Below are 144,179 nucleotides of genomic sequence, written 5' to 3' on the forward strand. Positions count from 1 at the left end.
TCACATGGCGGACCCGTGACGTAGGCACATGCAAACACAAATATGTCCATACACAAACACATTTTGTTCTTTATCTGTCACACACGCATATATGTGTGTGTGTGTGTGTGTGTGCAAAACAAAGCTGGCTGTCTCTTATTCACAGGCTGTGGAAACAGATTTGCCTCAATGCTTTCATTGTCTCATGAGGGGAGAGGAATACCGAAAGAGATGAGGCACTGTACAGCAGGGAGGTTTGCCTTCCGTAGAGAATCAGCGGAGGAAAATTAGTACACATACAGATGTAGCTGTTGTACAAGTCTGTCGTTTGCACGCTCGCCGCACTAATGCAGAACAGTTGCACAACCCCAAGAGAAACTGTTGGTGGAGGGACTCTTCCTCTGATAGAGCAGCAGAGATGCCATCTCTAAGAACTGTAATAACTAAGTCATTACTTTGGTGCATAGCAGTGTTGTAGTGCTCGAAATTGGTCTTTGTCTCGAGACCACTCTTTGAAGGACTCTGAATCGACTGGTTTTTTACCCGTGCCTTGACCTCGGACAAAGAGGCCTCAGAATTTTATTTCAAGACCACAATTGCGGGGAACCCTCCGATTGCCGGGGAATTGTTTGACTTCATTGTTAACATCATCACTGTGATTGCTCATAGAAAACAAAGGGGCATTCCCACCTATACACACCTCTACAATACCTTTCATAGTACATTTCTACATACACTCATATATATATATATATATAGAAAGAAAAATGGTGAGTAAAGAGGAATGCCTATGGTTTGCATGTTCCACTTTTTTATCGGATGTGTCTCATGCAGTGTGAGTCCCGCACTGGTCTTGGTCTCGACTTGGACTCAACCCCACAAAGTCTTGATCTTGTCTCTTGGTCATGACTTGGTCTCGGTTTAGCTGGTCTTGACTGCAACCCTGGTGCGTAGTGTTTTACATTGACACCAGCAGACAGGCAGAAACTAACTTTGGGCCTGAGACCTGTAAGTGCTATAGGACCTCAGCAAGTGCTCTTCTTGAATGCTTAATTACTCGGATGTCATATTGAAATATATGAACATCGGAAGTGATGGAATCTAAAAGAGCTGATCTGATAATCAATCGTTGCGTAACAGAGCTTGCAGCTTCGCGGCATGCTGAAATGTGCCTATAGGGATTAAAAAGTCTATAGGAGCTTAGAAATACTATAAGTGACGCATACAGTGTGTTGTAACACGGAGCTGTCCGGCCTTTCTCAAGTCTCCGCAGGGGGGAAGGAATCCTGAAGAGGCCGAAGCAGCCTGAATATTACAATAAGGCTTATCCTGTTGGATGTGGCTTATTCTGCCTTATTCAGATCTGCATGCAGGCAGGAGGTAGAGTTGAGCCTCTATAGGATCTGAAGAGGTAGGGGGGGGGCTTTAACGCCAGTGGGCCTATAGCTGGGCTTGTGTAGGTGTGACCTTGGCAAGTGATGACCTCATCAACATCCCTGCCTGCAAAGCTAATCTGTTACATTCTGAAGGATGCTCCTACGATGGAGCCACCCATGAAGGTGACATTGGTGAGCGGGGCTGGTGGCGTGGAAGCACCAGCCCTCGACGAGGCACGCGCAAACACATTCAAATGAGGATGCATGTGAGTGCCGTGCATGCATGCAAATACTGTACCCACATTAGTCATTTGACACAGACACAAAGATTCCGACGCAGCCGTCGTGATGAAGCGCCGCAACTACCTGAAACTTTATGTAAAATCTCCCCGATGCCTGCAGCAGGTGTTGCATTGTGACGGTGGTTAAAGGGTCAGACGGCTCTCTCTAATCTGACCCAAAATAACGCCGGATTTTCTGCCTTTATTTTCCCCAAGAAATGTCCTTAACTTCCTCATTCACATACAGTAGTTTTACTCATACAGTAAATGCTGCTCACCAACAAGCCGGTGTGCGTTATAGCCAACGCCTTGCTCAAGAGTTGTTGTTTTATTTCTCACCCTCAGAGCTGTTGCTGCCCTGGATTAACTGTTACCAATGATGCTAACGCGTGTGACGGTTTCAGTTCATAGTGCGTGCATGACCATCCGTGGCCCTCCTCTCTGTCAACAGATGCCCTTGAGCAAGGCACGTCCAGCTGAGGCAGTGGAGCTGATCAGTGACGAGCAGCAGAAGACAGACGGGTGAATGTTTGTGAGCAAAATGAGTGGGAAGCAGAGCATAACATGTAGGCTACTCAGCCAATGTACCGTTGCATAAGTTTCAGAAGCAGTTGGACGAACAGTTATGTGACAATGGTTGAATTTAGACTATTGATCCTGATTAACGTATTCATTCATCTGTTTTGTTCTATATATTTATTTGACAGATTCAACATATAAAGTTAAAGTTCCATTTGAATATGGGACCTTTATGGCAAATGCACGTACATGAGCACGCGCACACACACACACAGAAACTGCTGAAGCGCACTGCCCTGATCTTGAGCATCATGTTCTGAGTCGCTTTTGCCTGACAAAGGTTAAAGCATCTGCATTTATAACATGCAAGAGGTATAACTGTACCAAAATAAAATATAAAAATGTCATATGAAGGGGATATTTCTTGACAGAACAAACTCATACACTGAGTTTATTATAATGTTTTATTGGCACGTACAATGCGTCCGTGGTAGGCTACTCTAAAGTGAGTTCACAGTGACCTTATACTTTGATGATCTCGTATCATTATGATGTTCCTCCATCCTTCCTGCAGCGACATATAGTTTTTCCTGAGATCACTGCACAGTGTTTCGTACAGTATCATTATAATTATATGCAGAGGCTGCTGTTGTTTTTCGTTAGTGATCGGAGCCTGCCTGTTGTGAGCATGTAGTGCGGCCGACTGGTCTGTGTGTTCACTTCAACTGTGTTTCTCTCGGACTCGGAGGAAAGCATGAGTGGACGGTTTCAAGCTCCCCTCTCGCTGAATTGATTCTACTATGGGTCCTCCGGAAACACGGTGCTAAAACACGGGTATGCTGCGCCTCAACTATTCCTTACGTGTATCTATTTCGACACTTAAAGTAACCCAAGTTTAAAGAATTTAACTTTAAAGTGGTGGGATATAATTCATGATGCCGCCAAAACGTATGCAATTGTTCGTGACACCCGCTTTCTCGGAAATGCACGTTTCCAGCTCCCCCCTGTACCCAAAGATGGTCTATTCCACAATTTATTCCAGGGAAAGACTGACAGTTTTTTGGGTCATGAAGCAGCTGTTCAAGTCAGTGGTTCGCCCTCCCTCCGCAAGAATAAGGAATTAGTACATTTCAAATTAGATAACGACAAACGTTGGTGCAAGAAGAGAAAAAAGTATGACATTGTGTCCGTGGCACAAAATAAAGCATTTAAACATGACCAGAAATATTTTCTATTGCTAAACAAAAACCTTAAATTACCACCGTTAATTTCCAACACATTAATATGAACAATGTTGTGTGTTTTGTTAATATGTTTGCAGTTGTGACTGTGTGAGTAGAGCAAATTCCTTTTTAAATTCTCCTGATATTAAAGATTGAGAGGTTAGATCTCCCTTACACACACAAACACACACATACTGACAGACCTACAGTAGGAAGTGGAGTTGAACAATGGTGGAATTACAGTTGACCCCTCTTCAATAAATCCAGTCAACGTTAGGTTGTGCCTCGGCAATCCATCAGCCTCCTATATAGCTTTAAATTAGAGTTTTCATTCTGGCCCTGTGATAAAGGTGATCAATTCAAAGATCTGACCGGACTTGGCAACTGAACCTGGTTATTATAAATTTCATGATCAATACATCTCAAGCCGCCTTTTAGATACGTGCATAGTTAAACGTGCGGAGTGCCTCCATTGCTGCATCTACCTTATTACCGCAATGTGTTAAGAAAAAAACATGTTTATGAGGAGGGACTGAATTTGTGCGCAGTGCTGCATGCGTGACTGTTTTTGTGCATGTGTGTGCGCATGCAGCGTGGGTCAAGCCCCTTGGAAACAGCAGCAGAGGTCCTCTGCTTTTAAGTGGATTAAAAACTCCAGCACAATCCCCAGGGCCAGCAGGCATTGGACAGACTGGGTGTAGTTTAGATGAGGACTTAAGACTGATTATCTCTCATGCTGCCTTTGTTTTTGCCGCTACTGTTGCATACATGGGTAATACAGTGTACTGTACACTACATGGAAATGTCTCTGCTGTCAATGTTAACAGTGAGACCGGTATTAGCCAGTTAGTCTGCAAATTAGTGTGTTTGTAGTTTTACCATCTGTGTTGAATCTTTCGCAGCCCAGCTTCACTCTGAACATCAGCTGTTACCAACTTTGTCGTGCTGCCGCAGTGGAAAGATTCCTCAGCTCTGAATGTATATACCTGCAGAGTGTTTATGTTTAGTCTGCCATCTTATCTACTGCTGTAATACGTAAGCTCCTGTTATGGTTTCCCTGGGACCCAGTGTGTCACTCCCATACTTCTTGCAATGCGTCAGCACCAATTAACCAGGTCAATATTTCTGTGCTCCAGTTGTCGCAAGTCTGAGTCTGACACTGATCCGCCTCATACCACAAAATATTTTGATGTATTAATCGGTGTACTTAAGTATAAATCGGCCTAATGTCTTGTATAAATAACAAGTTTTATTCATTATTTTTTCTGATTCAAAGCCAAAAGATGGAGTTTGTTATTCATTTTGTGGGTTAGCACACAACAATAAGGATTAAGAGTCACTTTTCTTAAATGTAATATAGAACACATTTAATGTTTGTCCTAAGCAATATATTTTTGTGAATTCAGTAGTTGTTTTTTTTCTTTTTGTGACCCAACATGATCTTCATAACCTCTATAATCTTCTTAGGATTTATGAGGCTTGGAACCAACGAAACAAATGAAAGGATCCAGCTTTTTTCACTTCCACACAGAGGAATAGCTGTTGTTGAATTAAGTGAGCATAGGTTTTCAAACGTAATGACAATAACAGTACATTAATGATAATAGTGGGGTGTGGATCTGGCTTCTGAAATCACATGATCTGCTCTGTCTCTGTCCCTCCATGCTTCCCCGTTACTGTTACTGTCCACTCTATACAACCCAATGAAGCCGAGATGCTATAAAATGAATGTTTAAGGAAGTAATGACTGTCAAACAGTTGTGCTCTCAGCCAACAGGACGACAGTGTCTTCGACATACAGAAGGCGATGCGCTCTACTAATCTGACTCTTTGCTTTGTTTTACCACTTAATTTGTTTTAGACACGGATGCATTTTGGTGTGTTTCTTACGCTGAAAAACCCAAATCTGCAAACTCTAGTGAATTCATTTGACCACGGGTTATGTTCTAATTGGGTTCAAATGTTGTTGTGCATAATAACGTACATATTTGCTGCTAAATGCCAGTCTGCATGGTGATGTATGTCTTTGATTTAAAGGTTCCACTTGCCTATCCAGCACCGGCTAATTTTCTATTTTGTTGAATACGTCTTTGCTTATGGATGTTTTCTCAAGGAAACGTACGAAAACTATATATCTATAGACAATCAAGTGTAAAGACTGTAAATATAACAACAACATATACAATTACAAACAAGTACAAACACAAGTGATAATGCCAACTCATACCGACATGTTCAGCTAGAGCTTCCTCAAACTGGTCTGCACAAATGGAAGGGGTCAACTCCCTCTTCTTCTTTAATGCTACAGCGTCCTTAGCTTCAATGCTCCGATTGCAGATTGCGCTTTCGTTGCCTGACCGTTTTCAGATGACGCACTGCAGAATGCAACGGCATGTGAAATTGATCATGTAGCTGAAAGCATCTGCGTCCCCGTACTTGCGTGGACCATGTTTTCTGCCCCTGCGCGGAAAAATGGCAGACTCCACCACTCATAGTGAAAACTACTTTAGAGAGAGATAAGAATGTAAATACATTGAACGACGCTTGATGAAAAAAAAACAGGTTTAAAGCATTAATATTTTACAGATTATAACATTAAATCATAATGAGACGACTTTACTGAATCGAACAATAAGCAATAGCTCGTAGCGAAAGTTAAAGGGTGGCCGAGGCTCATATGAGGAGGAGGTAGTCCAGTAACCACAAGGATGGCGGTTCGATGGCTGCCACCGTTCGCATGCCGAAGTGTCCTTTGGGCGGGACGCAGAACCCCAAGTAGCTCCATGGGCACTTCTCAGCATGCTTAGGATGGGTAAAATGCAGACAGAATTTCAAGTATTACCAAGATGCTTGGTAAGGAAATGCATGATCCTATTATTATTAAGACAGTGATTCTAACATGGGCAGCATTTCTCTCACAAGTCTCTTAATGTCTACCTGTGTTTCTTGCGGCCCTCAAAAACTGATTGTTAGCTCCCGCAGGCATTGAGGCTCTGTCGCCATCATTCAGGCTCTTTGTGTCGTGTTTTCTGATAAGGTGATCCAACAGATTACATGTTGAGTTTGCTACCGTGTACAGTTCATGTGTGACCTGGATACATTTTATGGTGGTGTTCTTTTCTTCACATGACAGAGGTTTCAAAATAATGAGAGTGTTTCAGACAGTAAACGGAGGCAATCAGCCAAGCTAAAATGAGTTTCCTTGATAGATATTGCCACAGGATTTAATCCATTGAGTGGTGGTTTTATTTTGTTGGGATTTTACTTGTTTAAACCAGTTATGTAATGCAATGACTTGAAAACAACCAATAGTGTGTTACACTGCTGTGTTAAATATATGTGATTATAACATTTCACGTTACATTTTACTTGTTTTACCCACAAGGCTATAAAATATTTTAGATTTGAGAATAAAACTAGAGTGGCTTTAGAAGATCTAATAATATCTCTGCTTAGATCTTGCGTGCTGCACTATAATGTTATCTCTTGCCAAATCGCCAGTTAGCTAGAAGTGGCTAGCTAGCTGCTGCTAACAGGTCACGTGTGGAATTACACATTGCAGCTAAACGTACAAAATACAAGCATAATTGCTCGCTTTCCGTTTGATAAAGCATCACTTTTTTTCTGTAGCATATCACATTGTGACGCCAACGGAAACTCTGATTGGACCCTAAACCTAAATCTGACCCTCACCCAAAACATGACTCGTCATTTCTCTTTCAGCTATTTGTCACACGTCAACCATTCAAGTGCAATCAAGGGCAAGACTTGTTGGACTCGTATGATTTCTCTGGTTGGGAAAAGACACCTCATCACACAGTTGTTGTATTGTGACTTAAAGAACATGTTGGTGGGAACATTGACTCAAACATGGCCGCTCCTGCATTCAGTTCCTCAATCACTTTTTCTGCTGGTCTTTGACCACAGAATTGAGCAAATAGAAATTCCCTCCATTGTTATTTCTGTGGCCACTTGTTGACTATTTTGTAGTCCTTTGTGAATGATTTATTCCATTGTTTTGGAGAAGCTTCCACATTTTGGCTTGGCACATTAAGCTTGCATGTCTTTATAAACTTTTCGGTCTTCTCAAGAATTATGTTGCCAGTAAAGCATTGGCCTCTTCAGACGATCATTTTTACCAAACCGAGCCTTTAAAACTCTCCTTCTTGCTCACGGCACATCTGGTTTCCTAGGACACTTGTTGTTGCCTAGGAATGATGTTGGTTTTTACATGGTGATGACATCACCCTACCCCCGATCCTTTGGGTTGCGGCTCTAGAAAAGCTGGTTTAAGTGTCCAAAACAGGGTCCATTTTAATGTCTGGGAACCAGTTTCTTTTCAATAAAATGTAAAAAATGTTCAGAAACCAGTTCCAGCACCGGTCCTTGTCGGTGTAAAAGCCTCAGGGGGAGGAAATGGGATCAGGCCCCAAAGACTCACATGTCTGAGTGTGTGGTGGATGCATGTATACCTGCATGGACATGTGCGCTTACATGTGTGCCTGTCCACGAGTGTCTGTCTGTATGTATATGAGTGCGCGCATGAATTTGTGTGTGGGTGTGGATGGAAGTGTGTGTGTCTACTCCCGCCAGCCTCTAATGGGGATCATGTGTGGAGTCAGCAGCACAGACACACAAAAACATGCTAACCCCCAACCCCCATGCACGGTCCGCATTAACACGCATGTGCACGCACACACAAACACACACAGAGAGTGTGCCTCAGTCAGCGAGTTAAGAACAACTCCTAGGGGAGGTAAAGCACCAGTTTGTGTGTGTGTGTGCGTGTGTGTGTGTGTGTGTGTGTGTGTGTGTGCGTGCGTGGCAGAACACACACTCTGTTTCAGAAGGATGGAGGTTTGGGGGAGGGAGGGGGTGTAAGGAAGGCGGAGGGGGAAGGGAGGGAACGAGAATAAGGAAGGGGGGTGAAGAGAGAAAGGAGAAAGATATGGGCAGTGAGCACAGGCAAAAGGATGGAAGGTGTGTGTGTGCGTGTGTGTCTCTGTGTGTGTGTGTGTGCGTGCATGTGTGTGTGTGTGTGTGTGTGTCTGTGTGTATGTGTGTGTCTGTGTGCGGACAAGCAGGGAAAGAGAAGGAAAGCGAGAAGAGAGAGCGAGAGAGCAGAAGATCGACAGGGAGGATAGAGTGAATGGCTCAGAATAAGAGAAAGAGAGAGAGAGAGAGAGAGAGGTTGAGGGGCCCTGCACGGGGGGAGAGGAGGCCCTGTAGTTTTAGCCGAGGGGCGAGACAGTCAACAACACATGTATCCAAACCTTCAGACGAACCTCTTCGTCCAAGACAATAGCGAGCAAAACAGTGAAGCTCACGAACCTGCTCTGCATGTTTGCGAGCGTCGCAGCTTTGTCCTTTGTCGTTTCTGTTCATTTCTAATGTTGAGAATGGTTTCGGTGTTGACCCCTAGATAAATCGTTGTTGTTGGGATTGCAATCGGGGTTTTGCTCAATGCGCACCATCTGAGGCAAGAAAACATCAGCGCTACAGATACAGTCAATAATCAAAACCGTGTAAATAGACAGAAAAACTATTTCTATGTACTGATTAAGCACATGTGAACATTGAACTGCAAACACAGCTTAGGGCAATCAAAAAGTCTTAAACACTTCACTTTTTTCTTGGTTGGATTAGACTTTTTTCATTATCTGCACATTGTCAGTTTGGTGAGCTCGCTGTCTAAGAAAATGCATTCTTAGTTTTTTCACAAACACTTATTATTTTACTATTTTGACTTTTTGTTTTATATTTAACTTTATCAATGTAAAACAGTACTCCTCTGATTGAGTATTGCATTTCTACAGATAAAAAAAAAAAGAAATATTGAAGCAGAACAACTACATAACCCACAACGCAACTGGACCACTGCAGTTCGGTCTGGTAAGCCCACTTCTTTCTACTCCACACCTCCAGAATTTTTTCATTTTCAAACTTCAGCCCCAACCGAAGTTGACTCAAGGAACATCAGTGGAGGTAATTTGTCTGATTTCGTGCAGCTCCCTCTTAAAAAGAATGCGTCCCCCAACAACTGTCCAGCAACATGAGCAATAAGTCCGCTGCGCAAGCCCCTGCAGTGCAGAATCTGCAGTTTCGACAACAAAACTACTTGGTAAGGTTTATGAAAAGATCGTGGTTTGGGTTAATATAACTGTTAAAATAATCTGTTACGTAAAATAAGTGTGTCCCGTAACTTTACATAGGTGGCGTTAAGTATAAGTTATATAACAAAAGTATGGTCAAATAAGTCGACACTGACTTTTGGTTTCATACGGGACACTAGCAGCAGTCTCCTCGGTTTAAGTCCTGTGTTTGCTGACCCATCCATGCACCCTGACCTCCTCCCTGTGTGGACTTTGTTGCTGGTTATACTGCGTCATCTGACTTCCTCAGCGGCAGCTCTGCACGTCCTGGCTCACGCTTAAGTACGAACATTTAATGAGAACAGCCTGACATGTTAGAGAACAGTTATTAACATCAGCACATAGCATTAACTTGGGTTGTGTTTCTGTCCACCTGACTAATGTGAGCCTAACATTCACTCTCCTTTTTAGTTCTGTTTTAGTCTCCACCAATCCCAGAGGGAAACAAAACATCTGGCTCCCTGGCGGCTAAATCCTTCACTATGATCTCCTGCTAGTCGCTAATGTTGTCTGTCGTTTGGTGCTCGGCAGGTACATTGAGTTTTTAAAACTTTTTAACAGCTGCCTGCTGCTGTGAAAAAACACAGATGAGAGCCGCTAGACTGATCCAAAACTGTGAAACCGAAACTATGGGGTGCTGCAGTGTCAGGTGATAAGAAACGTAGAAACTTGATTATATTCACAAGTTTTAAATTGGTTCATTTTTAGATTTTGGGTCCATTTTATCAACTACGTCTTTGAGGCTTATGGGTATTGCAGTGTTTAGAGTTATAATAAACTGGACCCCTTAGAAAACAAGTTGAGATCTTCATAAAAAGAAAACTTTCAAAAAGTTGCAGTAAAAATACTTCCACAACAAAACGCTCTTCTAAATTCGTAACTTTGTGTTTATTGGGTAAATAGATATTCTTTAGTTATGTTAACACAAGATATTGACAAAATACACACTTTTACAGTAGCAGTTGTTAATATACTAAGAGCGATTACTGGACTGTGAACAAGGTCGCTTTAGTAGCTTGAGAACACACCGTTCTCAATCTCAGAAGGTGACAGAAAAACGGCATCTGAAATGACTCTACTAGTTGAAAGAAAATAACATCTGTAGACTGTCTGCGCAGCCAATTATACCACCGCACACTCGTGTTTGTGTCTCTGATAAAAAAATAGAAGAAAAGGTCTTGTAACTGTTCAAACGTTTTCAAGAGGACACGCAATCTGGATCCAATTTGACATCCAAGTCAACATGTGTTTCTGTCGCGAGCTTTCAGGTCAAATGTAAATAAAGGACTGTGAGCATTTTTATGTTGTGAATTCTTCACACAGAGGAAAGAAGAAAATTGCCACATTTCTTAATCTATACCAAATGTATGACTTATGCCTCAGTGGTTTGTTGGATGAAGTGTTTCAAGCCTTCATAGGTAAAGTCTTGAATGTATTCACATGATTTGGTATTGAATTCAGGTATTGTCAGAGAAAACACTCTGTTTTCAACTTAATTTTCATTTGAAATGTTCATATCTACATTTACCAGCATATAAATAATTCCCATTTCAACACTGTTCCTGTTAGACATTCCAGTCCTTTGTTGGCATAAAGTAGCTAAACATTATCTGTTGCAATCACATCAGAATTGTCTGATAAACACTATATTAGCATGCAAATATTCAAGTCATTTACTGTTTTAGTATTTGCTGTTGTTGGACGCTGACAGGACACATTTTTTTATTCTGACAGCAACGAGATGATTTTAACAGAGATTGTGGTAAAACGGTAGAGATACCACAGGAAACTGAAACTGAATCAAGAAACTAAAAGGCACATTTAAGAGAGACTAACACACTTGACTTTTTACTATAACTTTCGTTTATTCAGGGTAAATGTGGTGTAACTTTTTTTAGGGAGGACAACAGCCAGGAGCACTTTCTGGAAATATAGCACCTAACTTCCCGTAAAATCTTGAATTATTGTTGTTACATTTTGTTTGAACAAGATACTTTTTTTTGTGATGCAGGTCAAGCCAGGCTAGCTGTTTCTCCCTGCTTCCACTCTTTATGTTAAGCTAAACATATCGCCTCCAGGCTCTAGCGCCATACTCCACACAGACGAGAGGGGTAACAATCTTTCAATCTTCTCATCTAACTCTTCTTTAAGAGCGCAAATAAGCGTATTTCCCAAAATGTTGAACTACTCCTTTAGTGACATGCACAACTCCACAGGGGGTAAACATAAATGGAGGTAAATGGCTTTGGTTTTCCAAACACAGAGGAGTTGTCCATTTAAAAAAAAAAGGCCCCTACAGCCGAATAAGGTGTGAGGTCATTAACTTCCATGTTACTTTGTCAGATGCTGCAGTGTGTGTGTGTGTGTGTGTGTGTGTGTGTGTGTGTGTGTGTGTGTGTGTGTGTGTGTGTGTGTGTGTGTGTGTGTGTGTGTGTGTGTGTGTGTGTGTGTGTGCGTGTGCGTGCGTGCGCGTGCGTGCGTGTGCGTGCGTGTGTTTGTTCTTATGTGTCAGTCCTGAAAGGCATGTCGCTGTCAACCCTGGGGACTTGTGTGTCTGACTGTAAGTCCTCAGTCCTGCCCTGTCAGAAATAGGCCGGGTCAGGTTAGAAAATGTTTCATAAGCTTAGACTGACCTCTTTCCTCTGTGCTTCTCCCTCTTTGCCTCCCCCCTCTCTCTCTTTCTCTCTTTCTCTTGGTGACACCGTCTTCATCTCACCCAAACATCAAAACAATCGACACACAAATATCTTGCGCTTTACCTGAAAAGTCTACTCATTTCTCTTGGCTGCATGCACCAAATCCCAACTTCTTTGCCACTGCTCCCTCTTTCTTCATTTTTAATCTGTCAGAAAAAGTCTCCGTTCTCATTAATATTTCCTGCATTCTGCTTTCTGATAGCTTTGTGTTTCAAGAATAATATCCTCCCATGCTAAACTGACTGAGAGAGCTGACTGAAATACTTAGAACGGGTATGACACCACAGCGTGTGTTTGCAAAAATGCATGCGCACGTCTGCATGTGCAGGTGTGTGCACAAATGTGCGAGTCTGTGCATGCGCAGCAGTCGCCGGTCTGCGTGTGCACTTGCGTGCGTGTGAGCATGTAATTGCATGCATGTGTCCCCGTGTTTGTCTCCGTCTACCATTTGACTGCCATCTGAATCTGTGGCACGTACAGCAGAGCTACGAGGCATCAGATAGACAGACAGGAGGGAGGGAGGGGGGGGGGGGTGAGAAGGAGTGAAGAAGTGGAGAAGAGAACAAGTGAGGTGGAGGAGGAAGAGGAAGAGGAGGAGGGGGAGGGGGAGAGATGAGGAGAGAGAGAGTGAGAGAGAGACGGCGAGCATGAGAGAGTTAGATAAATAGAGATACAGAAAGAGAGAGACAGGCTCAGAGGAGGAGGGGGGTTTGGAGGGGGGGCATCAGCATACAGAGGCAGTCTGTGGTCTTCCAAGCAGCAGCAGCAGCAGCAGCAGTAAAAATAGGGGAGAAGAAATACAACGATGGCTTGAAAGATTAAATTCCTGTTGGAATAGGAAGTGCAGAGAGAGGGAAGGGCAGAGACTGAGGGAGGTAATGGGAGCACTGGGTGGAGGTGCTGGGTTTAGTACACATTGTTTAAAGGACAAATCCACACTAAAATGCTCAAACACCGTCAAGAAGAACAGCTATAGTGATGAAGGACGGTTGCCTGGGTATCAAAGCTACTGTGGACCTTGGAAATTAAAAAAAAAGAAATAGTTAAAGGGTCATTTCACCTAAATGGTACTTGGTATTTAGCCAAGTAGATATAGAAATGATTGAGTTATCTAAATGTTGCACCGACACCATTGGCCTCTGTCAGTGGTACATTTTCAACCTTCAGGAAGAACTAGAAGATGCAGAGATATTATTTCTCCAGTGACAGCGGCCTCAGCAGAACATCATTATTTCACAACATATGTAGTGATTTTAGTAAGGTCCCACACCTTAACTGGAAAAATGGGCTTCATTTCTCTCTTTCACATGCACTGCATTTGGCAGGTTCAGGCACATTATCTACAAGTTGGCAAAGGGAGTTCTGGCAAATGTAGGAAGGCACCACAGTGGTTCCCACCCCAACCAAAGAGAGATCTTTTTTTCTTAAATCCTTCAGAGGTAAAAACCTATCCAGTAATTTGCAAGAATAAAAAAAAGACAAAATCAGAGTAGGGATTCCATCTTAATTTCTCTTCCTGAAGTTTCTTCCATTTTCTTTCTCATTAAAGGTGTTTTTTTCCTTATTCAAATCGAGGGTCAAATTCTGTGCAGATTGTAAAGCCCCTTGAGGCAAATTTTCTGATTTACAAATAAAATTGCTTTGACTTGAGTACAATCAGAGAAAATCTACAAAAATATGGTTTCTCAATGCTTCCTATACCGTTAATCATCTCACAATCCCTCAAATGTATCCTGCGAGTCCTTTATGAAGCCTTGACCTCCACATTGGGAGACACTGATATATCCTAAATAATCTCTACTCCATAATAACACACAGATGACAGAACACTTTTTAAAAGTTTGTGGGTGAATTTTAAACCTGCCCCGCCATGGAGGAAATTAATTTTAATTAACTTTCAGCCGGCTTGATGGATAATAATGATTCTCCCAAATGTCAACATTGTTCTTACATTGTCAAATTTTCCGTGACAATGGTTAGGAATTTTGATTTACATTGATAAGACACAAAGAAAATCTTCTTTTATTTAAATTCATTACTCGGAACTCACAAAAGGAAACGCCTGTTTTTTTTCAAAAGAATACAGAGGGGGAGAAGGAAGGAAGTGATTGCTAAGTGCTGGAACAGGTCCCACATCTCTCTCAGAAGCCAATGAGCCCTGATAGAGAAATTCCAACAAACTGACTGATTGGTGCTGCAAAGGATGCCATTCAATTAGAAATGAACATGTGAATGGAATGCTTCTGAGAGGGATCTGGAGTGATGAAAAATACAGGTTTGGCATGATTGAGCTCAAACCTGTTTGGGGATTGCTCATGTGTGCCTTTGTGTATGTGTGTGTGTGTGCACTCTCCCTGATAGGATAGGGGCTTCGTTAGGGTAATTACAGCTTTGCTATGTAAATAAGCCTGTCATAGAGGAGAGAGACACACCCACCTCTTTTTCAGACCCAATTAACCTAACTCCCCAGGAATTTACATACCTAACAATCTACAGCACACACACACACACACACACACACACACCAAAATCAACTCCAACACTCCTGCACGCACACTTGTACACTTTATCAAAGTGCAAATATACTTATCCATGCATTCATGCATTCACCAAACTTTCTCTTTCCATACAGAGCCAGGCAGCGCAGTGTGTGTGTGTGTGTGTGTGTGTGTGTGTGTGTGTGTGTTTAAACTTGAGTCCTTTTGTGTGTTTTCGATCCAGGCGGTAAACTACAGCTAGCCAGGTGATATCTAAATGCATAAGGCATCATCCCGGGCTAACTGGCTGCTGGAGCTGTGGTGAGCAGCATCTATCATCTGAGGCCGCTGATGAATGTCTGTCCTGAGTGGCTCTGTGGCTTAGTGAGGGGAAATGAGTCATGGTGGAAGGAGAATGGAGGGAGAGTGGGGAGAGGGAGGGAGGGGGGGGGGGCAAGGTGGAAAGACGAGGGAGAGGGGCGCAAGGGAGAGGATAAAGCAAAGAGGTAGAGGATGAGAGAGAAGAGAAAAGAGTGGGAGTGATGAAGAAAGAGAATGCCGAAGATACAGATGGAGAGAAAGGCTGAGAGAACACGAAATAGGAATATGCAATAAGACTGAAGGATGGAGTTCCATTGGGAAGGAAATTAGAGGAAGTGTGAAGGTGCAGAAGGAGAGAAGGAGAGAAGGAGAGAGGTGAGGAGTCAGAAGAAGAAGGAGAATGAAGGAGAATGAACAGTATGAGGGGGAGAAGCATGAAGCAGGAGACAAGAAGAGGGAGAACGGAAATGGAGGAAGAAGGGGAAAGAGGGAGGAGAAAGAGAGAGAGATGAAGGATGTGGGTGCATGAGGAAGAACAGAGGGAGATAGTGGTGAGAAGGCAGGAAAGTGGGTCAGAGGAGAGGACTACGATGTGGAAGAGGGGGAAGAAGAGAATGATGAGGCAAGATGGAGAGAGAGATACCGGAGGGAGGGGCAAGAGAGGGATCATAATGGAAGTTTGGAGGCCAGCGTTGCCAGGTGCCCAAAACCAAATAATAAACCAAATGGGACTCCAGAGTTTGCAAAGAATATGAATCTGTGCCAAAGGTCTGCGCTGTGGTTCAGGACGCACTATGCATGTCAGCAAACTGGGTAAACAGGTGGAACAATTTGTATTATAAACCATAGCAAACAAAGCTGTTTGACACTTAATGGAAGTTGTGAAATACAATCATGAAGAGTTTTAAAAGAGGTTAGTGTCTCACAGGGTCTCAGCAGAGATTGCATTATTAAGGGCCGATCCAGTAAATATACTTGTAATGTATTATTGAAAGAGTGTAATGTGCAAAGAATAATCGGGCTGCTTCTAAATCCATTTCCTGCGATTTCACTATTATGGGGAAAGAAAACTGGAATCCAGGTTTCCATCTAAATGTAATGCACATTTTAACCGAACATACAGGAGACATTGGCAAAACAAAATGAAAATGATGGCGCATTTATATATCAGGAGTTGGTTTATCGCGATAAATGGCTTGGGTGCCGTTAAACTGTTGCAGAGGAAGAGGGCGCAACAAGACAATATAAATAAAGAGTGCCAGTCAAACCTGAAACGGTGGAACACGTGATGGGTATTAATGTTTGTTTCATGTATTAATTTCATAGCTCAAATGCAGTATCTAACAATGAACAATAAACTCTCGAAGGACAATATACACAAGGACATTTACCATTGTTAATACCTGCAATACTGTCATTTAAATGTATAGACTGCTGCCACTTTATCTGCACTGTTCACGCCACTTTTTTACATTCACTTTTATCTTTTAACTATGTTTAGTATTTATATGTCTAATATTTTGTATATTTTGCACATTGTGGTCTATTTCTATCTGATATTTAGTTTATTTAGCTTTAATACATTTCTTGTATTCGCATTGTGCACTGCCTGGGAAGTTTGATGCAACAACATTTCACTCTCTGTATCTCGTTCATTTTATTTCAAATTCTTAGCGTCTCCATTCTGGGTTTTTTTTAAATGCACAAATTGAAAATGTGAATGAAAACAGCTGAAGTTGTTGTGCAATTTTATATTTACAGTTTTCTGAATTATCAATCGCAGGGTACAAAGGGTTATGTTATCGTGCAAATACAGTAGTTCCATACGAGTGAATGGCGGGAGGATGGAAAGATGCATGGACAGGAATGAAGCACGTGTACAAAACACTAACAAGTTTTATCTGCTCATCTGCATCTGATGAAACAAAGAGAAAGAGAAAACACACGGTGATGCTGCTTGTGTTTATTCTGGGTAAAGGAGGAAGAGCCAGTGTTCCCGGGGATCATTGGGTTCTTGGATCAATACTGGTTCTATGATGAGACAGTGATAGAGTTTGTGGTCTAGAGCTTAACAGATATGGCTACACCATCACTTTCTCTCTTTCTCTCTCTCTCTCTGTGAGTATGTTCAAGCCGGCTAAATTTGAAGATGCATCTTGATCTCAGTGTTTCTACCGTCTGTCCACAGTACGCCGACATTTCCACATCCGAAAATGTAGCTTCAGATAGCTGGAGCTCAGATACATCTGAAAATGTCCGTGTAACATTTTAGAGTTGATGGGAAAACAGAACTTTTGGTTGGAGACCGTTTTAACCCTTACATCCTCCCTTTGATCACTCATTCTGTATAGCCTACATCATTTTTTTGCAATCATCAAATGGTCATTTGCTCGACGGTGCCGAGGTGCAAAATTCCCTCACCTGGGTAAGAGGTCGATTTATGAGCCAGGATTAGTTACTATTCTACGCACATTCAGTTTTCTGACAACAGACATTTTATTTGGACAAAGAAGAGGAAATTGAACCCTTTTCTTTTATTATTTTGGCATTTCAGTGTGGATGGAGATCATTACCAAAACATTCATTACATAAATGCAAAACAGCGTTTTCAAATTTAGCTGGTTTATTGACAACACAAATATTAAAAGATTAAAAAGATGATAATGCTCAACCAGACCAGTTGCTGGTGATTATTGTCTGTGTATGAGCATGTAATTATACAAGTACTTCCACTTACAATAGCTTTAACTGGAACAAAGAAAATGGCGGAGGGAAGAAAAACATGTCAAGGTGTTTTTTTTGCTCGTCTTACTCTTCATTTCTGTTTAAGTGCAATTCAACGTATTGAAAACACAAAACGTAAACCACTTGTAAAACAACATTATTCTATGTCTATGATGTCTTTCATATGTGTTGCTATACATTACATACAATATTTCAACAAGGTAAATTCTTGCCATTTATAGAGATAATGCTCCTCGCTCCTGTTCTTTCATTATTTTCTTATTCTATTGTTCCTCTATTCTTTTATATCACATCTGCTTATCATGTTTGTATTCTCATGTTTAAAAAAAAGACCAAGCCCTACCACACAGAATGTATTTTCTCTCTCTCTCCCTCTTCCCCTCTCTCTCTCTCTCTCTCTCTCTCTTCCCCTCTCTTTCTCTCTCTCTCTCACACACACACACACACACACACACATACATGCACTTGTCTCCACACATACACACACCGCCGTGCGCACAAGCACACACGCACACAGACAGTCAGCTGTGCCCTTCCCACAGCTAGTAGCACGAAAACAGAACACACCGCCTGTCCCTGCCTTACACACACACACACACACACACACACACACACACACACACACACACACACACACACACACACACACACACACACACACACACACACACACACACACACACACGCACACACACACATGTGCACACACACAAACTCTGCAACTGCCCTCTACACACTCTTAAAGGGACATGACACAGACTTATACATCGCTACTGAGAGCCAACGGCATACCTGGACACGCTATCGATAGCTGTAGCATACTAGATTATAACGGTATTGATTAAAATGATGTGTGTCTATGAACATAACCCTGGCAAACTTTTTGAAGGCTGAACTAGAGGAAAGTGTCATGTGTTGTTGTTTGGGAGTGGCTGACATATTGAGAATGTAATCATTCTGCTAGTTTTTTAACACAGAGGTAAAACAAGAACCTACAATGTGATTGTGTAAACAATGTAAGTTCACTTCATTGTTTGACCGGTGGCAACCATTGGTGTATGATGTTTTCCTATTGTTACATATTGTATTAATCCCTCATCATTCTGTTCATCAGATGGTCAGTTTGTCTGTGTACAGTTTGGATGAAATGAGTACTGATGTACTACATTGTGAGAGCGGCATACACAAGACCATAAAGATATTGTAATTGACCTGCAATTGTGCTGGGGTGTAATGTCCTATATCTAAATGAAACATTAACATTTAAACTAGGTAAATAGGAAGATCACTTTAAAATCAAGACGATGATCGCTGCTCTAAATCTGCTCTTTGGTAAAGACAGAACATTTTGGAGCCACTAAGAATCTGTGAAAAACTGGTGGGGGAGCCTTCGCAATAAGGATGAATAAAAACAAACATTATGGACAAATAGAGAAGTATTTTTTCATCCATATTGTTCAGTTTGTCTTTAGGTGTTTACTAAGATTCTAAAAATCCTTCATCTTCTTCTGGGAAAATGCTAAATAAAACTATTAAATAAGGACCTGGTAGTCCATGGGCAGCAGTTCGGGAAAACAAACAATAAAACCAGTCATTGCTTCCTATTTGCAGTTTTATAATCTGGTAATTTAATAACCTCAATCAGTGGTGTGCGTAGGCCGTCTGAGGGTCAAGTTATTAGGAGGCACCTTTTATTTGTGTGAAGTAAGGGGAAATGTTCAGCTGTCCTACGGCCCAACAGGTACTTGGGTTGAACACAGGGGCGACTCGGTGGGGCACTCAGGTGGGCATTTGGGCGAATGTAATCCCCCAATAGTGTGACATTAGGATAAAAATGAAACATTGAAACATACCAATAGAATACAGGTATAGGCCACCTATCATGGTTAAATGTACGTTTTAAAACAGTAATAGCAAGTAGTATGAGCAAGTAAGTACTGTACATGAACACATAATATGCAATGTAAGGCCTAAACTTGAAGGCCTCCAGAAGACAACTTGAACTTTAGCGAAGTCGACAAAAACTGAGACACTGTGGCTTTAAGAAGCCCCCACCCGCTCACAACAGGGGGGGTGTGAGCTGAATCCAGGAACAGCGATTGAAAAAAAAAAAAAGAAAAAAAAAAAAAAGCTCCACCAGTGGACTGTTTCAAGTTCCCCCCGGCTGAAACCCTGCCTGATTTGTGGGCAATGTTGGGGATGTAGAAAAAAAAGGAAACCGGAGCAAAGAGAGCGCAAGGGAGAGATAGGGAGACAACACTAACTGGGTAGCTATGGAGATAGTAGGTTTTCCTGGTAGCTTTCTTTGACAGGTGTCGAGTGGGATAAAATAAAGTATCAGAACAGCCTCCAAGATGTACGGCAAGGGTAAAGGAGCTGTGGTCCCCTCCGATAGCCAAGCGAGAGAAAAGTAAGTAAATTATTGCACTGTCACAACAGAGATCCAGTCAAGAAGAGTGTGCTAGGTAGCTAAACTTGCTAACTGATGTGGGGCAGCTCACTTCAGCAGGAGCACGCATGTTCAGCAAGCTCTCTTGAAAAAAATTAACACACAAGCTTCAAAAGTGATGCTGCGATAGTTTATTCTTTGTGTTCGCCACTTTGCGTGTCGCGGTGCCTCTTGCATCCTCCCAACTACACAGGCATGGCTGCTAAGTTAGCCTAAGCAGCTAGCCACACTGCCAGTTTCACTCTCCTCTCCAATGCAAAACAAAGAGTGGGTGTTTTAGCGACTAAAGTTGCACCACCTCTAAATGGAGGAAGTGTCGCTGCACATGTTTTTCAGCAATATTTCATAAATATGCGCTTTTTTTTGGGGGGGGGGGGGAGCTGAATTGCCTGCGAGGAGCATGGATGGGGATCCCACTTTTAGTTCCATCTCGCCCCAGTGTGAGGAACAATGCATTTGTGAGTGACGCTGTGCATTGTAGCTAGCTTGGCTTTTTGTGTGTGTGTCGCCCCGCGGAAGCTGCAGGTAAAAATAGAATACAGCTGTTTGAGGGCTTTGTCACAAAATAGAACGGCAACGTGTTCTAGAATCTCTCCACGTTCCACAGTGATACTCTGGCTCCGAACGCGCTGGCTACATTGTATCCATGTGTGTTCGGTCGCTGCTACGATCTCCGCGCAAGGAGAGAGCGCGAGAGAGAGAGAGAGAGAGCTGTGCGCCTCATAACTTTTGTGGCCCGTTACAGATTTCCTTCAGTCGAATGAGTGCCGGTGATGAAAACTGCTTGTAATTGCCGCCGCCGCCTGCTATAGGAGACCCAAAAGACACGCTTTTTTGGTGTCTGTTTTTGTCAGGAAGCTTAGGTTGGTGTTAGCTTGTGGTGGAAGCTGTAGCCCCTCCAATCCCTTTGTCTGCACGCCACCGTCTCCATGCCTGTTGTTCGCCCAGGAAGACACACGCCGCGCGTTTACCAACAATTAAACGATCCGCAGTGGGTTACAAAAAAAAAAAAACGATCAGAAATATGAATCTAACAAACTGTCTGCGCATCGATTCTGAAATAGATGCCGGTATCTGCAGGTAACTTGCTTTAGCCGATACGCACCCGCTAACAAAGCCAACCGAGACCTGTGCATGCTTTCATTAAACTTTGTTAGATGTTAATTGTTTCAAAGCCCTGCGCTCTGTTAATGTGTAAAGGTAGTTCATGTTACATTACAGCTGATTAATCCAGAGGTAAATAAGAGGTTAGATCCTCCCCAAAGGTAAAAGCTTTATTCCTCACAGCTGATGGGTTGAACACCAGCAAATGCTCACTGTGACTGGCTGGACCAGTCAGCAGTGAGGGGAAGTGAAGGGGGACAGAGTTTTCAAGAGTTTTGTATGTTTGAATGAAAATCAGCAGACACCTCAAGCTACCATTGTGTCATGTTATGAACCCACATTCTTTCTTTTATGCATCGCTCTTTTTAACGTCTTCCCTTCATCTGCTTCCTAACTCTCACTTCCCATCTTTCTGCTGCTCCTCCAAGTCCTCGTCCCTCGCTTCAGTGTTGTTGAATTATTGAGACAGACTGAAGCGGCCGCTCTCGGCTTTGCATCACAGTTGAGAGAGAGACAGACAGAGAGGGAGATATGGTGGGCAGACTCATCCATGTTTAAAGAGGGGGTTTTGTCCCGAGCCCCGGGGCAGGATGTCAGGTGTGCCGGCGGTGTACGTCGGGGAGGTTTCTCACTCTATGGGAGTGTATGTATGCACCGATGTCCCATCTCTGTACGTTTAGAGGGAGGTCAGAAGGTCACCTCGTGTGGTGTGATGGTGGAAGTAAATTTAGTTTCAGCTGGAGACAGGTCGGGCAAAATGCAGACATCAAAAGTGCGTGAGTGCAAGTCCTGCTATATGGTGTAAAACGTAAGTTTCTCCAGGTCATATAACCTTAAAAACTAGGAAGTAAGGGTCGCTGGAGCTAGCATTCAGATTTGTTACCTTGCCTTATGAATATAGTTCTGGTTGTCTGCTTTTCCATTTTCCTCTCCATCCTGACTCGATTGCCCCTCTGATCCCCTGTACCACCTACTGTTTCTTCCTCTATAAAAACAGGGGCATAACCCTTCTTATGTTCCAGTCCAAACTCATTTCCCTCCTCTTCCCTTTTCTTCACTGTCCTACAGCCGCTCCTCCTTCTTCTTCTTCTTCTTCTTCTTCTTCTCCCCCTCCTCCTCAAACTTCTCCTCCTTTTTCTATGAGCTAGCTTCTGAGCTTTAATAATGCAGTAGGCCAGGTGCACGCACACACAGCCCCTTTTGCAACCCACAGAAGAACACACACACACACGCACCACACATAAAAATTTCATTGAAGGCCTCTTGGGGGGGGGGGGGGGGGGGGGGATCTGCAGTATGATCCTCGTATCCCCAGACACAAGACCAAGTCCTTGACTATTCCCTTTTAGTCAAACTCTTATAGAAAGCTGCACATGTGTTGAGCAAGCCACCCGCAGTGAACAGGGAGATGCGAACGGTATCAATATTTGAAGCTCTGGCTGTGTCTTAAAGCTTCCGGCGAGCCTTTGCCAGACAGTTAAAAACTGTCAACCTCAGTATAGATGCAGGGAATCTATATGTTTTTAAAGTGTGATCAGTAAACGGCAAAGTGCAGAGGTAAAATAATGATCTGTGTGTGTGTGTGTGTGTGTGTGTGTGTGTGTGTGTGTGTGTGTGTGTGTGTGTGTGTGTGTGTGTGTGTGTGTGTGTGTGTGTGTGTGTGTGTGTGTGTGTGTGTGTGTGTGTGTGTGTGTGGGGGGGGCACAATACGACACTGACCTGCATGTGGCAGCGACTTACACTCTACACCAGCGGTCACACAGAGCTTTGTGACCTACAAATTGCCAGGAGCCTCAGAAAGTGGTCAGATTCCCTTGGCTAAAGTGTGTGTGTGTGTGTGTGTGTTAGCAGAACTGCCGTCTTTAGCCTCTCAACAGTGTCATTTGTACAACAAGCGATCTGTCCCACTGTCTGTGTTGAATTAAGCAAGTCGATGCAGCCAGGATGTTATCTTGCTGTTAGATATTGTTGTTATGTTGTGCAGTATATGGTAGATGCATTTAGAGTTCAATAATAATGTTAACCATTGTAATTCACTCTGGGCAGTATAGACTTCAGGCCACGTTTGCTTTGTTTGTTTGTTCATCTGGATGTCTGCCCGCTCATTTAGGGTTCCTTATCTTGGTGGCTATCTGCGAGAGGGGAACACCCTCAGCTATTTATTACCTCCCGAGCAGGACGGCTCGCTGTACACAGACTCGCGTTGTAACTACTATCACTTTTACACAGGCTGGTCTACTAAATGCACATTCAACCTGCGATCGACCTGTTCATAGCAGAAGACTGCTGTCCCACTGAAATCTGTGGTCAGCACTGTGGGCCCATATAAACATTAGAATCGCATAAAAACCAAGCAAAGTCAATGCTCTGAATCTCTTGCACTTAAACTTTTTCAACAATTAAAATGTCAACCTTTAAATTAAATTCCTATCCATAATGTACCACAAAATCTGATTCAACAAACCTCTGCTCAGTGCCGGTTAGGAGGATGTTTATGATTCCCGGTCAGATGCTGCATCAACCGCCGTGTCCGTCTGAAAAGGTGTACTGTGTAATGAGCAGCAGTGTTTAGTCCAGGGTGGATATTCCAATGCCTAACTAGCCGTGCTATACACACACGGTGGGTGCCTTGGTAGGAAAGCCCGGATGTAAACAAGTCCATCCGTAGCTCTGAATTAAAAAACGTTAATAAACATTTACTACTAGCGTGTACTCATTAGCATGTGCCGTGCAGATTGCTTCTGACATTCAAGCAGAACTGATCACGTGTCACGCTTAAATAATAACTTTGTTCTTTGGGATTTTAGATCTTTTTGCTTTTGTTAAAGACAAATTTGATCACACCATTCTTGAGGAGCGTGTATGTAAATCGGCCAGCTGCCGCCCCGCCTCCTGTGATGTCGTTTAGAAAATGTCCCCTGACCATCGGCTCCGTGCTACAGTTATTGTCTATTTGCCTATTCATATCTTTTCTGCGGACTACGTTTGCATACTAACAATGCATATTTTAAAACACATTTGCATACTATAAGTAGTAAGAACTGGTCTGACACATATCGCATCTCCATCATTAACGCACCACAGCAGATGTGACATGTGCATCTGTAGCGTGAGTCAAGGCATTCAGCAGAAATAGTATCTAAAGGAGCGTGTTCTTACCGTGAACATTTTATCATAGGGACACGCACTCAATTGTTGACTAAATGCACCAATGCCATATAGGTTAACCACATATATACAATGCAATTCGTAAACAATATTTTCATTATTGATACAACTATTCAGTTTTTTTATATTTTAGACCAAGAACGCAGCAAATTCTCAATATTTGTGAATCCATCAATTCTCTTTTTCGATTTTATTTGTTTGAAAATGACCTCAATGAAGGATCGACCAATCCTGTTTGAGTTCTAACAAATTCCTCATATCCGCCCCCAAGCGGTTTGTTCAAAGGAGGTTTTTGCAAAAGAGGGTTCCACCCGGTCGCTGAGCGTCTTGTGCCTCATTTCCACGGCTTGGTTCAGCTCGATTTGAATCAACTCGACTCTCTTTTGGTACCAGCTTCTGTCTCTATATTACCTTTTTCGCTGCGACTAGTACCCCCCTCAGCGTAGGTGGGATTTTCAGCGAGCGTCTTTAGCGACGTCATCAAGCTACACTCGCGGAATCCTTTCACGAGAGCCAATCAAACTATATATCGTCTTAAAAGGCTTAAATGCTTAAATAGACATCTCATTCATCCCGCCATTCAACAACAGTTTAAGGAAATAAAGCATTGGAAGAGCAAATAGGCTGTCACTCTTTTTAAAACCAAACTGCACAGCATTATTATCTCAAAGCCATGTTTCATTGATCAGTTCATTGGCTAATGACGGGGAATATGACACTGAGCTACTGTCCTTCTCATTAGGACCTTATTGGCCTGTCAGAGGCCTGTCTGCTCTGGGCACACAGAGCACTGTCATATCCACGCTGCCGCTCGATTGATGGTCCATTAACAGCCTATTAAACACAACTAAGTGAAGGCGTTGGGAGTACAATGTTGGGCCAATGGGGGTTTCCTACTCCACAGCATGACTCTTGTGTCCGTTAATAGACCCCGGTGGATTGCCGTTATCAAGTGTGGCCGGTTATAATAAAAAAAAATCACGGCGAGAGCATTAGAAATATTGTTGAAATGAGTGGGAATGCCTTTCGTGTGAAGCTGTATTTTGTGTGTGTTTTTAAGCTGCTGTTGTGATTTGAAGACGTTGGATGCTCGGGCTTGTTAAGATGCACATGGGCAGTAGCGGCAGAAGTAAACGGGCCACAGACGGGCTGCTGACATGACAACGTCATTTTTACCAAAACCCAGGAACCTTTCTTAGAGGTACTCTGGTGACTCGCCTGCATTTCAGCCAGAGAAACTTAGAGCCAGCTTTGGCTCTTGGGTCGTGGTGTCTACCACCCCAGAAATCCTTCTTCTGTGGTACTGAAGGTTGCTGACTGGTCCAACGCAGCCCTCCAGACAACAACGGCTTGTCTACATTCATACTGCAAGCAAACACTGGCGGTTTTCTAGTGTTGATATGAGGACTCGGGGTGGGAAGCTCTTTAATGTCATCGATGTTCAAACTATACACATGCAGCAGACTTCTCTTATTCATTGAGAAGAAACTTAATGGAGCAGTCGCTGCATGTCTCTTTTCCAGCATCCATTCAAACAACAAAGTCACACAAATGATGTAATTTAGTTATTTCAAGCACAACCACGAAGCCACATTAATCCATTCTTGTTCTGTTAATACCTAACGTTAACTGTTTTTCAGAGGAGGTAAAGATGCAAACACAAATTGAGTTAATAACGTTAAGCCCCAGCAACAGTTCTCGACTAATAGTTTATGCGATTATTTGGTTATTGCTGGTGTGCTTTTGGTTGTGAATGAAGCGGGCCGCACAAAGGAATCTAATCTTAGCTGCAAAATAGCGAGCATTAAGTGCAAATGGGAAGAGTCTTGAGCGTTGAGGAGGCTAAATTTGGTCACTAACAGTTTTGTTTCCCTTTCTGTTTCAGGTTAGCATTATACGTGTATGAGTACCTGCTACATGTGGGAGCACAGAAGTCCGCACAGACCTTCCTGTCTGAGGTAAGGTGACGTCAGTCTATAAACCATTGTTTATGCCTTTTTTTTTTTTTTTTAATGAAAATTGCTTATCCAGAGCGAAGGAGAAGAGATAAAGAATTGATGAAAAATCTCCAGCAAAGAAATCCAGCACATGTGATGACTTCTGAATGTAAAACAGCTTACCTCATTAGTATAACTCCAGCCTTACTGGATGTTTACAACAACGTGTGTCGTCAGTGTGAACATGATTACAGAGCGTACGGTGTTGCATCCATTTTTCAAAAAGGAAACCCTATAAAGATACAGATCATGCTCCCTGTCTGCAGCAACAACAACAACAACAACAACAACAACGCATGCAGTGGACGCTCGTTGACATCCGTGGACATTTTAGTGTTCGTTTCCTCCTAACAGACAGGCTAAGAATGAATGAGTAAATGAATCCAAAACACATTTAACGTGTAGAAAGGGGAACAGAGACAGAGGGAAGAGACTCAGGGAGATGGAGATCGACAGAGCCAGAAAGATGTCTATCTTCACGTCCGAGGCCATTGACAGTTTGAGACTGACTGATTATATGTTCTTAACCTCCGGACCTGCAGACATAATCCTCTCTCTAGTGGCCGCAAGTGACTCTTTTCTCCTCTCCTCTAGATTCGATGGGAGAAGAATATTACATTAGGGGAGCCTCCTGGATTCCTCCACTCGTGGTGGTGGTAAGCGTGACTTTCTCTTTTTTTTCTCCCTTGTCTGTGAGTACAGTAACTATCCATGTCAGGTGCTTGTCAACAGGTTTTTTTTAAAGTACATGTCTTTTTAAAGCTACAGTTGGTAACCTTTGGTCATATTTTCTCAAACTGTCGCTATATTGTGACGGTAGTACATGAGGTATAATCTGTGAAAAAATCACAGGTACCTCTGACTCAAGGTACGCAAGATTTCACCGTGCCCGAAGAAAAACAACCAATCAGAGTCATGGAGTGTCTTAACGCAGCTGTCAGTCACTGCCTGTGAACTCCGATCAAACTGTCAAACCAGGTAGATCAAATATGAATCAAGATTTATTTTTAATGCCCATTTCTCACCTCAAATGGTTTCAGAAACCTATTTTTGTGTACTTTAAAGTTAGCTTTGCTCCGGTCGGTGGGCGGCGCTTGTTTTTGTTGTTGTCTTGACTGTTTTCAACATGGCGGCCGGGACACAAACTTTCTCATTTTGCAGGTAAAGTGTAACTGAAAACAGGCAATACAGTCACACAGTCTTGATTCATATTTGATCAGCACAGCTTTGATCACTTTCAGGAGCAGTGATTGACAGCTGCGTCAGAGAATCCTCGCCTCCGATTGGTTGTTTTTCTTCTTCTTTCTTCGGATCGATCAGGAGCACAATAATCTGTCTCATGCACTACTGTCAGCATAGAGACAGCTTCAGAATATATGACAATTTAGTTTTTTCTTAATTAGTGTTGCCAACTGTTGCCCCCCCCCACACACACACACACACACACACACACACACACACACACACACACACACACACACACACACACACACACACACACACACACACACACACACACACACACACACACACGCACACACACACGCACGCGCGCGCGCGCGCGCGCGCGCGCGCACACACACACACACACACACGTCTCTAGGTTCCATCCCAGCCCTCCATTATTCATTACTTTTATATGCTCAAACAGTAGCTTCATTTAAACGTCCATGTTCTAAAGCTCATGGAAGAGCCATAATTCAAGTTTGACTACATTAAGCTCATATTTAATACAAACATTCAGGTGTTTGTGATTTACTTGATGGTACTCCTCCTGTGTCATGATTAAACATGACTTCCATAGGTGGGAGGTCTAGCAGAGTCTCAGCCTTGGGGTTGACCAGACTCAGCGAGGGCGTGACCCCTCCCTCCCCGTCGTCTCCCCGCCTCCAGTTCTCCATCCTTCACCCGCGTTCCTGAAACAATAGATCCAGATGGTTAGGGAATGGACCCCCCCCCCCCCTTTATAGTCCCCACCCACTCGTCACCCTTTGTGTGCCCTCCACCTCCTACTTTTCTCCTTTGTTCACGTCGGAGAGGGATTCTTAGCAGATTAACCCGTTGCATTCCATCTTTCTTTGTGTCACCTCCTTCCTCCACCCCTTCGTGTCATTTCGGCCCCGGGCCAAGGTTTGACCCTTAGGGTCGTCACCTTAAGCACCGATCAGAGGGTTCTCCCAAAGCCCAACATGAAGGGTTCTCCCTGGAATCACCAGTAAAAGGTTCCACCCAGAACTCCTGTGAGAGCTTCCTCGGAGAACGCGTCTGTGGTCTAATGGTTCCACCTAGAATCCTCTCTGGAGGTTCTACCCAGAACCTTTCCACTTTCTAAGGGTGCCTACAAGAACTTACTCAGGGGGTTCCATGAGATTCATCTAGAACCCAGCCAGGGTTCCACATGGGGCTCCTGGAGGACGATCATGGTTCACAGTCACTGTTTTTAGGAGTTGGTCTCCACTCCGAGCTCATTTTATTCCGACTAGTGAGTTTTTTTCCGACATTACGGATTGACTCAAAATAAACTACAGTGCTCATGTTCATCCTGATGAAAAAAACAAAAACATGTCACCCCGTGCAACAATGCGGCTCATTTATGTGTTCTATTAGCTTTTGGGCAACAATGGAGATCTGTGTCACAGAGGAATGAGGCTTCAGCTACACAGATAATAACTGTTAGTCGGATCAATTGTTAGATTTGGTCTTTTCAGGGGATTTGTTGACAATAAGATGATGTAGTTCATCGCCAGCCTTTTAAATCAATAAAGATAAACTGACTACTTAAGGCTTAACAACTAAACCACCTTACATCTACTTTTAAAGTGCCATTTAAAAAACGCCAGGCAGAACTTATGCTTGTGTGTATCACATGGTCCTCGACACTCTTTTCTAAAGTTTTTATCATGGGACATACCAATGATAATTGTTTATTATAGGATAATATATTGATCTTTCCACTTGCTCCTTCTTCGGGAAGATAAAAGCGCAGCGACCAGAGCTGCCACTGGATTCAGAATAGCTCCACTGTGTTGCTGAAGGCCACTGTACTGAAATTAGTATTGTACATATTCCAATGAAGCAAATATTTAAGAACCTTTTTGGATGTAGAATTACAGACTTGTAAATATGCTCTTAAATAGTCTTCTAGTGTAACTCTTCCCCTCAGGGGGGGTGGCTCTGCTGAGTCAGAAGAATGAACGTCAGGCTTATAAAGCACCATCAGCAATATGAGACCAAGGACATTTTTTAATAAAAAGGAAATTAAGGATCGGAATAATAATTTGAAAACATAAAAGCCTGGCTAAATCCTAAGAACAAGTTTGTTCTCTTGTTCAGGTCGGGACTTAAATCTAGATATACGTATATATTTTTGCACGTATACAAAATATACATTTATATTGTCTTTTATGTGGGCAAACCAGTCTCCTCCTCTTCTTCTTCTCTCCTTGTTTAGGCTTGTCTTAAAAGCAGATAATGAGGATTGAATCCAGTAGCCTCTAAGCATTTCTCCCCGTTGATGTGTCCTTGAGCATCACACTGACATCCTTATCATCTGTAGCTCAACCATGCACTCTGTCCTTATTTTGGTACGAGGAAGTTTTGCGGATACGTCAATATAATCAAAATATTATAAATTCCTCTTAAATGTGCTCAAACGTCTCACAATGGCGCTAAAGATGCCTGTAGTAGGCCTTCCAAATACGACTGTCTATTGAAGTGCAGAGGTGTCTGAAGAAGTCCAGATGTTTGGGAGTCGACATCCCCCGTGTGCGTCGCAGATTGCCAGGACATGTGAAGTGGCTGCCTGATTAGTCCTCGCGTTAGCCATGTCGCCGTTTCACTCGGTTTATAGCACTTCCACTAAATCAATGCACAGAGACTGATTCAATTACGGCCTCTTAGACAGGTAGCACACACACACACACACACAGTAAGCTTTGTGGCTGGCTGTGTGTGTGTGTTTGTGATTTTCCACTTGCAGTGTTCAAATAGACTGAAACAAAAGCTGTCATGGAATCAGTTTATGTATAGAATACCCTCCCAATGAGGCCATTTACCTCATGATGAGGTCATCTTAAATTTTATTATTATCTTTGGTACCGTGGCATCTCTGTCTCAACCAATACTGCAAAAAACATGACAGCCTTTGCACTGATCCTGGCTGTAAGTTACTGCTTATATGGAACGAAGGATATCCGCCATCTGTTGATGAGAGACACCCCCCCCCCCCCCCACCACCCCCCAACTTCAGTGAAACTTCACCCCCAGGTCTAAGCCTAAGTCCACCCACTGCATAATACAAAATGAATAGAAAAGCCAAGAAAAGTGGGCAAGGGCCTGAGTGATGAAATCACACGAAAGCTTCCGCGCAGCGGCGACAAACCTGAACGCTACAGCAGTTTGGGAAATGGGGGTATGGCATGGGTCACTGAATTTGAGGAATTTATTGTTTATCAGACCACAAACGAGACGAGATGAGCCCCTCCGCCACGCTCCCCGCCACTTGGAGAGTACCGTCAACTCAAATTGAGCCGGCGCGGACCCCAACGCCTCCGGAGCTGTGCTGGGACTGTAATGCTACACAGTGATCACAAAAAAAAAGTTTAAAAAAAGGAGAGATGCTGTGGGGAGAGGCGAGAAGGACGTTCACATTCTTTAATTTGGTGACATAGATTTGTCCCCAACTCTGTCTCAGAAATTGGCTTTGCAAGATTACGGCTGATTTTAAAACGGTAGATGGTGTTTCAGCCATTTTCAACCATTAAATACAGATTTTTATGAATGAAATATCAACAGTAACACAAGCATTGATGCGTTTGGTTAAAGTACGTTAATTTAGTTTATCGTTTAAAGAAAAACAAACCCCCCATACCCTCCCGCTTTTCTTACTTCATTTGTGTTCTTTAAATCGTTTTTCACCACCAATAAAATGAAGCGTTGACATGTCATATTCTACATTTGTAATGGTGCCATAGGTTTGTGTTACTTGTGGGACGGGATTTTGTTAAATTCCTTCAAACGGTACTTCATAATCTAATGAAATATACTTTGAACAAAGAAACGGGGTATTTTAGGTTATTGAGCTTAGCTGTGCATGTATGCTTCAGTGTTCAAGTTTAGGGTAAAGAAATGGATGCAGTCAGTGAGAGGTCCATGCAAGTGTGTGTGTGTGTGTGTGTGTGTGTGTGTGTGTGTGTGTGTGTGTGTGTGTGTGTGTGTGTGTGTGTGTGTGTGTGTGTGTGTGTGTGTGTGTGTGTGTGTGTGTGTGTTTTTGAGTGAGTGGCTGATTGAGGGGCCCACACTGGCATTGTGTCCCTCTTGATGCTCAAGTACGTAAGAGGCAGTTTAAGAGCGCTAGGGAGATAGTGAGAGTGTGTGAATGGGTTATGAATAGCTGTTATACATTTGCTTGTATTGCTCTGTATGGTAACCTTTAACCTCTCCCCCCCCCCCCCCCCTTTTTATTTCAGTGTATTCTGGGATTTGTATTGTGCGGCTCCAGACCGAAGGGAGACATGCGAGCACTCCAGTGAGGCGAAGGCCTTCCATGACTATGTAAGTGACAAACCATTTATTTTTCACTGTGGAATCAGTTTCTTTACACGTCTGCCGGAGACACACACGTAAACACACACGTAAACACTGTGTCTATTCTTATAGATACATATTTAAGAGGCAGTGTGAGGATAGTGTGCACCGTTATATTTGGACTGGGAATATAGTCATCAGCTGGACTTAAAACATGTTTCTCAAACAACTACAAATACAAGCTGACTAATTTAACGACACCAATGTAACTACATTGTAACTACAGTTGTTTACTTTATCGATCAATCTACAGATTATTTTACAGATTAGTCTATTATTAGTCTATGTTTTGGTGGATAAAAATGAACCCAACACGATGTCCTCAAAATCCCTGTTTTGTCTGAACAATTTTCCGAAACCTGAAGACAAAGTTAGTTGTCCTCATAATTTAAAAACCAGAACTATGGAACATTTGGTATTTTTCCAACCGTGTTTCTGACTGAGGGTGTTGACATTTGTGATTTTTGGCTATGTGAATAAGATTGACTTGACTGAGAAAACCATAATTCTTGTCATTTTTATTCACAATTGTAGCCTTTTAATAATAGCGTAAAGTTCTGTTTCCAGGTTGTTTTTTTTCCTTTTTAAATATGTGCGCGTCCTTGACGAATAATTCGAAACCTTTGGGCACTTGAAGGAGAAATTCCTCTTTCCCCGCGTCCTGCTGCTCTCTGAGCTCAGAGTCGAGGGTCGGCTATGAAATGTCCTCTCTGGAGATTGTAGAGATTCATGTATTGCCGAGGCGCTCTTCAGCGGGATGGCCGCGCGCTGTCACAGGTGCTCGGTTCCAGGTTCTCCTGCAGAAGAAGTCCAACTATGAACAGCTCCTCCACGCTGCATAGTAATAATGCAAATACGTGTTTCTCCACCACCAGGGGAAACTGTAACTGTATCCACTCGTGTGTAAATGTCATGTGTCGTGATTGACACTGTGCGTCTGCTTTCAGCCTGTCCTCTCTGGTCAAGAGTGTGCGTGTGTGCGTGTGTGCGTGTGTGTGCGTGTGTGTGTTTGTGTGTGTGTGCGGCGTGCGCTGTATAGTATAGTGTGGGGAGATAATGGAATAGAGTTCTAATCCGGTAATCCCAGCACTGGGCCGAGGCTAAGCCAGGGATTTGTGTGTGTGTGTGTGTGTGTTCGTATGTGTGTGTGTGGTTGTGTATTTTTGGACGGGGGGCATCTTTGGCAACCAGCCCATAGATGGAGGTTGGAGGGGCTCAGTGCCCGTGTGCCAGTTAACCCTGTGTGTGTGTGTGTGTGTGAGTGAGAGAGAGACTATATAAATGCAGATGGGTGTGCTACATGGTTGCTCGCTGTCTGCTCCCAACAGTGATAAAGTGAAGGAGACGGGACCGGTTTAATTTTGGCTCCAGCCCCCTGAGGCTAGTCTCGGAGCACAGGTCCTTTTCTACTGCTTTCAAAAGAATAAGCCGGTTAGAGGCATCGGAAGGGGGGGGGAAAAAAGGAAAAAAGATTTCACCTTAGCTCAAAAGAGTTTCTTGGTCTTTTTGAGGATTGCTAGATTGCAAGTCAGCATTTAAGAGGTATTATCACAGTTCTCTCAGCTGGCAGCAGAGACGCAGAACAGGTTTACGGCCACAACACTGGTTATTAAAGAAAGGCAGGGGCGGAGATCTGAGACACCTGCTGGTTTGTTTATGTCGAGTTTGGTGCTTAGCATTGCTTTTAAGTATGCAGTTGCTTTATGACACACAGTGTGGAGCTGTAACTTGTGTTTGATCATCATGTCATGCATTGATTCATTAGCTGGCTTGATTAGCAGTGTTCATTCCTGAGTCAGTCTTAAATCTGATGTTTGGCGTCTTCACTAGCGACTTGCTCAGCCCTTTTGTAACACATGCATTCTCTAACGTACAGATTTCTTTATTTCATTTATAGTTCCAGAATCAATTTGACAAAAGAAAAATAACTGTGCTTAGCATTAGAATTAACTTTTATTTCTTAAAAATGTCTTTTAAAAAGACGTGCCATCAAAGGCAGAGTTTGAGCCTGTTGTGGAAGCCATTTTTTGCCGTTTCTTAACTGGGAAGCATTGCTGGACATTCTTTTATTAGTTGTATGAGTGTTATTTGTATTCATATTCGCAGTAATAGTATTATGAGTCCACTCTACATTTTAGTAGTGACAGTTGAGTGAGTGGAATGAGACAGAGTGCACTGTTTTTTTGAGGAGCAGCTCCAGACATGTTTTGAGCAGAGTGAAGAACACAACGTTTACCCTCCGTGTCTTTCTTTCTTTCATGCGTTTCTTTTTTTGTGTGGAAGAAATATAAGTGTGCCTATTTTTCCAGCTCACCTCCCTGCTAGCGTGATAGTAGACCCTGCACCACATGTAGACGGTGGCAATAAGCCTATTTTGCGTTGTATTCTCCTCCCCTTCCTCTATCTGATTGGGTTAAAGAATACGGACTACCCTGCACCTCACCTGCACCTGCAACAAGCGTATCGACATAACGGCTGGTCGCAGAAGAAGAGAGCGCAACAAGATGACGTAGCAAAAAAGAGCGGCAGACAAAACTCTATTTGTTTACCTGCGCTGTTGCTCCTCACTCTTGCTTTACACATCGGCCCACGTTTGTCACTTCTCCCACATTACTTTCTCACTCGTCTTCCCTCGTCTTTCGCATGTTCACATCATGTTTCCTTTTCTGCTTGTGGGTTTTCTGCGACATCTGCATCTTTCTTCCCTCCCCCTCTTTACGATATTTCCTCCTCTCTCCTTGGCCCAATAGACCAGTCCGCCTCCTCTCCGTCTCACTCGCCTTATCGCTCACTCCCTCTCTCCTCCTCTTTTCGTATCTCTGGCCTGACCCCCTCCCTCCCTTGCTCCCTCACCACCATTACTACCTCTGTTCCTGGGAGAAGATTGATTGCCTAATCTAGCTGTTTACCCACAATGCCTAGTTGTGCCGAAGAGGAGAGGGCAGTGTAGACATGAAGAAGAGACAGTTAAGGTATTTGAAAATGGAGTGAGTGGGAAAACGTCAACACAACGAGAGAGGGGGGAGGAAAGGTTTATATTTATTTTATGTCGAGTTACCACAGGAGATCTTGTGTGTGTACATTTTACACTAAAATAATGGTTCTTACATTTAATTAAACTTCACATTTCTTCTAAAACTCTACTTGTTTAGCAGTTAGTTTGATTAGATTGACATAAATATGACATTGCAATATATTAATTGTGTGTATTTAAATATACCATCTCCTTTTCAGAAGTACAAACTGTATAGTATTTAAGTACTAGCAACAAGTATACATTCGAACACTTTTTAGTACCTTAAATAATTACACTGGTGTAATTTTTCCTATTGCCTTAAAGGTTCATTAAATATTTAAGCCCAGCTGTATTGGTTGCAGTTACCGACTGTCTGTCATGCTGCAGGTTTGCTTTACCCACTTTTTAAAAATGTTTCTTCAAAAAGCCATTAAAACAAATCGCACGTTATTCAGCATTTAAACAACCTGCGATGACGTTAAGTCTGTTTCCATTGTCTACCTGCAGTGTTTTTTTCCGAACTTAACCGTAAGGCTAAAATAATATTAATTTCAGTTGAATCAAAAGAAGCTCCATTTTCCCAAAAGATACTTTGCCTTGACCTCTCGTTCAGCCTCTTCTTTGCCACCAGCGCTATCAGCGCTTCAGGAAAGGAAGACGTGGAAAGAGCTCCATTAAACGTGATAATTAGCTGTTTGATGAAGGAACATGTGTTGAACAGTTTGATGTATTATTACACAGGTGAAAAAGCAGCAATGTGTCTCTGTGTTATTTAAAATATTTTTGGGGGATACTGTAATTCTTGATTTTGTTTCTTGACGTAAACAACATAGTGACCTAAAAAACACTTGAATGATGGCTGACAAGTTCAGCCAGTCTTGAAGTGAAAGTTTGACACGTGTGGACAAAGTGAGCACCATTATATTGTATTATTAATATACATGTAGCATCAGCATCCGTGCGGAAGTCTTTTTAGAAATCTTAGTTGAAGTAATATTCTTGTTCTCATTCTTCTCGTATTCTTGTCTTTGGCCCTCTCTGGAGTGTTGGCTAAGTGGATGTTGTGTCTGCAGCAGGTATTAGTGCCTTCATCCGGTGTGTGCATGCATGTGTGTGTGTGTGTGTGTGTGTGTGTGAGCGCATGTGTGTGTGCACGAGGCCGCCAGTCTGGTTCAGTACTGATGCTTTGGCAACAGCTTTTGGGGAAACGTGTGTGTGTGTGTGTTGTTTGTTGTGCCAGTTTTGAGGACCAGCTGGGCTGTCAGAGATTGTTTGTGTGTGTGTGTGTGTGTGTGTGTGTGTGTGTTTGCATTTGTTTGTCAGACGTGACGGTGAGAGTAGCAGCCGTATCCTGTTGCTCCAGAGCGAAACACACTGTTTTGACTGGGCTGATAAATTAGCCAGATCTCCACAGTCAGCTATTTTTTTCCTCCCATCTCCTCACTCTCACTCTCTTCCATCCTCACTCCTCCTCCCCCCCTCCGTTTCTTTCCTTCTCTCTGCGCGCTAAGGACAGCAGGTCAAGGAGACAGTGATGAGGTACATATCAGTGTGAACCAGAATGTAGATTAGTACCCTCTCCAGGCTGGGACACGCTTAAATACAGACACACACACACACACACGGATACATGCGCTGTCTCCTCCCACCTCTCTCCATCCAGTGTTTATGTCTCTGTCTTTATCCCTGTGAAAGGTATCAGGCGGAGGTCAATAATGTGTTGAGCACTATTGATCTGTCCGGTAGGTCCTATGGGTGAAAGAGAGGGAGAGGGAAATGGAGAGGGAGGGATCAATGCTGCAATTCTGTATAGCCATCTACATACTGTACTGTACCAGCCAATCAGATCATTAGTCTTTTGTTCTCTGATAGATTGTTCATCAACATTGTGGGTTTGCATTAAGGAGGAAAAGCAAACACGACACGGCGTCCTCGCAGGGAGCCACAACTGTGGATTAGCGCGTCACAGTTTAAAATTAGTTTTTGCCACGAAGACGACCCTCGTGGTGACGAAAGGAGCCGGATTAAATGTATGACACGGTGCTTTGGGTTGTCTACATTAAAGCAGAGTGAATGTTTACATAAGGAATCAACGGTTGTTGCTTTCTGTTGCATTTCTGAAGCAAGATCTTAACCTGCTTCCTACAGACCGAACCAGTTAACCCCCCCCCCCCCCCCCCCCCCCCTCGGAGTATCTTCACTTAAGTATCAGAATAGCTTGATACCAACAACCAACTGCTGTGTGTGGAAATGTGACTGTAACCCCCCCCCCCCCCCTCACGTCCTCGTTTAGTCTATAACTATAACATGTCAGAAAACAGTGACGTCTTCAGATGGCTATGCTATACTGTCTCTTTTGGAGGGTTTGCAATGTTGGAACCGGTACATTTAGGGTGTTGAAAAGAAATCTGAATGAATATTTAATGATTATTTTAATGAAATAGGGCTGCTCCCTCTTCGTCACTCAGTCGCCTAATCGCTCGTTGTGGTCGTCTTTTTTTTTTATTATGCTTTTTCATGCTCGATGACTTATTTCCCAGAAACATATAAGCACATCTCTGGTTAACACAAGATTTAAAGTGGTGCTTTCGTGGAAATCTTGGTGGAGAAGCTTCGTTTTTTTCTGCTACATCCAAGCTGGACTCATTTAATGCTTTGGTGCTTTTTTTTTTTAAGGGGCATCTCACTGTATTTTGGGGTCTTTTGGGGGAATGGGGGTGAACAGCTGCAAAGGTCACTGGCCACTTTCTTTTTAGAGAAATCGGTGGAATGCTGTCTGAAAATATCACACTTGTCAGAAAGTCGGCCTACAATCCTCTTTATTTTCATTATGTTTAGCTAGAATACACATGTTCTCTGTTTAATATGTGAAAATCAATATTAAATATTTCCACATATACCAGTGCCAATCGCTCCATCTCTACAGGCTGGAGTGACAAAGTAGTTGAACTCTTATTTTAGCTTTATGTTAATGCGCACAATACGATACTAATTGCTCTTGTCCCGATGTTATATGTTCTGGCAAAGAAAGTCATTAAACTGGCACATTCTTATACTAAAGCTAAAGTTGGGGGTTGTGAAGCAGCTGCAGTTCAGGCCTGTAGTCCAGATAGAGTGTTATTGATAGCAAGAAACATAAAAACCTAGCTAATAATATTTTTGTGCCGACGTGGCTCCAGGATGCTTTGACACCGTTGTTTGCGCAGCGCTGCCGAGGAAGGCCATTAAAAAATGTCTCACAGTTTAAACAGTGTAAATATTCCCAGACATTTGAAAATGTGTCCCGTGGGTTTTGTTGAACTTTCAGCCGGCTTCAATGAAAGCAACGTATTCTCCTCCTTCCTGCTGCATGTCGGGGCATTAAAGCCCCTGTTTTTAAGTTGCGCTGCCTTTTGGCACACTCCTCTCCATACGTTCAGCCGGAGAATGAATAATTCAGCTCGGCTACAAAAATCCATGTTCATTATATCAACTAATTAGTGCAGCACTAATGTCTGCTGTGGATTGTCTTCTGGAACTTGTTTCTTTGCATAAAGGTACGGTCTACCTGTGTGTTGTGCCTGCTTGTTTACCTGCATCAATGTCAACAAGACATTCACGGTCGATCCCATCTAGAGTCAAGGAGTCTTATTTCCGAGCGTTGAGTTGAAAATGGAAAAGGTAGATATAGACAATACTGTGGGCGCCACCAGAACAACTACAAAAAGCTCCGTTTGATCCTTTTTGTGTTTCCCCGGGCCAGTTGGTTTTAATAAAGACCGACTGCATACTAAACCTACCTCTGCATGCTTCCATCATTAACAGTCTACGGCAATAACGTGACCAAGTGATTGATTGTGAACACAAATCTCTCTTCTTCTTTTTTCCTCCCCATCATTTCTTCATTTAACTCGCTTTCTCTCTCTCTGTCTCTCTCTCTCTCTCTCTCTCGCTCTTGCATCTTCTTATTCTCTCTCTCTCGCATCTTCTTATTCTCTGCCTCTCTCTCGCATCTTCTTATTCTCTGCCTCTCTCTCGCATCTTCTTATTCTCTCCCTCTCTCTCGCATCTTTTTATTCTCTCTCTCTCTCCTTCTTATTCTCTCTCTCTCTCCTTCTTATTCTCTCCTTCTTCTTCTCTCTCTCGCATCTTCTTATTCTCTCTCTTGCTCGCCCTCTCTCTCTCTCTCTCTCTCTCTCTCTCCTGGAGCGGGGGATGCCAGGGGGACAGAGTGCAGATAGGACCTGTCTCCATAGCAACAGCTTCTGCAAGCTGCTGACACCCTACTGGGGGGGGGGATAGTACAGGGGTTGGGGCACAGGAAGGTGTGTGTGTGTGTGTGTGTGTGTGTGTGTGGTGTGTGTGTGTGTGTGTGTGTGTGTGTGTGTGTGTGTGTGTGTGTGTGTGTGTGTGTGTGTGTGTGTGTGTGTGTGTGTGTGTGTGTGTGTGTGTGTGTGTGTGTGACAGTGCTGGGAAAAGAAGTGAGGGGGGTCACGGAGAGGAGAAAAGATGGAAAGAAAAGTGTGCAGAAGAAGAGATGAGAGGGAGGGGGGAGGATGGAGGAGGAGAGAAAGAGGCAGCCGACCCGGCTTCTTCCCCAGGGACTCAGTGGCCTGCTCATGTTCACTAGCGGAATTAGCATAAATATGGGGGGAGGTGTGTGTGTGTGTGTGTGTGTGTGTGTGTGTGTGTGTGTTTCTTTCTTTCCCCATTTTTATGTGTGTTGGTTTCAGATTGTCAGGAGAAGAAGGGCAGTGAGTGTGTTTGTGTACATGCGTGTAATTGGTAATATGCGTTGTTGTCCAAGCATACACTGTATGTCACATGGAAATTGTGTGTTCGTTAGGTGTGTTCGTTAGGTGTGTTCGTGTTGTGTGTGTGTGTGTGTTTGTGTGTGAGTGAGAGAGCCCGCCCCTCCCCTGGGTCTTAAACCCCCTCCCTGTTCTGGTCCTGTAGCCTGTGGTTCTCCCCTGTCTGCCTCTCTGTACTGACGGGCTCCACTTTATGAGCCTGTGATGCAACTCTTTGTGAGTTCCTGTGTGTGTGTGTGTGTGTGTATGTGTTTGTGTGTTCATGTGCATGTGTGTGTTTGTTCCGGCGTGCTTATGTAAGCACTCTGAACACGCGTCTTGGTCTATGTGTGTTGACAAGAATACAGTTATATCATATTTAACTCCCGGGCTGAATCCTTCACCCCCTCTCCTCTATCCTAGACTCTCGTTTTATTTTCTCCATCTTGTTTGATTGACGTGAAGGCGATTGGAAACAGTAGTATTATTGTTCATATGTGTTAATATGATCAGTAATAGTTAAACAGTTGGGCTGATCAGGTTTAGGTCCTTTGTGTTCCGAGTCCTTTAACATTGGATATCTGCCAATACCGACTCTGTTCCAGTACTTATATTTACTTAAATGTTGAATCTGACTCATTGAAATAACAATAAGAGCCTTCAACATGCCGCCCACCTCAATTTTGATGAGCTTAATCAACATACCGAAGGTCATGATTCAAAACTATAAAGTTGCTGAACTTAAAATTGTTCCAAATATCTAGCTGAACGAATGCTTCTCCTGAATTTGACGTGAAAGCGATCAGCTGGAGAGAAGAAGTATCACTCGGCTGGATTTGTGGAAACTACAGAAACACTCGGTCCACTCGTGGTTGTGCAGCGGTGTCCGCTTTATTTAGTCAGACACCGATCTATTAAAACACGCTCGGTTCAGCCCCCCCACGGCATCTAGTCCTCCTTCATTTTAGAATGTGCATGTACTTTGAGTACATGTAATGCTCTATGATCTACAGTATTGGTGTGTATTATATGTTGTGTATATTATAAACCTTTCGCATTCCAGCTGTCTTAAAATGGACGCTAGTAGCCCTTAATTGCTAAAGAACAGCACAAACTCAACTTATTTGCTGATGACTTGTTGCTATTTTTTGAAGTAGTTTTTCCATTAATCATATTTAGGATTTAAATAATGATCGTTTTAGATATGATGATTTGAAATAAACGTGTGCAACATTTGCCAGTTATAAAAAAATATTTGTAATCAGCAAATGAGGCGTCAAATAAATGCAATGCTTACACATTACATTGTAATGTTCATGATTTATTTTCGATATTTAATGACAACCGGCCTTAAATAAGATAATTGTAAACTAACAAAAGCAGAAGAAAAAAAAGTGTGTTTAAATAAATAAAAAATGTACAAAAGTGAAACTGCCTTAAATGAAATAAACCAAAAGATGGAAAACATATTCTTGATATATTCTGGAAATTTGAGTATAAAATGAGACGCAAAGATAACACGGTAGTTTCTTTTACATAAGAAAGAAGCACTTTGTATTATTTTGTGATGCATTACATCGTCACCTACAGACAAACTTACACAGTTGAATGTACACATCTGACACATTGAAGGAAAAATGACTTTATAAAGTTCTGATATTTCTCTGTTCTTTAGTTCTGTGGGAAGAAGACATCGGAGAGGTTATACTTCTGCTGTTTGTGAAATAACCAAATAATAAAACAAACCGTAGAGCTGTGAGATGGACCATAATGGCTACTAAATATAATCATGAATCATCACATACCTTGTAGAGGTTTTCGGCTCCTATCGGGCGATACATTTTGTCTCGTTGCAGCTTTGTGTCACTGAGACTTCATGGATGTTTCTCCCAGAGACCCGACTCTTCTACAGCAGCACTAAAACATTTTCTGTAGGATTTCTCCGTGTGACTTAGCTTGTTCAGAGCTATTGTTTTTTTCCCTCCTTCTCTACCACAGATTCAGGAATTTAAAGGTTTCAATCGAAGACACTTTTCTGAATTAACCTTAAACTTTTAGATGGAGTTTGCTGCTATTGCAGGTGCAGACACTGCCCCCTGTAGTAATATTTTGGCCAGTGCACGATGTACATAAATATCACTGTAGAGCAGATGGAGACACACACACACACACACACACACACTGACACTTTTACACAAACCAGCACATTTAATCACTGTACTTGTGTGTTTCAGAGCGCAGCAGCAGCGCCCAGCCCTGTGATGGGCAACATGCCCCCAAACGACGCCATGCCAGGTGGTCCCATGCCCCCAGGCTTCTTCCAGGTATGACTTACCCCCCCCCCCCCACCCCACCGTCACTGTCCTGTTCACACCTCCATCACCTCCGACAACACGCATCTCTGTCTCTCTCCCATTCATACACCTGACTCTCCAAAGACAAATCACGTAACGTTGAGGCAGTATTTGCATATTCTTTGAATTCCGTCTCCAGCACCTTGAGATGGTTTATTGTATCTCAAAGTGCAGTATATTACCTTAATTCAGTCGAGTTTTAAAGAATAAGAATTTGCCCACCTATTGACAACCACTTATATACATTTAAAGATATAACAGTGTTGGTGTTTTGGGCAGCGATACGACTTGGTGAAACTTTGTGATCATACATTTTTCAGCTAATAGGGTTCGTTTAGCTTAAAAAGATTGAGAATTTTTGGAACCTGTAAGAAATATCTGTTAAAAAAAACATGTTTTTACATTTAGTCAGATATATGTTTATAACTAAATGTTATCTTATGTAAAACAAAAAGAAGATCAGGTGATGTATTATTGGATTATTGATAAAAATGTCAATATCGGCCTCAGAAATCCAGTATCAGTCGAGGTCTAGTAATTAAGTCCTTCGTTCTAAAATCAATAAAGGCGTTTCAGATGACACCACAAGTCCGACTCTCCCACTTGTTTTTCCCACATTTTTTCCAAACATCGTTTATTCCACTCTCAATGTTAACACCCACCCGAGCCTCTGATGCTCACACCGTTCATTCATCTGTGGCTCGCTCTCGCCGGGCTGCCCTTCGACCGATCCGTGATTCAACCATCCCGTATTCATCCTCTCTCCGCTCCCGCCGTCTCCGTCTCCGACCCGTCTCGGCTCTGTGAAGGGAAAGGTTTTAGTGTGGGAGACGGCTGTCTGAAGAGTGAAGAGAATGAGACGCATGCACACACAAAACACAAGCAGGCCTACGTGCACACGTTCACAAACAAACACACACACACACGCTTCCCCCCGTGAGGCAGTGGTGTGATGGACAGCACTGGCATTTGGCAGGAGGCACGATAAGGTGGTGGAGAAGAGTCAGAGGAGGGGGGGGGGGGAGACACGATTGAGAGAGGGATGGATGGATGGAGCTGAAAAAGAGAGGGAAATGTGAAAGATCGGTGCCACCAGGACTGTGGCCCGGTGTTTGTTTCTACCTACCACTCCATTGTTTGCTTGCTGAGAACGAGGCAATGTGCTGAGAGGATGGTGGTGATGGTGAGAGGGGGGGGGGGGGGGGTGGATTAGTGAGAGTACGACTGTGAATAAGCACGGGGAAGCGTTGGGGGAGAGATGGTGGGGAGAGACACATGGACGTGCTATTTATAACATTGGTGGGGGAGTGAGATTGGGCGAGGGTTTGTGTGTGTGTGTGTGTTGTGTTCAAGGGACCTCATTGTAACGGAAAGCTCCGGTTGTTTGCTGCAAATATGGCTCATATTCACGGTTACTTAATAATCTGTTCTGTTACAATAATGAGTTTTTTGACCTAAACAATGTATTTTTTTTGTTGACATGTTATATTCTTTTCATTTAACAAAAGAGGCCACAATCTTTTTTTCTTTATCAATTAATGTGCCGATTTATATTATCTGTTAAATAGATTAAACGTTCTTTTTCTATCTGTCAGAAAGTAATAAATCAGCTTCCCAGAGCAGGTGATGACTTCAAATGTCTCGTTTTGTCCAATCAGCAGTTTGAGAAGAGAAGAGATGAGGTTACTGACCGTCATAAGACTGTTGCATAATGAGTTATTTATTAGGGGCCGTTAACCTCTTGTCTCGGGGTGAAATGTCAGCAATAACACAGCAGTGTCCGAGAGGACCGGGGGTTGCTTTCTTTGCTACATTGTTAACTGAAGTAGGCTCACAATAAACAGGAAAAAAACAAAACCTCCCAACTGTAACTTGTTTTTGTTTTTGAACATCTTTGTGGTCTGAAGTTGCCACTAGTGCCTGTCCTGCTGCTTCTTGTCCTGCTGCAGTGAGCCTTTGGCAACGCTGCCCCCATGTGGTTGAGCAGAAAACTCCACTTCGTCCTTTGACCCGAGGGTCCCACGGATCATCTCTTTCATCAAACACGCGCGTGTTAAAGCGATCCAGCAAAAATAAATATTTCTTTTAATTCTGTGTCTTTTGTTGAGGAGTACATTGTCTTTTGTTGAGGAGTACATTATCTAACTTGCTCCTCTTCTTCCTCCTCAACCTAAAGACTCCCCCCCCCCCTGACTCCCCCTCTCCCTTCGCTCTCCTTTTTTTAAATGATTTTGATCGGGTAATTCCTCCAGGTGTAAAGCCCACTTTTGGGCCCTCCCCTCTCTGATATCGCTCTTCTTTCTTAAAGGGACCACCCGGCTCTCAGCAGTCCCCCCACACACAGCCCCCCCCACACAACCCCAGCAACCCCATGATGGGACCCCATGGCCAGGTAAGACGCAAGCTCTTTCTCTCAAACACCCCGCTCTCTTTCATTCCCACTAAATCTCCCCCCCCCCCTCACCCACACACAAGCTCTTTTTCTCTCGATGCACTGCTCTCACGCTCTCCTCTTCCTCTCCTACCCTGGAGCCCCGTTAGCTCTAGTTTTGTCCTGGCTAACTCCTCGTAGATGTCGGCCCCTCCGGTCCCTCTCGGCTTCTTTTTTTTTCCTCTTTTTTTTTAATGAAAGCCAAGCATCCAGAGGCAGCAGGGGCCCGCTCCTCTCCAAGGCCCAGAACCGGCAGTCCCTGTGTGGGATGAATAATTCACTCCTTGCCCCACCCCCAGAGCAGCTTGTGGGGGGTTGCACACTTATCTGCTCCTCCACTCTTAACACACACACACACAGTATGCTCCCCTCTGCTCTGCTTACTTGTTCTTGCACCTTATAAATAAAACAGGGGACAGGCACTGTGGACACCTCGCATATAAGCACAGAACACATGGGTACACGTATGTCCTCCCGCTTTACACACATATAGAAAGAGTTTTGAGTTAAACTTAAAAACTAGATAAGAAAAGTAATTTATTCAGCAGCAGTAATGAACTTTCATTCTCAGTCAGCGTGTGTTTCAACACTTCTCCAGAACAGGAGCTACAGATGCCACTGTGGAGTTTGTAAAGCTAGTCTTTGCCCATTAACTGCGGCAGCCCGGCTCTTCATTCTTGTGGTTTCTGGTTTCCGTGTCTTGTGTGCGAGAGAGTGTGGACATGCTTCCTTTAAGGCTTTTGGACGGCGTTGCTGGCCTGAGGTGTCTCTAAACTACGCAGGCAGACCACAGGCCGAATCGGCTTACACCACAGCGAGAGCAGGGCCGTGTGCGCAGGGAGCTGTGTGAGCGCTGTCGTCACACACACACACACACACACACACACACACACACACAGACGCACACACACACCTCCATGCTTTGAGTGTGTGTGTGTGAGCAGGTATTGTTAAAAATGATAAAACACGTACTAGCTGAAGTTTATTTTTTTATGTTTCTGGCCGGATGTGTTGATGATCCGTCGGTGTCATCTTCCATTCTCCATCTCCACCGTGTCCATCTGTGTGTCCCCCGTGCTGCTCCGCTTTGAGAGCTCTTGGATTTATCAATAATGAAATTGTTGTTTTCTTTGTGTCTCTTTTCCCAACACTTCCCACCTTCAACCCTCCTTTCTTCCCCTTTCCTCCATTTCTCTCTGCAGCCTTTCATGTCACCACGGTATCCAGGTGGACCGCGCCCCGCACTCCGAATGCCAAATCAGGTACATGAGCAGTGTTTTTTTTTTTTTTTGGGGGGGGGGGGGGGGGGGGGGGTATTTCTCAGACACTGTTTTTGTTGAGTATCTGTGTTGCCACGTGTGAAGGTGAGTCGGTATTTCAATCAGTTTCCATGTCTGGTCTTTCCTCAGCCTCCGGGGGGAATCCCTGGATCTCAGCCGCTCCTGCCGAGCAGTTTGGACCCGACAAGACCGCAAGGTGAGGCTCGTCCAGCTCTCGTAGGCGAAATTCTGGTTCCCTGTCATGAAATGTGTTCATTTCGTTAAGTAGACGTTGTCTATAATAGATGATGAGTCTACTAGGGCTGTAACGAATAGTCATTTCCATAATTGATTCATCTTGAGTAATTCTTCAACTGAATAATTACTTCTATAGTAGTTTCCTCCAAAAAGGACAGTACTGAAAACAATGTGATATAAATATCAATATATTCATTTTTGATAAATAATTCTAGGCCTTATATTTATCATTTTTAGTTTGACACTGTAAATGTATAATCAATTTATATTATCTTTATTATTTTCAATATTATCTCACAGGCCGTACCGCCCAAAACATTATTATTATTTTTTTTTTACAAATTCCGCTCTTCTCTCCCGTGTGGGTTGAACCCTGGTGGGTGTGTCTGGCTCAGTGAGGGGTCGGTGGTGATTTTGGCTGCAGATTACATCTTCAGGGGCCAGCGGGTTACGACTAATGGGATTAGGATGAAGCATTTGTCTGCGGCACGTCTTAATTCCTGACTTTAAGAAAGTAGCCATATGTGGATTTAGACAAACACCAGTGGGTTATGTGCTGTGAGTCGCAGTCAGTGCGTGACTCTGTGGCTCTGCTCTCACAGGACATCCTAACATGGGCGGACCAATGAGAATGAACCCTCCTCGAGGAATGGCCATGGGCCCACAGGTATGAAATCACACACACACACACACACACACACACACACACACACACACACACACACACACACACACACACACACACTTATTCTTTTATTATTGAATGTCAATTTGACTCTTGTGACGATTAGACAGGAATATTTTTGTTACTGTGAAGAGTTTTATTAATGTAACCAAGCTGTTCTCACATTTAACACCTTTGATTTATTCTTATGAAATGTATATTACTGCCTGTGTAGGTGCGGTTACTCTTACAGGCTAATATTGTATCTTTTCTTGAATTCGAGTTTCTCCTGTATCCTCATCAGAACAGTCCAGGCGTGTTTGTTGTTCCGTGATGAATGTGTGATGATAGAAAATGTGGCACAAAAGGCCAAATCCAAGACAGTTAAAGACTTAAGAGTCTCCAAAATCAACAATAACAGGAATATTGTTGGGAATCAATAATGGCGTCTCGTTGAATGTTCTAACAAAGTTTTTAACATTTTGTCTGATAGAATTATGGAGGTATGAGGCCTCCTCCAAACTCCATGGGCGGCCCCATGCCAGGAATGAACATGTAAGTTAAAGCATCTCATACATCTAGTCCAGCAGAACGGCTCTTTGAGTCTTATAGCAGCTTAATCTCTGTTTATTTTGCCTTTTCACTAAACACCATTTCATTTTCCTCTCTTGCCTTTTCTTCTTCTTCTTCTTCTTCCTTCTCTTGCTGTTTTGCCTCAGGGGTCCCGGAGGAAGAGGGCCTTGGCCAGGACCGAATGCTAACTCTGTGAGTCAGAAAGCCTCGCTCTGTATACATGCAATAAAGATGTTGGGCAAAGGGAGGGGAGAAGACCTTCAGTGCCGTGCAATTACTTTTTAACAACACAGCAAAAATCCAAAATGCCGTGCATATGATGTTCAGAGAGGTGTTGATTTTGCTGTGGAATTTCTGGTGTCCATCAGTCAGTTTAATCGAGGGATACTTGTGACTAATGTTCCTCTGTTCCGAGGCAGTTTCCCTGAATTACATTTAAAAGGATATTTAAAGCACAAACTGTTGAATGAAAAACTTACTGTAGACTGAAAACAGCACACTTCATTGCTGCAGTCTGCGCATTTATAAGTTCACAAAAGTAACGGGTGTCGCAGGACTGTGAAGATTCACATTCAGTATCCTCCGATCTGATTGTCTGTGTCTTCTTTCCCCCTGCAGATAGCATACTCCTCCTCATCTCCAGGAAACTATGTGGTGAGTTCAGATCTGTCGGGAACGAGAGCAGCTCTCCTGCATAAGTTTTAGAGTTCAATTCATGTTCTGATGAGTGTAATTTTAACCTCTGTCACTGCTCGTCCCCCCCCAGGGTCCACCAGGCGGAGGAGGTCCACCTGGAACTCCCATCATGCCCAGCCCAGGTGGTGCGTCACCCAACTATGTCCCCAGCACTCACACTTATTTTAGAAATAGACTAAATATTTTACATTTCAGTATTTCATTTGTTTGATCAAATCTTTGTATGAACATTATCTCTCTATGTCATGGAACTAAAGTTGTTTTTTTTTTTTTTTTTTTCTCCCTCAGATTCTACCAACTCCAGTGAAAACATCTATACTATGATGAATCCTATCGGACCGGGCGGCAACAGACCCAATGTGAGTCTCGCGCGTGCTTTCAAGTTAACAAATGGCTCCGTAATGTTGTTTCAAAGGTTGAACTTTCCTAGGCTTGAAACAGTTTCAGAAACTGCAGATTGATTTCAGGGTTTAAATTATGGATGTTGTTGTAACGATTAAAATTACACAACCTCGCCCACAAAAACGAATCCACTTTAAAAATGGGGTTTCTAACCACATCGCTGGGCACCCGTACAACTCTGCATTAGAGAAACGTAACGTTGCCACGATGGTCAGGAAATGAACCGGGAGGAATACATTAAATCATCGACTTCACCCGAAGCTGAGAAGACCACAGAGGTCAAACATGAAAATGATTTTTCGGTCGTTTATAAGGCTTTGCTCTTCATCTTGTCACCAGTTCCCTATGGGACCTGGGCCTGACGGGCCAATGGGAGCTATGGGAGCCATGGAGCCACACCACATGAACGGATCACTAGGTGAGTTTAAACACAGTGGGGCTTTACGAATCACTGATGCAACTAAAACGCTGCTTTATTTCTGAGCACGTTTACCTTGAAATACAATTGAGCCATTTCTCTCTCTTCCTCAGGGTCTGGGGATATGGATGGGTTGCCAAAGGTGAGTAAAAAAAAATTGGATTTCCAGTAACGTCTTGTTTGCTTTCTACACTTTACTGTTTTTAAGGCGTAGCCTGATCAATTTCTTTTGCCCTCTTCGTCCTCCAGAGCTCCCCTAATAACATGGGGGGCATGAACAACCCGCCTGGAACGCCGAGAGATGACGGCGAAATGGGCGGAAACTTCTTGAACCCATTCCAAAGCGAAAGTGTAAGTAGAGCGAGTGACTGGCATCTCACCACCCTTAACAGTTATCCTTGACTTCATGACAAAACCAATGCAAGCAGAGGGTTCACCTCATTTTGTGGGACAAAGCACGATAGATTTGAAATGCAAAACTTGCTACATTGTTCCTAAAGCGCACAACAGCAAGTTAATTGAACAGAATAGTAATAAAAAAAGCCTGTAAAGAATGTCTGATGTTCTGCTTGCATTGTAGCCGTTTACTAATCACTTCAAAATGCATTGTGTATGCATTGTGTACCCTCTGTATCAGTGATCAGCTGATGGACACAAGTGCCTAGTCTTAGTCTGTTTGATTTATTTGTTGTATCCCAGGACAAATCTTTCCAGCTTTAAGAATAAAGTAGTTGCAGAAGTTGTAGACGCACGTCAGGTGGGGGGGCGGACTGTGTACCTTGCATCGTGTCGCTTAACCTCGGCCTGCAAAGCCACGGCGTGCACAGCCCGCCGTTAAAGTTGAGCTCTAATACTCTGATTCAATGAGTCAGCTGTACCGCTGGGAATCATTAGAAATATTTCAAAATAAGAGCTCTTTCGAGCTGTTACTAGTGCATTTTGGCCACCACGGTGAAATATCTTGTTTTTAGAATAAGTAAACAAGGCGATTAGTTTAACTGTTTCCGATGCTTTGTGCTAAATACAAATTCGGTCTGTACCAGAAGAGACTCAATACCCAGCCCTAATCATCAGAACTATGACTGAATTATTACAGTATTGATTACTTGTGTTAGAATTGTTGAGTTTAGTCTGCTTCCTCTAGCTTTGCAGGGCTGGGTGTGAGCGCCCTCTGGTGTTTACATGTTGTCAGTGACGTATCCGCTCATCTGTGCCCTCCTCCCCCCTCCCTCTCTCTCTTTTCAGTATTCACCCAACATGACGATGAGTGTGTGATTTTATTTTTTCCTTTTTTTTTGTATTTTTCTTTATTTCCCCGCCCCCTATTTTGTACCCCTGCACCTGATTTTATTTTATTTTTTCCCCCTTTTCAATACAATCCTTACTTCACCTCGGATTGGACCCGCTCCCCTCCTCTCTCTCACACACACACACCCTCTGCCCACCCACCCACCCACCGATACGGGATCCGCTCTCTACCCCCCCCCCTTTCCCCCTTCTTACTCGGGAACTCTATGGCCGCACAGCCTTCTGGGACAGCCCTTGAGCATGCTGGGACTCTAATTAAGACGGGCCCTCCTGGAGCATGCAAGATGGCCGCCGGTCTGAATAGGAAGCAGTCACAGAGCAACAGGAAGAACCTCCTCTCTGACTCCGGCCCCGGCCTCCCTGGCTTCCTGTCAGGTTCTAGACAATGAGCAAGGGGACGAGGACAAACAGAGAGAACGAGGGAGAGAGGAGACTGGACAACACAGCCCTCCCATCAAGACACAGAGCTGCCTGGAAGCTTCTCAACCACGACTTTGGACTTTTTATCGTCATCGTTTTAGTTTTAGTTTCTCCCGACGGATTCAGTTGAGGGTCGGATGGAACGACCCCTTTCCTCCCCCCTCCCCCCCCACTCTGTGTGTACATTTTTAACAGAGATGTTGTGATGATCAGTGAACTTTGTTCCCCCCCTCCATTTTTTTTTTTTTGTGTATGTATTGTATCATTGCTATTTTTATTATTGTATTATTGTTATTAATGATATTGGTATGATCATTTTAAGATTAGGTTCTACTTTCTGTTTGTACGGGCACATTGTTATGATGAACACAGCATATGTGCACACAGATCAGAAATCATTTGCTGTGTAACATGTGGCTCCATGTGAGCACGCTGCCCCCTGCAGGTAAGCTTCTATCCATCACGGTACTGATTGGCCCTCTTTTCTTATTTTTTAAAAAAAAAAATCTTTATCAGAGTTTTAGCAACCTTCTAAATTTTTAACTCCTTGTTCAATAATCCAAACCAGAAGAAGAAGAAGCGGCTCCTGTTTTAGTAGCTTCCATGCAGTGAAATGCACAGCTCTATTTATTTATGTACTTTAAATTTGTCTTATGAATAATTGTTACTTTTTTTTTTTTAAAGTGTTATCCCTGTTTCTTTTTTTGTTGATTGCCGAACTAGTAGCAACTGTGTAAATATGCAGATCCAGTCAGCAGCGTCTCCTCATCTCCGTTTGACATCATTAGACACTCTTTCCGAGCCCAGGAGGTGTTGAAGCCCCCCCCCCCCCCCCCCCCCCCCCACCCACCCCCACACACACACACACACACACACACACACACACACACACACACACACACACACACACACACACTCATGCTGCTTCCACTAATGCTGCCCACTTAGGTTGCCGTTCACTCTGACATGTGCGTAGGCTGCGTTATCATCTCTGCTGAGCTGTAGTGAGCACTTGGATTGTTTTTGTTTGCTGATGAGTCCTCAACACACTGTGATGTATGTCTGTGCTTTTATGGAAAATGTTGCTTTTACACACCAGTCAGTTTAGCTTGCAGACCTGCTGTCGTACATGCGGTGCTCCTTCTGAAAGGACTTCTGGCTCTCTGCTGATCAGTTTTTTACAGGAAGAAGGAAGGCGGGGCTCTGTTGACTGTGACGAGTGGCCTCCCTCCCTTTGCCCATCTTGAAGAAAAAGACCTCCGTCCTTTTCCCCCTTTTCTCACCTTTCCAACGGGCCAGCATTGACACTCTCTCACACCACCCGCTCTGATTTTTTATTTTTTTTTTTGTACAACTCTCACCATCTTTTGATTTGAATCTTTTTGTAAATACTGTAAAATGCATTTTGATATCATTGACATGTTTTGATATTTTCAAATCACAGCAACAGTTGATCAGAAACATGCTGATTCGGGGCAACTGTGTGTGTGTATGTTTGTTCAGAGATGGTGTGTCTTTGATGATGAGCATCAGAAACTGGAGCTGCTATAGACTATTATGCTATTTCACCTCATCACAGACAGACGTGGCGCTTTACTGCGCATCAGAGCTGTAAAGCGTCGAGGGGGTCTAAGAGGATGAGGGAGGACCGTGTGGAAGCCTTTAGCTAACTCACTGTCTCACACACTTCCTCTGCAAATCTTTAAATTCAACATGATTCTTGTCCAGAGGCCTCCCTCCTCCGCCTCTGTTCTTGGAAATTGTTTGAGTGAGGTGGCGAAAAAAAGCCACCAAAACAGGCATATTTTTCACTATGTTGAACAGGGAATTTGCCAGAACAGAACTAAAGGAGAGTTTTTCATAATTAAAACTCGTCCCCTCCACGTCTCACTCCGACAAACTGCATTTAACTTCCCTCTCGACACAAACCGGAAGCAGGGCACACTGGCTCTCAATCCGACACACCAGGGACCAGAGTACAGGCGTAACTATGAAGGATTTTTTTTTTTTAATCTATTTAAAATGGGCCGGGGAGAAATGTTTTGGGAAAGTAAAGAGGAAAAAAAAAAATGAAGGGACAGATTTGTTCTTATTGCTGAGAAGAGGTAGAGAGAGTGCGGGAACAGGCGTTTCCTCCCCTGTACTTTTGAAATACTGTTGTATAAAATGCAGTCGAACTTCTCTCTATCTTTCTGTCCTGTAAGTAAAGCCGTCACAACGTTGATCATTTCTGTATTTCTATTGTGCTGATGTATAATACTGTAACATTCAGGGGTAGGGAGGGTAAAGAGGATTTTTTTTTGGTTTTTTGAGGGGAGTAAAGATTTTTCTGTTCAGTTCCTAATTTTTTCCTCTTGATGACAAAGCAGTATTGAATATGAGGCAGTCTGTCCTTGGGGAGTTGCTTTGTATCTCATGTTAGGGTAGTTTCAGATCCTAAATGTCTCGTGTAGTAAAATGAGAGGTTCCTTCTTCGTATGTTTCTTTATATTGTAAAGTTTCTTTAGACAAAAAAATGTTGCTTATTGGGGAAAAAAAGGTGGGAAAACTGCATTGATAATAAATGTATTTCTTTTCTCTTTTTTTTTGCTTTTCTTTTAATTTCCATCAAGTTGTCAGTCGTTTTTGCCTGTGTCCCCCTTGTTGTAGATACATATTAAAAACAAATAAAATGACTTCACTCCTTTTGCCATGAACACGTCTTTTACTGGACTGATACGGTCTCCACGTTCCTCTTTTTCTGTGGCTCAGCTGATGTCTTGTGATGATAAGATCCTCGTCACATTTCAACGGACAAACTTTAGAGTTCACGTTTGAAGTGCGATCTGTAGATCTGAAGGTACTGCTTCCATTGAAGTTCTTACTCGACATGAGAATACAGATTAAACTAGTGGTTCCCGATTTGGAGGGATCGTGAAATGCTGGATAGGGATTAAGAAAAAGTATATTTGCTACAAAAATATTAGCATTTAGTTTCTTGCCATACCTTCTGAGTTTTACCATTTCAGCCCTTTAAAAACAAACTGATTGAATTAGCTTTCAGCTCACTGGGATATATGAAAGCTGTGAGGAGGGGTCAGCAGCCATAGCTTGGCTATAAAAGGTGACAATTTATTGATTAAAAACTGTTTTCCCAGTCGTGGGTTTATCCCCTTTTTCTTTTTTTAGATTAAGCTTAACTGCTCTGTTTTTGTTGTTCAGACAGATGTTCAGTTTACCATCAAAGAAGACAAAGAAAACCAGCAAATATTTACTTTTGAGAACCTAGTATTTTATTAATCTATTTTATTCCTTTTAACATTTTGGGTTTATTTCACATCACAAATATGATCCAATTATATTTATTTATATTATATATATTTAATTCAATCTCATTTAAGTTTGTTTTTAGAATGCAATGATTTATTTTGCACTTCGGTCACAAAACAATAAACTGTAATCGCGGTGATGTCGGGGTCTTAAAATGATTTACTCAGCTGCAGCTTGTCAGAGAAACACATCATCGAGGGATGACGGCCTAAAGGATTTCTCCTCCTCTGATCTGCTCAAGCTGCACCGAGTGGCGGCGCGGTGACCTCTTGCCCCTCTCGCTGCAGGAGGCCGGAGCAGCAACCAGGGAGGTCAAAGAGGAGGCGAGCGGCAGCCGGGGGAATAACGCCGACCTCGCAGATGCCCGGGATGAAGAGGAGGGTGGAGAGGAGCTGGGCGGGTGAGGCAGAAACGCCATGCTCCTGCTTTTGGAGGGGGACACCTGGGTTGGAACCTGGAGGTGGGAGTGTGATTGATTGGCTAAGGGCGGGAGGTGAAGCGGAGGAGGAACCACCGCGAGGGAAGGGAGGGTGTTCCTGCGAAGTGGGGAGTGAGGGGACAAACAGGCTGGGAGCTTTTCGACACAGCTCCTCGGGGTCATGTTGTCTGATGTTGAACCTCCAGGTGTCAAACACCTCTCGGGGACCAGTCTGCTTGTGGTTGCCTGAGACGAGCTCATCTCTGTGAGGGAGAGGACCGACTGAGAGAGCCTGGGAAGAAAATCCTCACCGCGGCTGTTGTGAGTCTCTCCCCCATATCTGTTGTGCCTCCTTTGAACCGCGCTCTCCTTTCTCTCTTCCATCCTGGACTGATGACAATGTGGCTCCTCATCGCCCCTCCCTCCTCTCTCCCTCCTTGAATCCTCTCTGTCCCCCTCCTCCAGTCGGCTCCTCTCCCTCATGCCCTCCTCGTAAGTCCGGTTCAGACAGGCCAGGTTGTGAATGGCCAGCCATGGTTCAGATAGCATTCTCTGTCTGGGCGGTGGGGTGCTACACTGGCTCAGCGGACTCAGCTCGCAGGAGGGATGTCTGCCGCTGCCGTTGCTGCTGCTGCTGCTGCTGCTTCCCCTTTGGCCTGATTGAGGCGAATAAGACACAGACAATGAGTGAAAAGCATACATATGGAAATAGTTGAGAAAAACTGTTCCTTCTTTTCCATTTCGCACATCTCTTTGTCTTCTTCCTTAAGTTTCTTCCCCCATTAAAGTGGTTTCCTTACCCAAGGGTCTGAGGATAGAGCTACTGTATATAAGAAAAAATTGACTTGATGCTACATACTAATGCTAAGCAGATTTATGCAGGAGTACCGTGGTGTGTTTATACTAGAAAACTGCCAGAAAAAAAAAGCATTTTTAAAACAGTCACTGTTACTATACAAGCTCCCACAATGCAGTGCAAAAAAGCAGGGCTGCAATCTTTCATTGTAATGCACCACCAGAGTTAGCGTCACCTCACCCTGACAAAACATTTCCATCTCGTCTCCTCGGGAAGGGAGCACTCAGCTAATGATTTCAACCACGAGGAATTTATTCTCATCTGTCTAGACTTGCCTTTGTTACACACCGCTCTGCTATATCCAGGAGGGGCATGGTGTCTGCATACTAAGTAACCTGCTGTTGATGGTGCTGATCTCACCATCAAGGTGAAAAAAAAAAACCAGGACACTTGCACAATGTTACTCACCAATGTCACCGCTATTGTGCTTCTAAAGGGCCATTCAGCTGAAATTGAGAGTTTCTTGGCAGATGGAGTTGCCTAGTTTGATGTAACTGTAGATGTTTAGATTGATATTTTTGTCAGCAGTTTAAGGACTTCCCATCTATGTTCCCTGGTGATTTCTTTCTGCGGTTTTGCATGTTTTAGCCCAATTACTACAAATTTAGACAGTCAAGGTTTTTAGATTTTTTTTCTAAATGTTCTTCTCTCACCTTCCCGGTAGCGAGTGTTTTAATTCATTGTAAGTAATTTTATGTGACATTTCACAAATCGATATAAATGGGTAACCAACCATAGTGTATATTATGTCTGCTTTTATTTTTGTCAAAACTACACAATTAGTCGTGTGGTGATGTGTACTCTCAGTGGCATTAAAACCATGCAACGATGATGTGACTCGTACAAAAAGTACGTAATGTTCACTGTGATCAGATACCTCAAGAATCAAATTTCTCAAGTTGCAAAAAGGGGAAACAATAGTCGGCTATATGTTCCCTAATCTGCTTTTCTGAACAATCAGCAGTACTCACTAGTTCCTCTGAAGTTGAAGATGTTTTCTCCTTCGGGTGAGTTGGGTGATCCGGTCTTGAGGACGATGTCAGACGGGGACATGCAGTACACCGGCGAGGTGTCGGGAAATGGAGGAACGTTCAGGTAATGCCTGGTCACCGGGCCGCCGTTCACACCCATCTCTGTGGCGATGATGATGATGTCACGACCCCTGGCCCGGCAGGCGTCCACCAACGCCTGAAGTACACAGTAATGCTGAGGTATTGATCGTATTTGGGGTTCGATGGGGGCCAAATACTGAAGTTTTTGTTAGTGATATCTAGTAGCTACACATTTGAGCTACCTTCATGGTGATCATTTAATAACATTCAGAGTTTTTTCTTGAAATCTGTGGGGAGGAAAAGTTTTTGAATAATTGTGGGGTACTGCAACATGTTGAAAAAATTAGAAAAATAGACATACTTCTACTTGAGTTGAGTATTTCCTTTTTATGCTACTTCATACATTTACTACATTATATCTCAAAGAGAAATATTGTACTTTTTACTACATTTACTTACCAGACAAGTTACTTTTCAAATTAAGATTTTGCATACACAAAACATGTGATCAATTTATACACTAAGATGCATTGTTCTAGATTAAAGTACCCAAAAGTATATAAATAAGTTATAATAACTTAGCTCCACCTTGACCTACTTTATAATTCAAACATTCCTAACAGATGAATGTATATTATACCTCTTCCACCACTGCTGGGTAAAGCCTAAACAGACCCTCGAGTATTTTTGCAGCTTAGTTCACCTCCAGTTAACACACTTTAACGTTAACACAATCTTTATTTCGTTCCAGTTTTTTTTCTCCATCTCCACCAGTCCCCACCAAACGCACTGACCTTCAGTGTCGGCCGGTGCTGTGCATTGATGGCGTACACAAGTGCTGAGGCTCCGGAGTAGTCCTCCATGCTGGGGTCGGCTCCTGCTGCTATCAGGGTGGACGCCACCTGAGCTCCTGCTCGCTCCATACAGGCGTACATCAGAGCAGTGCGTCCAGCCCGGTCCTGTGCATTTGGATCTGCCTGATTGGTCCACATTGGAGGTCAGTTGATAGAAGACAATAACTCAGATGAAACCTCAGCAATGGCCCAGTGTGAGTCTAGCAATTTAGCTCGTTAGTGAAGCAAAAACTAAAGTTACAAACTTTAATTGGCATTGCTGAACCATATGCATTAGTACCGTATACCTCTCTTACTGCAGCTACACATTTATTATGCATTAGAAATACATCTTCTGTGAAAACTTGCATTCCGTAGATAGCATGTAAGCACATATATTCTGCGTTGAAATTGGCAATGTTACTCACTGCAGACTGACCTTGTTCTGGAGCAGGTAGGCGAGGAGTTTCACCGTCGCAGGCCCAGCAGGCTCCCCTCTCAGGGCCTTACAGGCAGCCAGGAGAGGGGTCTCTCCTCTCGGGTTGCACCTGTTGACCTGAGCTCCACCTTCCACCAGCAGGCGGACCAGACGAAGCTTACAGGAGGCTGCCGCACTGATGAGGGGGCTGCTGTCTGACAGGGGGTCTGCCATGGCCTTGAGGGGGAAGGAAAGTCAGACCATGTTTTCAATAGCAAAGATGTTACAATATTCAAACTGCAACAGCAAATCACCTTCAACGCCTGCCGTGGGCGTCTTTTACCTGCTGTCTTTCTAAAAGTCTGGTCTAAAGAAGCAATTATAATAATATTCTCCTGATAATATTCCTTTATCAGTGTTTTTAAAAACTCTACAAACTAAAATACATTATAAGAAAGCATGATATATGTTCAAATAAACCAAGTTTAAGAAGGCTGTCTCTATGTTTACTACATCAATATACAAGACAAACTGGACACATATATTGTGATTTAGTGTACATCCAAGTTATATTTATTGTGTGTTAATGTATAAAAAATGTAAAGGCTGCTAATGTTATTGAAATGCGTACATATTGGACATAGACATACGGTATCCACAGGGTAATAAATAGATGGATACACAACCACAGCACTAATAGAGAACATTAAACTCACCATGTCAGTGCTTCCTTCAGAAAGCTGTAATCCTGAGTTTATTCACATGATGCCATTAGTTCCTCTAATCCGTTGAAAGGTTTACCTCGGCTCTTGGATGAAGTGGCCTGATGTTGCTGGCCTGCAGCAAACTGCAGAACAAAAAACAGTGAGAGGATACTAACTTTCATCCTCTGTCACTCCTCTGTCCTGATCTGTCCCTTCCGTACCTGCTGGGTTGAGGGGAGGTTCGATCCCACAGCGTTCAAAGTTATAAACGGTTTTGAGCCCAAAATGTCACCTGTTGCAGACGCTGCGCTACAAAGACCCAGAGGCCCTTTGATATGAGTCAGCTTTGAACAGTTCTCATCTGCCTTGTGACAACCGTCTGCTTCAAACACTGGCAGAGAGAGAGACTGATGACACACACACACACACAATGAATTTCAAATGCTCAAACAGCAAGTCATTTGTATTAAACGATGTAATGTGCTTGTTCCGTCTTTTGTGTTTTTCAGTTCCTACTTATCTGCAAAGCACTGAGCAATTGCTCTGTATGCATGAATATATCTGACATGAATGCTTTTTAAAAAGGCAGAAGGGAAATGAGATAGAGAGACAGTTCTCCGAGCTCGTCTGAGACCAGGGAAACACTTCAGCAACCCTCAAATGCCAGATGTGCAATTAAGTCAAACAGCAATTAGTTGGAGCGATCACAATTAGCAGTGTGCATGAGCATCAGGAAAGAATATTAATGTAATATTCCGTACATCCTTAACATGCCATAAATGGGCATGAAACAAAGACAAAGCCTCCTTATATGCTGCAATTTCGCAGCTTTGGAGTACTTTTCAAAGTATTTTTCAAAGTCAGACATTTTACTTTTAGCTGAGTATATGTTTACAGATGTGGTGAACTATATTCATATCTGTCGTTCTCTCTCTCTCTGTCAACACCCTGCCTGTTATTACTGCTGACTTTCAAACCATATTTAACCCAAGTAATCAATACGAGATGCACGGACTGACAAAAACAACCAATTGAGCCACTTAAGCCAAATTATGTTGCAACATCCTGTACAGTCAAATAACAACACCGACAAACACCAGGCAGCATTTATAAATAGTGTACATCCACAAACAGGTACAGACTTTTTAAAACCGCGTTAAATTTAGTTTAAAAGACTTTCTCAAAACATGTGTTGTTGTTGTTGTTTTTTGTAAGGAACAGCATAAACAGGGTAATAGAATCAGTGCAATGCAATAAATGAATCAATAATAAACTAAGAGTTGGTGCAGACCTCAGGTTTGTCTTGTAAATCTTTTTTCTCCACTGCGTTTAATCTGAATCTTAAATTAGTAGTTACAGATTATGAATGCAATATAATTGACAAATAAATGTTGATGGTAATATTATAAACTGCACACCAGTATACAATAAAGTGATATGCACATTAATGCATCAATAAGTATAATCCAATGATGTAATATTCTGTATGTTATTCTGAAATAAGCTATTTTGCGTAGTGGCTACTTTTGCTTTTGGCTTTTATACATGTTAAATGAATGACTTGTACTTGTAACCTACTTGTGACCTGTCTACTTGTGATTAAAAGATCTGAGTCCACCACCAGTCCTTAATATGAAAAACCTAAATAATTAAAACAAATAAACCTTTTTTGTTTGAGAGCTTTGTGGGTACTCATGTTGACCTCAGTATTTCTAAATCCTAGCTTAATCTCGACTATTATCGTTGTGTTTTTTTTATTGTTTTATTTAATCCAAACCTACAGAAAGATGAATGAGCTGTTCTTTCACACTCCACCCAAAGAAAGTCCCTTCATGTAAAAGAAAGAAAAGAATTAGCATAGCGAGAGGGGAGGCAGAAAAAGTAGAAGTGGTTACGTAAACCCTACGTAACGGTTTATTTATGTCTCTCGGCCAATCAAATCCGCTCAGCCGTCATGACGTAACGCGATCTACTCCAGAATAGCGCGCGGCGGAGGAGCAGCCACACGGAACCGTTTAGCCTCTCTCTCTCTCTCTCTCTCTCAATCGCTGCGTCCTCTCGCCAATGTTTGTTTGTTTGTTTGTTTGTGTGGGAATTGTGTAATAACAAGCCTGGCAGGGCGAGCTCTACGGCGGGATGTCGGTGCTGAAGGAGAGCCGGTGTTACGGACTGTCCAGCGGTAAACTGAACGGCGGCAACGTCTCTGTTTTTCATGTCAAACTCACTGACAGCGCGGCAAGAGCCATTGGCTCCTCCGAAAACCACAAGGTAGGCTATTTCTGTAAACAATTCTTCCTCGAATCATTGTCTCAAACGTACAGTATCGCTTGTACCACTTCGTCAAGGGGACCTCTACTTAAAAACAAAAGGTAGTGGTAAAAACAGGCGAGGAAGGCGGGGTTGTGATTTATTTTTTCATTTCAGCCGAAGTTCACCAAATATCTTCTTCGGCTGTTGTCTCCCACAAGCCTCCTTTTATTGAGCAATGAAATGGTAAATACGTGTTGCATAATGAAATATGGAAACCCTTCCCCGTGTGCTGGTGCTGGTGCTTGTAGCAAGCTGCTGGGCAAGTATTGTGAATGTTAACCAGTCGAGGGGAGAAGAAAGGAAACAGGCTGGAGGGGGGGGCTAGTAGTAGTAGTAGTAGTAGTAGTAGTGGTGGTGGTAGTGGGGGGGCATGTTGGATTGCATTTACGAGATGGAGTACTTCTCCTTTTTGTAGGCAGTTTTAGGTTCAGGGAGACAGATGGACAGAATGCAATTCAAACATTTGACTTAATCACAAATGAATCAGACCGTGCAGGAAGTCCCAGCAGACAACAGTCATGTACACTTCCTCTATTCACTAATTCCTAGTAACCCGGTTAGGAAACTCCTCGGTGAGCATGTTTTCTGATGAGAGGTGAGAAGCGCTCCTGTCATACCTCTAGTTATTCTTGTAATGAGATAGACAGGAAGGAGTGGAAAACACCTAACACAGAGGGTGTAAACGCGCACACAATACTGCTGTTGCTGCTGTGGATGTATCTAGTTTCTTTATTTAGCTTGAAGTGTGGCTATTCATAACCCACATGGTCTGATCACAGACTACTCTGCATGAAGCCGGGCCAAAACCGACTACTGGCAGCCACCCTCTCACTCTCTGCAGTCATCAACAGGTGGACTCACAAATCCTCTCCATGAAAAGGTCAATTTGATTCCAGTCATCGTCACATCGAGCTGCAGGCGTGTCGCTTTCTTCATTTCTTCCGCTTTCCTACGAGATGACAGGCCTGTTCGCAATATTCTCATGTCACAAGCTGGTCTTGATGACCTTAAGACAGTGGCCACTTTATATCAAATTAAAATGTGTTTAAAGGCACTAGTGTCGGGATACACAAAGCGTACATTTCGCAGGGAGTAAAAGTAGAAAACGTATGATTTGTGTTAAAAACCTATAACAATGAATCTGTGTATTAGAGGGGAAACGCGCTCTTAAGTAGGACCGCAGTTAGGTGTGAAAGTATTCATCATCATTAGTGATGATACGCTGGATCAATAGCGGCGCAGATACAGAGATTAATACGGGATTCCCTCATTAATCTCTGTGTGCTATGTGAGCAATCCACCGTAGATGAAGTGCTATTTGGCCACCGATTCAGCTTTAACAAAAAAAACAATCAAAATTTGATGCAGCATCACTGGAGATGTCTTCTTTTTATTCCACACGTTCCTTTTTCCACCGTGTCAAAACTTGGTGCCTACATTACCCACAATGCAAATTGATCACATACAGTTCAGGCGAATGTAGCAGCGAGAGATGAGGAGCGGGCCACAAACGTAAGCTCCCTTCTTGCTAACGCCACACCTCAAACCTTTGTCTTCAGCCACAATTGTTACTCAAGTGACATCACTCGAGGTAATCGGTCGGATTTCACGCAGCTCCTTTTAGCGCCACTAAAGGCTTTTCTAAAAGTCATTCCAATGAGTTCTTAGCAGTTTACAGACAACAATTTTGGGAACTGGATAGCCTGGTTGGTACTGGACTGGTACTGAGAGATACAAAAGTGGAATTAGTCCATCACTTGTTTCTTACATGAAGAGCAACAGCTTACAGGCAGAAAAGTAAATGTTGAGTTGAGTAATAGCAGTAATGAAACCACAAACATCCTCTATGTTGTGTTTTTACATGCTGGTCTGCTCTCAGATCTGTGTGTCTGTATTTGCATGTCGACAATGTCTCAATGATTTGTCTTTTTTTTTCTCTTCAGGGTTGGTCCTCCCGTCCGACCATCTGTTTTAATGGCAACAAAGGGGTAACTGTTGACGTACACTAACTCGATCATCTCATGCATGAAGGTTTGAAAGATGTTGAATCTAATTGTTTCTCTGGTGTCTCTCTCTCTCTCTCTGCCTCTTGTCACAGAGAATCACCGTCCCTTGCGCCGAGAATAGAGATGAACTGAGGAGCTTCACCTTTGGCTTGACGAACGTCGCCTGCGATAACCCGAACGGAAGCTTCGACTGCTTCCAACAGCACGGCACTGGGTAAAAGCATTTCACACACTTTATGGCCCGCGAGAGTTATGCGTATGCGTGTTCGTGCAAAGTGATTATATGTTTACGAGTTAACTTGAGCTCCTGAAGAAGTTTCAGTGTTTTAAAATGTCTCTGCCCCCCCCCCCCTACTGCTGTGTGAAAGTCACCCTGCTGGTTTACATCTCTCTGTCAGACTCTTTTAAAGGCCAGAAACCCCTCCAGGGAGTCCTGACTGTGCAGGTCTAGGAAGTCTGGAAATGTAGAGTTGTGTTTTCAATAAATGTCAAGAGATTGCACTTACAGATAGATGTTGTGTTTGGTAGTAAAGGAGTGCAGCTGATAGTGGACCGGCACTCAAACAATCTTAGCATGACGTGTAGCTGCACCGATGTTGAATACACTTATTGTAAGTCGCTTTGGATAAAAGCGTCTGCTAAATGACTGTAATGTAATGTAATGTAATGCGTAGGAGACGTCCTGAAAGCTCCGTCAGGTCCCCTGTTTTTTTACTCGCCGTCCTCCCTCCTCCCAGTGCTGCCGAGGAGCTGTCATGTCTCGGGGTGATTCAGAAAAAGATGACCGTCAACGCCACGGATGACTCGTACGACAAAGCTCGCCAGAGCATGGCCCAGGCTGAGGAGGAGACGCGCAGCCGAGGAGCCATCGTCATCAAACAGGGGGGGCGCTTCCAGGGTAGGAAGACGCAGAGAAACGAGACATAACCCCAGCTCAGGAATAAGACTAGCCCGAAGACACATGTGTACTGTGCTGATTACGTCCAACAAAATGCAGTCGGCCATATTGCATTGGTTGCCGTAGCAACATGCATAGTAACCAATGACATGGTAACAGTCTGGTCTTATTTCCTTCTGCAGTTTTCTGCTCGACTGTACTGCTATGCAGCACACACATGCCCATATAATGTATATTCAAGTTATTTTAAAGGATACGGAGTCTCCACAAACATGCGGAGGCTCACCAAAATATACACGATAAAACCAGTGATTAAGCTTTTTTTTTTGTTTTGTTACCGCTGTCTTTCTTCTAACCACCAAACCACTTCCTTCTAAACAGATATTTTAGTCACGTCATCTTGTTTCAGTCAACGTACGCACACACACACGCACACACACACACACCCACTAGTTTTGATGATTTTGTCAGTTCAGAGGAAGCTTGTGCAAAAAAAAAAAAAAACACACTTCCTCACTCACAACAGGCTTGTGCAACTGTGTGGTTATTTCCTAAATTAGACGGCAGCTTTTGCTCGCTGAGACTTGAATGCTTGTAACCCGGATGTGGCTTTCTGAAGAGGTGAAATGAGGTCTTTTCTCTTTTTATCCTCTAAGTCCTCTTCCTCCGGTGTCTGATCTTGACAGATGCAGCCTGGAAAAGCACTCTTTTTAAGTAGTGGTATCACACATGTATAACGTGTTCAACCTAGGCAACATTTTAAGAATAACAAAAGAAACAAGAGCAAACGGTAACTTACCTTTTTTGATGTTGGATACCTCAGCCAAGCATGATTTTGCTTTTATATGGCACGTGCTGCCTTTTGATGTGAGATCACCTTCTTCCCTCGCAGGCAAGAAGGTGACGGTGCGAGCCCCGGCCCCCGCGCTGGCCGGCCTGACCAAGCCCCGACGCGCCGATAAGCCCCAGTCTCTCCTCGGCAACGTCAAGAGGGGCGTCCAAGTCGGCGCGCCCAAGCCGAAGAAGGAGGCCTGTGCTCCGAACAGGAAGAGCGTGGCTGACGTGCAGGAGAGGCAGCTCAGGGAAAGACTAACGCATCTGCTGGCTCTGAGGCCGTACAGGAGGCCTGAGCTCATCTTGAGGCTGCAGAAAGACGGACTGACAGTAAAAGACAAAGACATGCTGGACTCTGAACTGATGGAGGTAATTCGTTTTTTTCCTCTGTAGCCAGATAAATAAAGGTCTCATTATAAGAACCATTTAAACGAAAAACACAGGGGATCCTTTTAGTTATGATTCTAAACCTCAAGTTTAAATGTAAATTGTAAACACTGTCACCGTGAAAACAATTTAAACGGATCAAGAAAATGAATTTGTTCTCTTGAGCACCGAGTATTTTCTCCCCTGCTTTATCTTTGTGCATGTCTTCGTGTGTGTGTGTGTGTGTGTGTGCAGGTTGGCCAGCTCAATAGTAGAGACAGCACATTTGTTCTAAAGGACGGTCTGTATAAGGAGCTGCAGAGGGACTGGCCGGGCTACACCTCCGGAGACCAGCAGCTCCTCAAACGAATCTTTGTCAGGTAACGCAAATCAGATACTTGCCGCCATGTTCGTATCGTAGCAGTATCTCAAGAATTGTGAAGAAGATGATATACTATATGCTAATACAAAGTGTAGATTTGATGAAATTGTTTATTCATCACCTTCTTATGACTTTGCAGGAGGCTGTTTCAGCCTCAACAGAACCTCCTCACCGTCCCAGAGGCCCAGGTCAGTCCACTACGAGACACCCCCAACTCCTCCCCGGCGCACCGCCCAAAACCTTCCCTGCCCGAGGAATACACTGACCCTCTGGCGAGTAAGAAGCCCAGGATATCCCACTTGTCTGGCAAAACAGCCAGAGACAAGCCAAGAGTGAGGTCCGCCGAACGAGCGGCTCATAAAGTCGTCCCGGAGGAGACGGGCAATGACGGGAAAGGGGACTCGCTTGATCCTCGAAAGCTTTTTGACTCCCTGTCGGCAGTCTGTCAGCGGGAGGCAGAAGTGGCCAAGAGGCTGGAACCAACTCCCTGTGCTGAGGAGGAACCCAAAGTTCCAGCATCAAACCCCGCTCAGCCCAAACCCGATCGCCCTCCGTCCCCTCTGACGGTGCCTGATCTGAACAGACACACAATCAAAAGGAAGAAGAGCAAACACAAACACAGAGATCAGGTGAGAAAACCACTTTTCATTTAGTTCTGGCTGTTCTATTTCGCGTGACGCATCGGTGATTGGGACTTTGTTTTTGTCGGTCAAGGAGAAGGATAGGTTGAGAGGAAGGAAAGAAAGGAGGAAAGATCACAGTTCAGAGGATCCAAACGATAAAGTCTCCTTGTACTGCATAGGTGAGCGCTGTTACGTGTTGACTAGTGACATAACGTGTCAAATATTCAGTATCTTAAAATTGTTTCTGTTTCCTTTCAGAGCCAAGTGAAATGTTGTTTGACTCTGGTGTGCTCCAAGCAGACAATGACACAGCAGACTATCTATTGTAAGTAAACCTTTAATTGGTTCTTCGCCACAAAATGCATCCAAATGACAAAATACAGTATTTTTAGATAAAAGATTTAGTTATTTTTTGGTACTAAACGTCTGCAAGTCGTTAACACGGTATTCTGCTGGTGGGTTCTTTACTGATCTCCGCACAGGAAGTACGCAGTGATTTCCAATCACGACCAGAGACAGAGCTACAAGCAGGACTTTAACACGGAGTACAGCGAGTACAGAGATCTACACGCTCGTATCGACGGAGTGACGCGGCAGTTCATGGAGCTGGACACGCAGCTCAAACGGCTGCACCACGAGTCCCATAAATACAAGGCATGTTCCGGTCCTCGTTTCATACAAAGATGAAATGATAAATCCACTCATTTCTGTCATAAACTCTGTTGTTGCACCAAGTGCAGAACAGTAAGTAGAGGTGTAACAAACACATAATCCTCAGTTGAGAGTATGTTTTCCTCTTTGAGGGAAAACAAAAGAAATGAAAATGTCAAATGAAATTGCGCTTCGTAGGCTATAATTCTCACTGTAAACATTATGGCACTGAAATGTCAGCATGTGGTCGTTAAGAAAAGAAAAAGCACAAATATCAATATGTCAGTAATGGTTATTATAAAAGGCGCCCTGTGGAGTTTTCTGTCAAACATACTAAATCTATGATTACCTTCACAGTTACTCACCAAAACGCCCTTGAGGTCTAACAATTATGTTTAATGCATTTCCTTCCTCAAAAAATTAATTTGATAATGAAATATTTTCATATAATATTTCTATTGATGTAGGTTTTTAGTTTTTGTTTTCCATCACATTCATATTATTGGGAATGTTTTTTTATAGACATTTTTCAAGTTTTCCAACATTTAGCAAGCTTTAACCAATTTTAACAACCAGACGTATTAAATATCGACCTGCATTAATTCCTTCCTGTCCTCTCTCACAGACGGTTCGTAATCAAATTCTTCAGGAGTATCGCAAAATCAAAAAGGTGACAACTTCCTTCGAGACTTGTCAATGTTTATCCCAAGATTGCTGCATGTGGCAGCTCCACTCCTCTCTGTTGCTGTTAAACAATCAAGTCTTTTATTTCTTTTGTCCCTTTTTTAGTCCAACCCCAACTACAACCAGGACAAGACTCGCTGTGAATATCTCCACAACAAACTGGCCCACATCAAGAAGCTCATATCAGAGTACGACCAGCAACAGCTCTGACTGTGAGACCAGTGAACTTAGAGAGCACAACGATCACCCTGAGACTCGCTGGCTCACGTTTGGTCTTCAAACGGAGTCTCGCAAAGACCTGCTGGAAATGTTACTGAGGTTGGGAGACATTTGGGAGACATTTGTGCAGAGCAGCGGGAAAAGCAGACGAATAATATGAGAGATTTTATTTCAAAATGGGAAATCTTTGAGGGGGAAAAAAATAAATGGTTTGACCAATGCGCTGATACTACTGTGACACGTTACTGCCAAGGACACATAGATTCAATTGTTTCACATTTGTAGATTCATCATAAAGTTGTTTATGAATTTGGGTAATTGCTTATGTGTTCTGTTAGCCATGTCAGCATTTAGGTTTAAGCCAGAAGCATGAGATAACCGCACGCTGTACGTACCCAGACGGCTCGTATGAATAGCAGATGTGGACATACTGAGAAGACGTCTTTTCTCTGGGTTTTCGGGAATTGAGACTTTATCGGTGACGTGTTCAGATCTGCTCAGTAATGACTCCTGAAAGTATTGCCAGTGCCTGAAGTGGTTTCTGATTCTCTACTGGATTCACAGTATTCTATGGTGTTCTCCCTCTTGTGGCTTCCCTGGATCACAGAAGACTGTTATGTTAAACACAATGTGAGCTTGAAGTTGTATTGAGAACCCTTATGGTATGAGCTGCACTAACAGTGTTACTGAAAACTGGATTTAATTATTAGTTACAGAGTCATTTATACTGTAGGCTGAGATGGAGAACAATTAAGAAATAAAATAAAGTGTTGCATGCTGTGTACTTTACTGAATGCATGAGGAATAATCTGAAGTTTTGTCTGTTTCAAATAAATTTAATTTGTATTCATTTTGTATGATTTTTTTTTCCTTATTTAAAATGCTTTTCTTTTACAAGGCCGGGCATCATTAATACTCTAAAGATGGACACTGAAGTAATGAATAGGTACAAATAATTTACTGGATTTAATATTAATCTTCATCTATTCCAGTCAGGCACCTGTAGCGGACAACAAATGCATGTTTTTATTATACAGAATGTCTGCCAGACATTTATTTCCTACAAAACTACACACAGACATGCTGTTGCTCAAGCTGTAGCATGCTCATGCAGTGCATTTATCAGAAATAAAATGTCTAGTTAGTATAAGTATGGATTAGTGATGTATTAAAGACAGGTGCGAGACAATGTTCACCTCGATTCCTATCAGTTTTTGGTTAATAATTCACTGCGTTGCCTGTTAGACATGTTATTGATGAAAACACAGTGGCCAGAATGATTTAAGCTTTCATTTTCTTTAATAACTCTTCGTAAACCTCAGTGTAGTGTTAGTCATGGTTGGTCACTTTCATGTCACAGACAATTTTCTATTATAAAAAAAAATTAAGAAGTCCTAATTCAATCCTATTCCGGGCTAACTGCTTTATATTTAAAGTAAATATTAGTTTCCTGTCCAGGCACCACGTGGGTGGGACAGGTTCCACAAAAAGTGTGTAATGTCTCTTTAAATCTTAAACGAAGTGACTTTGTTTTCCCCAGTCGTCATTGGCTAAACTGTGACGAGACGCTCACAGCTATTGGCTCAATCTGAAAGAAGGCTTCTCATTGGTCCGTTGTCATCGGCATGACCTTTCACCCCGTCGCAAATCCCCCATGCTAGTTGTAGCAGTAAACAGTGTACCAGTGTTGCATTCTTAAGGAACCAAATCGTCCTTCAACTTTGTAACAGATTTCGCTCTTAGATATGACACGAAAGAAGACACGCGGGTGTTAACCGGACGTTTACTGTGAGTATATACGGTAAACGGTAAACGTTTAAGTTACATTCAGAGAACACACGAGCATGACACATTACATGACACTACTACTTGACTAATGTAAAAACAGCATTTCTCAATATAATATTGTGGAGAGAAACTAAGAAGCCAGTGTCTGATTTAATCTAAAATAGGATTTAAATAGACTCTTCTGAAATGTCACATTCACATAAATATATCGTACATTTTCTAGCTTTTGTATTTTCAAAATGATTCATTATTGACTTACATTTTCGTTCAGGCATCTCCATGAACGACTTGAATCTCATAAGTAACTGAAAACCTACTTAACTTTATTAACACAGACATTTTTGATATTGTTCATACCAGTAACGATGAAACTTGTTGCTGCACGAAACAACCGGCTTCATTAAGAACATCTAAGTGTCCGATATCAAACAAACATGCAAGTTTATCAAAACTCAGGTTGTTTCAATTGGACTGGTGATATTTAGACAGCAAAAATAGATATCTCAAAGTCAAGTGCTGACGAGCAACTGAAACAAACACCAGGTTCCTCTCTGTGGATTCTTCTAGAGCTTTCCAGTAAGTGGACGGCTGATGAATAAGTTACCTATAGACTCGTATTCTACAGGAGGACAGTACTTTGAGACTACATCACAGCAGTGGCTTGTTAACTAACAAACATTAGCTACAAAGCTGACAAATGAGTAGGGACATGTAGCTTACCCAGCTGCTCCACACACCTAGTCCCAACTCCATACCAGGTAAATATGTTGAGGAAACAGATTAATGGTTCATCCTCTCTTTCCTGCAGCCTGTTAGCGCCTGTACTCCAGTCATGGTGGGGTTTTTGCAAAGAACATCGAGGCTGAGGAAGGCTTTCAGACACCTGAGCGCCCACAGCACCTTCTCATCCGCAGCCACAGCGGGACGTTCTCCCGTGGGCCTTCGCGGTTCATTCCTTCCCGCCGCCGCCTCACGGCAGCTAGGAGTCTGCTGTCGAACGCTGCACTCCGGGGCAGACGGGTCCAGGCCGTCCCCTGCTGCAGCCCCAGACAGGCTGCCCTTCTCCAGGGTAACTGGGGAGGATTTAGCCTTCTTCAGGAAGACCCTACCGGGCAGAGCCATCACTGACCCCGACCTGCTGGAGTCCTGCAATGTGGATTGGCTCAAGTCAGTGAGAGGTCATGACTGGAATTTAATTCAGCTCATTCCCCGTCCAGATAGAATTCACAGATAATGTCTTTCATCTTTCATTTTCTCTGTTCATACATCCTCTGCAGGTTCCAGTGAAGTGTTACTCCGACCTCAAACAACAGAGGAAGTTTCTCAAATTCTAAAGTAAAGAACAAATAGTGGATTGAACGACAAATACACAAGTGAGGGGAGTATAAGGTGGTGTAAGTCGTTGCATTTCCCCTCTTGTAGGTACTGTAACGGTCGTAATCTGGCGGTCAACCCTCAAGGAGGTAACACCGGGCTGGTTGGAGGCAGCGTGCCTGTTTATGATGAGGTCATCCTCTCCACTGCCCTCATGAACAACATCCTTACCTTTGATAGTATCTCTGGTAAGTCTTAAAATGCTTTAGTTTCACACACAAATCAGCTGCCTGTCTTTTCAGTGTTTGTTTATGTGCTTACAGCATATTAGACTCATCTTTCAGAATTCTTCCCTCCATCTGTCAGGCATTCTGACCTGTCAGGCAGGTTGTGTCTTGGAGAACTTGTCCACTTACCTTGAGGACAGAGACCACATCATGCCGCTTGATCTGGGGGCAAAAGGTAGTTGCCACATCGGGGGAAACGTGGCAACGAACGCGGGGGGACTCCGGCTGCTGCGATACGGTTCCTTACACGGGACTGTGCTCGGCCTGGAGGTGGTGAGTGGATTAAATAAATGAGAAACTAGTAGTATATTAAAAAGGATAAATGCACTAATGTTTGTCTGTGTGTGTATGTGGCATGTACAGGTGTTGGCAGATGGGCGCGTGCTGGATTGCTTGGCCACACTGCGTAAAGATAACACAGGATATGACCTCAAACAGCTCTTTATAGGGTCAGAGGGAACACTGGGGGTCATCACTGCAGTGTCCATCCTTTGTCCACGCAAACCCAAATCAGTTAATGTGGTTTTTCTGGGTACGATTGTCTCATTGCGCCTCCCTTTACAAGGACATTGTATCACAGTCCAGTTGATAAATGTCGAGATGTGTTTCTTTCCGTAGATTTTTTTTTAATTTTATTTTTTGTTCTCTTTCATTTCTTGTTAGGCTGTGAGACCTTTGAGCAGCTCCTGAAGACGTTTCAGCTCTCCAGAGGCATGCTGGGAGAAATTCTGTCAGCCTACGAATTCCTGGACAGTGAATGTATGAGGCTGCTGAATACGCACCTCAAACTACCCAATCCCATCTCTGGTAGTCACACACACACACACATGCAAACACTTAGTTAATAAAGCAGTTAACCACACACACCCATGCCAAACTCTTTCTTCCATCTTGCAGATTGTTCATTCTACGTCGTCATAGAAACATCTGGATCTGACGCAACACATGACGGGGAAAAACTCCACAATTTCCTAGAGGAGGCGATGACGTCATCATTGGTTACCGATGGGACTGTGGCGACTGAAGACTCAAAAATAAAGGTTTTGTTTCAAAAAAATGTTTAAGAATTAGTCTGTTTACATTCTACAACAAGTCCCGTGAAAAGACAAAAAGCAAACTTAACAAATATTTCTGTGTCGCCAAATCGTGATGTAGCTTATTCCTCTGTGCTACGGGGCTCCATTGTTGTCCATTATCTATTTTATAAGCATAAATAAGCCACACCTTTGCACTAAGGGACATGCTCCTTTATTACAATGATCATGGTGGCTACAATTTATTTAGACTCAATCCCACATACAACCATCCTGCTGCTGTAAAAACATGCTACAGCAAAAACCCTGCAGCTGAAAAAACGTTTGACCTAAACTTAAGTAATCAGTTTCATACGGGGGGGGGGGGGGGGGGGGTTAAATAATACTTCTGTGTTCGCCTTAACTGTGTCGCAAATCCTGGTTATGATGATGTAATCTACTTTTCCACTTCCACTTTTTCAGGCACTGTGGTCGATGCGTGAACGCGTCACAGAGGCGCTGACTCACGATGGCTTCACTTACAAGTATGACATCTCACTTCCGGTGGAGCGGATCTACCAGCTGGTGACGGACATGAGGGAGCACCTGGGGGACCGAGCCAAGAGTGTGGTGGGATACGGACACGTAGGTAAGACCAGAAGATGGAAAGACACGAAAAAAGTCTTCATATCAGGAGGGAAATAATGGCCCGCTAGCATGAGATAGGATCTCTTGGTATCTCTTTCTACCTACAACGGCTTGATCTCATTCTGAAATACTGAGTAATTGTAGTATATACGGGGTTTACAAATGGTAACTGGACTTGTACACACACACCATGTAAGGTTCCACCCGCCCATCAGAATGAACCAATCATCTGCATGTGCATCTGTACTTTTAGGAGATGGAAACCTGCACTTGAACATCACGTCTCCTGTCAAAGACCCGGCTCTTCTCGCTGCCATCGAGCCTTTCGTCTACGAGTGGACGGCCAGCTGCCACGGCAGCATCAGTGCGGAGCACGGACTGGGCCTGAAGAAGAGGAACTACATCTACTACAGCAAACCCAGCCAGGCTGTAGCTCTGATGGGTAATATCAAGGCCATGCTGGACCCCAAGGGTATTCTCAACCCGTACAAGACTCTACCAGATAACCTGAGATGAACCAAACTGTCTCAGTTGTTGGGTGAGTGGGGATGTATACAGGGCTCATGCAGGAGCTCCATCTGAGCTACAACCTTATTGCCACATGGCTTTTATGGCAGCTCATGCTCTTTCCTGTAAAACATTTTTCACACAGTTAGTGTCGAGCTGCAGGTTTTTGCGAGTACTTTCATTGTCGCCTGCACAAAGCATTACTTTTAGAATGACATCCACTTTAACGAGCTGCTGACTTTGTACTGTAGCAGTGGTTAGACTCTGGAATATTAGAGTATTAAGGTGGTGTACGTTTTTAAAGTTGTGTAAATTAGTAATGTACATATTTACATAACCTGACTATTGTTTAAATATATACTTGAAAGATCGTGAAACTTGTACAAATACACTCTCACTGTTGACAGTTTGTTAGAGTCACCTAGCTACGACTAATGCAGTCTAATAGTCCTGCAATAAATCAGACCTTCATTCAGAGTTTATAATGTTCAGTTCTTGTGGAAACTTGAAAAGTGATGATTCAACCTCCTGGTCGTTGCTGCAGTCTGTGGTGCTGTTGAACTGAATTACATTAAACACCAAGTTTTCTTTAGCCTACTCTGATAAAAATTGGATGAACAAAATAATAGAGACACAGAAAAACAGAAGGTCTGATTTATTTCAGGACTGTTGTATTAGACTGGCTGGCTAATCACTGGGCAAGAGTGCAGTAACTATTTTATCACATAAAAAAAGACAAAGCAACATTCTTTCCCAAAACAAACCCGGCATTTGTGAACAAATGTATTTGTAACCATACACCTGGGCGACTTTAAACTCTGTTTGAAATGAATCTTTTAATAAAACAGTTCCCAAATGAAGATGGATTGTTTTTCTTGTTATTCAGGCAACTGGTGCAGTGTGGCATGATGGGAGATGAGGAGTTAATAGAAGCCCGCCTCGCTACAGAAAACAACTTCACTTCCAATATCATAAAAATGTCCGTTCACCACAAACAAGTCTTCCTTGATTCCTCTCTGCTTGCACAAACGAGTCACAGTGAGTTTATGAAGTGTGTCAGGCAGAGTATCATATTATTATTGTAAGGTGTGTGTGGGTGTGGGTGTGTGTGCGCAATCGTCATCCTCAGTACTGTGCTAGCAGTAGTAAATACACTATATTTAAAAAGTTGAAACATTTGTCTGGTGCAATTCAAATATATTTATATATTTTTTTTTTGCCATACTCCAGTATGACTTTTATGGCATACAATACTGACATTTTTCATGACATACTATGACTATGACTGTTTTTTCAGAATTTCTTTTATGGCACACTATACTGTGACTCATTTATTAAAACTGGTATGACATACTATACTATGAAATGTCATGACCAACTATACTGTGACTTTTATTACTTTTTATGGCATACATACAGTGATGTGAAATAGTGTTTGCCCTCTTCCTGGTTTTAAATTGTTTTGCCTATTTGTCAATTAATTAGTATCTCATCTGTTCTTGAATTTCTTTAGATGTGTTGCTTTTTGAGATCTTTCAGCCTACTTCACTTTGTCAGACGGGTTCTATTTAAGGGATTGCTTGATTCAACAGGTCTGGCAGTAATCCGGCCCGGGTGTGGCTCGTGAAATTGAACTCGGCTTTCTAAAAAATGTGGTTAATCACAGTTCATCCATTGATTTATCACCAACATGTCCATGGCATGCTATACTATGACTTTGACATACTATGTGATGACCTTGCTAAGACTTATTTTTTTTAAATATATTTATGACATACAATATTCTGACTTTTTTGGACATACTTATCTATGACTTTTTTATATATGCTAACTATTGTGATGACCCCTCCCGTCCACTAGGGGTCTGTGTCCTGTTTGCGGTCTTTCAGGTTGTTGCTCGTCAGCTGATGGGCCACACCTGAGCCCCGTGGGAGTGCTTGCTAACAAGACTCAGCACCTGAACAGAGATCTCAACTCTTCTTTGGCAGACGCGGCTTCTGATTTGTTTTGGTTGTTTAGTTTAGTTTATGTGTTCTTTAAATACATTTTAAATACATTTTTTTTACTTTAAAAAAAACTATACTAATACTATATAATGGCTATGGTTGAAAAGTTAAAAAAATACCTAAAACTGTCTATTCCCAACTACTTTTCCTTGATGGAAAACGTCATGAGGTAAAGGAAAGATCATAAGGATTTAGGAAAAGACAACTACTTACTTTTTTTTTACATACTATACTATTAATTTTGAAAAAACCTATTTCAACATACTATACTATGACTTTTTGTTGGCAAACTATTCTACGGCTTTCTTGAAACTTTCCACTTCATGCTTTTTCTTCTGACTTCGTATGACGCACTACTCTAACTGTTTAATGAACTTTCATGACCGATGTTCCAGCCTGGCTCACAGATTGCAACACAAATGGGGAACCAGACGAGTAAAAGTTTTGAAACAATAATTTATTCACAAAGTAACCAAAAAGAACAGAGCAAACGTGGAAAGTCGGTTTACAGTAATTCAGCATGTGTGGATCTCTTAAAATGTCTGGAGCAAACAGAAGCCGCGTCGACAAAGGCAGAGAACTCCAGGTCGAGGTTTTGAGCAAACCGGGCTCAGGTTTGGTTCATCGGCTGACGATCAACATCCTGCAAGACAAAGAAACAGCAGCAAAGAGGACCAAAGGCTGATTTTAAGGGGTCGTCAAATATACTATAATGTTTTTAGGACTTTATATGACATAATATGCTTTGACTGTTTTATGACTTTTCATGAAATAACAAACCAGACTTTCTTTCTGACTTTCTTCGACACACTACACTGAATTTTTTATGACTTTGTTCCAAAAAAGCCATAGTATACCAACCCCCAACTGCTCAGCACTCGTGACTATAGCAGCACAATTGCTGCAACATCTCTCCACAACAATAATGCTTCGAGGTCCTGTTTGTGCATGTCTGTGTTTTAGGCCCATGTGATTAACTAGGGAGTGATAAAACAGAAAGAACAGGGATTAATCAAATGTAATGTGAAAACTGACAGTCTGGATAATCACTAGGCAACAGAGCAGTAACTTTTATTACATATAAAAAAAAAAAAGACAAAGCAGCATTTTTTTCAAAACAAACCCAGCATTTAAGAACAAAACACTTAAAACAATAAAACTCCAAATGAAGATGGAGTGTTTTTCTTGTTGTTCTGGCAACTTGTACAATGCGACATGATGGGAGACGAGTAGTCAATGGAAGCCCACCGCGCTACTAAAAACAGCTTCACCTCTTATACCTCTTGATATCTTAATAAAAATGTCAGCTCTATCACAAACAAGTCTTCTTTGATTCCTCTCCGCTTGCACAGAAGAGCCACAGTGAGTTTACGAACAGTGCCAGGCAGAGAGTATCATATTCATGTTATAAGATACAGACTCATTCCTATTGGCAGGTACTTATTGTGCGTCTACTCCAGAGCCAACAAGATCATTGTGCACCTCTAGTGTTTTATCCATTCATCCCCATCCTACAAACAAGCTCAGCAGGAACAATTTCTGACCCTTTTCTTCCATTTCTCAAGAAATGATTTTTCCAGCAGCTCCAATAATGACGGTTTGGGTGCAGAAAGTCCAGTAGAGTTAATGCCTGTGTATACAATCCTTTTCACGCACCATCAGTGTTACGTTCTCCACAGCAGTTTGGTAGCAGTTAATAAATATCACATTTTTAAAAAGTTGAAAACATTTGATTCTATTGGCTGTTTTCCTTTTGTAAGTCAACATATTTGTGTGGTTTCAGTCTTTGTAGCGATACTTGTCATGTCCTATTCAAGCTAAATGAGCAAAACACTTCTGATTGTCTCCGAGCAGAATGCCAAAAACACTGACTGGGGATCAGAAATTGAATTATAAGAGACACTCAGTATGTGTGTGTGTGTGTGTGTGTGTGTGAGAGCAGTGTTGCATGGGCGTTAAAGCATTGGGATGGAGTACTACAATATGCCATCCGTGTATGTCGCGCTCTGTAACAGTCTACAGTTCAGGTAAGTGTGCACAATGGCACCTGCTTTGTGTCCTGTCACAAAGGCTGGCTGTATTCAGACAGGACTAGTCCAAACGTTTGTGGGCTTCGAGTAAGAGAGGGATGTCAGTGGAAGGCAACCACAGAAAGTGAGAGAGCAAGTGAAGGATGAGGCTGGATGAACAAGTCCTTCCTCTGGTCGTCTGTCCTTTCCCATTATCGTCCTTTCGTCCATTTCACAAACACCGGACGCGTCTCGAAGCCGATCCCTGACATCAGGCAGCTTCACCCCGAGGCTCCCCTCCCCCTCATGACTCCTTGCCCTTCTCCAGAGAGCTGTGAATCTTGTCCAGGGTTTTCTTGATGCGCAGTGCTGTAAGCCTTGCAGAGGGGTTCTGGTACCAACACTCCTTCATCAGTTTCACGAGAGCAGAGAGAGTCTAAGAGAGAAGGGAGGAATAGTGGATCAAGAAACAAAGTGGCTCTGGCTAATGAGCGATTGAAATCACACGATGATGTCTCTTGAAGCAGTGGTTCTGCACATCTTTGGCTTGGGTCAATTAAACTGCTGTTAAAAATGTCTTAAAAAGTCAGAATAGTATGCCATAAAAATTCACAAAAACAATCATAGTATATGTAATAAAAATGTATGTCATCAAAAGGTAACAGTATAGTATGTCATAGAATAGTAATCCATATAAAAGTCATAGAAAGGACATACAGATGTCATATTATAGTATGTCTTAAAAATGCCCAAAAGTCATAGTAGAGTATGTCATATAAAAGGTCATTAAAATATCTCACAGTATAGCATTAATAATAAAACTGTCATGTTTTAGTATGTCAAACGTAAAAAAAAAAAAGCCATAAAATCATAATATCGTCTGTGATAAAAATGTCATAAAAAGGGTAGCATGCCTTCCATACGTCGATACAGTATAGATAGTATAGACGGTCGTAGAGTGATACTCACAGGGTCAGAGAACCAACGATTGGGAATGAAAGGCCTCTGCTGCTCCACACACACCACCTTCCTCATGTCCTCGAAGCTGGGGTCATTGGGCACCTGATCGTAGAACGGAGGCTTGTACTCCTCAACAATACCTGCAAAGTCAAATAGAGATGCTAGAGATTAGAGCGAGTAACTGTATAGGAGAAGCCGATCTGAACACACAACAGCATATAAAAAGTAAGTAAGAAATTAGAGGCGGTCGTTTATTGTGTAACAGCCCTAAAATGCATGCCACTCACCATTGCTGTATGTGCGTCTGGCTATCTCCCACAGCACCAACCCAAAGGCCCAGATGTCCACTCTCTTATAGGCATCAAAGCAGTCTGTCTGAATGCTCTCGTCCAGCACTTCAGGTGCCATGTAGCGCTTGGTGCCAACCTTCGGATTGTTGCCCACATCCAGCAGGTTGTCTGCCTGGGAGTGGGTCACAGCCAGCCCTGTAACAATCACACATCACCAGTGTTTTAGTAGGACGTTAACTGAGTTTTTGAGCGAGACGTCTCTGTGATCGCCACACTGTGCAAAAGAAACAATAAAAAAAAAAGACAAAGCTGCAACCCAACATACACAATGCTGGTTTTCAAACACAAAAAAATGATCAGAAGAAAGAGATGCAGTTAGAAGGGCCTGAAAAGATGAATAGTAGTCGTAGATGAAGGAACACGAAGGACGACAGACTGACCCAGGTCTGCGATGCAGCAGCGCAGCTCCTTTGTGACCAGGATGTTTTTGCTCTTCAGGTCCCGGTGAGCGATGGCCGGTTTCCCCTCTGTGCCAAAGATCTCCGTGTGCAAGTGCACCAGGCCGCAAGCTATCGACGCCGCCATCGCCAAGCCCTCCGACGGCTCCACGGCCACTCTCTGCAGGTAGTCGTAAAGCGACCCGTTCTCGTGGTAATGGGTGATGAGCCACAGCTGGGTGCTGGAGTTGCGAGAAGTCATGTCGGACGCCATGAAGCCTGGGAGAAGAGAGATGAGAAATGTGATGGAAGATGATCACAATGTGTCGGATTTATTCATCTATTTAACCGAACTCTAGATCCAAATTCTATTGGGAAACAATTCTAGTTATTCATTCTGAAGATGCATTCTCAGAGAGAGGTATTAAACGAGCAAGTACTCTCTGAAAAGGTTGAAAAGAAACAAGGCGATTCAAACCGCTTCACATAAGACATAAAAAGCATTAAGTCAACAATATATATCGATATATCTTGTTAACAATGCTAAAATGATAATCTCTGATAAGAATGGATACATTGGAGACAATGGGGAAAATATTATATACAAGCAGACATCAGACGTCTCTTCTCACCCAGGATGTTTTCATGTCTTAGCAGCACAGTATTGTAGATCTCCGTCTCTCTGAACCAGGACTTCTCATCTCTCGAGGAGAAGATTTTTACAGCTACATTCTCGCCCTGCCACTGGCCCCGCCACACCTCTCCATACCTCCCTTTGCCTGGAAAAGAGAGGCGAGGAAAGGAGAAATTAAAGAGACACCTGCATTTAGAAAGCCAACGTCTCCAAATCAACAGCACAAAGTTGTACGCAGGCACATTTTTCCAATTCCTGACGGGTACAAACTGTTCTGTGCGGTACAAAACAGGATCTCAAAGCATGTGACCTACATACTTTCATTTGAATGCTCAAATTACAAATTGATTGATAATGAGCAAACCTTTCATCGCCAACCTGAGACGAGCGTCATACTTTTGAGTCATAGTCAACAACACAAGTCAGGCGTTTCTTTGGAAGGACAAAGAAACACATGACTTGTGTTTTGACAGTTAATTTGAACAAATAAAAAAATGATGTGACCTCCTAATGTTGTTGCCCTCACAGCATGAAGATCTGTATCTTAATATGTGTTAAACATCCTAGAATAACTATGTGCTGTCATCTATAATACTGATAGAAACGGCAAACTCAATGACGACAAGATAATCCTTTAGTTTAGTATGCCATATTTATATATTTATTTTACTGGTTGTGACATACACTTACACCAAGGGCTCTAATTGATAAAACTCTGTTTCTCATACAAAGAGACCTGAAACAAACCTGCCACCTGGCCCGCGGTGCGTTCTACGTACCTACACACTCCATCAGGCTGATCTGCCTGGCCACGGTTCTCTGGACGAGGAAGGGGAGACCTGAACCGCTGCCTGATGTACACGAGTGGTCCAACAGCTCCTTAAGACAGACACAGATATCAGGTTAGCTGCTTCTGCCATAATCGGCACTGAAGTACACACATATCACACATAGCTGCACGGCTACTGGAATTCAGCATCAACAAAGATCAACAAATGTGCTTTGGATTCAGTGAGTAGTCGTGATGCACTCTTTGTCTTTATCGACATCTTTTTCTGCGCCTCGCTCACTCTTACCGCTAGAGTGCTGTCTCCCACATTGGAGGTGATGAGGCCGTCTATGGCTCCCTGTTCAGTGTCAAACTCCTGCAGCCTCTGCAGACGGCCGTGATGGAGCCTCCTGCAGGCCAGAACTGACACTGCAGACAGCAGAGCCAGAACCACCACCGGGCCGAGAACAAAAAGAGCCAAGGTCTCCACGCGGTACCGAACCGGCTCACCTTCTGGTGCTGTGGACAAAAAGGGGTGAAAATGAGATGGTGACATGTCTTTTGACTGATTATTTAACAGACAGATTATTATTGTATTTGCATGTCATGAACTACTATCGACCTGTGGGAAGCAGAGACATCAGAGAACTCCTGGTGGTGTTGCCGTTGCACATTTCCTGGGAGCAGCAGAAAATGGCCTGGTGGAAAGACGGCGCGGTGGAGCAATGCAAGCGGATTTTGTCCAGCCCCTCTAGGCAGCCATGCTCAAACACCACGCCACTGCTGCTGACTTTGACGGAGGAAAAGCAGCGAGTACCGTGGCACTTCGTGGCCCGGAGGGATTGAGGGGTTTCACACAGACACTCCAACTTCCCATCTGTGGAAGAGACGATACGAGTTCAGCATACACTCACGTTGTGTCGCGGGGCATGGAAACACATAAAACGCTTATTTAAGGCAGCAGGCCAACAGAAAGACTTCTGTCTCACCAACTTGTTTTCACTCTTACTCAAACTAGCAAGCTTTAATAATAATCTAATAATCTTATATGTAATGTGCACCATCACTGGTAAATAAATGAATAAATAAATAATAAAAACAACATAGCAAATCCACCAGTTTTCTCCTTTTTCTATTTTGTTTATTAGCTAAGACTGCACTTTTCCTTCAGCGCTTTTGTGCATTGGAGACTCATCACTGTTTGAACAATCTGAACAAAGCTTCAGTGAACTGGAGACATCTATCTAACCTTTGTACTGTATCTGTCCCGTCACCTAACTCTAGATCCACATCTTACTTAGAGAAGTTAAGACAGCTCAGGAATCCTGTTATTTGGAACAGATGTAGGGGATCTAGCCAATATGAGCGGGAGAAAACAATTCAAACGATAAACAACTACATGTATTCATTCTGAAGATGCTTTTGTCCAAAGCTAAAAAAATTTTGTTTCAATTGTACAAACGAGGTTTTGCTTTCTGGACATCTGATTACTTGTAGTAATCATAATTGCAAACACGTTATGTGAAGCAACTGTTGTTCTGCTTCAGTGTAAATGTGTGTAAGATAAATTCATTTCTAGGAAACGGTTGTTGTTTTTTTGAGACTTTGCATGTGCAGAGCTTTGCAGTGCGACAAACAGTGAACTAAATGGTGATTGTGAAAATGAAGTAAGCAGTATCAACGACATCGTGAAAAGCACACAGAGTCTGAAGAGCACCTTAAACTCTAGCTTAGCTCTGAACTCTATGAATTTCTACAATTGAGATGGGTAATGTCTGCCCTTTTGAAACAGTTCTTACTCAAAATGAACCATATATATATATATAAATGTCCGACTGCACAACATGAACAGACGTACAGATGACACCGCGGTCTGGAAACAGTCAAACATAACGTTTATAGACAGTACCTGAGCCCTCAGCTGATGTCTGCAGGGCCTGCAGGAGGAGCAGCAGCAGGACGTGGACACTGCAGCGACCCATGATTCAGTGCACTGAGAGAAGAAGGGAAGAGGAGCCGGAGAGAGTTCAAATGAGTACTCTCGTGCAAAGAGGATAATTACATTTACCCCCTCTGTCTGAAGCCTTGGCAGGGATTATCAGAAAACACAGAGAGGAAGCAACTACTAATGGCTGAATGTCAACAGTCCGCTGTTTGTCTTTGTCAAAGCTTTATTTAAAAACATATGGCTGATTATGGAATAAACCACAGCCATTTCAAAGACAACCACCTATAATATAGTTATAATATTATATATATATATATAATATAAAACTGACAAAATATAATCCCGAGCTTAATTCTTAATTAAACTGCTATTTATTAACAATGGCTTTGAAGGTAACATCACAGTACTGGAGCTGTTCCTTTGCGAGTCAACGTCAAATATCGCATTGGCATCAACTAGCATCATAACACAAATTAAGCTAACACGTTACATTTCAATGTCACAGCCTCGGGTGATGTGAAGTACAGCACCGAGCGAAGCTATGAGCAATTCCCCTTCGTAGACCTCACAGACAGGGAGGTGGGGGGGGGGGGCTGGTTGTTTGCTCTAGCTCACAGGCCATTAACGAGCGGTTTTATTGTCCGTCCACAGGCGCCTCGGAGGCGCCAGTCAGACAGACGTCTGCCCGGTGCTGCTGCTGCTAGCCGTGCGAGCTAAGCTAAGCTAGCTCGCAAAGCACACGGCTCAGCTGGGCGATAAACATCAGATACAAAGAGACACTAAACATATAAGCCTACCTGGCACATGCGAAATACAGCCTCTAACTCATTATGGGATGTTTGTCTATCCCTATTGGATCGTGTTGGCGTTATTTGCGATGAAAGAAGCCGAAAACAGGATCACAACCCAGCCCACCCACTGGCTGTCTCTTCCCTTCCAGCCACGCATGATGTCACCAAAACATTATCCTCGAGGTGCATTGTGGGTCAGGGGAGTCCTCCTACAGGTTGTAGACCAAAATAACTGTAACATCATGATGTATTTATCTATGAATAACAACCTTTATATGCAAATTAATTGGGCTTGTTGATGATCTTAATAGTGTTCCAACTTCAATTTATAATCTACACTGTTGTTTTTGTCCACTTGTGTACTTACTAAAATGTGAAATTAACTTTTGATGACTGAATTTCTGTTTGGTTAATTTGATTTGAAAACAAGTTGAAGGGCTTAACATTACAGTTACTGACATTCTTTGGTACGGCTAAACAGAAAGTTGGCTTGGTGAAGCTTTGGCTAAATTTGGATCAATGCTAAATTCTATCAATGAGAGTGTCTAGTAATTCACTGCCTCTTTATTCTGAGTGAAAGACTGCGTCAAGGATCACTATTTGCATGACAAATAAATAACTCAAACCATATGTTTTGTATGACACTGTCTGATTATAGTTAGTAATATATAGCAGAGTGTCCACTGCCAAGATACATGATTTACATGAGAAGAAAGACAGAAAAAGAAAATCCACTAATATCATATTTTAGTATCACTTTCTAGACGAAAAGAGCTGTGATGCTGTTTCACATGGAAAATGTAATGTATTTATTCAGCTCATTCATTATTTTAGATCCTCATCTACTAAACAACATTGACTGTGAGACGAGAAGTGTCAACTGGGTGACTTACAGCCTCAGCGAAACAGTTTCAGAATGGAAAACCCTGTTTTCTCCATAGGTTTGCTGCTATTTGATTGCAAATACTGCTTGATTCAAAAAGTCCCACTGTGCTTCCTTGTTACTTTACCCATGCATGCTGAGAACCAGATACCACAGCCTCCCCCCCCCCAAAAAAAGAGCTCTCCCTCGTGAAAAAAACGCTTCATGAAAACTAAGATGACCCTTTATGTCTTGAGCAATCATGCAGATCTGCCATTGCCAAACACTGCAACTAAAAGGCGGATTAGAAGATGAGTTAATTTTACTTGACTGCTCAACAACCTCTACCTGTTTCGAATTTATCTAATTCTTGGTTGGCTCAGTGGCTCTTCAGAAAATACGTGTCAGTGAGTATGTGCACAACGAGGGAGAAAAGGGAGAATTGTATGAAGTTAGTAGATATGTTTTCCCTCATGGGTCCCGCGGCTGCGAACAATCGCCAGTGCTGTTTTTTTCTTGCTTACCTGGGGCTTTAGTATCCAGTGAACCAGAGCAAGACCCAGCCGGTATCCATTCTCCCCGAGCACGGCTCCAGTACAGAGACACATTGTCCAAAGCTTTTTTTAATTAAAGACCCTGGGTCAAGACCTGAACTGCTCTGAGCCTACGTGTGTCTACTGCTATCCTCTCCACTGGGGATACGTCTCAGTGGATAATTGGAGGTGGAAATGCAATACTGCTATCATGAGATGGAGGAAGGATTATTCACTGGAACTTTGCCTTAAGAGGAGGAGAAAGAGGAATAATGCAATGTTTTCTTCTTTCCACATCCAGCCTACCTGCCTCTTTCTCCCACCTTTTACCCTCTCTCCCCCTCTTTCCCACTTTCTCTCTCATAACCAGGTCACAAGAGAGGGAGGGAGTAGCTGAGGGACTATTTTTCTTCAATGAAATCCACCTGCTCCTCTTCTCTGTTGTATTAGAGAGATTTTTCCAAGCAGGATTCCCACCAGAGCCGACATGGAGCGTCTAGAGAGAAGACTGCCTGTAGCATTCCTCCTCCTTCTGCCTCTTCTGTCAGTCAGCTGTGTCTCCAATACAAAATCTACAGGTACATCCAAAAGGGAATCAATTTAAGACTATTGTAGTAAAATAGACTTGTCATTAACTCCTACTTATGTGTGTTTTAAGTGATGTTTTACATGTTTTAGAAGGTGAGGTTTGGGGTGTAGTTATGAAACATTTGCAACCCTAACCCAGCATTTATTTATCACTTAAATTGCAACTCTTCCCCACTGTTTCGTGCAGTCTCCTGGTGTGTGTTGTCTGACGCTGAAGAGCAGAAGTGTCTGGATTTGGCCGGGAACGCCACAGCTCACAATATTAGAGGAACTTTACAATGCGTCCGTGGCCTGAACACCAGAGACTGTATGAACAAAATCAAGGTACCTGAAGAAAATGGAATGGGGAAGTGGATTATCCAGTTTGCATTACATAATATGACTATATTTTAACCTCCATTATTTACTCAAAAAATGTGTCTTTGTCAGAATGGGACAGCAGACGCAGCCTCCATGTTTGCTGATGACGTCTATGCTGCTGGCTTCTGCCACGGCCTGGAGCTGGCTGCAGGAGAGTCCCATAACGGAGTCGGTAAGTCACGGGTTTGAACGTTGCAGCACTGAAGCTTCAGCAGCTTAACTAATGTGACTCTCTGAAGATAAGGTCATGGTTATACCTACACAAGGGCGACAGATACAGATGTAGACACATCATTCTTTGTGTCTTGTATCTTTATTAATTACTATATTGCTTTTTTTCCTCAAGCACCGCTGATTTGACGAATGATTCGCACATGTTTTCTCCAGATGGTCTTAGCTACTACGTGGTGGCGTTGGCACGTCGTTCCTCCTCAGACCTGTCCCTGCTGGAGATGCACGAGCGCAGCTCCTGTCACCCCGGCATGCGCACCACAGTGGGGTGGACTGTTCCTATTGGCTACCTGGTCAACACGTCCCAGATCAGAATTGGGGAGCAGTGCAACTTCCCCAGAGGTGAGACGGAGCCGGATGGGCTCAGGGAGGTGAGGGCGCGATGTATAAAGTGTACGTGTGTGGTGGTGCGTCGAAGCCGTATGAGAGGTCCAGTGGGAGGAAGAAGGAAGCAGTGGTGTGAAACCAAGAGTGAAGAGGTTCAGGGGAGGAGAGGAGAAGAGTCAATTAGGGAACAGTTCATCTGTCTTTGTAAATGTGAGAGAGTGTGTGAGAGTGCGGTTTAACAATGAGCAGAAAGACATAGTGGAAGATGGTAATTTCCTCAAGAGAGGGAGAAGGAAAGATGAGGCCGGCAATATTTCGCCTAGTTTTCTTTTCATCACTAAATCCCATGACACCAAAAATGAATTGATCCCACGAACAAGTATTATGTTAATGTTTTTGTAAATCTGATATATCCTAATACTCTTTGCCACAGAGCTCCACTGTTTTTCAAAAACTATTAAAAACACATAAATGCCAAAACGCAGCAATGCACTTGGTGACATGTTTCTTTAATATGAAAAAATGGGCTCTGTAGTTTATTTTGAGTCTGTAAATACCCACTAGACCAGAAAACTCTATTAATCTGCGTCTTAAAGTAGTCAGCTGCAGATTATTGCAGCAATATTTACTCTAGTTTTTACTCAGCCTTTAAAGAAATTAAACTATATATTTGCGACCCATAATAAAAGTGTTCCATCCTCAGTGGTAACCAATGCATTTGGAGCTGAGAGCCACAAACAGGGTAGTGTTGTAGTATTGGAAAGTATTAAAATACATCTTATTTGTTTTTTGACATTTAATGTGAGCTGCTGATAATAAGAAAATATAGAAAATATCAAATTGCATTTAAAAAACAATTCAGCGTTATTTCCAATGTGGTTCTCTACTTCTTTATATGGCAGCAGGCAGGAAACAAGACAAGTGTAGTGTCAACACTACAAAAAATTAAAAACATCTTATAAGACATTTACCACTTAATACTTAAAAATCCAACAGAGAAGATATTTTGAAGACCCTAACTAATGCAACTAATGATTATTTTCATTATCAATAAATCTGCCAATTACTTTTACAAATATTTAATTAAGTAGGTAATTATTTGGCAAACAAAAAGTGAAGAAATGGCTGTTACAGTTTCCTAAAGCCAAGTGTTTTCAGTTTATCACATAAAACAAAGAAAAGCAGCAAATCAACACAAGTTAGAAGCTAAATCTGTCATTTTATTCAAGTTTAAAGTAGCTCTCAATTCATTTTGAGTTAATTAATTAATCAAGTGTTTTGGCTCAAAGGGTTGGTTCTAGTTTGACCCTTCTTTTTGACACTCCACTTGTCTTCATTAGACCTAATATAATTTAGTTTAATTCTAGGGGTGTGCTGGACAAGTTAGACATGTCTAATCTGAGGACTGACTTTATAATTTTAAATTAAGTTATCCTCCCTCAACCTCTCTTATTCTCCCTCCTAACTCATTCTTTGTCTTTTTCACCAGCCGTTGGCAACTTCTTTGGTTACAGCTGTGTGCCGGGTGTTAAGGACTTCCAGCACGACCCGAGAGGCAACAACCCTAAGAACCTGTGCGAGGCCTGTATAGGAGACGATAACGACAGACACATCTGTGCCAACAACCACAGAGAGAGGCACTACGGAGAAGCAGGAGCACTGAGGTACAACACTGACAATAATAACATGGGAACTAATATGCTAATGGTACCCAGAGGTGGAGTAGGTAAAACCTCTGCCTCTGTGTCTCCCCTCGTTTTCATCCAGTCCAGCCTACTGTCTCCATAAATTAAAAACATTGTCATTTAAGCGGCCTGTTCTGAAAAAAACAATAGAGTGATGATCGTAATAATACAGTAATGAATGATTATTGACCCTCGTGAGTGTTTTAGAGTCTGACACAACATGAGAGAAAACTCAATTCTTTAAAACAGACTATAAACAGAACAAACAGCTTGGATGATCGATTAGTGTGCGCTGCAAATTGCTTGTAATTGTCAGTTTCACTATATGCCTGCATGTTGTAGACAATTCACATATACAGTATATTACTGTGTATTGCAGAGCAGTAGTGCTCAGTAAACTCGCCTTCAGCGGAGTAGGTAAGTGTGTGCAACACTAGGCGGCAGAGGGAGTTTACTTATGGTCTCCAGAGTCATGCTGTTACAAAAGCATATTCCCGAGTGTGCTGATTTCCACTTTCTTCATCTATTTATAGACTAAATGTGTCTGATTATTCATGTGTTTTTGTGTTTTTCTTTCAGGTGTGTTGCAGAGAACCTCGGTGACGTGGCATTTGTCAAACACACAACAATCTTTGACAATTTGGACGGTCGGTGTTTTTTAAACTACACCACTGGTTACATAATGATGTCATTGTATTATTTAAATGATGTTAGATGAGGTCAGCAAAGAGAGAGAGAGAGGGAGAGAGAGTGCTAGTCCATGTCAAGACACAGGATGTCAGTGTTTCACAATGTTTCTCTTAAGAGTCTTTTTCACAGTGTGTGAAATGAATCCCGTAAATACAACGAACAGATTACATCAGTGTGTTTTTGGGACAGAGATAGACAAAGACACAGATGGATAACAATTAGAATGAAAGAGAGTATAAGTGAGAAACAGATATGAAACAGACAGGAAGGGGACATACAATGGTTCAGACATGTTTGTCCAGCATAAAAATGCCCCAATTCTTTGTTTGCTGCATCTGCTTCTCCGCTCTGGGCAACATCCCAAATTAATGGTGATCATTATCACAGTCACGCTACACAGACTCTGCTGGTACAGCCGAGGAGAAGCAGTTTGACACCGGCTCCACAAACAGTGTAGCTGTCTAACGAAGCATGCTTTTTCATATGGTTCACAAACGTCCGAGGTCAGAGCAATTAACGGAGGGCAATAAAACACAGGAGGTCTGTGCTGTTGTCGAGGGAGGGAGAAAGTAGCTTCAAGGTGGTCTATCTTTTGCCTCTAATTTGTTTGGCTAAATGGGGTTTTGTGTGCTTTTTAGATTATTAGGTGGCCAACCAAATCTCTCAAAATTCAAAAACAGTCCCGTTGGACTGTACATTTCCCCAATCTAAGCCACTAACATTGGCCTAAACATGCTTTGTAATCCATTCTTTACACTTCTTGTCTTGTATTTTTGGTTTTGGAGAGGGCTAAAAAAGATGCCACCCTCGAAACTCTTCCCACAGCCTCCACATTACAGCATTACTAAAGATGGTTTGGCATGTGGACAAATCCAAAGCTTGACAGGCCTTCAAACATTGAGGGACATGTATAGCATTTATAGCAGGTGGTAATTTAGTATTGGTCCACTTTATTAATAATCAAATATTATATAGATATTCTAGGTGAAATATGGTGTTATTTTTTCTTTGAAAAGTGTCTCTTTAATTTGTATGAACTTGTATGTTGCTTCTTTGAGTGGGAATTCTAAATGGGCTTGAATTAAAATCGGACACACCTTCACTCCACTGCGGCCCAGGTAAGAACCAGGAGTCCTGGGCCCTGGATCTGGAGCTGGAGGACCTGAAGCTGCTGTGCCCCGACGGAACCGAGGCGGACCTGGACGAGTTTGAGCGATGCCACCTGGCAGCTGTCCCAGCTAACGCTGTGGTGGTGCGCATGGAGGACAAGTGTCGCGTCTGGAAGTTCCTGGAACGTTTACAGGTGGGTGTGAACAGAAATTGCATCATCCGTGTGTGTGTGTGTGTGTGTGTTAGTCTCCAGATATGTTATGTCTGTCTCATGTCTCTGTGGAGTCTGTGTTATCGATCAGCAGTGCAGGTATCTGCTAAACTGTCATCCTTCTTCCTTACTGAGTGTGTGTGGGAGATGCCGGGATGACTGATGCGTCCTGCGCTGATCCCCTGGCTACACACACACACACACACACACACAAACCCAAAGAAACACACACACATGTACACAGAGCACGCCAACGCACATCCACGCATGCTCTCATGCATTAAGTCCTGTCACACACTCGCTCTCTCTCCTGCAGAATGCGTTTGGCAACTCCAGCGAGGGCTTCCGCCTGTTCAGCTCAGCAGGCTATGGCAAATCCGATCTGCTCTTTAATGACGCCACCCACCACCTCCAGAGAGTGCTGGGTAGCTACACCTCCTGGCTGGGCCCCACTTACACCACCATGCTGCAAGCCTTCGAGTGTGAGGGTAAGAGTGATGATGTCTTTTTGCTTCTGTAAAAGGGTGTTTGTGTGGCTAATTGGCTGGAGGAGCGTTTTCTCCTTTGTGTGTGTTTGTGTGTGTGTGTGTGTGTGTGTGTGTGTGTGTGTGTCCACTGCAGCTGTTCTCATTATTGCGCTTTCCCTCCAACAGGCTTCTGCTGATGGAGCAGGAGGACCAGCATATCAACTTCCACCCCATCCCTCCATCTCCGTCCTTCCGCTCTGCCTTCCCTCGCTGCCATCTGTGCCCCTCTGCCACTCCGTCTCGCCATCTCTTATCATCTTTGCTTTGCTTCTTGTGTTTGTGTCCTCCCTGCATTTCCCCACCCATTCTCTACTATCATGTCATTGTCCTCCTTTAACATAGTGCTCCACTCTAGTGTGCTGGCTGGCAGGGTAGGACATCGCTAAGAGGGGCTAATCAGCTCGGAAATATGTCAGAAAAATAGGATAAAAGTGCAAGTTAACGAGTTGTAGTTCTCATGGTTTTGACAGATTGTGTGTCTTAAAAAGAGGATGTTGATACAGACCTTAATGGAAATACCACATAAACATGAAACGTCTTCCCCAATATTGATTTATACATACAAAACTAGTCCTGTTAAATTTTCCTACCCTGTATGTTTGTCAGAAAATTGTGTTCTGGTTGCATTAGTCTAAGCATCAATACCACCCATTCACCCCACAACCTCCTCCCACAGGGTCTGTCTCTGGCACTGAACAACTGGGTGCTATTAACTTTGAGCTTAGAGGTCTCAGTTACTGTGTGTGTGTGTGTGTGTGTGTGTGTGTGTGTGTGTGTGTGTGTGTGTGTGTGTGTGTGTGTGTGTGTGTGTGTGTGTGTGTGTGTGACGTTTTTCGCACAGCCATTATTGTCCTAATTGGCAGTCTGGCATATCATACTGTGTGTAAGAGAGAGAAAAGTGTGTGTGTGTGTGTGTGTGTGTGTGTGTGCAGGTGTCTGTATGTGTTATTGTGTTGATAGGGTTGCTGCTTTCCCATGGCTTGTAGCGTTTTGCTTTGGATCACTGCTTTCTCATGTCTGGTATGGTGGACTGTACTATGCCAGCTCGCAGTGTGTTGTTACACTATACAGTCAGGAGAAACTGGATTAGGGCTTGGGCTGCCTCCAGTGACCCCCGAGTGAGTTTTTTTTGTCTAAAAGCTTTGATAATTTCCTCATCTGTGACATTTGCATCACCCAGAACACCCAAACTGTACTCTGCAATGCCTACTTTGTCTGTCCTGTTTCAACGTGTAAAGGAATAGGTGGACGTCTGCTGCGTTTCTTCTAAAATGTATCATTTATACTTTAAAAGTTTGCTCATAATAGCGAGACCGTGATGACGATAGAAGTTACTAACAGGAGGATGTCCAAGGCTGGTCTTAGAGGAAGAAATGAGTCAGTGCAGTGTGTGATATTATAAAACAATTGTTATGAGGAAGAGTATTGCAGAATTAATGAACTATGAAGAAATGGTGATTGTAAAAAAAAAAAAAAATTCCATTAAAATTTCTGATATGTTTAAGGAAGTGTAATTAAAGAACAGTTAAGCGTGTTTAAAGCCTCACTTGACTCACAGAATCATGTACTGTAAACGTATACCGACTGTAATTCTGGGCTTTAATCGTTGTCTCCATCTTTACTATTTGCTTTACGTTCTGCACCGCAGAGCTCGGGCAATAAATTGATAAACCGGATGAAGTTCTCCTCGTCAAACTGTGTTTCTTTACCTCATGGAACTGGAAGAAATCCAATGAATAAGAACTAATACAACAGATACAAATGCGGGATGTATTTTGCAGTCTTGCTGAGGCAATGAATGCTTCTCTTTGAAATCAAATACTGTCACGTTTAAAAAATGTAGGGGTTACAATTTGGCTCTCGATGGCAAAAGAAACTCCTCAAGTGTGAATGACGCCACAATTCATGAGAGAAGCAATCATTTGCACCTCATTTGCTAAGGGTAAAGGCATGACTGGCTGTGCAAATTCAGTTCTGGTTTGTACCATTGGTGCTGTTTCTACTGATGTCCGAAAATGATGTAAATACTCCTCACAGCTTGAACGTGTAGTGCTGCAAACCTTTCTTTTTCAACCAATTAAATGAATGATGATAAAAAAAAAAGTGCAGTCTTTTCTGTCTGACTTCTAATTATCCTGAAGCAGCTACATGATATCTGTGTGGAAATGAATTATGCTTGATATCATCTCTCTTGGTACATCTCACTGCCTTCTCTCGCTCTCAGTTTCTCTGCCTCTTGCACACACATCCAATCAGTAATAGGCTGTTTGCTCCCTCTCTCAGTCATTTTGGAAAGGTAGGAGAAAAGGAGGAGAGGAATTAGGTTGTAGAGAAGTAGGGGGAAAAAAAGAGGTCTCACACACACACACACAAAGGCATGCATACAGAGACTCAGATGTTCACTCAGGTGGAGAGGAGCACCTCCCAGGTAGTCAGGTGAATCAGGGACACCAACTCATCATGGGTGGTCCCCACATAGAGACAGCCCTCTACTCAGCAGGCACCAAATGCCCCTGCTGGCACTGTTTCAGCTCATTTACAACATTAATCCTTGAGAGGAAGTCTGTGTCTGTGTCTGTGATGGAGGAGTACCATTTAGCTGCGAGCAGATACTGTAGATTAAACTGCATTGCAGCAGAGCACTGCAATCGCTCTCAATCCTCAGTGCTCTTGCTGACCATTTTGCAGTAATGCACAAATAAAAACAACCAATGTGACCTCAGTGCAGCTCTCTCAGCCTCGAGGTGTGGGCTTTGTAAGAGAGGAAAGTGTGTAAGTGGCGGAAATTAACCAGTAATTTAGTATTTTTGCAGAACAGAAGTGAAAAAGATAAAGATTGAGAAGTAAAAAAAGATAAATAGAAATACACATCATTTATATTTTGATCTCAAAACTGTACCTTAATGTATTTCCGTGTTATGACACTACACTGCAATTCAAGGGGTGCATTTCATTTTTCATTTCTGTATCTGACAGTTGCATGTTGATATGTTACAAAACCTATGACAATCTTATTAAAATATGATGCGTTATAGATTAAACTACCCAACAGTATTTAAAGTGGAGTTAAAATTGACCAGCTAACATTACAATCTGTGATAGAAACGTTTACTTAAGCAGCTGCACTTGAGTGAGTATTAACACTTTATTCCACTTCACTTCGACTACTAATCTTTCAAAATTAAATATTTTACATTTCACACTTATCTGACCCTGATTCCTTTCATATAAAGTACATGATCAACTTGCAAAATAGGACTCATTGACGTAGTTCACAGTAGTATAAGTAGTTAGAATTGGCTCCACATTGAAGCAATACATATAATTAAAATGCTGCTAACAATGTAATGCATGGCTGATAACAGTCTACGAAAATAGTATTTGCAATTTTCGGTTGCTGACAACGCTTCTTTTTAATGGCCTTTATTTGTAATGAGGGTATTTTTATAGTGTAGTTTTAGTTTTACTTCAGTGAATTATCTTAACACTTGGTTAACCTATTCCAATATGTTGTAATACGACTCTGAAAGGGGACATTTTGCTTTAGAGCACTTTTGTAGCCTACATTTAGCTGCAAATACTTGATCATTAACTTCACTTTAACTTCGGTATTTGAATACTTCCTCCACACCTTGTGGCCAACTTGTCTGTATATAAAAGTGTATCTTTGCGGTGAGGGTGTGTGTGTGTGTGTGTGTGTGTGTGTGTGTGTGTGTGTGTGTGAGAATCTGTACAGGCGTGTCTTTAGCTCCTTTGGCTCGGGTGACAGCACGGGACAGGAGACAATTTGACCGTAGGTTGCGAGGCGAGAGCGGCAGAGAGGAGAGGGACGACAGTGATGGAGGGAGAGAAGAGGGAAGAGTGACAGGTAATCCATCAGAGGCGTTACTGTCATTATTCAATTACCACCCATCCTTAGCACTCCTGATAACCCCAACACACACACACACACACACACACACACACCCACCCACACACACAGATGCAAGTAGTGGGAAGTTGCATTGAAGAAGCAGATCTTCTTACACAAGGTGGGTTTGTGCTGTGTGGGTGGCGAGGTGAGTCGTGACACAGGGCTTGGCACTGGTTCTTTATATGCTTTTAGTGCAGCAGACCCTTAAATCTCCACTCCTTACTCTCTCATGTCCTCTACTCCCCCCTAACATCCTCCACTTTTTCTCCTCCACATCTCTCTTCCCCTATCACTTCTTGCCCCCACCCCCCCTTCTCCCTCCATCTCTAGTTCCCACCATATCCCCCTTTCCCTCCTCCTCCTCCTCCTCTTCTTCTTCTCCCTATCCACAGTTCATTCCGTCTCCTGAGCGCGGAGCCGATAAGGAACATGGAGTATGATTAGACGCCAGTGACACCAGGCTTATCGCTCTGCTCCCATAACACTCCCCAGATCACTTGCACAATAAAAGCCAAGCAGCACAAACACACACACACACACACACACACACACACACACACACACACACACACACACACACACACACACACACACACACACACACACACACACAGCGAGGCTCGCAAGACTGGCCATCAATTCAAAATATGTTTTTTGCGCTCGGTTTGTGTGACAGCACATGTTGCCTCCATAATGACGCACGAACCGGGTGAAAAACGACCCGCGAGCCGCAGGTTGTTTGAGTGTGAAGCGGCGGGGAGGAGGATGTTTATGCATTACAGTAGTTTGTGTAGGTGAGAGTGAGTGTGACACAAGGGGTGCAGGGCTCAGTGGTTTCTGCCGTATGAGAGAGTTCCAGTTCACAATCGCTAGATGGCACTGTCTCCCCAGCAGTGCAGCGCATCCATCACGCCTGTTCCAATGTAACCGTTGTGATGCCACAGGGGGATCCAAATAGCACACTTACTGAGGCTCCTCTCTCCCCATCACAACTCTGGGGGTTTCTGCATCCTCCGCCTCCATCCTATGTTCTCATTCCTCTCCTCCTCTTTGGTCATTTCTACTCCTCCTTTAAGCCCTCATCCTACCTTCCTTCCTTCGTCCCCCTATCTTGATCTCTCCTCTCTTTCTTTTCTGCTACCATCAACTTAACCTTTTTCCTCTTATTTTTCTGTCCCCTACTCATTTTTCTCTACTCCCCTTAATCCTTGCACTTTCTCATATCCTCTCCCTTTCTTTTCCACTCTCACTTGCTGTTCTCTCCTTACTTAGCTCCCTCCTCTTCCATTTATTCTCCTAATTGTGTCTCCTCTCCTCTTTTTTCCTCTTAACTTGTTCTCATTTCCTCTTGTCCCCCTTTCACCACCTACAAATATATTGTATTCTTGTCTCCCCCCATCTCCCCCCTCTTGTCATTTCTTACTTTTCTCCTCTCCTTTTTCTCCTCTTCCTCTTTTCTTTTTTCACTTGTCTTGGTAACCTCCCAATCTCCTCTCATCCTCAACCCCTATCACTCCTCCTCAACTCTCTTGTCCTCTTTTTATAATTTCCTCTTCTCTTCCACTCTCATTGCCTCTTTCTGTCTCTCTTCTTCTACACATCCCCTTGTCCTCTCCTCTCCTCCTCTATTCTCATTCATTTTCCTCTTCTTTTTTCTAATCTCCTCCACCTTTTGTCTCTCCTCTTCTTTCTTGTCACTTTTCTCCTCTCCTTGCATCCACCCCCCTTCCTCTTCTTGTCACCTTCTATTTTTCTAATTTCTTCCCCTTTCCTTTTTTGTCCTCTCCTCTTTTCTCCTCTACTTCGTCCTCTTTCCTGGCACTTTTCTTTTCTCTTCTCCTCATCTTATTTTCCCCATACTCCTCCTCTTTTCCTTTCCTTTCCACTCACCTCACCTTTTCTCTCTCCTCTTCTCCTATTTTGTTTCCCCTCTCCTTCTGTGCACATTTCTCCTCTTATCTCTTCTCCTCCTCCATACTCTCCTCTCCTGTTGTCTCCTCTCCTCCCCCATATTCTTCCCTCCTCTCCCCTCCTCTCCTCTCCTCTCCTCTCCTCTCCTCTCCTCTCCTCTCCTCCATGGGACAGTAGCTCTGTAGTGTTGTTGGGACATGCTCTCATTAATAACCTACACTCTGAGAGTCTTTGCTAGTGAAGCGTGAATCTCTCGTTCGTTTGGGGACGAATAGAGGGTGTTTCATTGTGTGTGAGCAGGTGGCCGTGCATGTGTGTGTGTGTGTGTGTGTGTGTGTGAGTGTGTGTGTGTGTGTGCATAAAAGAGCGAAAAGACAGACAAAATAAGAGAAAACTCAACGGGTGGGTGCCATGTACAAAAAGCACGTGTTTCCTCACATTGCTTAATAGCGCTGGATCAGCTTGCTGTCTGCTGCACCAATATGTTTTATGTGTGTCTACTGTAGGTGCGTGGATCAGTACCAGACGTCCTTGGGTCTGACCCTGTTAGAGAACCTTGCCTTTGGGCATCCCATGGCCCAGTGCTCATTACTGCTGTAGGCGCACTCACACACACACACACACACACACACACATGCACGGCCACCTGCTCACACACAAACTCTGCACCGCACACGCCACAAAGCCATCGTTGCGTGCTAACACCCACACCCAGTTACAGGTACAAGCAGGTGCAGTCCTCAAGGTGTGTGTTTGCGTGTGTGTATTTATGTCCATTATCTTATGGTCTAGGTAAAAGAGTAAATTTGTGAGCAGCCCTTGTCAACCCTCATTAGGAAAAGGGTTATTTTAAGTGTCACACATAAATGTGAAAGTTATGGTAATGGCTCCAGTCAGGTAATTAGCGGTGTTTAGGAGGGGAGGGGGTAGGGGGGTAAAAGGAAGTTAGAAAGTGAGTGTAAGTCAACACAAGTATAACAAGGATGTGTGTAGGTGCGCGGCATGTGTGTGTTAGATTTATGCTCCGTGTGCCACCTCTAACTGTTCCTGTGCTCCATAACGAGCCGACAGGTGTACGAGCCAGCAGGCTGTACACTGACTGATGCAGTGATAATGCTCACACACACACACACACACACACACACACACACACACACACACACACAGAGGTAATGTATTGTACAATAAGCGTTGTCTAACCTCAGCAGTACACTCCAGCAGAGAGGCAGAAACAGAAAGGAGGGCGAAGAGGCGGGGGACGAGAGAGGGTGATTAAATAGTCTAGTTAGTCCACAGAGTGGTTGAGAACATTAGAGCTTGGCCATTCATCAGTATAACACACACACACACACACACACACACTACGTATTATATACACGCACCCACTAATATTGATTGCACAAGTTAAAAATGTCTCTGCTTGGTGAGGCAGTGAAAACAACACACACATTCCCAAAAATTCCCATATGTATTCTCTCTCTCTCTCTCTCTCTCTCTCTCTCTCTCTCTCTCTCTCTCTCTCTCTCTCTCTCTCTCTCTCTCTCTCTCTCTCTCTCTCTCTCTCTCTCTCTCTCTCTCTCTACCCGTCCAGTCATAAGTGTGACCATTTGGCTCATTAAAACTCTTCAAACTCCCTCCCACACCTCCCCACCCGTCTCCCTCCCCCTCATAAACGGACAGGGCTCCTCAGTGCTACGGAGGTGGAGATATAGAGGGAGGTGAAAAAAAAAACGAGAGCCAGGTAGGATAAGGAGGTAAAGCTGGTTGGCTGTCAAACAAGAGAAGATGGGGGAAAATAGGTGGATTATCAGAGAATAAGCAGACAAAATGAGGAAGGAGCAGGGAGGATTTCTACAAATAGGATGAAGAATGAGCAGATGGGGGAAAGGACAAACAGTTGGGAAAAGGGGGGTGGGGGGAGTTGGGATGTGCAATAAGAAGGAGAAATAGAAAGGAGGGAGAGGAGGAATTAAAGTGTTGAAGAGGAGAGCAAAAATATTAAAGGCAAGGACGAGCAGGGGAGAAAAAGAGTGTGAATAATATAGAGGAAAAGGAGGAATACTCTAAAAGGAAGCAGGAGAAAATGAAAAGGAGGAAAAGAAGACAGGATGATGAATAATAAGGTAATGGGGTTGAGGGGGAAGACAACAAGAAATGGTGTCGCAAAATGAGGCATTTAAAGTTGGCGATTAGTAAATGGGATGAACTGGGAGGTAAAGGCGAGGAGGCAAGGACATCATCAGAGAGAGGAAACAGTGAGGGAGGGAGGAGAAGAGCGATTTCTCCTTCTGCTCTCAGTAATTCCCAAATATGAAGTCCCTTGTTATCACTGTTTAGTTTTAATCTTCAGCCTAACAGTCTTTTTCATTATCAGGATAATGCTGGTTATTACCTCTTCATCGCCAGGAATATTATGATGGATGTGTTCCAATCAACCCCGGCATTAATACGATCAGCGTGGACATTAGCACAATCAGTCAGCACGCCGCTGATAATAACTCATGATTGTTGTGATTTAGTCCCAACGCCACGACAGCTGGAGCTGCGTTTAAGGACCATTAGTTACAGAGAGATGGTGTGAGGGAGGGAGAATAGTGAGGGGGGGAAAGGAAGGAAAGAGCTCGGGAAGGAAATAGTTGAGGAGGAAGTTACAGAAAAAGGGAAGCAAGGAAAGAAGGGGAAGTCGTAGAAAAATGAAAGAGAGAGAGGGTGGTGATGACAGGTGGTGAAAACAAATTAAAGCTGCATTCACAAGTATGTTTGGATTCAATTTCTGGAGTGTTTACTGCTTTAATTTGGTTCATTGGAGCAGGTGAGTATAATGGTATTCAAACTCCGGTGGGCTCTAACAAGACACCTGAAAATGCAGGTGTTGGTCGTCTTTCAATAGAAAATGAACAGGAGTACTTCACCTCAGTGGTTTTCATTTTTAACAAAGTGCTCAAAAATCTCCCCTAGCCGCTCAGCTGGGTTGACATCTGGTGACAGTGAAGTCTAGAGCAAATCATTCACTTCATTTTCGTGCTCATCAAACCACTCATTGACCCGTTGTCCCCTGTATGTCCTGCATTTCATTTATTCATGATTTTCCTTTAATTTGTCAGCCATCTGTACATCTCACAGTCAGCATTTATTTATGCTTGAAAGGTCCAGTCGAACAAAATGAATCAAGGACATGCTAATGTGCATACTCAGCTATTTCTTCACATGCTTTTTTATTTGATATGAGCACCAAGGTAATTATAGCAAAAGTCCTCCATGCTTTGCTTGAATTAGAAGAACTTGGATTTGTTTTGAGCCCCCTGCATGGCCTATAATCTCCAATCTTCCAGGATGGCAGATTTGTAAAACTGCTCGTTAAAAGATGAACTATTTGTGACTCCTGCTTACGACCCCTGGTTCACTTGTAATCGGCCAGTGTGAACATAATGGGACCAATTGCAAAAATACAACAAAGGGAACTTTGGTGTTTAAGAAAGAAAACAAACCTTTGGTGCGCCTGTGCCCTCAGATAATCACTGCTAAATTGGTTAGCAACAAAGACAGTGGACTTCGTTTTTGCTGCCAAGCCAATCACTGACCTTCTGTACATCTACACAGTGGAAAGTGTTTGTGTGGAAGAACAAGAATGGAACAAACCCCCCGCCCCCCTCAAAAAAGTACACCCAAAAACTTCTGCTCTCCCCTATAGCATCGAAGCACTCTGCTGTGAGATACGGCGCCCAACAAGCTCCCATCGTATACGCCTCTGCTGTAACATGGGAGTGCTGTAACGTTGCATGTGAGAAATGGGGCAGAACGAACAACAGGGTAGAAGCTATCTCACACAACTAGCATTAATATTATATTAGACCACATCACCAAAGGACCTGATCAGTGTTGCTCACACTCACACTCGCCAACCTCTTTTACACAGTAAGTGGAGCACTCCTTATGAATATTACACACTTCTCTGTGTTAAAAGCTTTCTATCTGCGTGACATCGCTGGCAAGCTGCTCCACAGCTGTCAACCCGGTGTTGGCGAGCGAGAGAGAGGGTGCAGAGGGTAACCGTGAATGAGTGTGTGTGTGTGTGTGTGTGAGAGATGGTGGAGGGGTGGTTTCTGGACGTATCATGTCATCAACGCTCAGCTGTGAGGGACCAGTATGGCCAGAGATAGCGTTAGAGGAAGGCACAGAGAAGCCATCTTGTCGTATGTTTATGAATATCTCACATGCTTTCAAACGCGCGTGATTATTAAGTCATTGGTCTTTCCTATATAGACCATGTTTTTCAGATGTTCACAGATGTGTGCAAAATGCATGTCAAGCTGCATGTTGGGTGAGATAAAAAATAGAAAAAGCTATGTGAATATATCAACTCCGTCTACCAGAAATTACACAGGCGACTTCTAATTTATTTTTCCAATTAGGTTGTGAAAGTTAATTTAATTTCTGCCTCGATTAAGTTCCCCTTTTTTGTGGCATTGGAAGAGCTACATTAATGTACAAGTCAGCGGGGAGTGGTTGAGGTGGATGGTGGGCGTAAAAATGAAAAGGACCTAAAGAAATATTTCAACATTTTGGGAATTTACGGTATGAGCCTGGTATCAATCTCAGCAAGAAAGCGAATAACAGAACTTCTCGAAAAATGTTGAACTTCTCCTACAAGGCGAGGGAAAGAGATTGTGGATGATTAATTGTCAATATAAGTATATGCTTTATGTTCTGCTGTCAATTTTGACTTTTTCATATATATCTAACATGGCAAATATGTAAATTAAAAATGTTTACCTAATTATATTGATAGAAAATGTAATCCATTAAAAAAATCCTCAATTGCGTCTCTTTCATAACTTATCAGGAGTGCGCACACACACACACACACACACACACACACACACACACACACACACACACACACACACACACACACACACACACACACACACACACACAAACTTTGGCTTTAACCCCAAACACCTTTAAACCTTAAAATCAGCTTTTCACTAATGAGGTCTTAAGCGTAGTCCTCATAGGTGACTATTCACCCAATAATTCTATTCTTGCAGGGTATCAGTGTCCCCACGTGCCTGTTAAAAACACACACACACACTCACACACACACACACACACACACACACACACACACACACACACACACACACACACACACACACACACACACACACACACACACACACACACACACTCTGCTCCTCACCTCTCCTTGGCACCGCTCCTCTGAGGCATCTGAAGGCAGCTGGCTGTGAGAGCAGGTCTCTGCTCTATTAAAACCAGACCTCATCTCATCTGCCATCTACTCCACTGTAAATACACTCTGTATTTTCACACTGTGCTCTGCTGTCCTTGAGTGCCTCGACCCGTCGTCCTCTCTGCACTGGCAGCGAGGCATATATTAGGTTCTTCAAGGCTGAGTATCCTTGAACCATTATAAAGTGTCTTTTTAGTGCTTCCTGTGCAGATATCCAGAAGCTCAGTTCACTGAATGAAAATGTGACCATAAAGGACGTGTGGCTCTTTATTACTGTAACACCAGGGAACTCTTTAAAGGCACACTTTTTTGAAATGTACTGTTAAATTGACTCTCACGACAAAATAATGAAATAATATGAATTGAAAAATGACAGTTTCTTGCACCGTGAATCTTCAAGACAGACAAAAATGGCCTTCAGAAAAATATTTCCCACCTTCAATAGATGTCTTATTTGCATTTTTACACCATTAGCATTTCTAGTGTTAAAATCATATTTAATTTCAAGATTACTGTATGTTTCTTTGAGTACAATTCCACAATAATGCTTGCTTCAGTGTTAAATCTATTTCATGTTACACCCCATGAATACGTTAATCAGTAAACCAATAAAAGGATGTGTCTTTATCTTTGTGGGACTGTAAAAGGAATAAAGAAGTCACATTGTGTACATTGAAACACATTCTACAGTATATTGGTCAGATTATACGCAAGGATTTAAAGGATGACTGATCTTCAAAGCAAGTTAAAGTCTGGTTTTGGCAAAACACACAAGATCTGTTGGAGGTATTAACATGGATTTGCAAAATACATGCAGGATAAATGTTTCTGTTCCCGAGAAAATAGCAAAAATGTTTCAAGATTCAGTTTCTTGCAATATTAAAAGACAATATTTCATTAATATGAAAACAAAGAGAGAGTGAGAGAGAGTAAGAGAGAGGGAGAACATGCAGCAATTGAAGTTATACAACTACATTATGTAATACATTTTCCTATATTTCAGTTGAGGAAAACATCACACAGACATGCCACATTTAGGTTGTTAGCACGTCATAAAGAAACAACAAGAGCCACAAGCAGCTTTTCCAAACATCTGTTAAGTGTAACTCACTAGTAAGAGGTTCCCAGTGGTGGGAAGGACTTATTTTACAAACAGGTGTTCACAGGACGGAGAGACTCTGGATATGTATTTAAAAACATTATGTTAGCTTTGCCAAATGAAAAGAAAAGAATACCTTCTATTTAAAAAATAAACAACAGTAGAACCTCAGAAGTCTTGGCACACAGTAAGTAACATTTAAAAAAGGTACAACAGAAAACGTAATTCTGAGAACAGATTTTTAATACAGTCATTCAAATCCATGTTAAAATGCAGCACATGGTTTGTTCATAGTTCGATCATTAATATAAAAGTTCACTTAAACGGGGGTATTGGACGTTAGTTTCTCTTTAATCTTCTCTATCAGCTGAACAAATTACAACGCTGTAGTGAATTGAAGGGGAGAGTGCTTCAGTGAGATTGAGACTAATCTTATTTTACTAGGGAACATAAATTCCAGAGGTCTCCGGCTGTTCCTGGACTCATTCCATGCCGTTTTAAAGGTTAAGAGCCCCCTATAAATAAGCAGGACACCACATTAAGTTTCTGATCAAGATGAGGATACATGAGACCCTTGAGCGCTGTTGGAATGTGTCATGTTGCATAAATTCTCTGACTTAATTGACAGCGATTACTCCCTAATTAGTGTGCAGAGACAAAAGAGGCGTGATGAGGGTGAACCATTTCTGTCAGTTTTAACACAGCGGTGCCGTCACGATGCTACGAGGTGCAACCTACTTGTGTCAGAGAGTGAACCGCTTGCTTTTGGTGTGTACACATCGAAACAACACACATCAGGTAATAATTTCACATTTTTTGCTTCATGAAGCCACTATGTGTCGAGAGTTTATGTCTTCATTGCATCTTTCAAATAATTCTGAGAGCAAAAGTTTCTCTTTGTGGAAGAGAACATTGGTGGTTCAGTATGTGGTGCTTTCTTTTCTCAGTGTGGAGGTAAGAATGGGTACCAGCGTGCATTACTGTGCCACAATGTCATTTTTGACATTACCCCTGGGGTTGACAATTTTCTAATTAAAGTAAAATTCTGTTTAAGCTTTGTTTTGTAGTTTTGGCGACTGGCTATTGGTTATTATAACCTTTGACAGAACAACCCCACTGCTGAGATCAGGGGACGAGGTAACGTTGCTACCATGGAGTCTCAACAGGGTAAGCGACACAAGTGGATGACAAACAAAACCATCAGTTTCATTTAGCGAGAGAAGATGAAGGCAAATGTACGACACATATCCCAATTGGTCCAACAAGTCCAACAATCTAAAGAACAGATTTGTTGAGAATTTTATAATCTTGCAAGCCAACCTTCAGGGCGACATCATTTTTCAGTGCCCTCCAAAACCTTTTATGAACGGCTGTTAGAATGATTTGTATGACTGTTTTCTGATCTGCCACTAGTAAAAGTTGAGCAGTTAAAACAACATTGTTAATCATGAAATGACAGCTTTATTGTCCACTTGGGAGCAGCGGATATGCAGCACTGACATATCATCCCCTTTTAATTCCTCCTATATGGTGAGCACGTTAGCACACAATTGCTTGTCAATTGCTTGTAAATATAATCCTCAAAATAACTACTTGAGTAAAAGTATTTACTGAAAAATTACTTGGAGAGCTAGTAACATAAAAATATAAAATAAAAACTACTGGAATTATTTCAACCACGGATGGTCTGCCTCAAGTAAACACCTATATTTGTTTGTCTGCCACATATAGACCAGACAACATTCACAGTCTAGCACAGTAAATGTAACTTGTTACCTCCACTTCAGGGAGCAACATTAGCATTCATTTGTGGGCGTGTCACTGGCCACCTGGTTCTGGGCAGACCGACTGTACTCTAGTGGGAAACAGCTGCATGCTGCCTCCGAAAACTCAAGAGCGCTGAGCCTTTCCTTTCAAATATTCATACACATTAGCATTTAACTCTTTTGGGCTGCAACTCTAGCAAATGTTGCTTTGACGAAGTGTCTTTGATTCAGATTTGAACTTTGAAAACAAATAGATAGATAGATTAATTGAGTTCTTATCTGCATCTTCATTTTGTTATTCAAATTCATTTGTAGGCACTCAAACAGAATGTAGAAAACACCCAGACACACACACACACACACGCTTTTGTTTCCACTCCTTCCTCCGTCTCCCTCGTGGCGCGATCAGAGGGGTGAATCTGTATTTGTTCCCTGCAGCACTACATGAGCTCCAACGCCTTGCCTGCATCGCCTGTAACATGCAACACACACTGAGGCCTTCACAGTAAATCTGTTAGACAGTTAGCCTCAGACAGACGGAAAATCTATATGAAGAAGTGAGGGAGAGAGAAAAAAAGAGAACGCCCTTAAACGCACTGTAGGCCATTTGCTGCGTTCACATCACACACACACACACACACACACACACACACACCAACCTACACAGAAACACTCAAAGGGATGATGATTATTATTATACTTCTCCTTGTGGAGGTTTGGGATGACCTTCTTTGTCCGTCCCCCAGTGTGCTGCTGCTGTTGGGGCCGCTGGGTTGAACTAGCCAGAGGGCACACGGGGGCCCTTCGAGGCCCCCGTGATGGATGGACCACGCTTATTTATGGAGGAAAAACTCCGCTGTGTGGTGCGTTTGGTTTGTTGGATGCAGGTAAAAAAAGAGAGTGTGTAAGGTGAAGGGGGTGGTGATTTTGAAGTGTGCTCTAACCTTGACCTCACTCCTGGACAGGATAAGGCCAAAGTGCGAGTGTGTATATGTATATGTGTGTGTGTGTGAGCATAGCTGATTTTAAAGGCCAGAGGGTAGTTTAACCTTGGCAGAGAATAGGTTGGACTGCAGCCAGCCTCATCTTCACCTTAATCCCCGAGCCTCATATATCCTTCACTAGACCCTGTAGAGACGATGGCATATTTCACTTTATGACCTGATCATATTTCTGATAAATCTTCACCATTACACTCCAAAAGAGCTCACTGAATATCGCTCTGGTAACTGCTCAGAGCTGGTCAGTGAGCAGCACTGCCCCCCTGCACCTATTGATGGCACTATTGAGCTTCTGTGTCCTGGCCCGCTATCTCCAGCCATCAACAGTCAGATAAAGGCAGCAACAACCACAGTGCAGCCCCTCATACCAGGTTCCTGCATTCCTTCCTGCCACCCACCCTCCCCCGGAGCGCTGATGGATGTGCTTGCCTGCAAACCTACTTATGAAACACTTAACAATAATAATGTTATTTCTCATTCACTATTCTGCAGAGCTTCCATTTAGTCACTCCAGCTGATGCAGAAGGTAAAGGATAAAAAACCCACACTTGTCACAACATGTCATATAACTAATGTGAAATGTGAAAACATGCAAAAACAATGGCTGTATGCATTTTAATGGTAGCTGTTGATGCAATGCAAACATTGACACTGTTGAATGTTAGATATGGTGAGTAGAACTGACTGGCTGAAAACGAGAAGCATAAACACACAAAATGAGCAGGCTACAGCTGAAGGGCAAACTATAGAATGTAATGTAGTTTTTCTTTTTATCTCCGTCAGGCGTAGATGAGGAGGTTATGTGTGTGTGTGTTATGTGTGCGTGCACGTGAGTGTACATGGATGCGCATCTTTTTGTCTGTCTCTCCAAGGATAATCTCGCAGACTAGTGGACCCATCAGCCTAATATTGTTGGTGCTCTTTTATGACTGTATGCTCAAAGACTTCTCATAACTGCGGGATTCGCACTTTTTGAAAAACATTTTTTACTGGCCGTTTTGAACCGTCTTTGAGTGCTGACTGCTCACTATAGGAGCGCAAGTGATCAACAACTGCTTCAGCTTGGATTCTTCTTTCCTTCACAGAATTGTTCTGCTCTTGATTTGGACACCTAGTTTAAGATAATCGCCTGACAAACCAAACCCAGCGCCGACTACAAGGGAGAGCGTCCTCTTAAGTCGGTAGGAGCTGAACACACAGCAGTACTGAGAGATTCTGTTCAGAGGAAGCATTAAACAGTCAACATGAAGCGTTACACGGTGAACTGCAGTCAAGCCGCATGCAGTCGGCGACAGCTGCATAGATTAAAATGAGAGCGTATTAGTTATGTGAGACGTGTAAAATGCCACTGATGGCTTGCGGTTTAGACAGGGGGGGGGGGGCAATTGTGGTTTGTCTGCATTCAATCAAACATCACAGGAGTGGTCTATGCAGACACACCTGGCCGAGATCTGCACTCTACTGAGCGCACTTTTCTCGTGTTCCCCCTTTGATCCACCCAAATGGGCCAAATCCATACATCTACTTCGTTTTTCACTTCTATCAAGGCTTTTTTTTTTACATTAATCAGCGTTCGCAATGTTAAACATTAATCATTTTCTGGAAAACATGAAGAACATGAAGAAAAGTTAGCTTTACCGTAACAGTGTATCTGTTCCCATTGTAGCCATCTGGGTGTTTTGATCCCAACTACACCAAATGAGCTGATCTAATTAATGAAAATTATGCTGCATTAGTGAGTATCAGAAGACTGTTTTGTCTGGTGCAATTATATAGATCCGCCCTGGCAGTGGATGCTTATGCATTATTAATATCTCCATATTACAGTGTTCTGTTGCGGTAACCAGCAAAGTTCTGCTGCAGAGAGGAAATCAAATCTGACAAATATCTTGTTTGGCACTGAGGCGAGCTCTCAACACGGACTAATAAAAGACGGAGGCAGAGCCAGAAAGGCAGGCTTTCTTTCCAAACAGGCAATTTTCCTCTTGCCTTAACCCTTACCCTGACCCGTCGTCTAACCTCCACCCTGTCCAACACCACGGACAAAGAGCACATATTTCATGTGTTCAATCATTGTCGCTGACGTTATGGCCATTGGCTGTGCTGTCAGGCGTGACTACAGCATATACTGGCTAACCCCTAGGTCCCTGCCAGCACAGCGACAGCAGCTCCTCAGCCTCCCACGGTGATGGCTGCCTGGGAAATAGAAGTACAGCCTCCCTGTGATCATTCCAGGAGCCATCCTGCCTAACAGCTCTGGGCTTTATGGCTCCGCTGCTTCTGATGATTCACACTCTGTCGTATAGTGCAAGCACAGCTACACGGACAGACAGATTCATGGGTGCACACGCACACACACACACACACACAAACCTATACACTGCACACACACGCACACGCACCAGCGAGGCTCATACACAGAGACGCTGGCAAACAAGACACATTCCTGAGCACACAGTGAAACAGACACACACACAAGACACACACACACACATACTCAGGGAAAATACCATGGTACATGGCACATACTGTACACTGGTACATACAGCAAAACACATTCCTGCAAAACAAACACATATATATACTTCAATACTTATACAACTTGGGTATTCCCAAGCATTCCTATCGGTTATAATGATAAGTTCAACAGCGTGCGTTCCTTGTAAACATCCATTCCAATTTACAGATTGACTTCCTGCCTCAACTTTGACATACTTGCTATCGTTATATATGCACATAGTTTTCCTGTGCAGCGATTGATTATTACAATCATTTTCCGTTTTACTTCCAAAGAAAGTTATTAATCTGGTTAAACTTTTGGTTCGTTTACAGCATGTCTATAGTTGTCGGACCGACTTTGTTGCAGCAACGTCATTTCCCGATCTCAGGTATTATTCTAGTGAGTTTAATGTTATCAGTACCAAAGAAGAATGATGGACGCAGCTATGAAATTGACACCCGAGTTGTAATAAAATGGAGTTATTGCCTTAAACTTAATTGTGTATTCAAAAGGAACCAGAAGCAAGGACACATTTGGACGTGGATTTGCCGCCAAATTGACACAAAGGGTCAATAATGTTTCTGTGAAAAATGTGCACGTAACCCAGGCTTTTTGAAACAACAGCAAAAAAACAGAAGGAGGGCAATGTAGAGACACTGGAGGGAAATAATAGGATGAGACCAGCTGTCACATTTGCATGAATGATGCGAGGGGAAAATGTGCTTTGCTTTCTGTCTGAACCCACTTTAAATGTAATAACTCTCAAACAGCCCTTTGACCATGTGAGACCTGTCCAAAATATCTTCTGTTAACAAAACAATAGCATCTAAAATTGGTCCTCACAAAAATAGAAGTACAGGAGCATACACACACACACACACACACACACGTCTGCACAACATCATGGAAATAACACACACACACACACAACTACATCACACATTCCAACCACCCATCCACCCACATTCCACACACACACACACACCTACACACCGGCCTCTTTCACAGTCAGAGCTGGATAATCCCCCCCCCCCCCCCCCCCCCCCCCGTCCCTTCTTCTGCACAGATAACAATGTCCCACCACCAGTCCAACACCGTCTTTTAGTTGCCTAGGTAACCTCACGACGACTTTAAGACCCCATTAAAATCAGTCAGGATGGAATAAAAAAACAGATCTAACAAAATCCCTCTTAACCTATACGAATCCTCCCCCCTCGCCCTCTCTCCCCCACCTCGTCCTCTCATCCTCTGTCTCCCCAGACGGCTATGCAAATCCACCTGTACCGCTTCACCTTGATCAACCTGCACATGTCTCTCTCTATTTCCTCTGTACCGACAGACCGGTATAACTTCTCCCCTCATTTCTTTGCCTCCCTAATCCCTCGGCTTTGCCCCCATTTTCTCCCTGGTCCGGTCCCGTTTCTCCCTTCGCTCACACTCTCTCTAATACTTCCCTTTCTACCTCACGGCGATCTCTCTGCTCCCCTTTTCATCCCCTCCTTTCCCCTTCATCTCTATTTCTCCACATACTCAGAGATGGAGTGGATGGACCTTCCCCGTCTATCAACCCCAGCTATGACATTTTATCCCTCTCATCCTCTCCTCCATCCCTCTGTATTACCATCGCTCTCTCTCTCTATGTCTCTCTCTCTCTCTCTCTGTCTCTCTCTCTCTCACTCTGTGAAGCCCCCCCCTCTGGCTATTTCCCTTTGAATGCAGATGTGAGCCACTGCATAAATATATTTTCACTGAAGCTCCCCTGATTGAAGTCCAGCCATGACCAGTGAATCGCTTATCCCTTGCATCCCTCATCTCATCCTCTTGGCTGTAAATGAACAGTATCCTTCACTTCTGTGTTTCACTGCGGATGCGAATGAATGATGCATCGTGATCTGCAACATCAAAGTTGTGTTGTTTTATTCATACATCTGTATTATCTGGCTGCCCTTGGCGGGTGTCAGTATAGGAGTACAGTGGTGTCTGAGAGCGGGCCGACACTGCCCCGGCCACTGTCACACTGATGTATGGCGACAAATTACAGCGATAAAAGCCTGACGCTGCTACTGTTACCAGCCACTCGAATGCACTTAATGCAGAGTGGGAGGGAGGGAGGAAGAGAGTATGTCTGATGCATCGCACGCTCGCGTGTGTTTGTTATTTTGAGTTACGAACTGTTCAGTTGTCGCCGTCCCTTCGGGAGGCCAGTAAGAGGTAAATTGAATGTATCTACAACTGTCAAAGTGTAGTTACAGTTTGTGTGTGTGTCTGGTGGGATAATAGGATGGCTGCTCGAGTGAACTTTCTCTATCACTGCGTGTGTTACTACCGACAATGTCAGTGAACAGCGTTTTGTCAGATGCTGCTGCTTTGAGCGATGTGTAATTCTCAGAGCAATGACAGCAAAGACTGAGATGACTTTGAAGAGACGGAGGAGAGGGGAGCGAAGACGGAAGGGGAAAATGGAGTCATGGAGTTATAAGGAGGCAAGGGGAAAGATGACGGGAGGGGGAAAACGGAGGACAGGAAAGAGGAGAGGCAGAAAGGGATTCACGTCGGAAAATATGATAAATCAGGAAAAAAGGAAAGTAAGCTGAAGAAAAAGACAGGGACATAAGGGTATGAAAGAAAGAATGAGAAATGATCATTTGAAGAGGAAGGGGAAGATTTCATTGAGCAGGTTACCAGTCCTCTCAACGAGGCCATTTTCGCCCTGGAGGGGCCTCACTTTGATGGAGTTCAACACGAATGCCTTCTCAGGAGCTATTACAGTTACTATAGCCACTTTCTGATGGGAAAATCTTTTCAATTGTTGCAGTGCACTCATGATTTGGAAGATGCTGTTGTGCAGAGAGATGCAACAAGTCCTTCAACCTGAGTGACGTGAAACTGTGTCAATGAACACTACAACAATTATTCAAATGGGTCACGGTGAAGTTTGTAATTAAAACTACTTGAAAGATTGTGGTTAACAGATAAAAGAAATGTAAAACTATAAGCGGAACTATTACATTTTCAGAGTGCTCCAGAAGTCATGTGACGTGGTATAAAGAGCGAGTAGTTCCATACAGGGGAGGAGGATGGGATGGATGGATGTGTCAAAAAACACATAACTGTCATCCAGGAGACTAGAGTTCATGTCCTGAGCAAAAGTCTGCTTCCAGTCTTTATGCTAAGCTAGGCTAACCACCTCCCAGCTCCAGCAGTGAAGCCTAATCAACGCAGAGACGCAAGTTGTTACGTTTTTAACCAAAGGACCAATGCTGCATTTTCTTCTGGTGAGGACAGTTTAAGAATTAGTAGATATATTGTTTTCTCTCTTTTGTTTCGCTCCCTGAAGATCACGTGAATAGATGGAGACATTTTCCCAGAAATTATATTTTTCTGGAAGGATACATGTTCCTCTGAAGAGTGTGTTAGGTAGTTTTGCAAACCTGGGGATTTGGGGGTTTGCAAAGTGTGTGTGTGCATTCACGAACGTCTGTGGATGGAGCGGTGTGTTTGTATGTATGTGCGTGAGGACGCGTGCATGTGTGTGTACACTTTCCGCCTTACCACAGCCCCTGACCGTTCAATTGATTTTTCCTGGCAGTCTGTTAGGATCCCATTTGAGTTTCCAAATCGTTTAATTTCGCTGAAATTACAGCCAGATCCCAGAGACAACAGCCCGAGAGAAAATAATCCTCAGACCAAACCAGGGTCTTTCACCATCAACACAACTTGAAAGCAAAGTCCATTTTGCTGGGGAACGACTAACAGTTATATTCCACATTCATTGCACAGACCACTTAACGACCTCTTCCCGCCTAACTAGATATTGGACCTAATGGTGTGGTAGCTAATTGTCTTACTGTATGTAGTGGTGTTTCATCTGTGGAATGTTAAAGACAGTGCATGTGTGTGTGTGTGTGTGTGTGGTTTTGCTCTACAGCAGTGGAGCCATTTCTTCTTAATGGTCCATGTTCTCTTTTTTTTCCTCTCGTTGGATGTACGATGGGTCTGTGCGGCAGACGGGCGCAGAATACCAATGAGGAGAGCAGTTTCCATAGGAATGGTGTTATCTGTCCACCATACTGCAAGCTCACAAATCAACCTCTATCTCTGTGCAATTTCAGTTTAATGGGCTCAATTGGAATGAAAGTTCAGAAACAATATTGCCAAAGCAATTATGGTTAGTGTATCATTTAGATAATAATGAGATACGGCAACAGAGAAGGTTTGTGTTTGGACTCTGTGTGTGTGTGTGTGTGTGTGTGTGTGTGTGTGTGTGTGTGTGTGTGTGTGTGTGTGTGTGTGTGTGTGTGTGTGTGTGTGTGTGTGTGTGTGTGTGTGTGTGTGTGTGTGTGTGTGTGTGTGTGTGTCAAGGGGCATGTTACAGGGGAACATTTGGGGAATCAGGACAGGTTGTTGCACATTTGAGATATTCAGGTGATGTTTAGGTTTGAAATTGAATGACCTGATTAAATAAAGTAACCTTAATAAATTACAAAGGAAGTTCATTTGTACAGTGCTTTACGTAAGACAAAAAGAACAAACACAATGAAGTTATTTTTCAATTACAGTTGTACAACATTATTAACAAAATTCATTTTGACAAGTCAATCATCTTAGAGAACAGTAATAAAATGAATCAATTAAATTCACAGGAAAATAAGAGGGCTTTTAATTTAGATGCTAGATAAGACAATAACTGGCAATACTTTAGAATATGGTTGTAGAAACATGAAGATGGAGAGTGTAATTAAAGCGGCGTTGTATTATGGCGTTGTACCATGCTGAATCTTTTTGTGTGTGTGTCTTAACTGATGATGAGCGGCTTCTGGAGTATTTTCATTTGTTTTATTTGAATTCATCTTTATTTGTGTCACATTTGCATCGACTGTTATAGTTAACATCCACCTCTGAGTGTTTGTGTGTTTACTCGATACTGTCTCCAATCCAAACACTTCTTCCTTAAAATCGTAGTCAGAACATTGTTAACCTGATATTTTCTTAATATTGATCAAATGATTAAGGCTCCAGAGCGTTCAACCATATAAAATTGTCAACAACTCCATTGGTTGATCAATGGCTATAGTTATCATTAAATAGATAAACAACACAATTCCCCCGGTGAAGACTATTTCCAGGAGGAGCATATGGCAGTTGTTTTTTGTTTTTGCTTTTCAAGACCTTTCATAATTTGAATCAAGGATCGATACAATGTTTTAATTTTGGGCCACATAAATAAACTTCACTTGACAAAGAGGTGACAAGACCTGAGAGAACAAATGAACTGATGATGTGTAGAATAATCTCATTCTTCATGTGGTTTTCCTCTCTATGTCCTGCACATGCACTGACAGCTGCATTACCGACTCACGGACACGAACAAACACTTACGTAGAAGCCATACACGCCGTTCACATGGGACTACTCTCAAAGCTCATTCTAGTTTTGCTGCCAGGTGTGAGACAGCTCACGGAGAGAGACGCGGTGCCTTCTGGGAGCAAACGAAACCCCCAACATGGAGACTTTATTAAAGACTCGACAGGTGACGGAGGTCCGGGAGAGATCTGACTCCATCGACTGAGACACACACGGATAGATGCGCACACACACACACACACACACACACACACACACACACACAGACGTGCAATTCTCCTTCTCTCCGTCTCTCGTTTCTTCTTTCCCTTCACACTCATTGATTGCTTTCATCCAGTAATAACCTCTCAGTCCCACCACCTCCATTTGATTGCCATTGTCTCTCTCTCTCTCTCTCTTCACTCTACTATTCTCCAATAAATTTCCTTTTTATGCCTCCGGGCCAGCGACAGTCGTGAATGGAGACATTACGTTTTTGCGTTGTCTGTCTGTTCATCCCCTTCTCTTGAACGTGATAACTCAGGAACGCCTTGAGGGTATTTCATCAAATTTGGCAAAAAACGTCACAGAGGGGGAATCATCCTTGGATCAGAAATTGTCGGTCAAAGGTCAAAGTCACTGTAACCTGACAAAACACGTTTTTGGCCATAACTCAAGAATTCATATGCAAATGATGAGAACATTTCTTAATTTTAATTAATAGGATAAAAGGATTAAGTGATGACATTTTACATCCAAAAGGTCAACTTTACTCTGACACCATAATGTTCTTCTCTCTGGCCATTATCAAGGCAACAGTTTGTAGGATTTAGGTGGATTTTGGCGAATTGAATTGAATAAAAACTGTTTTCATCAGTGTACCATCACCCAAAAGTAAGATTTGTTGTGTTTTCATTACCGTAAGATGAGAATTTATGTCTTCATAGGGAGCGGGTAATCTTCACGCGGTCCAACTCGTTGCACCACCTTGTTTTTACAGTAGTTCAGGAAGCTTGTAGAGTCAGCTGACCTCCAAACCTTGATGCCACCGTCCCGGCACACCACCACAAAAAAACTGTCTCCTACAGACAGACAGAAGATCTGCAGGAGCATGTTGTACGCACTGAAGGAGTCTCCTCAGGAGGAACAGCCTGCGTTGTCCCTCTCTCTGGGTGACAACCAGGACAGTGGGCCTCCTGCTCCTCTGTAGTCCACCACAGGCTCGGTGGGTTCGCTGACATTGAGCTTCAGGTGATTGTCGTTTGTACTAAGTGAAGATAGCTGGAATCATATTGCAATATAGTGATATTCCATTTTGCCCCAAAAAATACACTTAATACCTTTGATTATATCATTTTAAAGTCATCTCCACATTTATTATAGTCTGGACAGACATCGATCTAAACAGCAACTGGAATGGTTAGCAGAGGCATACAGTACAACCAAAAGTAATTTTCTTCAATCATGCACATCTCCAGCTGCCTCTGTCTATTCTCCATTTCTTCACTGTGCTTTTCCTCTCCCACCACCTCCCTCTCCTCTGATACCTCTCCTTCCTCCTCCTTATCATTCTCATCCCCTCAGCTCTACCTTTAAAGCTTCTAACCTCCCACCCTCTCTCCATTTTTTTCTCTTTTTCTTGGCCTTTTCTCCTATTCTCCATTGGTTTCCATCTCTCCCTCTGCCTTTCTCTCTGTTCTCTGTGTTGCTGTAAAGGTCAGGTTCGCTCCATGAATAAGCTGTAGATTTATGATGCTGCCATCTCCCAGGAATCACTGTGACCAGGGCCAAACAAAAACAACACTGCAATAGACCGCAATAGATCGCCGGAGCCCCATTCAGCAAACGCAGGGGTTATTAATGAGGCCACGGGCCGATGCACTATAGAGGTTGAGGGAGTGGTTAAAGCCGTATAGGCACACACAGGGACGCACATACAGTAGACCTTTATGAACAAAAAACATACAGTGTACAGTTGTGATTTCCAACCAGGGTGCAAATCTGCAGTTGCCAGACAGTTTAAAAAAAAAATCTATCTGCATATATTGGTTTAGAAGGAAAATAAACGGTGAAATTACAAATTGCTATTGCTGAGCTTTAGTATGTTCGCGATAGGAGACAAAATTAGACAGGCTCTTCTGTTCCAGAAGTACGAACACCTTCTTCAAAACCCCATTGACATTTGTAACAACGTTAATATAAATTCAGACTTGGAACAGAGACTTTCTTTTTTTAATTTATATATTTCTGATTTTTAGTAGCCTTTCGTGGACACATTTCCCCTGAGCATAGAGCTTTGGGGGTTGAACGTCACCAGCTCGGCAAGAGAGGCGAGTCCGTTGGCGAGTCAAAGGCCTGCAGTTAGTTCAGACATGTCTGTAATAACAGCAAGACAGAGAGGACGGAAACGTCCAGCAACACAAACAATCAGCGCGCCTGTGTAAGCCGCAACAAAACTAGGTCAGGTTTAGGAAAAGATCGTGGCTTGGGTTAAAATAACAGAAGCGGTGCCACTTAAGTACGGATGTTACGTGACAATTAAGTACAGGGGTTACAAATGATGGTACATTACTTAGGTATAGCTATGAACAGTGTATGAGAACAGCCTGCTATAAGTACCAGCCTCCCATATCTGATGCTGACTGAGAGATTGCATTGAGTTACAGAGGCTAGTAGAACAGAGATTAGCCCAAAGCTGACATCATGACTTGGCTCTCTGTAACCAGAAAGTAACCGATAAAAAAGATGAAGCAGTTAACGAAAAGTAATGAATGCATATTTGAAACGGTTAGCTAGAAAGTAATTAATAAAAATAGCTGTCTAAAAGTAATAAATTAACAGTTGAAAAGTAACTAATTTAAATGGAATTTCACTAATTAGCTAAGCAGTTGAAAACTTTACTAAAACTAATGGATAATTGTTTGAAACAGTTATATATAGTGAATAAAAATAGATAGCTTGAAGAGCAGCTTCTGCTACTTTCAAGCAAACTGGCACATTTACAATTCAAATTGTATGAAAAAACTATTGTGACAATATCCACTTTTATGGTAATTTTAGATAGCATGCAATTTAAATCCATTAGAGTACACATTTGGAATAAGATGGGTGGTGTTAGTGAAGGGCCACTTGAGCTCATTTGATGGGACTATGGGGGAACATCAGACAATAAAGGTTGTGCAACACCGGAATAAAGTGTGTTTAATGCCTGCACACTGTTTTTTATGCCTGCAAACTCTCACATATATTTACAGAAACACAAACAATCTGATAAACTGCGATAATGAATATCAAGGGGAAAAGGGGACACAAGTTCAAGCATCAACAACAACTTACTGAATGAAAACATTAAAGGCAAATACAAACTAAAAACATAATTAACATAAGTTAGCCTTATCAACCTGTGCAGTTCAATCAGTGTCTGCAAATATGAACATCTTTTTTCCCCAAAGCCATACTTTTTTTTTAGGATACGGTCAAATGTTTAGCATTTACTATATGCACAAAGGGACAAAGCTTTTTTGTGTGTGTGCGTAAAAGCTTTTTTATACTAACACAACAGATTAAAGTCTTAGTGCTGTTTTCAAGCTTTGGAAGAGAATTCTTCGTGTTCCCTTTGAACTTTTCTTCACATTTCTACATGTGATTTTCTTTGTTCATTTTCCTCCATGATTTCACTTTAACCCACCGAAGCTGAGCAACACATTCCTGCATATTTCTGAGGTTATATGTTGTCAAGGTTTTCAAGGAGAACTGTACGGCACGGTCTCTGTTCACATACAGTTTAAAAAAAATATTCTTTCCGAAAAAGATATTTTCCCTGCTTCTCATTTTAGTTGGGGGAAGCTTAGACACTCAGGCACTCAGACAGATAAAATTACCCCTCTACACCTCCAGCAAGCCAGTCATTATTCCATTCTCCCTCACAATTTCGTCACCCTGCTCCTGCACCCACCGCCACCCCCGCGCCTCTCTCTGCGGATATTTTCTCTCCCGCAAGTGTCGGGTCACAACGGGGTCAATCTCCAGTCAACAGTCTGGATTAAAATTTTATGCGAACCCTGATGCATATTTCATTGTTCTATGCCCTCTATCCATCACGCTATATCCTTCTGGCTGCTCTGTTCGCTATATTTGTCCATCTCCAGAGTCTTAATTATACTCATTATGGAGCGGTGACTGACATGCGGATAGCCATTAAGACACCCTTACTCTCGCAGTGGAACTCAAAAAATAGCCAAGAAGATTACCTCTTCTCGTTTAAAAAAATAAATAAAAAAATTGCCAGTACTTATAGCAAATGGAATTCAACAGATTGCCTCAAGGTGTGAAGATAGACTTAAAAACTGAACATAAAACAGAAACAAACAGCTTTAAGGGGAGAAACTAATAACTAATAGATAACATTGTGAACTCCAGTTGAATGCTTTTTGAGAAAATATGTTTGCATTATGAAATGTTATGTTTAGATATGTATGTGGGACATTATCTTATCAAATAGTGCTGATTTGCATAAATCTGAACATTGGGTTAAACATTCTTGTTCTTAGATTCAAAGGTTCATAAATCTGAAAATACAGTAAACAGCCATAAAAGGAAAAAAATAGATTTTTGCCATGTTTCTATAAAAAGTATCTTATATAAATCAGTATCAATATGAGTGAAACTGGAAAGTTTGGTGCTACAGCACTAGAGTTTTCTGGCTGAGGGATGGAGAGAAAACTTTGAGTAAACAGCCTGTAAAAAGACAGACAAAGTGTAAAATAAACAACCAAATGTGTATATATTTTGGTTGTTTTCTAACTGGAAAAAAAACAATAATTTTGCCTGCGTCTCGCCTGAAAAAAAACAAGTCACAAGATCAAAATGTTTTTCCACCCAGCGTTATTGTAGGCGCATAAAAAGTAAGATTGCAATCAATAGCAAGTCTCTCAGTCCCTCAGCTTTTCATCAGCCTTCATGGATCCACGGTTGCAGGTCCCTTTAATATACAAAGCAGAGGTGCAATCAATGAGCCATCAGTCCGATTAAGTAGAAAAAGCATGCTACGTGTACTACAACAGCACAGACAGATAATATTGGCTGCTGTCAGTGTTACATATGAGGTGAACTCGGGTTTATGGGTTTTATAGGTAAATAGCAAGGCAAACTTGATATTTCATGTTTCACGTTTCATGTAATCAATAAGAGTCACAGATCATTGGGACTGTTGGCCAATATTACTCATGGTAGCTCAGAAAGTATAACAAAAGAATTGAGATGAGGGTCATAGTGACAGAAGACATTAGCGACATCATTAAAGGGTTATGTAATGTTATGTTGTGTTATGTTATGTTATGTTGTGTTATGTTGAGGTGGTGTTCTCAGTATTCACGGTTAAATACATGAAGCAAAAAGAAACATATGATAGTAAAATACAAGCAAATGAAACAATAGAAGAACTTCCAATGACAGAGAAGAATCCCACGTCCACCCCGTACACATAAACTACAGACGCAGACACACAGTAAGTCCTCATAAACCGAAGGAAACAGAAAACTTTTATGTTTGCTTTTCAGCCTTGAGATTTCCGGCTGCTGCATTTTGAATCAGCAGGAGCTCTTCTTTTTCCTTTTGATGTGTAAAGTGAATTTCTATCAAAACAAATTGTGAATGGTGATGAGACGACTCCAGAAAAGATTTCGGAAAACAAAAGTTTTAAATGTTCGGAAAAACTGTTTTGTTTTCTTTTTGTGAAGTTTAATTGACAGCAGCTTTCCAAAGTCGGCAGTAGCTTGATTGATGTGTGTCAGCATGCATATTGCATAATTTAATGTTACGAAGAAACAGTAAAGCACTTTGACGTATTGTATACTAACTGAAGAAACAGTATATTTTGAGAATTAGAGTTGAAAGGCAGCTCTTTTTATAAGTCTGGTGGATTTGGAGGTTTTTAAAGGCAAAGAATAAAAAGTGATGTAACAAATAAGTTGGCTGATGAGTAATTTATAAAATACAGTTATGTAATTGTTTATTAAATGACTAACTTAACCAATGACAGTGATGGAAGAAGTATTCAAATCATTTACTTTACTGCAGCGTAAAGATACAAAAATATCAAATATCAAAAGTAGATGTGCTCATTATGCAGAATGAACCATTTCAGAATCGTACAAACTATATTACTGGATTTTACTGACAGACTGTAGAAGGCAAACTGGATATCATTTTAATGGACAAAAGTAGATTTAAAATTAAAAACAGTAACGGTAGACGGCATTGTTCTCCAAAGTTAAAATGTTTAACTTTTTGCGGTCCTCTGCAACAGAATTTAAAACCGGTAGCTATGTAGCTCGCTCAGACAAGGAGAACGTTGTTTAAGTTTGCAATAGAGCATTAAGTGACAGCTTCATTTCATAGCTCCATTCATTACTATAATTATGTAAAATAATTCAGCTTCGTCGGTGGCACAAAGCTTAAAAGAACTCCTGAGTTTGTTCAACTTGTTTTAACTCTTCGTTGGAGATGAAGGTGCACATCACTTTGATGTTGCAGCCGGTAGAGGTGGAGCTAATTTTAATTACTTTATATACTGCTGGGTAGATAATAACTGAATTAGTTGATTACATTTTGTATTGATAATCTGAATCTGTAAAGTAAATTGCTAAATGGAGTCGAGTAAAACGTGCTATATTTGCTTTCAAGTAAATAGCATAAAGTAGCATAACATGAATATACTCAAGTAAAGTACACATACCTAAACATTTTACTTAAGTACTTGAGTAAATATTAAATTTATTCTTGGCCCAAAATACCCAATACTTGCTTGCTGACCAGCAGATTTTATTTTTATTTCATTTCAAGAACAGACAGTCACTGAAAAAACAGAACAAAAAAAAACACATCTAGCAGTTTGCCTGTTCTCAATTTCAAAAACTGAAATGAAGAAGTGAGGGGGACGGCAGGAGCTGTGAGACACAATACTCTTTTCTCATCAAGGCAGAGTAGTAGCAGGTGTCTTCACTTCACTTCTTCCCATAGGTTCCCATGGTGAAGAGTATTTAGTGTCACGCTGCTAAAGAACAAGATTCTACTTTGTTTTCCCATTTCTAAAGGGAGCGCTCATCTTTGTACTTTAATTTCCAAAGGATTAGATTTCCCATGGATTTAATTGCGATCCCCTAAACCCCAGTATCCTCTCGTCTAATTCTCAGTCCCTGTGGGGGAATTTCCCCTCAGCGGGTCTCGTCTGTGTAAACCACAGAGATGGTCCCGTCTACCTGAGCTGCACTTCTGTCTGCTGCTTTCTAGCTTCTGCGCTGCTGAACTCTGTCTGACCTGACAGTAGACTGGTTTAACCCAGCGGTAACCCCACATCCACTTGTCTCATCACCCCCCACCGGCTCAGGAGGAAACCAACCGCTCACGCAAACACACTCACACCCACACAAAGCGCGCGCATCCACACGGCTCATTCATTGGAACACCACGGTTGGCTGGCAGAGTGAAATGCCTCTCGCTAAATAAAGTTCTCATCCATTTTTAATCGCGTTGGGAAGCAGTAGAGGGAGGAAAGGAAGCAGGATATATGAAAGCTTCGAAATACAGTACACACACAAACAAACAAACATGAAAGAGTATGTATGCAAGCGACAGCCTCAAAGCAGTGTGAAGCTACTGTAGGTGGCTTCAGCCGACATCACACGGTCTGCTGCAGGGGGGCTCGTGGCAAACAGAGCATATGGCTCCTTTAGAAATTGTGAATGCTTATGAATGGAAATCAGTCGGCAGATGTATGTTTGTGCACAAATCATCCCATGGAGTGTATTTACTGGACCTGTAATAGGGTGTCTTTCCTGATGAGAGGTTATTATGGTGTCAGGGCAATAAGAAACTCGAACATTCACAGATACAGCTCTCGCCTCCTCGACAAACACGTCCAACTACGTGTCAAAACATCAAAACGCTTTAAAACATCCGCCAATCACAGTCTTTTGCAAGGTCATCCGTCGGCCACCCATCGCACGCTACGTTTTCTGTGTTGAACGAACACGGTGAAAGGTTGAAATCCGAGAACACGATTAGTCCGTCCATCAGTCACAATTCACTTTGAAAGCATGTTCTTTTCCACAGTCGATCCCCACTTTCCTCTGTAGGAAGAAGTATCTTCACAAGATGTACCTCATGTCATCGCACTGAATCATTCATTTTCTGCTCTCCTACAAACCCTTTCTCCACTCACTCTAGCATGTCTTCTAAAACTGAAAAAGTACGTTAAGTGTCTCTATGAAGGATGTTGTCAGGGCACTCACACCCTTCTAGCGTCACTTTTGGACGTGTGGTAGTTTCTGCTCCTTACATGCATACAGTCTCTTTTCAAAATAAACTTTCAACGTAGGTTTACGTAGGCAACAAATCTACTTGCTAGACAAAATTCTGGTTTGGGTTAAAATAAGTACATTGGTTAATTAAGTAACTGGCATAAGTTAAGTACGCAAGTTACGTATCAAAACAACGTTACATTAAGTCGACGTTGACTTGGTTTCACACGGGACCAGACAGCTGTCTCCTGGGTGAAAGTTCTGTGTTTGTTTGACCCATCCAGCCTTCCACTCTGCCCGCCCTACACCATCTTTCTCGAACTTTACACTACATTAAGCTGCTCTAATTGGCTGATAATGACAAGGATGTTTTTACATTGGAGTTAGTCGGAAGAGTGGTTAGTCTCATAAAGACGCTAAAGGGTCGTTATCAGACAGCGACGGACACTGACCGAGCATCCGCATTTGACGGGTTGGGAGTGAGACCAGGTTATATCCGTAGATGTAGATAGAAAAACACAATGCTCTGCAAACAACACAAAACACAGCGTAATGGCACCACGGACGTGCATTAAATAAACATTAAAATAAGATGGCTTTAAAGTACAAACACTAATGCGACACATGGCAGGAAATCTGAATGAATCACCCATTAGTTGAGTGCAGCATTTGCTTCCTCTTTATCAAATAAGAGGCCCGACAGAGGAGAGGGAGGACAAATGGTTGCCGCGCAGTAATGTGACGCAAACAATTTGCTGTGAAAGCCCTGTAGTAATGGTGTCTGAGTATGTGTCTGAGCTCACAATTTGTACATGTGTGAGGGGCATTTGTCAAGTTTAAAAATATGAACTGCAACTTCCGGCTTGTGTTAGAACAGTAGGTATGCACATGTGTGTGTGTGTGTGTGTGTGTGTGTGTGTGTGTGTGTGTGTGTGTGTGTGTGTGTGTGTGTGTGTATATGTGTTGTACTAATAGCATTACATGGCTGAGCGCTCCACTGACTCCCAGCAGGGCTTTTAGACAACTTAGTGTCCATCGTTTGGTCTTGTAACACACAAACACACACACTGACACCATCCCTGGGTCATTGTAAGGTTGCCGTTGTGTGTGTCTGTATGTGTCTGTGTGTGTATTTGTGGGATTGAAGGCAGGCAAATGTTACGTTTGAAATGGTGTCTGTATGAGTGACAGCTTGCCCTTTACTGCAACATAAACTCCACAGTCAATCAAGATCATGTCAGAAAAAGGCGCTGTTTAATCAAACTCAGTGGAATAAAATAAACTTTGCAAAATAGTCCAAGAAAAAGAGTCCTGCTGTGATGAGTAGATGACGTGATCCATTTTTTTCAACATGGCTTTGTAAGCTTCAAGGGCAAGATTGAAGTGAGACCTGCTCTGCCAGACAAAAAAAAAAACTCTCTGCATAAAATTAGAACAAATCATTTGTTGTTTCAAATGATAGAAAGTAATGACTTTGGTTGCCAACTTAGTATTCTGCAAATATTTAATGAACAACAAAAACATGAAAACAAGGAATATACCTTTTACGTTGCAACCTCATTTTTATTTTCCCCCCATCCTTGAAGAAGTAAGGACGACAACTATTTTAGACGAATAAATACATTTGCAAAACTAGATGCACGTAATAACTATAATAAAACAATAATTTTTTATACAACTACTTAATCCAACTGGCTTTTCCCCAGAATTTAAGATTTTAACGAGAAGAAGAAGCCTTGCAAGATGACGAGATTTGGCAACTTCTGTCGGTAGGGGCCGACGCTGAAATTGTCAGACAAAATTAAGAAATGTCAAAAGACTTGTTATCTATTTATGAACCACCAACGTGACCGCGGTGTAATCCGCGTCATGTCCCGCCTCCTGCATGTTCTACCCCTCGGCCTAAAACAAACAGAGTGTTTCCAGTAGGTGAGAATGTGTCTGACAAGAACAATATCAACAATTGTTGGACCTGATTCACCAAACATTATCCAGAGTTCATATAACAACACATTTTTGAATCAGCTCCTCATATGTCAGTATTGTGTTTACAGCTTGTTACGCTGCCTCCAAAAGTGGCTAAAAGCATTAATTCATGCAGGTCAAAGTTTGGTTTTGATGGTAAATAATAGTAGGACCAAACTCCACTAAGAAAAACTCATGATGACCATGAAAGCTCCGAATGAAGCCAGTAAGTGGACCTGGAATTGGAACTGTTTTGTCACAAAATTCCCAAAGTCTAGTATGGATTTAGGGATGCAGCTCAGAAAAACGGTATTGCATCTTCTTGCTTTATTTGATGCGGTCACCTTTATTCCCCCTCCCTGCTAACAGGTCACTATTTTCTAGACTGTGGCCCCAAATATTAGTTTCACTAACTATGAATGAATTCATGAATTAATACATCCAACTGGTTTTTGATGAAAATCAGTAACAGTGTACCCCTGTTGGACACTGATGTTTTTTTTTCCTACCTTGTAAACAACTTGGAAGCAACACAGGGCTGAATTTCAAAAAGCTGAGTTTGTAAACGTGTACATCTCCCGTGTCTCTTCGACTGCTCTCACCCACTGAAGGCCACAAATCACACTGACAGGGTCAGAACAGCCAGTTTCGTGAAAGAAACAACACTTTTTCAGGGCACCTGTGATTGATATTTTATTAATCCTGCTCTTTTCTCCTGACAAACACCCCAAAAAACATCTGTGCATCTGTGTTTAGGGGTTTTGTTTTTGTGATATGAATATATTGATGACGCTGGCTTCAGAGGAGCTAAACTTTCCCATCTTTGTGTGTATCCCATTGTTAATTGATCTGAGATGAAACGGATACTCCGTCAGCCAACACAGCCGCTCTGAAGCGTCAAATCCACGATTAAATACATTCTCCGCCCTGAAAAGCATCAACCGACGGCTGATAAAATGGAATACTCAAGCAATGCCACTGTGACAGAAAGCAGGCGGCCCCCAATGGAAAATAGGGGAAAAAACACCAATTACAGATGGCAACAAACGCAGACTATAACCCTGTGAGAGTCCTCCGTAGCACAGAATTCAGTGAAGGTCCTGAGAATGTCCTTATTAAAATGCTCAAGACAGAATAGAATGAATTGAAAATGCTATTGCTGCCCTTTGAATGCTGATTAAAACGAATACGGAATTGCTCCTCCAAACACTGAGCGCTACGCAGCGTATACAGTAAAATCCTCAGACTGTAGCTGTTAATATTTAAAGGCAGCTGCGTGAAATCTGGAGCCGAGGGTTTGTTGAGGCAAAATGGGCTGAGGGAGGAAGGGGGAAGGGTTCGGGTGGGAGGAAGGCAGAGACGGAAGCAAAATGGAATAGAAGAAAACGCTAGATCACGACTGCAACAAGAAAGAGCCAAAGTGAAGAAGAGCAATACGTCCAGCCGCTGTTATTCGTTTTCATTTGAACCCCTGAACCCTGAACGACTTCCCGTGGGTAGAAACGGCTTGTCAGCGCTGTGTGTGCGTTAGCGTGTGTGTACGAGACAGAAAGGAAGAGTGTGTCCAGGCTTACATCAGCAGTTCAAACCCCTCATTTCACCGCCTCAGCACCCCTCAGTATTGCTCCCTGCTCTCTTTACGCCCCATCTCTTTCCCTCTATTTCGCCTCCGTCGGGCCACCAGCCCACTGAGTCACCAGGACGCTTATTTACTGGGTGCCACTCAAAACACTTATTGCTTTGTCTGCCTGCGGATTTTTTTTGTTGTTGCCGGCCTTGAGTCAGTCAGTCAGCCTGCTTTGACTTATCCGACTGGTTTCTTGACCGGCTGTCAATCAGTCAGCTGGTCGGTCACTCGGTCTGTCTGTGTCTCTGACTGGACGTCATGTCAGCCCATTTGTCAGGCTGTCTGTTCGATTCCTGTTGGTAACTCTGCCAGTTTCTTATTTCCCAGAAATATATCAAGTTAAACGCAGAGCGCGAATATTACGTGGCAAAAAAGCGACGTCATTTCTTTCCAGAGCGTATTATATGTTTGTTTTGCTTTCGCACCACGAATAAAGGCATCAACCAAGGAACAGACTTATTCTATATGTGTACTATATTATGCAACAACATGGAGGCTTCGTAGTCCAAACCGAGACAGCAAACTTTGATTACTCCCAGATCCACTCGTTCAGTGCAGATCATTTTAAAATCATAAAAGGGTGTTCTTTCATATACATACTGTAACATGGACACATTCTGTGTTACAGCCATGGCCACTTCATTACTATTAAATGACAATAAGTAGGATTGTGTTCAGTATACGTGGGCTGCAGGCTATGTGGCTCTAAGGCACATTGATGTATAAGCCACCCAGATACCGTTCACCATTGCCCAGCCCTATTGGAAGTCAGCTGACAAAGGCATCTGAGATATGAGCTACATTCTGATTGTTATCAAGTTGTACTCACCACAACTTGTATTCCTCGAGTCACGGCCCATCATGTCTCCACCTGCATAACCCACAAAGATAAGAGTTATATGACCATGCATTGGATTTTGTGGTCTTATCGAGTAATTCAATTTAACATCGAGGAGCAAGAGGTTCTCTCTTCAGATGCAGAAAACACAATGCCACAAGTGATAAACTGAACAGAAACTACACTCTATAATAACTTAACATGAACTGAATAGAACTGATCAGACTAAAATGGGGAAACATTTAAAATGGCTGATTGGGCCAAACCAAAGGGGTAACTCAAAGACAAACAATACCAGCTTAACTACAAATAAAACTAAAATTAAATGCTAAACATTTTAGCGATAAAATCTTTAGACTATATCAACAAACTGATGTAGTCTAAAGGAAAAAATGGTTTTAGTAAAGTATTTTTAAAAAGGTAATAAATCCTCCCTTCTGTTTGTCGCAGGCACTTGGTACAGTCTGATTGGCCACTTCCTGTATTTTAAAGATCTGCTTTGGGGGGAAATCTGTTTCTTTGGATGACAAGATGTCCTTCCAGCTGCAGCAACACCTTCAGCACTGGTAACTCAAAGCAAATACAAACCTTGACTCGACACAAACTGAACAGAAGTATAACTAAATGTGTCCTACAAATAGAGACTAATGTACTGCCAAAGATACTAAACTATGGGTGTCACTATTTATCTGTTTGCTGATGTGTAAATGTGAAGTTAATGTTCATGAGGTCAAAAGGACAACAAACTCAATGATGAGAAAATTAAATATTAAGTGTTGATTCTAGGAAACTATGGCGTGGGCTGACTTATCTATCTGCTGTGTGAAGCTACGACACAAATACACAGACTGTATACGAGCATCTTTATAGAGCTAATGTGAGGTTCATACTGCATGCAAAGTTGCATTAAACCTTTCTTTTTTTGCGTGTTTCATTGTTTTGAGTAGCTACCTTGTGATTGACAGGTCTTTATTCAGCATTAAGTTGTACTTAGCGTCACCCTATAGTGTCACTTTTGGTTGCAAACAAACAAGAAGGCCAAACTCAAGCCTTCAAAACGGCAGTCCACCAACTGATGACGTCACATTGCCTCCGTCCACACAGTCTATGGGGGACGGAAGCTTGGATATCTGGTTGCTGCTAATATGCCCACCTCACATAGCGCCTGACCACAACTGATGGTGAGGAAGTAAGTCAGGGTTTACATTTGTCTCTTAAACTATTTATTTTTCATTGTTTACACAACTACTCTATTCAGTGTACAACTGTGCCACTTTATCAATGCTTTCAAGGAGAAACTTTCCAGCTTCCAAAGGCAGGCTTATCACCCTGACCTCCGCTACGTTCACACTACAATCCACACAAACGGACTAATAACTGGAGCACACCGCTGCATCTGTTGATCCACTCACATTACCGTTATTACAGCATTTCAAGGTCGGACTCTGGTATTTAGCGATGACATTTGCATTTCCGCGGTAATGAGGCTTGGAGAAGGCATCTTTGTTTCAGTACAATAATCCTCAGTGTGCGTAACACACAAGCACACAGTCTAAAAATCCAGTTCACAGTATTTTTCACGGGAAAAATGAGTTCTCTTGATGAGAATTCCCATTGTTAAACCGCTATCCCATCGTCTTACAGCATGAAGTGCTCTTTATGTTAATCAGTTAACTAAGCTACTTAACCTGCACAGTTTGAGACCTATTAATGATGCAATACAGCATGAGTCATGGAACACATAGCTCCCATACATCTTTATCCAGCTCCTCACAGCACTCTATCTGTATGTGTGTGTGTGTGTGTGTGTGTGTGTGTGTGTGTGTGTGTGTGTGTGTGTCTGCATCTGGTCGTTGAAGTGTGTTTGTCCGTGTATTTGCATGCCTGAATAATTACATTTCCAATGCGAACGTTTTCAAGGTGTTAGCTTGTGCTTCTGCCGTGTGCTTGCCTTCGTACCTCATACGTCTTTATTTTACGCTCATAATTAACAATCCAGCTTTATAGATGCTCATCCTCTGTGACAAATGAGGTCTGTGTTGGCCATGACCTAACCAAGGTCTGTTGTCTGCTTTAATGCTCCGGGGGAGAGAGGCTGAGAAATGGGTCGGGAGAAAGAGAGGGATGGAGGAGCGCATGTGCTGACCTGTGCGGGTTATTAAGGCCAGGATTCATGTTAGTGTAAACCCCGCAGAGAGAAAAAAGGCTTGGCTTTGATTCAGAGGACACTCAGTAGGAATAAGGAGCCTCGGATGCTGCTGGTGGCAACGTAGCCTAAACGTTTAATCTTTTTTCGATGCTACATGTGCACTGTAGACGGTATGATAAGTTTTCAACATAGGCGCTCTGAGCTCCTGTCAGGTCTCATTTATTCATTTCTTTTCAGTTTCCTCCTCTAAAGCGAACACTAATTCATACAAGCTGTGGTTTGCAAACAGATCCAGAGATGAAGAGTCGCATTTTGCTTCTTTTCCTCCTCATTGATTGCTTCTTAATGCATTGCGGTAATGGCAAATAGATGAGTTTGTCTGCATTTGAAGACACAGCGCACCACCTCGCAACTCAGGCAGGTCCTCCGTGTTATACTTAGCGATGCTTGACTCTGTGCTGTGACTCGCTGCCCCTCATTAATGAATCTCAGAAGATGGAACTGATGATGAAAAGGAAATATTAGAGTGACAACTGTTGAGACGCGGGGATGTAGAGAAAGCATTTCTCTCCCCCGTCGAGAAACATGTCAGTCTGTAATGAGTCTTCCTGTCTCATATGAAATGAAAGCTTGCCATTATCACGACTCCATCATTCTCATGTTAGAAGTGAAATTACAAGGTGCTGCAAAAGGAGAGAGAGGTGGAGAGCGGAGGACATTAAATCATCATAAGAATACCTTCCAATTTCTAGAAATATTGTCTCCTTAATGTATGTGTATTCTATAGGATCTCCCAATTGAAAAGGGATATAATCAATTATATTTCCATTGATATTAAGCCAGAGTCATTTCAAGAGGGGCGTTTCCCGTGTGATCACAGTGCCAATGGAAAATCCATTAATAGCAGCAAAACTTTTGTATTGGCTCCCGCGAAAAAAAGATCACTTGGGGAGATGAAACTTTGCCACGTGTTATCACCAGAAAATTCTAACTGTGCTTAACTAAAAATAGACGTGATAAAAGTAACGGATATGGATAATTTTTTTGACAGCACTAACTATAAGGGGAGAAAATATTGGGTTGGACATTGTTTAGCTCTTACCCCTAGCTGACTCTCCACGATCACTACATCATGGATGTCAATATGAATTACAGTAAAATAGCGCCAGGCTCGCTGGCTTTGATCTCAGCCGCGCTTTCTTTAGCTTATGATGATGGAACCTACAAGAAACTCATCAGTGCGACCAAAATGAGCAGCTATAATTGTCTTTACAAGGTCACGGAGTGATCTTTTTTAATTTGACGGAATTGTTAATTTCTTTTCAGCTAATATCATTGGACAAACTAATATCGTTGGACAAAGACGTAAGATGGGCTCACCCTCAGGGGGAGTCTTGTTCCTTTCATGGTATTAAGACAAGAAAAAAGGACAGTATTGGAAATAAAAGAGAGAAGTTAGGTTTGGGACGCATTCTGTAAAAAAGCTGGGACTAAGTGTCTATAAAGGGGTGTGTCATATCTGTATTTTGGATAAATGGTCCTCTAGCTTTTTCGTGTTTTATGTGTTTTTGCTGCCTCAGTAAAAAAAAAAAAAAAAGGTGCAGACCTCCCTGTTGCCCCTTAAAAAATAGGAAAAACGAAAAGGATTAGCCAGAGTGTTTTGGGACATTGGGGATGGAGCCAAAAACCAGCTACTGAGTTCACACTCTAGCAATTAGCCCAACTACTGTGCAGTGCATCGGAAGCTATCAATCACTGCACTTAGTCAGAGTCCTGTGTGTGTGTGTGTGTGTGTGTGTGTGTGTGTGTGTGTGTGTGTGTGTGTGTGTGTGTGTGTGTGTGTGTGTGTGTGTGTGTGTGTGTGTGTGTGTGTGTGTGTGTCGCACTTCGCCCTATCGACCGCTTATGCATCAATCAAAGATTTCTGTGATGCAACCAGGAGACAAGTTTAAACTCTGAATCACTTATCGCGTTGACATCCACCTTGATACACGGCAGCGCTCAGGGTGGTGATGCATCACTTCTTCGGCTTTCAGCTGCTCGCCGCGCATATAGCTCTGTATTTTTGGCGTACCATTGCGTCTGTGTTTGTGTCATTGAGCACACAGGCGTTCGCTGGATGAGCGTGCAAGGAATGGAAATCTGCATAAACTGCATTCCTGCTTGTAATGGGGTTTGTGCCCACACAACTCTGCAGGCGTCGGAGCTGGTTTCACTTTGCAGCATCTCACGGCAGACTGAAATAAATGGAAGATGAAAAGGGCTGAGGCTGAGGGCTCCAGGAGGAGAGATGTTGGTGTTTAATCAGGTCCTTCTTTCTTCTTCCCCTGCTGTGATGAGCGCCGGGCTTAAATTCGTCTGCTCCCGTCTGCTCTGGCATTCGTCTGTTGCCATGGCAAAGCCACACTTATTCTCATTCCAGTGGCATTCTGCTGATTCTCTGCCCAGCAAACACCCATAGACGCTCACACATGCACAGACCACGACACACATGAATTCTTGAACGCATGCCTGTGGAACCGCTGAGTTCCAAATACACAATGCGACGTACACTGGAGCAGATGCACATTAACGCGCGCTCACACAGAGCCGATACGCACGTCTTCTGTTTATCATGTGCAGGCATGAGGAGCCTAAAGCCTCGAGCTTTTCACTGACTTGAATGCAGATTCATGCTTTCAGCCATCTGTCGGCTAACAGCTCTCCATGTTGGCTGCATGTGTAATTTAGACCTTCGCAGGCTAATGTGGTATCGCAACTTAGACCCCACACAGGGTATGTATATGTCCGACTAAGTAGCCCCATCCAGGGAAGGAGCAACAGCAGGGATGGGAGGAGGTTAAGGAGGGATGGAAGACAATGAGAGAAAAAGGTGGGGAAGAGAAATGGTGGCTGCAAACAGGAGAGGTATAGATGAGGGCATCTGTATCATGGCTATGTGCTGCACAAACAAGACAAGGTGGAGAGAACACGGAATGTGTTGTTTGCAGAATAAGGCCACAGGAAGAAAGTCTCCAAAGAAGGTAAAAAGGATTGGGGAAGTTGAGGGTTAGACCATCAAAGAGGAACTCCAACCTTCCAAAGATGCTGCTCTGCAATATGCATTCAGGTCCAAATCAGACCCGTACACATCAACGCTGATGAAGTGCAGACAATAACAGGAAGGACGAGTGGGTGAGGTGCAGCACACACAAGACACACTAAACGTTATTTACGTTATTTAGCGCAAAAGTAGCCACACAACCAAAAGTTTTAATTGAAATGGTTTGTTGTTGGATGATAGAAATAATCAGCAGACTTTTTGATTACATTTTCAGACCTGCATGGAATGTGTGTGTGACTGTCTTTTTCAAGTCATGTAATAGAATTATTTTTCCAGTCTATCTTAATATAATACTCACGTGCCTTGTAAAAGAGTAATTGGTTGCTGAAATTCTTCCTCCTTTCTATACAAGATATCAGACTTTTTCTCATCTTTCAGTGTATTTTGACCCCCCCCCCCATCTTTTCTGTTGAGGAAATAGCGTGCCGGCAGAAAATCTAGCAGCAGACCCTCTGCCTCAGTCGTCTCCCAATCCTCGACCCCATCAACATTTGACTGCATAAGAGCAAATGCACGATAACCTATCGACTGAGGAAGAGGAGGGTGCTTTGTGTCCTTGTAGCAGAGTGTACGTGTTTTGTAGGCACATCTTACTATCTGAAGAATGAGCCCTTTTAATAGCAGGAAACACTGCGCCATTGACTTTCGACCCTGTTTTTGTCGGATAATGGCGCCATCTTTTTCTGCTGCCTCGAGATAGCAATGTGCCAACAATACAACATTCTTTGTTGTGTGGATATCTCTCAGCCGAGCAGATTGGAAGCTAACTGACTGTGTATGTTGGATGAAAATGAAGTTGGGATCACACAGAATTGGGTAAATAATTTCAAAGTAAACACTAACATACACAGTTGATCCTAAAAGACAAACAGTGATGTGTTGTGCAGCATGAGTGAAGACAGAAGAAGATTTCTATATGTAATGTAAGTAATCAACGCAATTCTTGTGATTATGATGCCTATATATATATAAAAAAAGAAAAAATATTAAAACTAATTTAGCATTGATTGATGGCTTACCATTGTTAGCAAGCTCTATGGTGGCAATCAAGGGATTATCATTCATCTATACTCGACAAAACTAAAATCTGAGAATGACGTAGGAACTCAAAACACATATTACGTTCCTCCGATTGAATGTAAAGAGGTCTAGCAAGTAAGTAAGTGGATGTGTCTGAAATGAAACGGAAGTGAAAGATGAAGTCCCTGAAAAGATAAAGGTTGAGTTGCAAAATACAAGGACAGAGGAAGATGAGTCACGAACAGGAGCAGAGACCGAGCGAGAGCGAACGATAAGACACACAAGAGAAAATATTTTTTTGGGGGAAAGGTCATGAGTAACTGAAAAAAAGCCATACAGGCTTGAAACTAACTCAAAAATTCATCTCCATCTTATCTCTTTTTAAGTGACCCAAAGCACTTCTGTATGTACTCCTTTCTAAAGTGAACATCATGGTAGTTCTTCAAATTCTCAATAAGTTATAACAAAACAATCACTTCAGGCGTGAAGCAAAACACTCAAATGAATCTGAGAACGCAACGCACTTTTTGTACAGCACTTACAAACGCACGCACTCGACAGATGCATGTGTTTTGATTCAATGTCTAATATAAATCCATGACGTGATGTACAGCTTTCCATAAGTGTGGGTCGTTTGTGTCCAGCGGGCACAGTTATGCTCATGTGAGGTTATAAATAGCTAATGTACACACGCTCTGTTTGCCTGCTGAAATGGATATTCTTTAAACAAACAAATACTGTTGTCCTGACCCGCATTGCTGATGGATGGAGGTACGCCACAGGGTGTAGCGAGCGGGGGGAATAGGCAGCAGTGTAAAAGACGGCTTCCACAGCGAGCTTAACAACGCTTAACAAATATAAGCTTACACAACGGCTACATTACATAAATAATTCCTGTTGACCTCCGGACACTGACAGCTTCTGTGTGAGTGAGTGAGTTTGACGCAAACACACATACGCTTTCTCATTACAGATTGGTCGATAAATTGATCAGCTAAAAAAAAACGCACACAATCTATACTTGTAACTACCAGCAACACACCCGGTGAGCCGATATTTGCCTGTAACAGGTCTGTCAGGTCATGAATACAATGATAATTTGTACCACTGGAGAGGCCCGGACCATTGAGCGGAGACTCATCTACCCCGCTGCGTTGACAGAGAGGGTGCTCAATGTGCTTGTATAAATGTGTGTGTGTGTGTGTGTGTGTGTGTGTGTGTGTGTGTGTGTGTGTGTGTGTGTGTGTGTGTGCGCAATCATGCATCTGTGGGCAATAGGGACTCGCTCATCTCTGCCAAGGTCAAAGAAGGCAGCTGTATTCATTAGCTGGAGCCACTGATGAGGGAATTTAGATTGTGTGGCTACAATGAAGACATTACAATGGCTGAAATGCTACCGATAGCAACGATCCTCAGTGAAAACACTGGAGGGGACCCTCAAGGCGTGTTTTTACTTTAACCTATAGCATAATTGTCCTCTCTGGAGTCAAACACAAAAGGAACCAAGCTGTGATTGTGGTGTGTTTTCTTCTGGATTTAACAGGAAACCAAACCAAAGCTGTGACCTGACTCTTAAGTTCGGGTGCCAATCGGAGACTTCGCGGGGCACATGTTCAGCTCCCTTGTCGGAGAGAAAATTGGCCAATCTAGAAAATAGTGATGTGAAAACTACTTTTGTAGAACATACTGTGCCACAATGCCATAGAGAGGGATGGAAAGTGAAAGAAAGCACTATTACAATCTATGAGGCCCATTGTGGGCAGAAGAACTGGATGAGAGAGAGAGAGAGATGCTATCGGTTTATCAATCTGAAGCTATAGACAGGCACGCACATACATGCACGCTTAAAGCACACACGCGCACGGAAATACCACAAAGTTGAACTGAGCTGAATGGGGGGAGATTGCTGGGTCCAGCAGATTAGAGATTAGATGAGAATCCGGGCAAGGCGATAGAGAGTTGGTCGTTCTTTTCATCAGTCTTGTTCGGGGCTGAGTGGGACAAGGATGGAGGGAGGGAGAAAGAGACGACAGAAGGAGGCAGGGAAGTAACAAGAGAGGGAGAGGAAGGGTGGAGGGGAATGAGGCCAGGGGCAGACAGATGGAGAGGTGGACGGAGAATGGAAAAAGAGATAGATGGAGAGAGAAAGAAGGATGGTGCGGACTGCTTGATCTCTACTACCAGATGAGGAGGTTGGATGCAGTTGAGGCAACTCAAGGTCAGACTAAAGGGGAAAAAAGTCAGTGAATTAAACAAAAATCTTTAAATTCAAAAGTAATCCCACCAAGAGTTGGTTTCTAATTAAATCTCTTTTATACACTCTCTTGTTTCTCAAATTTTTTCCCATCACATATCTTTTTTCCCATTGCATAACTCTTTCCCACACTTATATAGGATTGAAAAGCGTCTCTTTTAACCGGACTCAATGGCTTGTTTCACCCTTATCAGCATCATGCGTCTCTGTGGTGTCTCCGCTGTGAAAGCTCGCCGCTGTTCTGCTTCGGTGAGAGTGCAGAGAGGCCGGCGGGGTTGGGGGGGGGGGGGGGGGATCCCAGGTCCTCTGTGCCTTCCTCCCTTCACTGCCCTGGGGGTAAACAGGCTTCTTACCACCCAGGCCTCCAAACAAGGCCTGCAAACATCCAAGGCCAGAATGAGCCCTTTTTAGGAGGCCGTTTTGGCCCTTCATCAAAGAAAAAGTATATCAATAAATCTCTTTTTCGAGTGGAAGAATGAACGGCGTTTTTCTGTTTGTGGTCTGTGTGATGGACTGATCTTTAGAGAGCTGAAATGAGGGTAGAATGCCCTCTAATGATAAGGGTGCGGGGAGAGGGTGGTGGTGGTGGGCATGTTGAAGCTGATTAGTTGATTACGTGATGAGGGCTTCTTCTGAGCTGTCTTTAATTTGCTCAACCGGAAAAGAAAAGTAATTAATCTCAAACTTCTAAGACCTCTCGGGGCCTTCAAAAGCTCACCAAGAGCAGCAAACAACAAACGGCGAGCCTTATTGTGAAAATTCGTTTATTAGCTAAATTGGTTGATTGTCTGAGGGGCTTAAAAACTGTGATTTTTCGAGCGAAACAATCTTGAGGATTGTTTTTTTTTCTTCCCCTGAAGCTTGCTGCTTCTGACGCACAGCCAAAGACGGAGAGCTGTGTTGTAATTTTACAACAATGTGTTTGACATTTCCACGGAGGTTGATAACTTGTCCACAAAAATAAGTCTTTTGAGCTGCTGAAAGGAGAAAAAAAGAGGGCTTGCACGGAATTGCACGTGCTCTGTGTTTCCCTGCCGGTTACAAAACAGTCAGTGTCTCTGATAATGAATAGCAAGAAGGAGGGGAAGAGAATAGATGAGGGAAAAGGTTGTAGGAAAAATGGTGTTATCAATGGCAGGATAAGATAAAAAAGAAAGAAAGAAAGAAAGAGGAAATGAAAAAAAGTAAGGAGAAGGATGATGAGAGTTATACAGAGAGGAGACAAGGAGATGAAGAAAGGTTACAAGAGGGAGGAATGCGAGGATGGAACAAGATGAGGACAAAAAGGACGAGAGAGGAAGGATGTCACCCGTCGTTTCTGACCAGTAAAGGTTTCATTACAGTGCTGTGCGATAACGGCAGCTGGAGATCGTCTGTGAAATCTAGACTGCTCCGCTATCCCTCTGCTTCCCGTATAACAATGCCGTTTACCTCTGTATCGCTTTACCCTAACAGTAACCTACCTCTTCAAATTACACTGAGGAGCATACGAGCCCAACAGCAGCTCCACAATGGAAGTCACAACTGATAAGGAAACGGTGCACACCGACAAGCAAACACACACACAGAAAAAAACGTGTAAAGAAAGTCATGTGTGAATTATAGAGATAGAATATGGAGTAGAGCGGTTGTCACATTCAAATCAAACTAGCAGGATTGTCAGAGCGGCGGACATTATTATGTGTTGCCAATGCGATTGTTGTTAAAAACCAAATGGAATTACAGCAAGTCGCGTGGCTCACTGATGTAAGGTTTTGAAGTTTCAACCAAAACGAGCAGTAACATAGAAAAGCACAGAGAGCCAGAGTGAATTAATCAAATTTAACAACTTAATGCTTCATCCACAAACACTCGTCGCGTAGGAAAGCACGTTGTTATCGCCAGATGAGTGACAACTTTGTTCGGCTCATTTTTCTGCTGCCAGTGTAGCGTTAAAGCATGGTGAAATTAGCAAGCTCGCTAGCTAACGAATGTACAGATGGCAGCTAGCGGTATAATATCATTAAATTAGAATTCTGTTTCTTTGGGAAAATTTCTGATATTATGAACATAAATCTTTCGAATGGGAACTTACAACAGTAAAACTAGAATTACCGCCCTGCTGTTGTATTCCTCTGCCAACCAGTCATGATGCAGTTTACATGTCTGTCATCACTTCATCATTTTATCCTATTCAACCTCAATTCCAAGTGGACATTTGGGCCGACTTTTAAGAAATTCGCTTACGGCGTGAATCTCGGCTCACGAGAATGGACAAAATGGACGGATGGAAGGACAAGTCGATGCGGCTGTATTACTGCGTGTCGTCTGGTTTCTCCAGCTCTGGGTTTGAGCTACAGATCCTGAGCTCAGGAGCTTTGGCTTTCACGGTCTAACCACCATCACCTCACAGCAATGATGATCTCTGCTTCAGTCTTCAATAGACATTCATCTCCTTCTCATTCAATTCACACTGACACAAAAAAACACCTTACGCCTGGAAGATTTGTCTGTGGGTGAGAATATCTTCACATAGACATGGCTGGGAAGCATGCCTGTGATTACATTCATGCACAGTCATACTCTGTGTGTGTGTGTGTGTGTGTGTGTGTGTGTGTGTGTGTGTGTGTGTGTGTGTGTGTGTGAGACAGGATGAAATGGCTTTGACTGCATTTTCCACACAGCAGATAAGGATCAGAGGCGCCCTGATAGCAGGAATTAGGAGCAGAGATCCCATTGATCTCTAATGGACCGCTACAAGCGGTCTGAGAGCCCATCAGTGTATCCAAGGAAACACGACCCCACGCACACGCACGCACACACTCGCACAAAACAAATAAGACAGACCCACTCACTTGTGTTATAAATGCAAGAATTGTTACTGCTGCTGGCATTAGGTTACACGGTCAAAACGCCCCCAGAATCAATGATGGAAGCTTAATTACGGAGGGTGAGAGACGAGACTGTGTGTGTGTGTGTGTGTGCGTGTGTGTGTGTGTGTGTGTGTGTTTCAGCGTATAAGTGTTCTCGCACTAATATTTTTTGCTGCAGAAGAAGAGAAACAGAGAGAGAGCTAGTGTTTCAAGGCTGAAAGTTTAAGTGAAACTGGAAGCTCAGTGGACTAGATTGCCTGGTCGTCCCGATCGTTTGCCAAAAGATGAGGGATAGAAAATCAAATTACCCTTTTCAAACACACACACAAACACACACAGTCATGCACAAGACCTCAGTAAGGAGACGGTGAAAGATGGCCTCCCAAACATCTTGATATTGTGTCTCTTGTCTTTCATCGCAGCTGAAATGAAAGCATCCCTCCTGCATCTCTCCTCCTCGTCGCTCGTCGCTTCCTCTTGTTTTCTGGCCTACTGGGCACATCTATTACCCTCTGATGAATGACACAGAGAATCGTATCTGGGCTTACTACGCTCGCTCTACAGTGTCAGCAATTCATCCTGCGTCTGAAGCTTCAGGGTTGTACGATCTGCTTCAATAGGACTCTGTTAATCTCTACAGGACCAATTAAAAAAGCATTATTGGACTTAGTCTTTTCATGGGAATGCTACAGTGTCCATGAGTTCTGGTCGATTTCAATGGCGAGAGCATGTTCAATTTCAAATGGTATTCACTCGTTGGTGAGGCAGATGTTATGAAATGTCTGAGAATCTTTTTTCTCAAGGATAGTGAAAAAAAAAACCTTTCCATTTTAGATTTAATTAGATTTTCAGTATGATCGGGTTATCTCCTTGAGATTGAGATGTGTAAAGATCTGTAAACAAAACAATAATTAATTAAAAGGTATAGTTTGACATTTTGTTGAATGAAATGTTTTCTTTCGCCGAGAGTTAGATGAAAAGACTGATGTCAGTACACCAGCAAAATATGTAGTTACCGCCAGCCGCTGGCTAACTTATCTTACAGTAGCATAAATGCTCCTAAACTCACTATTTAAAACGTTGCATCTTGTACGTTAAATCTGTATTTAAAAGAAACACAAACCAGTTGTTCTAGTAGTTATGCGGCAGACAATTTCCTGGCTGCGAGCAGTTTCCAGGCTCTTTTTTTGTCATTGTAAATTAAACATCCCAGGATTGTAGACTGAAGGTTCAGACAAACAAGCATTTCTTTGTTGTTTTCTCAAGTTTTTTAGACCAAATGATAAATTGATGAGAAAATAATCGTCTGACGCAGCACTAAACAACTAAAAACACCATTTTATTTTCAAATATCCTGTCATAATTCTTAATTTTCCTTCATTACTTACTTGCTAAATTGCGCTGTGAGACCCAAGTTGGTTTAACTTCAACAAAAGGAATTTACCGGCTTCCATGTGAATTACGTCAGCCCGATATAATGGCTGTTGAAACCACTGGTAGGGCCCAAATGCGTCTGAATGACCAGAGTGGATTCCCAGCTGAGCCTCTAAGTGCTACTTTTCAGTTCTAACTCCACATTCATTCCACTTCGCCCCCACTTCCCTCTAAAATTACATTGGCACGACATTGTGATAACCCCACACTACAATAGAAAAGGCTAATTATGAGTGTTTAAGCTCCTTTTGTAATTAGCTAACTTGGAGTTTCTTACATTTCATCCTCAGAAGTTTCTTTCTTACTCCCCTGGTGCAAGTGGCAGCAGTTGAACTGTGATGAACTCAAGATGGTCTTCTCATGCTTCAGGCTTGGATCTCACAGTATTTCTTTTTGCGCTGAGGCTGATTTAACCACTGAAATTGGGTGTTGAAATTGTTCTGATGACGGCGTTAAAGGATATTAACAGTTTGTTAAACCCTGGGTCTTATTTACTTGTGTAGTTTCCAATCAGGAATGAAAACTGTTAATTAACCAGCATCGTTAAAAATAAGTATTTCTTTTAAACCCAGTGTAGTCTTGTTTAACCCATAATCACAATCATTCCCTAATCGTAGCAGTCTAATCTTAGTCTAAAACTTGACCATACGTTAACCATTAACCGTTATTTGCTATATCTGTTTTTCTGACTTAAATCATATCCATATCTGTTTCACTGAGATATCAACATGAATGAAGAATGAATGTGATCTCAGCAATTACTTTAGTGAGCACAGTGTGAAAATAGCTGACAGAAAGAATGGCCAAAACTTCAAAGACAATACCCAAGTTGCAATACATCATAATTATCCTTGAAACTATCCATCTGGTGGCATATAGTCAAGTCATTTAAAACACCTTGTCTTTATTAGAGACACTTAAATGCATAGTTTTTATTATAATGACTATGCTCGCATATATTCAACCTCCACAAGCTTTATGGGGTAACTTGGGTCGTTGGCCGCATTTCTCTGTGATGTTACATATATCATTATTACATTGGGATTTATGTGGCGACGTTATTCTAATAAATCTGTCATATCCTTCAGCCACCCTGAGCAACTGTCTTTGACTCTGCTGGACTTTGATTGCCATCCATCTTCTCTATCTATGCCTCACTCGCTCTCTTTCATTTTCAGTCTTTTGACACCACTTCTTCTCTGTGAGCGCTGGCTTAATTGAACGCGGCAGTTGTCTCCTTTTAATTTCAGAGTTTGCTAATGTCATTAATAATGTATGGGTGTTCTAATTAGAATCTGCCCCCGTCGCTTTACAGTGTAAACACTATTGATCATCTGTTAATTAAGTTTTAAATATCATTGACGGGTCACGGAATCAGAGGCAAATATGAACATTCTCATCGAGCCTTTCCCATGCAAGCGTTCAATGCTCGAAATCTTACACTAATTAAAAAAAATACTGCTGAATCCATTTTCCCATTTCATTTCAGCCTTGGAGTGGTGCTCTCACTGCATAGCACCAAAGCAAACGCAGGATCCAAGCACACACAACACTGTTCACTAAATAAAGAGTGCATAACAAAACAGTCCTGATCGGTTATTCAACTGTACATGCATTGCCGCATATAATTTCCATAATTTAATACATCCAGGCAAAGTTACACACTCAGCAGAGAGGCATATGACGCTTTTTAAGACGAGTCGGTTGTCGTGCAACGGCAGCTGGTCTGCCAACTCTGAAGGATTAGTCCCACGATGCTACAAGAAAGTCAGCGCCATACTTGAAGATCCATCTTCAACAAACACACACATTTAAGCAAACAAGTGCACATGCATGCATGCACAGACCAAAAAAAAAGTTCACCACATAATGTAGAAATTTACATAGACGCAAACATACATGCTAAGTGGAGGCAGAGTCACAAACAGCTAAGAGGTTACAGGCTTCTCTGTGATTGGGGGCAGAGCCCACTGCATAGCAAACAGGCAGGTACAGATGGCAACCTCAGGGCTAAACACACCCCAAGGGTGTGTGTGTGTGTGTGTGTGTGTGTGTGTGTGTGTGTTTACTGCTAAAGTGAGGTGAAGCAGCATGTAGTGGGGGAAAAAAAGAGAGGATAAGGTCAACTGCTTGTCCAATTGCTAACAGCCACTCCCTCCTCTCGGTCTCCCTGTCTTTATTTACATTCTTCTAACCATCCTCGCCCTTCAGCTCACACTTTCTTTCTATGACAGGAGTCCATGAGGCAGAGAGAAACAACTATGTATCAACGGAAATACATTGATATTCATGTGAATGTGGTGGGGGCCTTAAGGGGATGATAAGTGGGACCCACCAATGCCCCCTTTGGGGAATTACACCCCAGGAAATATGGACTGAACCTTAAGATATTGTTTTGAGAATTGATAAGGCACACAGATTCGTTACTGACATGAGGACAGAGGACAGGGGCCAAAAAGAATGAGGCTATACCAACAGGTAACTTTTATGAACTGGCCCCTGATTAGGGAATTGGTTGGGGGAGGAACTGCGTTCTCAACACTACACCCTATGCTGCATTCACCACCACACAGACATATAGCCCAGCTTTTGGGGGTTTTCTTGCACAATTACCTTGCACGCCAGCTAGCCATAATAAGCAGGGGTTGGAGCAATGTAAAAGACAAGCTGCAGCCACAAGTGTACTGGTTTGATGAAGAAGTAAAGGCGTTGGGAGCTTATAGCAGTAAAAATATAAAATAGACTCCTGTCCCTTTGGCAGTAGACGTCCGATACGCCTTTCTGTTTTTTTCCCTTTCCTTGTGTTCAACGTCATGAACTTGACAGTGAACCGTAGAAAGCACCATGGAGGCCAGTGAAAATATTACGGTGGTTACTTCTTTTTTTTAAATATCTGTCACTTTATTCAGTCACTCTTCAAACTCTGTGCCGCCTAATTGTAAACGATGTTGGAGCGTTGCTCGAACCGAGACGGATGGAATATGTGGCTTAGATGACAAAGAAAGCGCCAGAAGAGGAGCGGATATTAGCGCTGGAGCCGATAAATACTCGTGTCAACTCGCGTTAACCCGGGAGTTAATCCTTATCGTTACCTTTCTAACTAAAGACAAAATCCAGATGTTTTTAAGGTTTTTAAGAAAGAGGCTTGACAAAGTCACTTTGACAGTAGCACCCCAACGGAGTTCATGCGCGTAGAAGCTTTTTCAACACTTTCGGCTACTGTAGCTTATTGTACTCCTGTCTGTGTGACGCATATGCCTTAATTGATGTGCCTCAAAAGAGGAACATCTGTTAGATATCTGTTGTTCGGGCGACAGGTTGCAGGTTCAATAAGCACTGCCAGAGGATTGCTCTCGTGACCCGCCATTGCCGTTGCCAAAAGATTCACTTCCACACAGACATTTCTTCTTTCATCTCATCTCTTTTCTGTTTCATGGCGATACGTCTCCTCTCAAGTTTGCGTCTGAGGGAATAGAGTTCAGAAGCAGTTTTTAGTTGCCAGGGAGACGGACGGCAGTGACTGTTCGAGTCAGAGTTCCTGCAGTTATCGGGTTCCTCGTGAGATCTTGTCCTATTATTTCCATGAAGGTGGCGTCTTTGATGGAGACTGTTTCATCGTCTTTTGTCTGCTGGAATCCTGTTCAGCACAAATGATCATCTGCTTTTTAAGAGATAACTCTTGAGACAGTGTCTTTCTCTTTTACGAAAGACATTTCAGCAAGACTAAGGCAGTGAAGTTTTCAGAGTAAACACTGCTTTCTAAAGGAGAGGCTGGACTAGACTTATTGTTGGGAAAGCGGTGATGTCCAGCACTAACAACATGCTTTGTTGTCCACTTGCAAACCCCTGCTGATGTACTATGTTCATTTTTTTACAACAAGGCAGTTAAGTGTCACTGATTAGTCCCTCAAAAGAGCTGCAGCCTTGGGCACCGACAAAGACATCAGAGGACTTAGAGACAAGCCAGTGGTCTGTTGACTGCTTATCTGAGGACCACACAGACACTTCAGTCCTCTAGATCCAGTCTCTTACCACTAAACTCTGCACGACAAACGTACGTTGTGCAGGACGTGTGCAGAATTTGTGACATTCTGTACATTCAACACTGAATTTGCAATTGCTTTGGTACCACTCAAGGCGTACGGCATACAGGTTTAAAGTTATAACTAACGGCTTATTAGCAGATAGTTAAAAATGTATTCATGCAAAATAGGTTAGAAATGAACCATTAATAAGAACGAGAGTGGCCAGGCTGTGGAACAAGCCTTTTGGCTGGTATAAATCCTCCTTTAACTTTGATGTTGCTTCGTCTCTTCAGCAAGTTTCTTTTTTATTCATCTGCAGGAAGACCCCTGCAGACAGTTTCATTACTTTGCAGAGCTACAGAGCATCTGGACCACAATCCACTTGTTTACTTGTTTATAATTGCCAGCCTGAGGAGAAGAAGACTTAAGAAGAGAACGTCATGACCATTTAGAAACACTCGCTTTCTAAGAAGCCATCAGGTCTGCAGTGATAAATAAGTCATTAATTGGAGGTTGTTTGGGTTTCTCGTGTTGTGATAATCAATCAAAGTGAATAAAAGAGTGAGCCACTCTGGAGGTATACGGGGATGTTTTTCTCACTACCTGGCAACTTATATATCGCCACTGATCATGAATTGATTACCATTCCAAGAAAAAGTTCACAGAAGACATTTTATACATCACAATAGAAAAGTGCAGGTGGTAAATGATCAAATTAATGATGTGTATTGTGCATGCTGGCTCACTTTATACTGGCACTTGAATACAACGGGTCGTTAATGTTTCCTGCTATGACCAGTCAAAGTGTCTGCTGTGAAATAAGCCTGTTAGTTACAACTTATAAATCCTTTGCAGAGTATAATCTGTGGCTTTATTGCTGGTTCTTATGTGCAATATAGATATGAATTGTTTAACCCGACAGGTGAATAAATAGTAAAGATTTAAATAATACATATCACCATGAAACATCCCCAGTGGATTACTTAGATAAAGACTGAATGTATGTATCTGAAATGTTGTGTTTAAATGTGCAAATTTTGCATTATCGTATAAAATATATGCTGATTTGCCTCCATTTCCAAAACAGAAATCTTAACATTTGCTAAAGCCAGGTTTCAAATTCTTGTTTCATTTTGTTGACATATTTGAGTCAAAGGTTTTTACCGAGGGGGAGTTGGGATATCTTATTCTATCACTCCATGAATCAGCCATAAGAAAATCAATAGTCACCATGTTTTTAGTAATGCAATGTTTTATAAATCAGGCTATGAATGATATATGAACAAACACAATCTGCACAAACCTTCAGAATATAGGAATGAAACTGGTTAAACTGTTCAATTCCATACATGTTGTAAGGCACTAGTGAGTAAAACAGTTTAATAAATAGATATAACCATGAAACATCCCCAGGTGATAAGAAATGAGACATTAATACTAACCTTTGACCCCAAAAGATAAAGTCTCGTTCCACTTGTAACAACTGTTAGGAGACATGTTATGGAAGTAAAATAGCAAAATCTCTCAATATTTGCCAGTTTTTTTTGCCTTTAGTGCCTGTAAAGCACATTCCATTCCCATGTAAAAATCCTTATGGAGTGCAAGTGACCATTAGAAGCTGCTTGATGGGTCAATTTCCCCTTGTCTTGAGTTTTCTGTCACTTCCTGTTTTGCCTCCAAACCATCCTCTCTGCATCAACCGGAGCATCTGCTTAACCTGAAAGATTGGAACTTTGCTCGTTCCCGAGTTCTCTTGGATGACAAAATCAATAATGGTGAAGGGAAGTGAAAGAAACATATTGCCAGTTCTAGCGTGAGTGAAGAGATAACAGCTTTTCCTCCCTCACAGTTTTCCGTGATGACTCGTTGGACTAAGGTGTGAGTGTCTTATTGATCGGTGATGTCATTTAACCGCCGCTGCTTCTCCCGATGGGCTCGTATCTATTTGTTATATACTGATTCTGAGGTCACACTGACATTGCCGATGGCTCCTCGGACTCGTCTGCGTCTTTACTTTAAATTAGTGAAGTCATCTCAAGCCCTGCTTTTTTCTTTTCTGTTTTATTTATGCAACCTAGAACTAAATGATGTCTCGT

The 144,179-nt window shown here is 42.6% G+C and overlaps 6 protein-coding genes across 7 annotated transcripts; 4 read left to right on the forward strand and 2 right to left on the reverse strand.

Annotated features, from left to right (window-relative positions):
• Positions 1-19,928: 19,928 nt before the first annotated feature.
• On the forward strand, positions 19,929-53,331 carry LOC306707211 (single-stranded DNA-binding protein 3). Of its 2 annotated transcripts, none has more exons than XM_079174591.1 (18): positions 19,929-20,179; positions 26,376-26,448; positions 27,082-27,143; positions 31,956-32,040; positions 42,093-42,182; positions 44,521-44,604; positions 45,846-45,905; positions 46,053-46,119; positions 46,763-46,827; positions 47,318-47,379; positions 47,544-47,589; positions 48,016-48,051; positions 48,164-48,218; positions 48,382-48,452; positions 48,835-48,913; positions 49,027-49,055; positions 49,163-49,264; positions 50,440-53,331. In XM_079174591.1, exons 1-18 carry the CDS (start codon positions 20,124-20,126, stop codon positions 50,608-50,610), a joined length of 1,293 nt encoding a protein of 430 aa, XP_079030717.1. In that variant the 5' UTR covers positions 19,929-20,123; the 3' UTR covers positions 50,611-53,331. The 2 variants fall into 2 exon arrangements, with proteins under 2 accessions (XP_079030717.1, XP_079030716.1); XM_079174590.1 differs by lacking the exon at positions 50,440-53,331 and adding an exon at positions 50,159-50,309.
• Positions 53,332-54,158: 827 nt separating this feature from the next.
• On the reverse strand, positions 54,159-57,761 carry LOC306707278 (uncharacterized protein; the record flags this gene model as incomplete). Its single annotated transcript, XM_079174672.1, has 4 exons — positions 54,159-55,024; positions 56,196-56,412; positions 57,071-57,253; positions 57,549-57,761. The coding sequence occupies 4 exons, from the start codon at positions 57,759-57,761 to the stop codon at positions 54,159-54,161; spliced, it is 1,479 nt and encodes a 492-aa protein (XP_079030798.1).
• Positions 57,762-60,228: 2,467 nt separating this feature from the next.
• On the forward strand, positions 60,229-68,048 carry LOC306707414 (RNA polymerase II elongation factor ELL-like). The gene is made up of 12 exons (XM_079174865.1): positions 60,229-60,499; positions 62,485-62,529; positions 62,640-62,761; positions 63,285-63,445; positions 64,338-64,648; positions 64,901-65,025; positions 65,167-65,656; positions 65,742-65,829; positions 65,909-65,975; positions 66,133-66,304; positions 66,927-66,971; positions 67,091-68,048. The coding sequence occupies exons 1-12, from the start codon at positions 60,368-60,370 to the stop codon at positions 67,193-67,195; spliced, it is 1,863 nt and encodes a 620-aa protein (XP_079030991.1). The 5' UTR covers positions 60,229-60,367; the 3' UTR covers positions 67,196-68,048.
• An 823-nt stretch (positions 68,049-68,871) lies between these two features.
• d2hgdh (D-2-hydroxyglutarate dehydrogenase) lies at positions 68,872-73,608 on the forward strand. The gene is made up of 10 exons (XM_079175231.1): positions 68,872-68,992; positions 69,801-70,170; positions 70,270-70,327; positions 70,415-70,554; positions 70,673-70,866; positions 70,957-71,125; positions 71,257-71,400; positions 71,491-71,633; positions 72,090-72,255; positions 72,508-73,608. Exons 2-10 carry the CDS (start codon positions 69,825-69,827, stop codon positions 72,768-72,770), a joined length of 1,623 nt encoding a protein of 540 aa, XP_079031357.1. The 5' UTR covers positions 68,872-68,992; positions 69,801-69,824; the 3' UTR covers positions 72,771-73,608.
• Positions 73,609-75,207: 1,599 nt separating this feature from the next.
• On the reverse strand, positions 75,208-82,752 carry acvr1l (activin A receptor, type 1 like). Its single transcript, XM_079175092.1, has 10 exons — positions 82,612-82,752; positions 81,776-81,859; positions 80,489-80,743; positions 80,174-80,385; positions 79,877-79,976; positions 79,096-79,242; positions 78,467-78,742; positions 78,024-78,221; positions 77,746-77,876; positions 75,208-77,212 (listed from the first exon to the last, which is right to left on the reverse strand). Exons 2-10 carry the CDS (start codon positions 81,846-81,848, stop codon positions 77,081-77,083), a joined length of 1,524 nt encoding a protein of 507 aa, XP_079031218.1. The 5' UTR covers positions 81,849-81,859; positions 82,612-82,752; the 3' UTR covers positions 75,208-77,080.
• A 1,735-nt stretch (positions 82,753-84,487) lies between these two features.
• On the forward strand, positions 84,488-89,866 carry otomp (otolith matrix protein; the record flags this gene model as incomplete). The annotated part of the gene is made up of 9 exons (XM_079174673.1): positions 84,488-84,578; positions 84,776-84,912; positions 85,018-85,120; positions 85,336-85,521; positions 86,996-87,170; positions 87,771-87,838; positions 89,000-89,184; positions 89,519-89,690; positions 89,856-89,866. The coding sequence occupies 9 exons, from the start codon at positions 84,488-84,490 to the stop codon at positions 89,864-89,866; spliced, it is 1,128 nt and encodes a 375-aa protein (XP_079030799.1).
• Positions 89,867-144,179: the final 54,313 nt, after the last annotated feature.

The sequence above is a fragment of the Pholis gunnellus genome (genome assembly GCF_910591455.1).
Source record: "Pholis gunnellus genome assembly, chromosome: 15".
Lineage (NCBI taxonomy): Eukaryota > Metazoa > Chordata > Actinopteri > Perciformes > Pholidae > Pholis > Pholis gunnellus.

Coding starts and splice junctions, on each gene's coding strand:
- LOC306707211 (XM_079174591.1), top strand. CDS start 20,124: ATGTACGGCAAGGGTAAAGGAGCTGTGGTCCCCTCCGATAGCCAAGCG. Junction 44,605..45,845: donor TGATGGGACCCCATGGCCAG/GTAAGACGCAAG, acceptor TTCTCTCTGCAG/CCTTTCATGTCACCACGGTA. Junction 47,380..47,543: donor CCCATGCCAGGAATGAACAT/GTAAGTTAAAGC, acceptor GTTTTGCCTCAG/GGGTCCCGGAGGAAGAGGGC.
- LOC306707414 (XM_079174865.1), top strand. CDS start 60,368: ATGTCGGTGCTGAAGGAGAGCCGGTGTTACGGACTGTCCAGCGGTAAA. Junction 63,446..64,337: donor ACAGGGGGGGCGCTTCCAGG/GTAGGAAGACGC, acceptor CTTCCCTCGCAG/GCAAGAAGGTGACGGTGCGA. Junction 66,972..67,090: donor AGTATCGCAAAATCAAAAAG/GTGACAACTTCC, acceptor TCCCTTTTTTAG/TCCAACCCCAACTACAACCA.
- d2hgdh (XM_079175231.1), top strand. CDS start 69,825: ATGGTGGGGTTTTTGCAAAGAACATCGAGGCTGAGGAAGGCTTTCAGA. Junction 70,867..70,956: donor CTGTGCTCGGCCTGGAGGTG/GTGAGTGGATTA, acceptor TGGCATGTACAG/GTGTTGGCAGATGGGCGCGT. Junction 71,401..71,490: donor ACTACCCAATCCCATCTCTG/GTAGTCACACAC, acceptor TCCATCTTGCAG/ATTGTTCATTCTACGTCGTC.
- acvr1l (XM_079175092.1), bottom strand. CDS start 81,848: ATGGGTCGCTGCAGTGTCCACGTCCTGCTGCTGCTCCTCCTGCAGGCC. Junction 79,243..79,876: donor CAGCCTGATGGAGTGTGTAG/GTACGTAGAACG, acceptor TCTCTTTTCCAG/GCAAAGGGAGGTATGGAGAG. Junction 78,222..78,466: donor CTGCTGCATCGCAGACCTGG/GTCAGTCTGTCG, acceptor TGATTGTTACAG/GGCTGGCTGTGACCCACTCC.